The sequence below is a fragment of the Pristiophorus japonicus genome, chromosome 2, assembly GCF_044704955.1.
Source record: "Pristiophorus japonicus isolate sPriJap1 chromosome 2, sPriJap1.hap1, whole genome shotgun sequence".
Lineage (NCBI taxonomy): Eukaryota > Metazoa > Chordata > Chondrichthyes > Pristiophoridae > Pristiophorus > Pristiophorus japonicus.
Window position 1 is genome coordinate 165,590,517 of NC_091978.1, and position 144,179 is coordinate 165,734,695.

A 144,179-nucleotide genomic window follows, 5' to 3' on the forward strand; every position below is an offset into this window, starting at 1 on the left:
GCCCGTAGACTTTCTACCGTGGCCGAGGATGTGCTTGAATTGAGAATGTCACACTCGATCCATTTTGAGTAGGCGTCTACTACAACCAATAACATTTTTCCCATGAAAGGACCTGCGTAGTCCACATGGATGCGTGACCATGGATTGGCGGGCCAGAACCAGGAGCTAAGGGGGGCTTCCCTGGGTGCATTGCCCAGCTGGGCGCATGTGTTGCACCTGCGAACACAAAGTTCCAGGTCTGCATTTATCCCTGGCCACCAAACGTGTGACCTGGCAATTGCCTTCATCATGACAATGCCCTGGTGCTCATTGTGGAGCTCTCTGATGAACATCTCTTTGCCCATCTGGGGCATGAATACTCAGTTTCCCCATAGTAGGCAATCGGCCTAAATCGAGAGTTCATCCTTGCGCCTGTGAAATGGTTTGAATTCCTCAGGGCATGCCTCGTATGTGGCTGCTCAGTCCCCATTAAGGACACATTTCTTGACTAAAGACAGTAGCGGGTCTTTATTTGACCAGACTTTAATCTGACGGGCTGTCACGGGTGAGCCTTCGCTTTCGAAAGTTCCACAGCCATGACCATCTCAGCATCATGCTCGGTTGCCCCCTCCGTGGTGGCTAGTGGGAGCCTGCTGAGTGCATCGGCGCAGTTTTCAATGCCCGGTCTGTGCTGAATTGTATAGTCTTAGGCGGCTAACGTGAGTGCCCACCTCTGTATGCAGGCCGATGCATTTGCATTTATGGCCTTGTTGTCGGCCAAAAGGGACGTTAGGGGTTTGTGATCTGTCTCCAGCTCAAATTTCCTGCAAAACAGATACTGGTGCATTTTCTTTATAGCATATATACATGCAAGCGCTTCCTTTTCTACCATCCCGTAGTCCCATTCTGCCTGGGACAGCTTTCTGGAGGCATAAGCTACCGGCTGTAACTGACCCTTGGCATTAACATACTGCAACACACACCCCGCCCCATAGGACGACGCATCGTACGTTAAAACAAGTTTCTTATATGGGTCATATAGCGTTAACAGATTGTTGGAGCATAACAAATTTCATGCTCTGTCAAAAGCCCTTTCCTCGTTGTCCCCCCAGACCCATTCACGACCTTTGCATAGGAGCACGTGTCGCGGCTCTGACTGCGTGCTCAATTTGGGAAGAAAGTTACAAAAATAGTTCAGGAGCCCCACAAACGATCACAGCTCCATCGTGTTACGGGGTCTGGGTGCTCTCTGGATCGCTTCCGTTTTGTACGCAGTAGGTCTGATCCCGTCTGCTGCTACCCTCATCCCCAGGAATTCTACCTCTGGAGCTAGGAAGACGCACTTCACCTTTTTCAGTTGCAGACCTACCCGGTCCAGTCTGCGTAGCACCTCCTCCAGGTTGTGGAGGTGTTCTTCAATATCACAACCCGTGATAAGGATGCCATCTTGAAAAACCACTGTCTTTGGAATCGACTTGAGGAGGCTTTTCATATTGCATTGAAAGATCGTGGCGGCCGAGCGAACCCCAAACAGACATCTGTTGTACTCAAACAACCCCTTGTGTGTCGTGATGGTGGTCAGCTTCTTCGACTCACTCGCCAACTCCTGGGTCATGTAAGTTTGAGGTTAGGCCCAATTTTGAAAAAAGTTTGCCACCGGATAGCGTCGCAAAGAGGTCCTCTGCTCTTAGTAGCTGGTACTGGTCTTGGAGTGACACCCGATTGATGATGGCCTTGTAATCACCACATATCCTGACTGACCCATCTGCCTTGAGCACCGGCACAATCAGGCTCACCCAGTTACTGAATTCGAGTGGCAAGATGATGCCTTCCCTCAGCAGGCGGTCCAATTCGCCTTCTATCTTATCCCGCATCACGTACGGCACCGCTCTGGCCTTGTGGTGTACTGGCCTGGCATCCGGGTTTATGTGAATCACTACCTTGGTCCCCATAAAAGTGCCAATGCCAGGCTGAAATAGTAAGTCAAATTTGTCCAGGACCTGTGAGCATAATATTCGCCCCACAGAAGAAATTGCATTGACATCGCCCCATTTCCAGTTCATGACAGCCAGCCAACTCCTCCCCAGTAGTGCGGGACCGTCCCCCGGAACTATCCAGAGTGGCAACCTGTTCTTCGAATCTTTGTGGGCCTCGTGTGCATTGATACTGTATAGTAAGGTCATATCATTGGCGACAAGGATGGGATTTAAACCACGCGAGCATGGCCACTAGCAGCACAGACAAGAGGTACTGTGTTAGTGATGAAGGTGCGTGGAGCTTCCCCTTTTGTACCTGAAAGGCCAGGTTAGGAGTGTCTCCCACAAGTTCACCACCTAGTGGTCAGTGTTCTCACAGTGTACAACTAGTCAGTTTATACATGGATTACAATGACAGTTAAATACATGACATCACCTCCCCCCAAAATCTAGGTCGTCAAATCCAAAGGGGGAATTCAACAGAGACAATGGCTAGCTGAAAGGCGATTCACGCCATCGCCAGGGACAATGTGGCCAGTAATGGGGCCATCAACACCTGTTAATAGTGCGCTTAAAAACAGTTACACAGACAGTCAGAGATGATCGACTGGTAATGGGCCTTTTGATTCCAACAACGGCTCATGTTGGAGGTGTGGAGGCAAACACACAGCCAGAGCTTGCAGGTATCAGCAATACACTTGCAGAAATTGCAACATCAGCGGTCACTTGGCACGTATGTGCAGGAAGCCTGCAGCCAGGTTGATGTAGGAGGAGGACGGGGATAATGTAAGCCCTACGGGGCCAAATGGACACTGGGGGAAATCGTTGGAAGCTGAAGTTCAGCGAGTTCATGTGGAGCACATATACAGTTCATACACCAGAGCGCCATCGATAATGATGAAAGTGCTCCTCAATGGCATCCCAGTATCAATGAAGCTAGACACAGGGGCCAGCCAGTCCCTGATGAGTATCAAACAGTTAAACACGTTGTGGGCATCAAAGACCAGGAGGGTGGGTGGAGCTTCCCCTTTTGTACCTGAAAGACCAGGTTAGGAGTATCTCCCACAAGTTCACCACCTAATGGTCAGTGTTCTCACAGTGCACAACTAGCCAGTTTGTACATGGGTTACAATGACAGTTAGATACATGATAGTACTCACCGTTAATTATGCATACATGGTACAGCAAATTCAGGCAAGGAGTAGATGTGTGGTTAAATGTGAATATTCAAAAGTTGCTGTCAAGTTGCCTATCCCTGCCGTTAACTTCATGAAAATAGTTTCTCACTGTTTGCCTCACCGTTGACATGCTTTCAACAGCATGAAGTTGCTGTGGTGTAAATATACGAGCTGAGCACACCCCAGATATTTAGGGCGAGTAATTACAAGCGTAAGAACCCTTTTATCAACGTGATGAGTTTTAATTACTTTGATTAAAAACTTTAACTCATTTAAATATGCATATAAATAAAGAATTCCAGAGATGGCATGGCAGGCTATGTCGGGACTGTAGTCTGTGGGAGTATGTGCACAAGGAGACTGTCCCGGATTCCCACATCTGCAAGAAATGTCTCTGGCTTCAGTCACTCCGGCTCAGAGTCACTGAGCTGGAGTGCGAGTTACAGACACTCTGAAACATAAGGGAGGGGGAGGAATTTCTGGACAGTTTTATCCAGAATGCAGTCACAACCCAGAGGAAAGCACAGGTTCAGAAAGGGGAGGGTGTGACTGCTCGGAAGATGGATAGCGAGGATTTAGGAGAGGTTGAGAAGGAGGTCCCACAGACACTGGCCCTGTCCAACAGGTACAATGTACTCACTACCTGTGAGGACAAGGAGAAAGATTGCGGGGAGGACAGGCACAATGCATCATGGCTCAGAAGGCTGTCCAAGGCAGGGGAAGAGCAGAATAGAAATGTGGTAGTGATGGGGGACTCTATAATTAGGGGGATAGATAGCATCCTCTGCAGTCAAGAACGAGAATACCGAAGGGTCTGTTGCATAGTAAGGGATATCTCGAGGCAGCTGGAGAGGAAATTGGAAATCAAGTTGTTGTTGTCCATGTTGGAACAAACAACATAGGTAGGAACAGGGAGGAGGTCCTGCTGAAGGAGTGTCAGGAGTTAGCAGCTAAATTAAAAAGCAGGACCTCGAGCGTAATAATTTCTCGACCATGTGCAAATTGGCATAGCAGCAGGGCTGGTCTGGGAAAGAGGGATTTCTTTTCATGGGTCACTGGCACCAGTACTGGGACAGGAAGGAGCTGTACCGATGGGATGGCTCCACCTGAACTGGTATGGGACCTGTGACCTAGCAGAAAGGGTAAATCGGGAGGTAGCAAAGGTTTAAACTAGTAAGATAGTGGAAGAGATCTACAAGAACATAACCAGTCTAAATAAAGGCAACTCTCGATTATCCGGGTCCCTCGGGGATTGGGGTATTCCGGGTAAATTATTTCTCCATTAGAGCCATTGACATTGTAAAGTTAAGCCTTCCCGGGCCAAAAGGACTTCAATGTCAGTGGCCCGATGCCTTCCCGGGCTGAAATTTTAAATCACGTTACAATAGTTTCCCATTGGATCCGTGTGCGGATAATCGAGAGTTGCCTGTATAAACAAAACAGGAAAGGCGAGCAGAGGAAAGAGTAAAATAAGGGAGGATATTGATGGCCAAGGAACAAATGGAGTTATAGAAGTGAAGTGTAAAAAGATGGTTAAAATTAAAGTGAAAGGAACTGTTTTTAAAAATGAGATAAACTGTGTATACAACAATGCATACAGTGTCCATAATTAAACAGGGGAGCTGGAGGTAAACATTTGTTGCGAGGAATCAGACATAATAGGGATTACTGAGACATGGCTACAGAAAAATCAGGAATGAGAATTAAACATTGCAGGGTATAACATATTTAGAAAGGATAGAGAAGGGAAAAGGGGAAGTGTACTTGTTAGCAATATCATAATGGCAGCAGAAAAGAGTGACGCAGCTATCAGTAAGACAAAAATAGAATCCATGTGGTTCGAGATAAATTTAAGTCAGAAATAGACAGTTTCTTAAACGATAAGGGGATAAGGGGTTATGGGGATCGGGCAGGGAAGTGGAGCTGAGTCCATGATCAGATCAGCCATGATCTTATTGAATGGCGGAGCAGGCTTGAGGGACCATATGGCCTACTCCTGTTCCTATTTCTTATTTTCTTATGTTCTTATGTACTGTCACATGTAACTGCACAACCAATCATATACAGTATTCTCATTAATAGCAATGGGAACTCCATATCTATGAGTTCTTATTGCTATTAATGAGGAAAAAAAAACAAACACACTAAACACAACATAAAAAATAAAAAAACATACCTCACAAAATTAAAATTAATTGAAATTAAAGATCATTAAATGTTTTAGAAAAAAAAATATTTTGTGGATTTTTGTTTAAAGTGTTTTAATAGGGTTTAAAATAAACTTACCTTAGTGGACAGGGTTTTTAACATAAACATGTATATTTAATTTTTATTTTTATGTGTTTTAAAACTGTTACGCTGGTAAAAGTAGGCTATGCGCCTGCTTTTACCAGGCATAAGAATTTTAAGGACAGTCGCTGGGCAAGAGTTGGGCAAATAGCACAATCTTGCCCACACGAATATCCTGGCTGCAGGGATGCGTGTGATCTGTCAAGCCAAAACTTGGCAGATTGGAACATCCGTTTTTTGGTGCATGCGCATTACACGACAAAAAACGGCTCTTGCGGAACCTCGCCGGGTTTGTACGTATTCCGTATGGACTTGGCGAGGCCGGAATTTTAGCCCCAATAAAGGATCAATCACACTAATAGGGGTCATCTATAAGCCACCTAATAGCGGAAAGAAGGTGGAGGGAGAAATATAAAAACAAATTAGGGAAATGAGTAAAAAATATGGAATAAAACTACCACGATATTAATTGGACAGAAGAGGTAGGTAAAGGGGATAAAGGAATAGAGTTCCTACAATGTGTACAGGACTCCCTTCTAATCCAATATGTAAAAAGCCTAACAAGGGAGGATTCACTAATGGATCTAGTAATGGAAAACGACCTAGAGCAGATAAGAGAAGTAAAAGTAGGGGAACATCTAAGAATAGTGACCATAATATAATGCTTTAAAATAATAATTGAGAAGGAGATATGTATGACAAAGACCAGGGTAATAGCTTGTAGAAAAGCTGATTTTGAGGGGCTGAGATTAGAATTTGGAAAATAAAATGGACAACAATATTGGCAAACAATGACGTAGAACATCAATGGGAAACATTTAAAATGGCGTTCAACAGAGTTCATGAAGAATATATTCCGCTAAAATCAAGAACAAGCTAAACACTAATGAGACACCATGGATGAATAATGCCATAAGGGAAAAATTGAGGCAAAGGAAAGAGCATGGACATGGACAGCAGGGGAGAGCAAGATAAGGGAAAATATGAAGAGATAAGGAAAGAAGTCAGAAAAACAATTAGGAAGGCAAAGTGGCTGGTGATTGGTGAGTAGTTTTTCATTTTTCTCTTCTATAACAGTGAGTAAACTTTAGCATTGTTGTTGCCAATTTAAGTGTATCTAAGGGTTAAGTCATGGCAGGAGAGCTCGGTCATGTGATATGCTCCTCCTGTACCATGTGGGAACTCAGGGACACTTCCGGTGTCCCTGACGACTACATGTGCGGGAAGTGTTTCCACTTCCAGCTCCTGACGGTCCGCATTGCGGAATTGGAGCTGAGGTTGGATTCACTCTGGAGCATCCACGATGCTGAGAATGACGTGAGTAGCACGTGTAGCGAGTTGGTCTTACCGCAGGTGAAGGGTCCACAGCCAGCTAGGGAATGGAAGACCAGCAGGAAGAGTAGTGCAAGGAAGGTAGTGCAGGGGTCCCCTGCGGTCATCCCCCTGCAAAACAGATATACCGCTTTGAGTACTGTTGAGGGGGATTACTCATCAAGGGAGGGCAGCAGCAGCCAAGTTCATGGCACCGTGGCTGGCTCTGCTGCACAGGAGGGCAGGAAAAAGAGTGGGAGAGCGATAGTAATAGGGGATTCAATCGTAAGGGGAATAGATAGGCGTTTCTGCGGCCACAACCAAGATTCCAGGATGATATGTTGCCTCCCTGGTGCAAGAGTCAAAGATGTCTCGGAGCGGGTGCAGGACATTCTGAAAAGGGAGGGTGAACAGCCAGTTGTCGTGGTGCACATTGGTACCAACAACATCGATAAAAAAAGGGATGAGGCGCTACGAGACAAATTTAAGGAGCTAGGAGCTAAATTAAAAAGTAGGACCTCAAAAGTAGTAATCTCAGGATTGCTACCAGTGCCATAAGCTAGTCAGAGTAGGAATCGCAGGATAGCTCAGATGAATACGTGGTTTGAGCAGTGGTGCAGCAGGGAGGGATTCAAATTCCTGGGGCATTGGAACCGGTTCTGGGGGAGGTGGGACCAGTACAAACCACATGTCTGCACCTGGGCAGGACCGGAACCAATGTCCTTGGGGGAGTGTTGCTAGTGCTGTTGTGGAGGAGTTAAACTAATTTGTCAGGGGGATGGGAACCTATGCAGGGAGACAGAGGGAAACAAAATGGAGACAAAAGCAAAAGACAGAAAGGAGATGAGTAAAAGTGGAGGGAAGAAAAACCCAAGGCAAAAAACAAAAAGGGCCACTGTACAGCAAAATTCTAAAGGGTCAAAGTGTAATAAAAAGGCAAGCATGAAAGCTCGGTGCCTCAATGCAAGGGGTATTCGGAACCCAGGAGAGGGCTCTGAGCTAGTTAGAATGGAAGAGAACTCAGATGAACAGGGCCCCAAGAAAGAATGCAAAAGGTAGGAGGCAATAGAGCGGAGTAGCACTGGGGTAAGTGTAAACCACAAGGTGACAGGAAGGGACAATATGTATGAATATAAAGGGGCTGCAGGAGTGGTCAAAACTAAAAATCATGGTTTAAAAACTAGTATTAAAACACTCTACCTAAACGCACGCAGCATTCAAAATAAAGTAAATGAGTTGATGGCACAAATCATTACAAATGGGTATGAATTGGTGGCCATTACAGAAACGTGGTTGCAGGGGGCCAAGACTGGGAATTAAACATATAGGGGTATCTGACAATTCGGAAAGATAGACAAGAAGGGAAAGGAGGTGGGATAGCTCTGTTAATAAAGGATGATATCAGGGCAGTTGTGAGAGATGATATTGGCTCCAATGAACAAAATGTTGAATCATTGTGGGTGGAGATTAGAGACAGTAAGGGGAAAAAGTCACTGGTGGGCTTAGTTTATAGGCCCCCAAATAATAACTTCATGGTGGGGCGGGCAATAATCAAGGGAATAATGGAGGCATGTGAAAAGGAACGGCAGCAATCATGGGGGATTTTAACCTACATATCGATTGGTCAAATCAAATCGCACGGGGTAGCCTCGAGGAGGAATTCATAGAATGCATACGGGATTGTTTCTTAGAACAGTATGTTACAGAACCTACAAGGGAGCAAGCTATCTTAGATCTGGTCCTGTGTAATGAGACAGGAATAATAAACAATCTCCTAGTAAAAGATCCTCTTGGAATGAGTGATCACAGTATGGTTGAATTTGTAATACAGATTGAGGGTGAGGAAGTAGTGTCTCAAACGAGCGTACTATGCTTAAACAAAGGGGACTACAGTGGGATGAGGGCAGAGCTGGCTTCCAAATTACTTGCTATACCTGCATGCTAACTTTTTGTGTTTCATGTACAAGGACCCCCAGGTACCTCTGCACCACCACATTTTGTAATCTCTCCCCATTAAAATAATAATTTGCTTTTTTGTTTTTTTCTACCAAAGTGGATAACCTTACACTTTCGCACATTATACTCCACCTGTCAAATTTTTGCCCAGTTTCACTCGGTTGATTCCTGAGATGAAAGGGTTGCCTTCTGAAGAAAGCTTGAGCAAGTTGGGCCGAGAATCATTGGAGTTTAGAATAATGAGAGGTGATCTTATCGAAATGTATAAGATTAAGAGGGGGTTTGACAGCATGAATTCATGAAGGGGAAATCATGTTTAACTAATTTATTGGAATTCTTTGAGGATATAACGAGCATGGTGGATAGAGGTGTACCGATGGATATGGTGTATTTAGATTTCCAAAAGGCATTCGATAAGGTGCCACACAAAAGGTTACTGCAGAAGATAGAGGTACGCGGAGTCAGAGGAAATGTATTAGCATGGATAGAGAATTGGCTGGCGAACAGAAAGCAAAGAGTCGGGATAAATGGGTCCTTTTCGGGTTGGAAATCGGTGGTTAGTGATGTGCCACAGGGATCGGTGCTGGGACCACAACTGTTTACAATATACATAGATGACCTGGAAGAGGGGACAGAGTGTAGTGTAACAAAATTTGCAGATGACACAAAGATTAGTGAAAAAGCGGGTTGTGTAGAGGACACAGAGAGGCTGCAAAGAGATTTGGATACGTTAAGCGAATGGGCTAAGGTTTGGCAGATGGAATATAATGTCGGAAAGTGTGAGGTCATCCACCTTGGGAAAAAAAACAGTAAAAGGGAATATTATTTGAATGTGGAGAAATTACAACATGCTGCGGCGCAGAGGGACCTGGGAGTCCTTGTGCATGAATCCCAAAAAGTTAGTTTGCAGATGCAGCAGGTAATCAGGAAGGCGAATGTAATGTTGGCCTTCATTGCGAGAGGGATGGAGTACAAAAGCAGGGAGATCCTGCTGCAACTGTATAGGGTATTGGTGAGGCCACACCTGCTTGCAGTTTTGGTCACCTTACTTAAGGAAGGATCTACTGGCTTTGGAGAGGGAACAGAGCTGATTCTCTAGGCTGATTCCGGAGATGAGGGGGTTACCTTATGATGATAGATTGAGTAGACTGGGTCTTTACTCGTTGGAGTTCAGAAGGATGAGGGGTGATCTTATAGAAACATTTAAAATAATGAAAGGGATAGACAAGATAGAGGCAGAGAGGTTGTTTCCAAATGTCGGGGAGACTAGAACTAGGGGGCACAGCCTCAAAATACGGGGGAGACAATTTAAAACCGAGTTGAGAAGGAATTTCTTCTCCCAGAGGGTTGTAAATCTGTGGAATTCTCTGCCCAAGGAAGCAGTTGAGGCTAGCTCATTGAATGTATTCAAGTCACAGATAGATAGATTTTTAACCAATAAGGGAATTAAGGGTTACGGGGAGTGGGCGGGTAAGTGGAGCTGAGTCCACGGCCAGATCAGCCATGATCTTGTTGAATGGCGGAGCAGGCTCGAGGGGCTAGATGGCCTACTCCTGTTCCTAATTCTTATGTTCTTATGTTCTAATTTGCCTATATATATCCCTTTGCAGATTCTTTATGTCCTCCTCAAAATTTGCTTTCCGGAAGTTGTTGGGGCCAGTTAATTAGATATATTCAAAAGGGAGTTCGATGTGATCCTCCTGACTAAAGGGATCAAGGGGTATGGAGAGAAAGCAGGAATGGGGTACTGAAATGCATGATCAGCCATGATCATATTGAATGGTGGTGCAGGCTCGAAGGGCCGAATGGCTTACTCCTCCACCTATTTTCTATGTTTCTATGTTTCCCACCTATCTTTGTATCATCAGCAAATTTGGTTACATTACACTTCATCCAAGTCATCCAAGTCATCCGAGTCATTGATATAGATTGTAAATAGTTGTGGCCCCAGCATTGATCCCCGTGGCACCGCACTAGTTACAATTTGTCAACCTGAAAATGACCCATTTATCTGTTAGTTAGCCAATCCTCTATCCATGCTAATATTTTACCCCAACCTCGTGAGTTCTTATCATGTGCAATAACCTTTTATGTGGTATCTTATCGAATACCTCTTGGAAATTCAAATACACTACATCTACTGGTTCCCCTTTATCCACCCTGCTCATTACATCCTCAAAGAACTCATGCAAATATGTCATAGAAACATTGAAACATAGAAAATAGGTGCAGGAGTAGGCCATTCGGCCCTTCTAGCCTGCACCGCCATTCAATGAGTTCATGGCTGAACATGCAACTTCAGTTCCCCATTCCTGCTTTCTCGCCATACCCCTTGATCCCCCTAGTAGTAAGGACTACATCTAACTCCTTTTTGAATATATTTAGTGAATTGGCCTCAACAACTTTCTGTGGTAGAGAATTCCACAGGTTCACCACTCTCTGAGTGAAGAAGTTTCTCCTCATCTCGGTCCTAAATGGCTTACCCCATATCCTTAGACTGTGACCCCTGGTTCTGGACTTCCCCAACATTGGGAACATTCTTCCTGCATCTAACCTGTCTAAACCCGTCAGAATTTTAAAAGTTTGTATGAGGTCCCCTCTCATTCTTCTGAACTCCATGGAACATAAAACAAAATAATAAAATATTTTACTGGTACATTAATAAAAAAAGGAATGTCGGGATGGGAATAGCCCTAAGGGATGGATAGGATAATATCACAGGTGATGGAGAGATGGCAGAAATATTAAATAATTACTTTGCGCCAGCATTTACCAGGGAGATAGAACAAGTGGACATGACATTGGATCATGAGATTAGTAATGAAATAACTGCATTTATAATAAAATGAGGAGATATAATAAATAAACTAATCAAAATTAAGGAGAAAAAAAACCTGGCCCAGATGGATTACATCCATGCAAATTAAAAGAATCCAGGGAAGAGATAACAGAAGCATTATTACACATATTTAATAATTCATTAGAAAAAGGTGTAGTGCCATAGGACTGGTGGATAGCTAACATACTTTATTTAAGAAGGGAGATAGAACATGTCCAAGGAGCTATAAACCGGTCAGCTTAAAAACTGTGGTAGGAAAAATAGTGAATTCCTTACTGAAGGAGAAAATAGACGAACAGCTGGAAACCCAAAATATAATGATGAATAGTCAGCTTGGATTTCAAAAGGGAAAGTCTTGTTGACCAGCCTTATTGAACTCTTTGAAGAGTTAACAGAGAGAGTAGACAAAGGTAATGTAGTAGATGTAATTTATCTAGATTTTCAAAAGGCCTTCGATTAGGTACCACATAATAGATTAATGAATAAGGTCAGAGAATGCGGAGTCCGGGACAAGTAGCAGAATGGATAGCTAGCTGGCTTCAAGATAGAAAGCAGTGATTAGGGGTACAGGGTAGCTAATACAATGGCAGAAGGTGGGTCGTGTTGTTCCACAAGGATCAGTGCTGGGACCACTGTTATAATTGAGGTCTTTAAAATTATAAAAGTTTTTTCTGGAGTAGATACAGAGAATGTGTTTCCACTTGTGGGGAAGAGCATAACTAGAAGCCATCAATATAAGATAGTCACCAAGAAATCAAATAGAGACTTCAGAAGACACTTCTTTACCCAGAGAGTTGTGAGAATGTGGAATTCGCTACCACAGGGAGTAGTTGAGACAAATAATATCGATGCATTTAAGGGGAGGCTTGATAATGTAAGTGGTTTGCCCTTTGTGGTTTCGAATCACCCCCTTACAACAGTACTAGATATCAGAAATTAGAGTAGTGAACAGAATATTCAGTTATAGACAGATCTTTCGGTCTCAACCGTCACAATGCTTTTATTCAAGTTAAAGCACACTGCTGCTTCCAGTAAAACACACCCTGGTGGCATAAAACAAGCACAGTACAACACACAACAGGCCCTATCGCAAAGTACCCACGACTAAAACACCCCTGCTTGGCTCAATAGGGCACCACCGAATCTGTCCAACAGACTGTGTATACGCCTATGATCTGCACAAAAACCTCCCCACTAAACCCCTAAGGCTTGGTTGGGACACATGGCACCACTTCACACTATGTGGCGGCCTAAAGGATGTGTGGGCTGAGATAATGCTTACCAGTTACCCCTCTGGCTTACTGGCTGCTTCTGCCGATGAGGTGTATCTTCTGGTTTCATACCAATCTGTGGTTTCCAAGTTCAGTCTCAATGTTAGCTTCCCAGTCAAAATAGCGAGGATCTCATTACTCATAGATGGTTTCTTCTCTCCATCCCAGACACGACTTTCTGCTTCAAACCCCACACAGAAGTTCAAGTGGCCCAGAGCTATCCACGGTACGCATCACGGTGAATGACACAATCCATAATCTGCAGCAGTACATCACACAGTTCGGATATCAGATTTCTTTTCTGCCCGAACATCTCACAAAGTAAATAAAAGCCGTCGAGCTCGAATGCATTGAACGAAGCAAGCAAGCAAAGAAGAGGAGAGAGAGCGATGGCAGCAAACTGCCTCTCTTATATCTGAAAAATGCTTGCTGAATTCTCGCGCCAAAAACCAGTCCTTTGCCTGAGGCAGTCCAACTAAAGGCCAATGAATCACATCTTCGGCCTGTGCCTTTGTTAATGGGCTCTTCCTGGAGATAAAGGTCCAACGGATTTGGGAGGCCAAATAGCTTCCTTTGTCCTGGGGCTCTCAGACATTTCAATGGCTTGACCACTGACCAGTTTACCTGATCTCTCACTGATGGGTTCCCATTACATGACAATAGAGTCCTCCATCTGCTTTCAACCATCCAGACTATCCCCACCCACCTGATGTGTATTCCTGTGGCACATGCCTGGGCCTGTCCCAGGCTTGTCAGCTCTTCTGAAATATGAAAAAGCAATATCCAAATCTTAAAGTCCAAAATATTGAAGTCTGTATCGATGTTTACGCTGACGCTTACAGTCCCCCCTTTGATATTTCAAGAATCCCTCTGGAATATCAAATGTCCGCTGGTGTAAAAACATCGTGGCCTCCAACCAACCCGATATACTTTAATTTTAAACACCCCAAATACATCCCTTAAAATATAACCCGAAATACATTCATACAACATATTTACAGAGAAAAACATTCAGGTTCAACCTTTAACCGAGGCCTCCCACTGACTTCGGAGCACCTTGCTTCGCCATTTGCAAGACAGCCGCAACAAATACACTAGAATGAGAAACTGTATAATTACAAGAGTTTGCGAGCAAATCCGGATCCATGGAGGAACTTCTACAGTCAAACCAATGTCCCACCAGGGCGGGGAATTTTATCCCTTTAATTTCCTCCCCTGTGTTTCAGTTTGTCTGTTCCAATATAAAATAATCTTTCTGCGAGAGCTCGACAGCTTTTATTAACGTTGTGAGGTGTTCGGGCAGAAAAGGAATCTGATATCCAAACTGTGTGATGTACTGCTGCAGATTATGGATTGTGTCATTCACCGTGATGTGTACCGTGGATGGCTCTCGGATTGGAAGGATGCGCTCTTGGGTCCACTTGAACTTCTGTGTGGGGTTTGAAGCAGAAAGTAGTGTCGGTGATCAGACACCAAGTGTCGCGTTGCACCTGGTACTGGTCCACGCTCGTCGTGACGCAGTACGTCCCGTTGTCTGCATACGCTACCTGAGGTGGAACGTGGCTCTGGGTCATCATCTCCATGGTGCAATTAATAGGCTCTGCACTCTCTGATTCAAACCCGCACTCTGACCGATCGAACGCGTTCAAGTGCTGGGGACACAATATGACGTGTGCGCCCCCTGCTCTGGCACCCCTTGAGGTCAGTGCCGGTCATGGCGTGCTCCCACTTTATTACAAATGGTGGGGCCCCACGGTACCGCACATGCATCCCCTCCCGTAAGACGCCAATGTTTTCCACTCGGTATACTGGCGCTGGCTGTGGTGTCCCACCCATTACCAGCACACGCAACACAATCCCCATAACCAAGTGGTTGGACCGACCGCAATCCACTGAGATTGGGTAGGCTTTGGAAGCTAAATGGAACTGACACGGACTGATCAAATTATGATACGGGCTGAGCGCTGCGAGGTGCCGGTTGCTGACCCACGATGGGACGTGACCTTGCCGGAGGTCCTCCAAATTACTGCGTCCCTCACCTAGCAACCAGGCACCGTACAACACACACACTTAATTCATGGTTGCCTGTGCCGAGGCATTCCTGTCCTCCTGTATCAATTCATTAACCAGTTTAGCATATGTCTCCAGCTCCGTGATGACCTCTTTTAAGTGAATAGTCATCGCCTGGTCCTCCTTTAGCTCTGACCCTACCACTTCATTCCCTTCCCCCAGGATCTTCCGCAGCTGGTCATTTAAACCACTAACCGGCAGCTGCATGTCGTCCATACTATTGACGAGAGATGTACCGCGCTAAACGCCACAACGACATCATTGAGGAACCCTTGCCTCTGTCTCCCCGGGCTAACATAATCGTATAATCCCATGTCATACAACTTTTCCCGACTCACATCCCCTTAACTGAGTTCAAAGTACTGATGGAACATTTCTTTAATAAGGACCTCATACAGCTGCTCAGTTTATTTTGGACACACATGTGTAGATTTATCCGGTTAAGTTTAAAATGACCGACGCGACTGCGTATTGTACCCCCTGGAATAGAACCTTCCCGGTCGGGACTAAAACTAAACCATTCCCTGGGCCTGGTGTTGTGGTGGGACACCTAACTTCTGTCACCTATACCCGCGGGGCTGTGGACAGGGGCTTCCTCTTGTGTGCTACAAGCTCCGAGAAATTTATTGTGTTGGGAGGGTCTGGGATCACGCAGGAGTCCATACGCCGATCCCATCTGATCCCAGCCCCGGCGTCCTGCCATTGCCTTGAGAAGGCAATCGACACACCTGCTGGGCAGATCCGCTCCGACCCCCACATACACACATAAATTCCATGTTCCTCCTTCCACCACTTGTCCCAGCACACATCCACTCCCCACTGTGTCCCCGTAATCTGTCGGTACGTATCGTTTCCCAGTCATTCCCAGTCCGCTGTCTGCTTTTCCGTGTCCTGATTAAATTTCCTGAGCCATCACCACCATCACAGGGGAATGTGTCCCTTGCATTTCAAGCATACGCGCTTGCCCTGGGTCACCCTAACCCATGTGGCTATGACCTTCAGTCTGGGACATGGTATGGAAGCCTCCCCATATGTGACCCGGTGTGGCTGGAGTATTTCGTCGAATTCGATCCCAGCTATTTTGGCCACCTTCCCTTATGGAAGTAGGCTGCCATCCTGTCCGTGTCCCCTGTCCTACCCCCCCTGTGTCACGGTGGGTCTGTTCCCCCCGTACAGCCGCAGAGGAAGGACAACTCGGTGTCTCCTCTCCTGCTGTGCCCCATTCTGGCCGGCATCCAAATCATACTCAGCCTCAGGGCTGTCCCCATTCCGTCTTCGGCTTCATGCAAAACAAAACTAACAACACCTTGCTGTGAGAGGGTCTATCTCCACAGGTCTGGCCTCATTACAACTAACCAAAACACTTTAGTAGAAAGCTACGTACAATAACACCCGTGTTGTCGGGTGGCCCCGAAAAGGCACCTGTTGCCTGGATCTTTTACGGCTCCCGGTCAGCGTGTAAGGATGCGTCCACGGCACCCTTGCCCGTGGGATCCTGCTGCTCCTTCTTACAGCCCCCACCACGGGGTCCTCGCTGTCCCAAACTATGTGAGGAAGACCCGGGTCCACCATGCTGTTTACAGCGCCTTGGTATTTTTTTCCTTTCCTTACCCTTTCCCCCGGGTTAAACAACTTACACTGGTTCACGTGGAACCACTTTGTGCACTTTGGAAATTTAACCATATAAACCATGGGGCTTGCCTTATCCACTATACTGTAAGGTCCTATATGCAGTGGCTCAAACGTCCCTACATGAGTGTAGTTTCGGACCATCACCTGGTCCTCTACCTTCCACTCGTGCAATCTCTGGAGCTCGAGCAGCAACTGATTACTCCGGTGCTGCTTCCCCAGGTTACTGGCTGCCTGCCAATGTTTCTGCTTCAACCTCTCACACAGATTCTTGACCAACTTATCACATCACCACTGATACCTGGGAGTCTCTGACCGAAGACCGTCCTGGGTGGAGAAAGTGCATCCGGGAGGGCATTAAGCTCTTCGAATCTCAATGCCACGAGTGTGAAAAGGTCAGGCGCAGGCAGCGGAAGGAGCGTGCGGCAAATCAGTCCCACCACTCCCTTCCCCCGACGAATGTCAGTCCCACCTGTGACAGGATCTGTGGCTCTTGCATTGGACTGTTCAGCCACCAAAGGACTCACTTTAGGAGTGGAATCAAGTCTTCCTCGATTCCTATGGACTGCCTATGATGATGTTACTTCTCTCACTTGACCTTCGGTGAGAACCGGTGCCAGAACATGGGTGGGCATGTGCATGACCCTCCCGGTCATGAGCTCATGCAGGGAGTACCCTGTGCTCCTGGAGAGGCTGGCTCAGACCCCCATCAAAACTAACACCAGGACCTCTTCCCACTTTTCTGGGATGGCCCTGTTTCCTTCCGCAGCCTTTCTTTGATGGTTTGATTAAGTCACCCCACAACCCCCAATGACTGTGGGTTGTGAGCCACATGCCACTTATCCTCTGTCCCCAGAACCTTCAAGGTGGCCTGACTTTCCCCGTGAAGTGGCTCCTTTGGTCGGTCTCCACGATCTGTGACAGTCCACACCTGGAGAACAGTTCCCTCACCAAAATCCTTGCCATCGCCAACGCCGTGGCTGATTGGCAATGGAAGGCTTCCACCCACTTGGAGAACACGTCTACTAGGAACAAACAGTACGTGTAACCCCCCTTTGTGGTGGGCAAAGTCCGATATAATCAACCTGCACTGACTGCCATGGTCCCTCTACCCTTCTCATGTGCCCCAAGGGAACCTTTCTTTTCTGGGGATCGGGGTTGTTCGCCGCGGACACCAGACAGTCCATGCAAAAATCGCAGACATCCTCCCTCAGTTGCGGCCACCACCCTGCCTATTCTACCCTTTGCCAGGTAGTCTCCAGCCCTGGGTGTCCCGCTCCTGGGCCCCCATAGCCCAACTGGAGGAATTTCCTTTGGTGCGTCTCGGGAACTATCCACCGATCCCCCTTAAAGAACATCGTCTCCTTTACTGTGATGCCCGCTACCCAAACTGACCTTCTACCTTCTCGCCCTTGGCTAGCTGCTCCAGGACGACCTTGAGGTCAGGATTCTGTGCCTGGACTTGCCTCAAGTCTGGGGCCAATGCTACCCCTGCACTCCCTGGTGTCCCCCCTTTGTCCTGGATCGCTGCTACTGGGTTGGACCCGTATGGATTCCAAAAAACTCCTTCCCTGGCTCCCTCTTTTGCTAACTCGTCTTCCCTTTGTTTGCCTTCCCCTCTGGGCTCCGTCTTAGAATGAGCCCTTACTTTGTGGATGTAATGACATCCCAGGGTCCCCATGGCCTCTAAGACCTTGCTCAGCAATGGTGTTGTTGCTAAGGCCTTCCCGTCTGCGGATATGATACCACGACGAGCCCAGATGGCCAAGTATTCGGTACACGAATTGCATGTAAACATGGAATCCGAGCAGATGGTGTATGGAGCCGGAACTTGTCGGCGTGGGTAACGACGTACACCAGTGCCGACAGTTCAGCGTGCTGGGCGCTCAGGGTGCTCGGGAGTTTAATGTCCCTTGCTATACCAGCCGTAGGGTCATAAATCCCACACCTGGGATTCCCGTTCCCCGTTCACTACCGAACTAGACTCGTTGAAGTAGATCCCGCGGCCCGTTGGGTATAACCCGGCCCAGAATCCTACGTCCACGTCCCATATCCCTTCCACCGTACACTTGTGAGCCGTCCCTGGGTAGATCATGTTGGCGGCCAACTTGGGCTCATCAGGCCTTACACTCTCAGATGCATTGGTGAGAGCAATAAAGTCCAGCGGGCAATGCGAGCACTGCTCGCTGTGCCGTCCTTTAACCTCCCATCTAATAACATCTGAGTGGGGGTATGGTGGGTTAGTAGAACGATCAGGGACGATCCCGTAAAGAGCTGTGCGTGCTTTATGGCCCAATGCATGGCTGGAAGATGCCTCTAGCAATTGGACTATCCCCGTTCTACATCCGTGAGGAATCTTGATGAGTCTACCATGGGCCTCAGCTTGCCGTGCCGCTCCTATAGCAGCATCGCGCTCAACCTTTCCCTGCTGGCTTCTACTTGCAAAAAGAAGTCTTCCCCACCATTAATTGCCCCTAATGTGTGTTCCATCTGCAGGTCCCCCTTGAGGCGATTAAATGCTGCTGTGAAGTCCTCATCCCACTCCCATCCAACTCCCTTGCGGAGGAGCCAAAGCAGAGGGGCTGCCTTGGTGGCATAATCTTCAATAAAATCCCTGCAGTACCCCATGAGCCCCAGGAAGGATCTCATCCCCGTCACTATCGTGGGGGTTGGTAACTCCTGTACCGCCTTCCGTTTGGCCTCGTCTATAGCCCTTTTCCCAGCCTTCGTGGTCAGCCCGAGGAATTTTACTTCCCGCTGACCGATCTGAGCTTTCTTAGGATTGACCTTGAAACTTGTCTCTCTCAGCAGCTCCAGCAGCTTGGCCAGCAGCGTACCATGCTCCTCCCCCTCATCGGAGAACAAAAGCAAATCGTCCACATACTCCACCAACTGCTGAGGCCTGCTGAAACCTTTTGCATTGGTGGAATATGGAGGGGATGTTATGAAATCCCTGGGGAAGCCATGTCTATGTGTACTGCTGTCCCTTAAAGGTGAAGGCAAATTTGTACTGGTCTTCAGGGGAATTTACCAAAACCCATTTGAAATGTCCAGCACCGCAAATGTGCTGCAGTTGCTGGAATACTCACTATCAGATCAGCTGCGGTCGTGTGTGTGGGCATGCAGGCTGGGATGTTTTTGTTGAGCATCTGATAGTCCACACTGGCTCTCCATGACTGGTCTGGTTTCCTAAAATGATCAGCCATTATCACATTGAATGGTGGTGCTGGCTCGAAGGGCCGAATGGCCTACTCCTGCACCTATTTTCTATGTTTTTATGTATCTAACTGGCCAAAGTGGCGAGTTCACATCTGTGGCTATGGGCCTCAACACTTCGTATGCTACCAGGGATCCCAGTGCCATCTCCAAGTTGGCCTCTGCCTCTCTGGGGAAACTGTACTGCTTCTGTGGCCGTGACATGGGGTCCCATTGTACTCGGACTTCCATCCACGTCACCCTACCACCGTCGTGCCTGTGTGTGGCAAACGATGCGAGGTTGTCCCACACGTACGCCTGGTACTTGGCCGAGGTAGTATTGACCAATTGCTCTAGGTTGTAACTCCCCTTCGGCTTCATGGTACACAGGTTGCCTTTTCCTTCCCCTTTGCTTGGGATCACTACAACTTCTTTCTCCTCATCGGAACCCACTGCTCCCCAAAGGCAGTGATTCCTCACATTCACTATAATTCTGTGAGCTAACAAAGACGACCCCAAGGACTCCTGACACTGGCTGTTCCCACTTTATTAGGACGCATTCCCACCTGGTCTGGAGGGATCCTAAATCTATGGCTAACAGCCTGGACATCTCCCCCGCCTGCTCGTTCCCGGTGAACCCCACGAGACTGAATGGGTCCTTGCTGGACCAGGGTGAATCGGTCGGGTTACTCGCATGGATCACCGTGCTCGAAGCTCCGGTGTCCATCAATGTGCTTCCCCTCGACCTTCTCCACTCCCATCCTCACGCATGGTCTACTCCACTCATCGTCCATAAGCGAACACAGGTACTCAGGCTGGATGCGTGCTAGTCAGGGTGGTGGGATTACCGGAGCGGTCGGGATTTCCCTGCTCATGGCAGCGTCTACCCTTCCCTGCTCTGGCACAAAAACTGTCCGAAGGGCGGCCACCAGAACATCAAATTGTTCTGCGGTCGATCCCTTCGCTTCGACAGGTTTTATCTTACGTACTGGAGGATCCATGTTGCCTTGCCCCCTCCTCGGGGCTGGGCAGTCTTTCGTCCAGTGTCCCATCTGCCCACACCTGAAACACGTCCTAGCCTTACCTTTCCTGACGCCATTCCTTTTCACTAGCCTCACTGGCCTTTATTTCGGGTACCTTGCCCTTACATGGTTTGACCTCCTCCTCCGAGCCGGTTTTAAAGGCCAGGCTCAGGTGACGGAGCACTCCGGCCTCCGTGTTAGCAAAGTCCTTGAAGTCAAACAAGCCCTCCGCTTTTACCCTTATTTGTGGCAAACTGTTTGCCACAAGGGCCCTAAGCCAATAGTTTCTCGGCCCCCCTACCCCCGCAACTGTGCTCTGTCGAGCACCCCACCTGTGTCCTTTTCGTAGATGGGCCAGAGCCTGTCCGCGAATGCCTGAGGTGCTTCCCCTGCCAGTTGCAGTGCCTCTCTACCTTAGAGAACGGACTACCCTGGGTGTGACCCATGGCTCTCAGGATTTCCTCCTTTAAGCCGGTCGTGGTCTCCTGTCCCCATTTAGTCTCGGTGGACAGGGCCTGATACAGTTTTCCCTGCAGGGAAAAAAACAACAGATTGTGACCCTCAAACTCACTACACCCATTAATCCCCCCAATCTGGTCCACCTTGATGAAGTGAACTGAGGTGTCCCTTTTTTTCTTTAACTTGGGCAGCTCCGATATCATATTCTGCAGCTGCGGGGTGGTGAATGGAACTATGAAATCGCTTTGCAGCATGCCCGGACCCACGCCGTCTACGGGTGGGCCAAACTTCTGCTGCCGTATGGGACACATCCGTCCCTTTGGCGCTTCAGGTGGTGGTCGGACGTCCCTAGCCTGCACCCAATCTGCGCTACCTTCTCCTTCCTCTTCCCAGTCCATCCGGGCCTATCAAGTAAACCATGCTTTTGGCTTTGGATAGAGCTTGAGTCAAACTTTGGATTTTTTCTTGGCAAGGCCCGAGATTCCTATTCTCAAACGCCTGACTGCTAGCTACCCTGTAAGCTGTCTTAATATCTCTCAGTTGCCCCTCCAGCCCGTCAACTTTATAGCAAACCTGAGGACTGGGAGAATTTTACAATACAGTCGAGGAGGACAAAGGGTTTAATTAGGAGAGGGAAAATAGAGTATGCGAGGAAGCTTGCTGGCAACAGAAAAACTGACTGCAAAAGCTTCTATAGATATGTGAAGAGAAAAAGATTAGTGAAAACAAATGTAGGTCCCTTGCAGTCAGATTGAGGTGAATTGATAATGGGGAACAAACAAATGGCGAACAAACAAATAATTTGGTTCTGTATTCACAAAGGAAGACACGAATAACCTTCCGGAAATACTAAGGGACTGAGAGTCTAGTGAGAAGGAGGAACTGAAGGAAATCCTTATTAGGCACGAAATGGTGTTCGGGAAATTGATGGGATTGAAGGCCGATAAATCCCCGAGTCCTGATAGTCTGCATCCCAGAGTACTTAAGGAAGTAGCCCTAGAAATAGTGGACACATTGATGATCATTTTCCAACAGTCCATCGACTCTGGATCGGTTACTATGGACTGAAGGGTAGCTAATGTAACCACACTTTTTAAGAAAGGAGGGAGAAAGAAAATGGGCAATTATAGACTGGTTAGCCTGACATCAGTAGTGGGGAAAATGTTGAAATGAATTAGTAAAGATGAAATAGCAGCACATTTGGAAAGCAGTGACAGGATTGGTCCAAGTCAGAATGGATTTATGAAAGGGAAATCCTGCTTGACAAAACTTCTGGAATTTTTTGAGGATGTAACTGGACAAGGGAGAACCAGTGGATGTGATGTATTTAGACTTTCAAAAGGCCTTTGACAAGGTCCCACACAAGAGATTGGTGTGCAAATTTAACGCACATGGTATTGGGGATAATGTACTGACTTGGATAGAGAACTGGTTGGCAGACAGGAAGCAGAGAGTCGGGATAAACAGGTCCTTTTCAGAATGGCAGGCAGTGACTAGTGGGGTGCCGCAGGGCTCAGTGCTGGGACCCCAGCTATTTACAATATACATTAATGATTTGGATGAGGGAATTGTGTGTAATATCTCCAAGTTTGCAGATGAGACTAAACATAGAAACCTAGAAACATAGAAAATAGGTGCAGGAGTAGACCATTCGGCCCTTCGAGCCTGCACCGTCATTCAATAAGATCATGGCTGATCATTCCCTCTGTACCCCTTTCTTGCTTTCTCTCCATACCTCTTGATCCCCTTAGCCATAAGGGCCATATCTAACTCCCTCTTGAATATATCCAATGAACTGGCATCAACAACTCTCTGTGGGAAGGAATTCCATAGGTTAACAACTCTCTGAGTGAAGAAGTTTCTCCTCATCTCAGCCCTAAATGGCCTGCCCCTTATCCTAAGACCCAGTCCCCTGGGTCTGGACTTCCCCAACATCGGGAACATTCTTCCCGCATCTAACCTGTCCAGTCCCGTCAGAATCTTATACGTTTCTCTCAGATCCCCTCTCATCCTTCTAAACTCCAGTGAATAAAGGCCCAGTTGATCCAGTCTCTCCTCATATGTCAGTCCAGCTATCCCTGGAATCAGTCTGGTGAACCTTCGCTGCACTCCCTCAATAGCAAGAACATCCTTCCTCAGATTAGGAGACCAAAACTTAACACACCTCACCAAGGCCCTGTACAACTGCAGTAAGACCTCCCTGCTCCTATACTCAAATCCCTTAGCTATGAAGGCCAACATACCATTTGCTGCCTTCACCGCCTGCTGTACATAAGAACATAAGAACATAAGAACATAAGAACATAAGAATTAGGAACAGGAGTAGGCCATCTAGCCCCTCGAGCCTGCTCCGCCATTCAACAAGATCATGGCTGATCTGGCCGTGGACTCAGCTCCACTTACCGCCCGCTCCCCATAACCCTTAATTCCCTTATTGGTTAAAAATCTATCTATCTGCGATTTGAATACATTCAATGAGCTAGCCTCAACTGTTTCCTTGGCCAGAGAATTCCACAGATTCACAACCCTTTGGGAGAAGAAATTCCTTCTCAACTCGGTTTTAAATTGGCTCCCCTGTATTTTGAGGCTGTGTCCCCTAGTTTTAGTCTCCCCAACCAGTGGAAACAACTTTTCTGCCTCTATCTTGTCTATCCTTTTCATTATTTTAAATGTTTCTATTAGATCACCCCTCATCCTTCTGAACTCCAACGAGTAAAGACCCAGTCTACTCAATCTATCATCATAAGGTAACCCCCTCATCTCTGGAATCAGCCTCGTGAATCGTCTCTGTACCCCCTCCAAAGCTAGTATATCCTTCCTTAAGTGAGGTGACCAAAACTGCATGCAGTATTCCAGGTGCGGCCTCACCAATACCCTGTACAGTTGCAGCAGGACCTCCCTGCTTTTGTACTCCATCCCTCTCGCAATGAAGGCCAACATTCTATTCGCTTTCCTGATTATCTGCTGCACCTGCAAACTAACTAAGCTGGAAGGCAGTGTGAGCTGTGAGGAGGATGCTAAAAGGCTGCAGGGTGACTTGGACAGGTTAGGTGAGTGGGCAAATGCGTGGCAGATGCAGTATAATGTGGATAAATGTGAGGTTATCCACTTTGGTGGCAAAAACATGAAGGCAGAAAATTATCTGAATGGCGGCAGATTAGGAAAAGGGGAGGTGCAACGAGACCTGGGTGTCATGGTAAAGTTGGCATGCAGGTACAGCAGGCGGTGAAGAAGGCAAATGGTATGTTGGCCTTCATAGCCAGGGGTTTTGAGTATAGGAGCAGGGAGGTCTTACTACAGTTGTACAGGGCCTTGGTGAGGCCACACCTGGAATATTGTGTTCAGTTTTGGTCTCCTAATCTGAGGAAAGACGTTCTTGCTATTGAGGGAGTGCAGCGAAGGTTCACCAGATTCCCGGGATGGCAGTGCTGACATATGAGGAGAGACTGGATCGACTGGGCCTGTATTTACTGGAGTTCAGAAGGATGAGAGGGAATCTCATAGAAACATATAAAATTCTGACAGGACTGGACAGGTTAGATGCAGGAAGAATGTTCCCGATGTTAGGAAAGTCCAGAACCAGGGGACACAGTCTTTGAATAAGGGGTAGGCCATTTAGGACTGAGATGAGGTGAATCTTCTTCACTCAGAGAGTTGTTAACTTGTGGAATTCCCTACTGCAGAGAGTTGTTGATGCCAGTTCATTGGATATATTCAAGAAGGAGTTAGATATGGCCCTACGGCTAAAGGGATCAAGAGAAAGCAGGAAAGGGGTACTGAGGTGAATGATCAGCCATGTTGTTATTGAATGGTGCCGCCGGCTCGATGGGCCGAATGGCCTACTCCTGCACCTATTTTCTATGTTTCTATGTTTCTATGTTTACCCGTTAAGCGGGTGTTCTACTCCTGTACAGTCTGCTCGTTAAGATTGGCCTCGGTGACCTGGCATTGCAGGTGCTCCCCGGTGTTATGAGAGGTTTCCTCCTGAGTACGCCTTTCCTGCCTCTCCTCGTGTAACTCATCCACTAATCTGTTCCCTACTATGGCCCTTGCAGCTGACTGCTCCTATGACTCTTGGAGTTCTGCCTTAAGCTTACCAATCTGCTCCCAGAGTAGCTGTACTTGCTTCTGCAAACACAGGAGCCAAATGGCCTTTTCTTTTGCCTTTTTTGCTCCTTACTCCCTGTCCTCTGGACTCTCAGCACACAACAGGTCTAACACCCACTACTATGTTACATTAACTTTTCCAAATACGTATGAGGAAATCCTATCCCCCTTCTTGAATCTTCCATAACTGTCTGTTCACTCAAACCAGGGGTCCCTTCGTGGTCACCAGTTTCTGTAAGTGGCTTTGCCCTTGGTGATTTTGAATCACCCCCCTTACAACGGGAATTATAGTAGTGTACAGAATACTCAGTTATAGACAGATCTTTTGGTCGCAACCGTCACAATGCTTTTATTCAAGTTAAAGCACACACCTAGTTCCAGTAAAACAAATACAGTACAAAACAGAACACTGCCCTGTTTGAACAGGCCCCTATCGCAAAGTACCCATGACTAAAACACCCCTGCTTGGCTCAATAGGGCACCACCGGATCTGTACAACAGATTGTGCATACGCCTATGATCTGAGCAGAAACCTCCCCACTAAACCCTTAAGGCTTGGTTGGAACACACGATACCCTTTCACACTATGCGATGGTCTAAAGGATGTATGGGCTCACTAGTTACCCCTCTGGCTTACTGGCTGCTTCTCTCGATGAGGTGTATTTTCTGGTTCCGTATCAATCTGTGGATTCCAAGTCCCAGTCTCAAGGTCAGCTTCCCAGTCAAAATAATGAGGCTCTCTTTGCTCGTAGATGGTTTATTTTCTTTGTCCCAGATGGAGTGCTCGGTCCTTGAATGCATTGAACGAAGCAAGCAAGCGTAGAAGAAGAGAGAGAGAGATGGCAACAAACTGCCTCTCTTATACCTGAAAAATACTTGCTGAATCTTCGTGCCAAAAAACAGTCTTTGCCTGAGGCAGTCCAACTAAAGGGCAATGAATCACATCTTCGGCCTGTGCCTTTGTTACTGGGCTCTTCCTGAGGATAAAGGCTCCAACGAATCAGATAGCTTCCTTTGTCCTGAGGTTCCCGTGCTCCGGGGCTCTCAGACATTTCAATGGCTTGAGCACTTACCAGTTTACTTGATCTCTTACTGATGGGTTCCCATTACATGACAAAAGGGTTCTCCATCTGCTTTCCACCTACCAGACTATCCCTGCCCAATTGATGTGTATTCCTGTGGAACATACCTGGGCCTGTCCCAGGCATATCAGCTCTTCTGAAATATGAAAAAGTAATGTCCAAAACTTAAACTCCAAAATGTTGAAGTCTGTATCGATGTTTACGCCGATGCTGTCGATGTTTACACCGATGATTACAATAAGCCTAAGAGGAAGAAGGAAATAGAGGATTGTGCTGATAGAGTTAGATGAGGAAAAATGGGAGAAGGCTCGAGTGGAGCATAAATGGTGGCATGGATTGGTTGGGCCAAATGGCCTGTTTTTGTGCTGTATATCCTATGTAATCCTATGTAATTACTGCCAATCAAACTCTCTAACACAGAAATTAATTATTACATGTGTGGAATCTCATTCCTTCAGGTATTGAATTTTTCGGAGAGATTTATAAAATGTTAAATATTAAATTATTGTTTTTTCTTACTTTACCTTCTGTCTCTTTCTTTTCTCTCTCACAATCCAATCTTTCTTTCTTACACTTTACTTCTCTTTCTTTCTCTGATTGACATTGAATTCACTCCTTTTAATTTACCCTCGTTCTTAGTCCTTCCTGTGTTTATTTCCTAATCCTTGAACCTCATTGATTGAAGAAATACCCTGTTAGTTATCCTGCTCACGCAGCTCCCAGATGCCCTATTTCCCTCGATGTGCTGTTATCAGCTCGCTCTTTGAGCAACTTTGTGGGCAACATTTGTTAAACTGAAGGGTACAGGGGCAAGTTTAACTAAGGGCAAACACCCATTAGAGTCCCTGATACAGCAAAATCTGGCCCATGTGCTACAGTTTTGCCCACACTTAATCTATCTTTCACAAATCCACGCTGACTTTCTGATCAAATGCTCAATCACTCTGTTGCTGATGATAAATTCCAGTAACTTCCCTGCAACAAATAAACTGAGCGGTCTGTATTTACGTGGGGCTCAAGTTTTGGCTCGAGTTGCTCCTATTTTTTTGGAGCAACTAGTTTAGTAGGAAGTATCTGAGAAATTGCAATTCTCGGCATTTAGTTTGCTCCAATTCTAGTTCGTTAGAATAGTTTCAATTTAGAAAATATTTTTTTCAAAAGGGGGCGTTACCAGCCACTTATGCCTGTTTGGCAAGAAAACTTACTCCAAACAAACTTACTCCAAACACACTTAGAATGGAGTAAGTGTAGATTGTTGTACACTTTATAAATTAGGCGCAGGCAGCGAGAGATAGTGGGTGAAGGGAAGTTAGATGGAAGTTAGGGTATTTTACAAAGTATTAACCACTTCACTTTTAACCATAAAGATGCATAGAAACCATCATAATTTTTCAATAACAATAAATGAACATTAAATCAAGTAAACAAATTAGAAGTCCTACTTTGCCGACTGGAGCACGCACCGGAATTGGCGTATTTTGTACCTAGACGCTTATTAATTTAGGTGTTTATTAATTTGGTGCTTCCAGATTGCAAGATTCCACTTTTAGAGCTAGACTTTCCACTCGGTGGCTAAGGCACAAAAAAATGGGCCATGTTCCAGCGATGTGGGACATCTCGGCCTTGCTGATCGGCGGCACAAGGCCCATTGTCTTTTTGTGATTTTCCACTCGGCCTTACCTCGGCCTTTCAAAAAGGTGATGTGATTTTTCAGCCATCTCACGATCGCCCGCCGAAAACGGAAGTCAAAGAAGGAAAAAAAAGGTTCCCTGGCAACGCTATTCTGCACATGTGTGGGATTTTTTTGTGGTTGAGTTTCTTTGTCACGTTTTGAGAGGTCAGGGGTCATCACACATGCTCAGAAGCACAGGGAGGGTCAGAGAGAGAGAGAGAGGAAGGAAGGAAGGGGGTAGGAGCTGTTTGAGTGTGGTTGGATTGAAAAGCGAAATCTTGTTGAAAATTATTCATTCTTTTTGTCTTTTAAGTAATTTTTTTGACCAATATTTGAACTTAGATAATATACAATATATTATCTAATATATTGAAAAATATATTTAAATATATATTACTATGGAAGGAAAAACTGAACATAAAAGGGCTAAACCCTTTAGCGAGGAGGCCAACGAGGCGTTGGTGAACATAGTGAGCAGCAGGTGGGATGATTTAACACGGGGTGGGAATGGGAAACTTCCAACCCATGCATATAGGAGAATCTGGGCTGAGATTGCCGATGTTATAACCTCGGCCTCGAATGAAGTACATACACCTGACCAGTGCAGGAAAAGGTGGAACAGCTTGCTGGTAGCAGCCAGCGTAAGTTGAATTTTATATTTTAAATTTTACATATGTAATATTTAAATGATGCATACAAATTTTAAGTTGAATCTTGAATGTCATTTCGTTATAGTATTAATTAATTAAATTATGATTGAATTTATGCATCCTAACACTAAGTTGAATTTTATATTATGAAATATTATTCATATGCAATGCAATGCTAATTTCTAATCGAACATTTAAATCTGTCAGTCTTAAATGTTTATTACCTAATAATTAGCTTATGCCATGCAATATTATCTTATCATTTACAGAAGAAGATTTCTATCAATCGCGCCGAGCAGAGGAGGACGGGCAGCGGCTCTGCTCAGGTGCAGATTTTATCCGAATACGAGGAGCTTGCGGTCATCTTAGTGGGGCCTGATAGCTGGTCAGTCACAACCCGCGGTGTGGCCGAACCCACCCTTGAGTCTCGTGAGTAATGGGGACTGTGCAATGTGTCAAACATTATTAAATACATATTAAAAATATCTTAGTTACGCATGTAATGTTCTGCAATTATAATGCAATATGATATATACTTTTGATGTACTCTTGATTTACGAATGAAGTCATGGCAGCCCTGGTGAACTCTTGTGCATATGGGGTATTGAAAAGTATTCTTATGTTATGGGTTATTGAAAAATTGATCCGTATTGATATGTATGTTTACTAATAATGAGCACCGTTAATGTCCTAATAAGTTGGTTAGAAATGTCATTCGTCTTTTTAAGGTCAAGTGTCGTTAGAGTCAGTGGACTCATCCACTATTCCTGCACTGTCAAATACCTCGCAGGTGGAAGAGGAGTCAATGCTGCCAATTGTGGAGCAAGAGCAGAAGGAGGAGGAGGAGGAGGAAGAGGACGATATTCTTTTTGTGGGGGTGGGGGGGGGATCAACCTGCGGCCATCTCTATGAGATGGATGAGGCACCGGGACCAAGAGGTGTGCAGGTGGTGACGCCAAGGTGCAAAACATTGCAGACGCCGACCCCACGGAGGTCCGGTCTGTGGGGTGAGCAATCGCCTACCATGGAGGGCCAGACGGAGAGCTTGATATCCCTGTGCAGGGAGACGGTCGCGATCGGTCACGACCTTATCCAGGGTTTTGCGGGTATCTCCGCAAACTGGAGCCAGCTCTCCACGAACTGGAGCCAGTTTCCAGCAACCTGGAGCGAGTTCAGCATGAACTTCACCAACTGGTCTTCCGTGCAAGCACAGACAGCATGGGAGACGTTGGAGGCCATTCATCAGCAGACCGCCGCAACCAATGCCCTTTGGCATGCATTGCTAGCTGGACACGGCGCTGCACCCCAAGCACGTAAGCGAGTACGAAGGACACAGTTCCTCCTGACTCGGAAGTGGAGCCTCAGGCTTCTGCTTCCACTCCGTCACCTCCACCATGGCAGGAAGTCTTGCTGTCACACACTGCACAACGCGTTCGTGTCGGTCTGCGAAGACCAAAACGGCAAATGGGGTAAGAACACGGGGTGGGACAGGACCTGGAGGGAAATGTGGCCGCAGATAGGGAGGGGGGTGTGTTTTTCATTGTTGAATTGTTTTTTCTTTTTTTTAATTGTTAACATTTTGTTCAAGGTTCATTGGGATTTGAGGGAAGGGTGGATTGGTGGGGGGGCGGGGAGATGTGGGGGTGGAGGGAGGGTGTTGTTAACTAGTTTTTAAAAAATTCGTTTTTTGTCTTTGTTAATAAAAAAAAATCTTTAAATCGCCAAATTTGGTGCCTTCTCTCTTAGTTACATTAGTTAGCAAATTTACCGTTGTTCATCCTTATTTGTTTATTCTTTTATTATAGCAATACTTTACTTAATCTTTACTTAAAGTAAGCATTAATGCCGATGATAGGCCAGTGCAGGCAAGACAACAAGGAAACCCCATGCAAATTAAACTTTTGATTAACCCTAACTGTAAACGAACATTTGAATATCCACAATGAAAGTTCATGCAAAGAGTTCATTAATTAGCTGCTGATGCAACAGCTTAGTAGCCGTGTAACTGCCCCTGGCAACTGGTATTCGGGAGTGGGGTGGTGGTCCCAGTGCTAGATCACCAGGCTGATTGCGCTCCCCTTTGTCCTGGCCCGCGTCCTCTTCCATCTCTTCCTCCTCTTTATCCTCACCGGCTGGATCTTCTGTCTCCCCTCCTTCTGGAGGTGGACCTGCAGCCCGATCTGGCATTACTTGTCCTCTCCTTATAGCTAGGTTATGCAGCATGCAACACACCACAATAAACTCTATGACCTGGCCAGGGTGGTACTGTAGGCTGCCTCCAGAATGATCCAGGCATTTGAAGCGCTGCTTTAGGACTCCAATTGTCTTTTCAACGATGTTATGAGTCGCTATGTGACTTTTATTATACCGTTTCAGTGTTTTAGTGACGGGATTACGCAGAGGGGTCATCAGCCAACTGGCAAGGCCATATAACTTTATCCCCCAGCTTCCAACCGTGACCTTCTGGCTGATTGACAAACAGGTCAGGGATAGCACTTTCACGTAAGATGTGCGCATCGTAGATGCTGCCAGGAAATGTAGCATTTACTGTCATAATTGTTTGATTGTAGTTGACAGCAAGCTGCACATTTAGTGAGTGGAACCCCTTTCTGTTACAAAGCACCTTTGCGTTCTTTAAGGGTGCTTTCAGGGCAATGTGCATGCAGCCTATTGCTCCCTGCACCTTGGGGAAGTCTGCTATTCTCGAGAAACCCAAAGCTCTCCCGGTCTGTGCCTCCCTGGTCATTGGGAAGCTTATGAAGTCCATCCTGCGAGCGTAAAGGGCTTCAGTCACCTGTCGAATGCTGCAGTGTGTAGCGTGCTGAGAGATATGGCAGATGTTGCCAGCTGAAGCCTGAAAAGATCCCGATGCATAGAAGGCTAGGGCAGCAGTAACCTTCACCTCAAGAGACAGTGTGGTTCTGATGGTGCTGGAAGGCTGCAGATCACCCTTGATGAGTTGACATATCTCATCGATGACCTCCTTCCGGAATCGCAGCCTCCTAAGACAAGCATTTTCAGACAAGTTCAGGTAAGATTGCTTTTCCAAGTACCTTCATTGGCTGTACGGTCGCCTCCTCTGTCTTCGTCTCCGTCCGCGCATTACTCTGCCACCTCTTCGATTGATCCTTTCAGTGACCAGTGTGTGAGCAGTTGCAATTAAAGGCAGGGAAAGCATAGGCCCCATCACTATCAATAATTACTTTCACTAATTGTAATAATCTCTCAACTCTATACTCTCTAATCACTGTACTCCGCACTCTCTGTACTCTCTGTACTCTCTATGCTGTATACCAGTCAGTTTGATTGGCCCCAACAATATCAGTAAATAACTTCACTATGTAAAAGCTATTTACAAAATAATTTCAATATATAAAACCTATTTACCAAAAATAACTTGATAGTACCTCTTTATATTCCCTGTCTTAATATTCTGAGTACAATTATCTTTAAATTAACTCTCTAAATAACTCACAGCTAAGCCTCCACCCTTCCTCCGAAGTTCAAAATGGCGTCCGTTGTGCCCATTTCCTTCTCTTAAGCCCAGTAAAAACAACTATATCTCAGCACTCTTTTGGGCCTTGCACCGGCCCAGCGAAGTGCATGCTAGGTGCCGAAACTTGAGATGGACCTTGTGTGGGCGATCATCTCGGCGATCAAAGTGGAATCTTATGCACCTGTTTTTCCAGTGATGTTTTGGGCCTAGTTTCCACGTTTTGCTCAAAATGGGCGATAGAGGTCCGGTTTGGGCAATAGAGGGCCATAGATGGGTGATGTGAAGTGGAATGTCTAGCCCTTAGAATTCCAACCAGTCTGGAATAAAAGCAGGGCATTTCTCCCCCAGTCAAGGCATGCACCCAGTGCATGCGGTTTTGAAGTGTCATCTCCTTACTTTGCCGAAATCTGTAGTTGTCAGAGAATGTTCAATGACATGGATCCTGAGTCCAGCTCAAAGTCATCCGTGGCCTGAGCGCCCATCTTCTGAACGGAGCACAGGCTGACTCCGTACATGGGCTTGTGTAACTCCCGACCACAGCAAGTGAGTGGGCTCTCCCTCCAACTTACTTCCCATCGGGTGATTTGTTAGTCGATCTGTCAATAAAACCAGCGATTTCCCTCCCAGACATCTCAGGTAGACGTTGCTTTCTGGGCTCCCAGTTAATTGGATCATCCCAGCGATAATGAAACACAAGCACAAAGTTCAAATGTATGTACTTGAGGGTATATGCTCTCCATAAATTGAAAATTCTGAGCTGATGTTATTCCTAGATAGTGTGTTAAAATGCTGGGTGTGGGTGTTTCTAGGAAGCCCAAGTCCCGATAACTCAGCACATCTTCAATGCCCAGGGAGCCCATTCGGCAGGGCTATGGGCGGCTGCTTCGGGCCTCTCCCACGCAGCATCGCAGAGATTCGGGCTGCGAGGAGCTACTGCACATGCGCGCAAACTCTAACGCGCATGTGCAGCGGTCCCGGCACTGTTTTCAGCGCCGGGACCTGGCTCCGCCCTGCACCCCTTGTGCTACGCTACGCCAAGGCCGCAGAAGTCCTGAGGAGCTCGGAGAATTAGAAAGTAACTTTTCGGTGCCCTTTTTATTCTAGAAAGTCAGCGCACCTTTTTACAGGGGGCGGAAACTTGGACCCATGGTTTCCCTCTACCTCCCTGAATAAATAATGTATAGTACTTTGGTCAGACCACACCTCGAGTACTGTGTTCATTTTTGACCATCAAGACATAGGGAACACATTCACATAATGGAGATAATGCAGAAAAGAGCTATGAGGCTGATCTCTACCATGAGAGGTTCCTAGCATTCGAAGTCTGATTGAAAAGAAAAAAAACTGGAGACATTTGGTGATATTCAGACTTGAAAGGAGACATTTTCGAGGTGATCTTATCAAAGTATATAATAGGAACAGGTAAATTTGGAAAATTATTTTCACCAAATTGTAGAGCAGTGGTGGTGAAAACCCTAGAATCACTTAAGAGACAATTGGATACTGCAATGGATGTAATCTGTGGTCTTTCTTGATGGATGAACCAACTGGGACGAATGGTCTTCCTCATCCAATAACTCCTTGGGATTTTGTAAACTATTTTATGCATTTGGAATGGACTGCCCAGGGAGGTAGATATTATGGAAAAATTGTAAAGGAGAGTTGGATAGGTATTTGAGAGAGTGGGTAATTGAGAGGTATTAGTTTTGGGGACCAGTGAGATTAACTTTTCTGCTCCTGTTCTTCCTATGTTCCCTTTAAAGTCAATGAGGCCGAAATTGGTGGAGGTTGCGCACGCACCCACCAAGGTTCCGCCGGAAATGTAGTTTTTCTGGACGATTCCTCCGGAGGGTTCTGCCGACGTTATGCCGCTCACCCATGCCACATGCTGCAAATCGCCCATTTTGGTCGGGGATGCTGGCCACAGATCGACCTGCCGCCCACCAGAAGGACCGCTCGCAAAAAGCAGGTCTGAGCTGGCCGTGAGTCAGTCGGCAGGGAGAAGGGTTCCCAGTGCTGCAGCGCTGCACATCACGGCTATGGTGCAGATGCTGGACCATCATGAGTGGGACCGCTGGAAAAAAGTTAGGTGGATGTTGCTTTACTTTATTGTTGATGGTCATTTTAATTTGGATGTGATAAAAGCGACTGAAATGTGTCTAGGCTGATGGAAAAATTTTTCTCTGACCTTGCTGAAAGATCTTCATTGAGAAGCCCAATGGCGAAGGCAAAATAATTATAAATATGTGAAAAGTCACATTTTGTCCATCCAAGCTGATTAATTAATTCTGTGGACACAGTCCTTCATACGTTCTCAGGGAAGCACTACATATCACATAGAGGGTGAGAGGGTTAGAGGTAGAATGATCTATTGTAAGCCTGATAGCTGTAGACTCTGACAACATTTGCATGGGAGGAAAAGGGTATAAAGTTACAGCTATTCAACGTTAGAGGCAGTACGATTACAGACCAAACTAAGGAAGGACTACGGTCAATAGAACACAGCAAGAGACAAGCATCGCAGTGACTCAGTGGCCTACCGTTGAGGATTCAATGACTAGACTGTCACTATCACCTTCTTAATGTGTTTTTCTTTGTACTGCAAGGAAACTATTTCATAAAATCTGTTCTGATTCATCACAAAAGACCTGTACCCAGCATGCCTTGTTGTGGTGACAGACATAACTCTATTCTGAGAGATGTAATAAATTTGACAGATCGAATAGCACATAAAGAGTAATGTGATAGACCTTAGTGCGCACAGAAAGAGTTCAGATATGTTTCTCCATATGACTCCATTGAAGGGAAGGTGTGGTGGACAAAGCGGCAATGAGTTGCGAAAGATGGTAAAGGCTCAGTGGAGATGCCCTCCAAGAGTTTTGAGAGCATTTAATGCGGAACATATTTAGGCGCATATTGTGACTGCGCAGAGGGTGTGGGATTGTGTCAGGCTGAATAAGCGAGAGGTAGAAGATGTAAATAAATGGCGTATCATTGCAACTGATCGTCAGAAGAGCATTACATGAGGTATGGAACACGGGAAAAGGCATTTAATGTACTGCAATGTAACTGATGACCATGTCATCTCAGGGGTGGCACTCTGCCATGTTTGGCCTCGGAAAAAGAGGGATGAAGTGTAAGCCTTATGGTCTGCCCTGCAACTAGGTAGTGAGTGTCATTGAATGGCAGCCTTTCTGCATTGGTGACCCTTCCTGGTCGTGTTGTGATGGCCTGATGACCGTACCCATTATACAGTGCAGTCATATGTGGATGGGAAGATATTCCTGATCAAGCAGAAGAGCTGAGGGACAGATGTGTGTTTCTCACAAGGCACCACACATGACGCTAAAATCAGATACTCACCAAGAGAGGGTCAACAATGTGAGTGTATTTACAAGTGCACAATAACAAAGGTTACATAACATTATTACATTTACAAACATTTACACCACCAACACCCACCCCTTTACCTGGCACCACCACCTCTCTTTCCACCCGGTGAAGCGATGCCCAAGCTCCTCTTCCTCACCCTGCCTACACCACGGCGTCCCACTCCCCTGCCGCTTACTGCCTCTGGTTGACAAGGTTGTGCAGGAGGGCAGCGGGATCTCTGCAGACGTCTGCGTCTTGGTGAAAAGGCAGGAGAGGGGTAACCGAAGGCACCAGGATTTCCTGCTCCTCCGGATCTGTCTGCCTTGAGAGTATGGGGTCGGAGGCCTGCACTACGTGTCCAGAAGCCATCTCTTGCCTCATCGCCTCAACGCTCTCGGTTGTGCGCTCCAACACGGTAATGAGCCGGTCCATCTTGTCATCATGCTGCTGAGTGAAGGTGGCGATGCTGGCCACTATCCCAGTCATGGTCTGGAGCATATCACGACCTATCTCCATACTCGTCCATGATAGCTGGACCATCTCCTGAATTGCAGAGAGCCGTACTGCATCCTCAGCTGGTTGCTCGCAGCTGGTGGGTTCTGGAGTCTTGCTTGCCTTCGCGCTACGGCCTCGGTGCTTGGTTGAGCTTGCCAGTGTGGAGTCTGTTCCAAACCCCAGGAACTCGGAGGCTGACGCTGAGGTTCTGCTGACACCTGGCTCACGTGGCAGGAGGCTGCTGTCATCCTGTTCCTGCTCCTGGAGCTCAAGGGCCACAAAGGCCGGCCCGTCTCCCGCCTCTCTCACCTCTTCTTCGTGGCTCTGGGTGGCGGAGGTGGGAGTGGTGGAAATGGATGATCGGGGCAGAGGGGGAGGGGGTGGGTGGGGGGGGGGGGGAGGGTGGAGGAAGAATCCGCTGTCTTGGGCTCGGGGCAATGTCAGGTTGGGAGACACTGGGGTCTGACAGCTTCCCCGAAGGCAAGATGTAGATGGTTTGCAAGTAGAGGACTGTGGGGGGTAGGGGGTTGAGGGAGGGGACGTGGTGCTGGTCAAGCTGAGATGTGAGCCATGCCATCTCACATTCTGCCAGCAAGGAGTTCCATCTCGATATGAGCACACCAATAATGGGCGAAAAAGTGTGCGTTAAACCGCGATTGCCGTAACATTGCATGACCTTTCATGCCATGAGCATGGCTCACACCAGAGATTAGTATAACCTTGCCATGCTGTGGCATCGGATCTGCATCAACCTTTGTGGTTGCATGGCGGCAGTCACCCACCAATGCCAACGCACACTCCTCCAGCCTGCTTAATTCGACCACCTCTCCTGGACCCCCTCTCATCCCACGCAGGCTTGCTGCCTTGGATTTTTTTCCTTCTGCACAAAGAAACATTGCAGCCTTTAGCCCCTTTGCTGATGCCCCCCACACACACTCCCACACACACACACACACACATCTGGTGCACAACCTTTTTGGCATTAGACAGGAGGGGACGAATACATTTTTACTCACTCTTGCTGCCGCCACCAAATTGTTCCAACGTTTCTGTTGTGTATCTGTAAAGCATGCACTCCCATGTTCCGCCACCAGGGAGCGCATCCCCTGAAGTCCCAAGGGATCCCAGCATCCCTTGGGAGCACTGTATATCAGCCGGCCCTTAAGGCCTGTTCCTCATTCTGGAGTGTCTTATTAAAGACTGAGGTCACTGCTACTTTAACTTCCCTGTGTGCAGTCTCATCTGAACACAACAGTTTCCGGCATTGATCCCCATCCCGCTCAACGTTGCCCATTGCGGACACAATCTCTGCCATCTTGCTCCAAATGCATCGGCACTGGAGTGGTGGAGGCTTGCCACGACAATCCCGGGTGAGGTCTTTGTACCTGCGCTCCACCACCATCACTAGCTCCTCCAATTCTTCCTCAATAAACCAGGGAGCTCTGGGCCTGGTTTTGCCAGTCTTCATTGCTGGTTTCTGACCACTCATCCTCAATGATGAAACGAATGGCTGCTCAACAGTTTGTGTGTCTCAATTTTCCCGACTGCCCATCTCCAACTCAGACTGTCCCCTCTCCAACTCAAACTGTCCCCTCTCCAACTCAAACTGCCCCCTCTCGAACTCAGACTTCCCTCTCTCTAACTCATACTGCCACCTCTCTAACTCAGACTGCCTCCTGTCTGACTCAAACTGCCCCCTCTTTAACTCAGACTGCCCCCTCTCTAACTCAGACTACCCCCTCGCGAGCTCAAACTGCCCCCTTTCCTACTCAAACTGCCCCTCTCTAACTCTTACTGCCCTCTCTCTAACTCAGACTTCCCTCTCTCGAACTCAGGCTGTCCCCTCTCCAACTCAGACTGTCCCCTCTCCAACTCAGACTGCCCCTTCTCAAACTCAGACTGCCCCCTCTCTAATACAGACTGTCCCCTCTCTAACTCAGACTGTCCCCTCTCTAACTCCGACTGTCCCCTCTCTAACTCAGACTACTCCCTTTCCAACTAAAACTTCCCCCTCTCGAACTCAGACTTCTCTCTCTCTAACTCAGACTACCCCCTCTCTAACTCATACTGCCCCCTCTCTAACTCAGACTTCCCTCTCTCTAACTCATACTGCCCCCTCTCTAACTCAGACTTTCCCCTCTCTAACTCCGACTGTCCCCTCTCCAACTCCGACTGTCCCCACTCTAACTCAGACTGCCCTCTCTCCAACTCAAACTGCCCCCTCTCGAACTCAGACTTCCCCCTCTCCAACTCAGGCTGTCCCCTCTCCAACTAAGACTACCCCCTCTCCAAATCAGACTGCCCCCTCTCGAACTCAGATTGCCCCCTCTCTAACTCAAACTGCGCCCTCTCCAACTCAGACTTCCCCCTCTCCAACTCAGACTTCCCTCTCTGTAACTCAGACTTTCCCCTCTCTAACTCCGACTGTCCCCTCTCCTACTCCGACTGTCCCCACTCTAACTCAGACTACCCTCTCTCCAACTCAAACTGCCCCCTCTCGAACTCAGACATCGCGCTCTCCAACTCAGACTGCCACCTCTCTAACTCAGGCTACCCCCTCTCCAACACAGACTGATCCCTCTCCAACTCAGACTGCCCCCTCTCCAACTCAGACTTCCCTCTCTCTAACTCAGGCTGTCCCCTCTCCAACTCAGACTGTCCCCTCTCCAACTAAGACTACCCCCTCTCCAACTCAGACTGCCCCCTCTCTAACTCAGATTGCCCACTCTCTAACTCCAACTGCGCCCTCTCTAACTCAGACTGCCCCATCTCAACTCAAACTGCCCCCTCTCTAACTCAGACTGCCCCATCTCCAACTCAGACTGCCCCCACTCTAACTCAGACTGTCCCCTCTCTAACTCAGACTGCCCCCTCTCTAATTCAGACTGCCCCCTCCCTAACTCAGGGTGCCCCTTCCCGAACTCAGACTGCCCCCTCTCCAACACAAACTGCCCCCTTTCTAACTAATACTGCCCCCTCTCTAACTCAGAGGGCCCCCTCTCTAACTCAGACTGCCTTCTCTCAAACTCATACTGCCCCCTCTCTAACTCAGACTGCCACCTCTATAACTCAAACTACCCCATCTCTAAATCAGGCTGCCACCTCTCTAACTCAGACTGCCCCTTCTCTAACTCAGACTGCCCCCTCTCCAACTCAAACTGCCCCCTCTCTAACTCAGAGTGCCCCCTCTCTAACTCAGACTGCCCCCTCTCTAACACAGAGTGCCCCCTCTCTAACTCAGACTGCCCCCTCTCTAACTCAGATTGCCCCCTCTCTAACTCAGACTGCGCTCTCTGTAACTCAGGCTGTCCCCTCTCCAACTCAGACTGCCCCCTCGCTAACTCAGACTGCCCATCTCTAACTCAGACTGCCCCCTCTCTAACAGAGAGTGCCCCCTCTCTAACTCAGACTGCCCCCTCTCTAACTCAAACTATCCCCTCTCTAACTCAGACTTCTCTCTCTGTAACTCAGGCTCTCCCCTCTCCAACTCAGACTGTCCACTCTCCAACTCAGACTGCCCCCTCTCTAACTCAGACTGTCCACTCTCTCAATCCGACTGCCCCCTCTCTAACTCAGACTGCCCCCTCTCTAAATCAGATTGCCCCCTCTCTAACTCAGACTGCCCCCTCTCTAACTCAGACTGCCCCCTCTGTAACTCAGACTGACCCCTCTCCAACTCAGACTGACCCCTCTCTAACTCAGACTGCCCCCTCTCTAACTCAAACTGCGCCCTCTCTAAATCAGATTGCCCCCTCTCTAACTCAAAGTGTCCACTTCCAACTCATACTGCCCACTCTCTAACTCAGACTTCCCTCTCTCTAACTCATACGGACCCCTCTCAACTCAGACTGCCCCCTCTCTAACTCAGACTGCCCCCTCTCCAACTCAGACTGCCCCCTCTCTAACTCAGACTGCCCCTCTCTAACTCAGACTGCCCCCTCTCTAACACAGAGTGCCCCCTCTCTAGCTCAGACTGCCCCCTCTCTAACTCTTACTGCCCCCTCTCTAACTCAGACTTCCCTCTCTGCAACTCAGGCTGTCCCCTCTCCAACTCAGACTGTCCACTCTCTAACTCCGACTTTTCCCTCTCTAACTCAGACTGCCCCATCTCCAACTCAGACTGCCCCCTCTCTAACTCAGACTGTCCCCTCTCTAACTCAGGGTGCCCCTTCCCGAACTCAGACTGCCCCCTCTCCAACACAAACTGTCCCCTTTCTAACTAATACTGACCCCTCTCTAACTCAGAGGGCCCCCTCTCTAACTCAGACTGCCTTCTCTCAAACTCATACTGCCCCCTCTCTAACTCAGGCTGCCACCTCTATAACTCAAATTACCCCATCTCTAAATCAGGCTGCCACCTCTCTAACTCAGACTGCCCCTTCTCTAACTCAGACTGCCCCCTCTCCAACTCAAACTGCCCCCTCACTAACTCAGAGTGCCCCCTCTCTAACTCAGAGTGCCCCCTCTCTAACTCAGACTGCCCCCTCTCTAACTCAGATTGCCCCCTCTCTAACTCAGACTGCGCTCTCTGTAACTCAGGCTGTCCCCTCTCCAACTCAGACTGCCCCCTCGCTAACTCAGACTGCCCATCTCTAACTCAGACTGCCCCCTCTCTAACAGAGAGTGCCCTCTCTCTAACTCAGACTGCCCCCTCTCTAACTCAAACTATCCCCTCTCTAACTCAGACTTCTCTCTCTGTAATTCAGGCTCTCCCCTCTCCAACTCAGACTGTCCACTCTCTCAATCCGACTGCCCCCTCTCTAACTCAGACTGCCCCCTCTCTAACTCAGATTGCCCCCTCTCTAACTCAGACTGCCCCCTCTCTAAATCAGATTGCCCCCTCTCTAACTCAGACTGCCCCCTCTCTAACTCAGAGTGCCCCTTCTCTAACTCAGACTGCCCCCTCTCCAACACAAACTGCCCCCTTTCTAACTAATACTGCCCCCTCCCTAACTCAGAGTGCCCCCTCTCTAACTCAGACTGCCCTCTCTCTAACTCATACTGCCCCATCTCAATCTCAGACTGCCCCATCTCCAACTCAAACTGCCCCCTCTCTAACTCAGACTGCCCCCTCTCCAACTCAGACTACCTCCTCTCTAACTCAGACTGCGCCCTCTCTAAATCAGATTGCCCCCTCTCTAACTCAGACTGCCCCCTCTCTAACTCAGAGTGCCCCCTCTGGAACTCAGACTGCCCCCTCTCCAACTCAGACTTCCTCCTCTCCAACTCAGACTGCCCCCTCTGTAACTCAGACTGTCCCCTCTCCAACTCAAACTGCCCCCTCTCTAACTCAGAATGCCCCCTCTCTAACTCAGACTGCCCCCTCTGTAACTCAGACTGCCCCCTCTCTAACTCAGACTGCCCCCTCTCCAACTCAAACTGCCCCCTCTCTAACTCAGAATGCCCCCTCTCTAACTCAGACTGCCCCCTCTGTAACTCAGACTGCCCCCTCTCTAACTCAAACTGCCCCCTCTCTAACTCAGACTGCCCCCTCTCTAACTCAAAGTGCCCCCCTCCAACTCATACTGCCCACTCTCTAACTCAGACTTCCCTCGCTCTAACTCATACTGACCCCTCTCAACTCAGACTGCCTCCTCTCCAACTCAGACTTCCCTCTCTGTAATTCAGGCTGTCCCCTCTTGAACTCAGACTGCCCCCTCTCTAACTCTTACTGCCCCCTCTCTAAATCAGACTTCCCTCTCTTTAACACAAACTGCGCCCTCTCTAAATCAGATTGCCCCCTCTCTAACTCAAAGTGCCCCCTTCCAACTCATACTGCCCACTCTCTAACTCAGACTTCCCTCTCTCTAACTCATACAGACCCCTCTCAACTCAGACTGCCCCCTCTCTAACTCAGACTGCCCCCTCTCCAACACAAACTGCCCCCTTTCTAACTAATACTGCCCCCTCTCTAACTCAGAGGGCCCCCTCTCTAACCCAGACTGCCTTCTCTCGAACTCATACTGCCCCCTCTCTAACTCAGACTGACCCCTCTCTAACTCATACTGCCAAATCTCTAACTCAGACTGCCCCCTCTCTAACTCAGACTGCCCCCTCTCTAACTCAGACTGCCCCCTCTCTAACTCAGAGTGCCCCCTCTCTAAATCAAATTGCCCCCTCTCCAACTCAAAATGCCCCCTCTCTAACTCAGACTGCCCCCTCTCCAACTCAGACTGCCCCCTCTCCAACTCAGACTGACCCCTCTCCAACTCAAACTGCCCCCTCTCTAACTCAGAATGCCCCCTCTCTAACTCAGACTGCCCTCTCTGTAACTCAGACTGCCCCCTCTCTAACTCAAACTGCCCCCTCTCTAACTCAGACTGCCCCCTCTCTAACTCAAAGTGCCCCCCTCCAACTCATACTGCCCACTCTCTAACTCAGACTTCCCTCGCTCTAACTCATACTGACCCCTCTCAACACAGACTGCCCCCTCCCCAACTCAGACTTCCCTCTCTGTAATTCAGGCTGTCCCCTCTTGAACTCAGACTGTCCCCTCTCCAACTAAGAATGCCCACTCTCCAACTCAGACTGACCCCTCTCCAACTCAGACTGACACCTCTCTAACTCAGACTGCCTCCTCTCTAACTCAAACTGCGCCCTCTCTAAATCAGATTGCCCCCTCTCTAACTCAAAGTGTCCCCTTCCAGCTCATACTGCCCACTCTCTAACTCAGACTTCCCTCTCTCTAACTCATACGGACCCCTCTCAACTCAGACTGCCCCCTCTCTAACTCAGACTGCCCCCTCTCCAACTCAGACTGCCCCCTCTCTAACTCAGACTGCCCCTCTCTAACTCAGACTGCCCCCTCTCTAACACAGAGTGCCCCCTCTTTAGCTCAGACTGCCCCCTCTCTAACTCTTACTGCCCCCTCTCTAACTCAGACTTCCCTCTCTGTAACTCAGGCTGTCCCCTCTCCAACTCAGACTGTCCACTCTCCAACTCAGACTGCCACCTCCCCAACTCAGACTGCCCCCTCGCTAACTCAGACTGTCCACTCTCTAACTCTGACTTTTCCCTCTCTAACTCAGACTGCCCCATCTCAACTCAAACTGCCCCCTCTCTAACTCAGACTGTCCACTCTCCAACTCAGACTGCCCACTCTCTAAATCAGATTGCCCCCTCTCTAACTCAGACTGCCCCCTCTCTAACTCAGAGTGCCCCTTCTCTAACTCAGACTGCCCCCTCTCCAACACAAACTGCCCCCTTTCTAACTAATACTGCCCCCTCCCTAACTCAGAGTGCCCCCTCTCTAACTCAGACTGCCCTCTCTCTAACTCAGACTGCCCTCTCTCTAACTCATACTGCCCCATCTCAAGCTCAGACTGCCCCATCTCCAACTCAAACTGCCCCCTCTCTAACTCAGACTGCCCCCTCTCCAACTCAGACTACCCCCTCTCTAACTCAGACTGCGCCCTCTCTAAATCAGATTGCCCCCTCTCCAACTCAGACTGCCCCCTCTCTAACTCAGACTGCCCCCTCTGTAACTCAGACTGACCCCTCTCCAACTCAGACTGACCCCTCTCTAACTCAGACTGCCCCCTCTCTAACTCAAACTGCGCCCTCTCTAAGTCAGATTGCCCCCTCTCTAACTCAAAGTGTCCCCTTCCAACTCATACTGCCCACTCTCTAACTCAGACTTCCCTCTCTCTAACTCATACGGACCCCTCTCAACTCAGACTGCCCCCTCTCTAACTCAGACTGCCCCCTCTCCAACTCAGACTGCCCCCTCTCTAACTCAGACTGCCCCTCTCTAACTCAGACTGCCCCCTCTCTAACACAGAGTGCCCCCTCTCTAGCTCAGACTGCCCCCTCTCTAACTCTTACTGCCCCCTCTCTAACTCAGACTTCCCTCTCTGCAACTCAGGCTGTCCCCTCTCCAACTCAGACTGTCCACTCTCCAACTCAGACTGCCACCTCCCCAACTCAGACTGCCCCCTCGCTAACTCAGACTGTCCACTCTCTAACTCCGACTTTTCCCTCTCTAACTCAGACTGCCCCATCTCAACTCAAACTGCCCCCTTTCTAACTCAGACTGCCCCATCTCCAACTCAGACTGCCCCCTCTCTAACTCAGACTGTCCCCTCTCTAACTCAGACAGCCCCCTCTCTAATTCAGACTGCCCCCTCCCTAACTCAGGGTGCCCCTTCCCGAACTCAGACTGCCCCCTCTCTAACTCAAACTACCCCATCTCTAAATCAGGCTGCCACCTCTCTAACTCAGACTGCCCCTTCTCTAACTCAGACTGCCCCCTCTCCAACTCAAACTGCCCCCTCTCTAACTCAGAGTGCCCCCTCTCTAACTCAGATTGCCCCCTCTCTAACTCAGACTGCCCCCTCTCTAACTCAGATTGCCCCCTCTCTAACTCAGACTGCGCTCTCTCTAACTCAGGCTGTCCCCTCTCCAACTCAGACTGCCCCCTCGCTAACTCAGACTGCCCATCTCTAACTCAGACTGCCCCCTCTCTAACAGAGAGTGCCCCCTCTCTAACTCAGACTGCCCCCTCTCTAAATCAGATTGCCCCCTCTCTAACTCAGTCTGGCCCCTCTCTAAATCAGAGTGCCCCTTCTCTAACTCAGACTGCCCCCTCTCCAACACAAACTGCCCCCTTTCTAACTAATACTGCCCCCTCCCTAACTCAGAGTGCCCCCTCTCTAACTCAGACTGCCCTCTCTCTAACTCATACTGCCCCATCTCAAGCTCAGACTGCCCCATCTCCAACTCAAACTGCCCCCTCTCTAACTCAGACTGCCCCCTCTCCAACTCAGACCACCCCCTCTCTAACTCAGACTGCGCCCTCTCTAAATCAGATTGCCTCCTCTCTAACTCAGACTGCCCCCTCTCTAACTCAGAGTGCCCCCTCTGGAACTCAGACTGCCTCCTCTCCAACTCAGACTTCCTCCTCTCCAACTCAGACTGCCCCCTCTGTAACTCAGACTGCCCCCTCTCTAAGTCAAACTGCCCCCTCTCTAACTCAGACTGCCCCCTCTCTAACTCAAAGTGCCCCCCTCCAACTCATACTGCCCACTCTCTAACTCAGACTTCCCTCTCTGTAACTCAGGCTGTCCCCTCTCGAACTCAGACTGTCCCCTCTCCAACTAAGACTGCCCCTTCTCCAACTAAGACTGCCCCTTCTCCAACTCAGACTGCCCCCTCTCTAACTCAGACTGCCCCCTCTCTAACTCAAACTGCGCCCTCTCTAACTCAGATTGCCCCCTCTCTAACTCAAAGTGCCCCCTTCCAACTCATACTGCCCACTCTCGAACTCAGACTTCCCTCTCTCTAACTCATACTGACCCCTCTCAACTCAGACTGCCCCCTCTCTAACTCAGACTGCCCCCTCTGCAACTCAGACTGCCCCCTCTCTAACTCAGACTGCCCCTCTCTAACTCAGACTGCCCCCTCTCTAACACAGAGTGACCCCTCTCTAGCTCAGACTGCCCCCTCTCTAACTCTTACTGCCCCCTCTCTAACTCAGACTTCCCTCTCTGTAACTCAGGCTGTCCCCTCTCCAACTCAGACTGTCCACTCTCCAACTCAGACTGCCACCTCCCCAACTCAGACTGCCCCCTCGCTAACTCAGACTGTCCACTCTCTAGATCCGACTTTTCCCTCTCTAACTCAGACTGCCCCATCTCAACTCAAACTGCCCCTTCTCTAACTCAGACTGCCCCATCTCCAACTCAGACTGCCCCCTCTCCAACTCAGACTGCCCCCTCTCTAACACAGAGTGACCCCTCTCTAGCTCAGACTGCCCCATCTCAACTCAAACTGCCCCTTCTCTAACTCAGACTGCCCCATCTCCAACTCAGACTGCCCCCTCTCTAACTCAGACTGTCCCCTCTCTAACTCAGACTGCCCCCTCTCTAATTCAGACTGCCCCCTCCCTAACTCAGGGTGCCCCTTCCCTAACTCAGACTGTCCCCTCTCCAACACAAACTGCCCCCTTTCTAACTAATACTGCTCCCTCTCTAACTCAGAGGGCTCCCTCTCTAACTCAGACTGCCTTCTCTCAAACTCACACTGCCCCCTCTCTAACTCAGACTGCCACCTCTCTAACTCAAACTACCCCATCTCTAAATCAGGCTGCCACCTCTCTAACTCAGACTGCCCCTTCTCTAACTCAGACTGCCCCCTCTCCAACTCAAACTGCCCCCTCTCTAACTCAGAGTGCCCCCTCTCTAACTCAGACTGCCCCCTCTCTAACTCAGAGTGCCCCCTCTCTAACTCAGACTGCCCCCTCTCTAACTCAGACTGCCCCCTCTCTAACTCAGACTGCGCTCTCTGTAACTCAGGCTGTCCCCTCTCCAACTCAGACTGCCCCCTCGCTAACTCAGACTGCCCATCTCTAACTCAGACTGCCCCCTCTCTAACAGAGAGTGCCCCCTCTCTAACTCAGACTGCCCCCTCTCTAACTCAAACTATCCCCTCTCTAACTCAGACATCTCTCTCTGTAACTCAGGCTGACCCCTCTCCAACTCAGACTGTCCACTCTCCAACTCAGACTGCCCCCTCTCTAACTCAGACTGTCCACTCTCTCAATCCGACTGTCCCCTCTCTAACTCAGACTGCCCCTTCTCTAACTCAAACTATCCCCTCTCTAACTCAGACTTCTCTCTCTGTAACTCAGGCTCTCCCCTCTCCATCTCAGACTGTCCACTCTCCAACTCAGACTGCCCCCTCTCTAACTCAGACTGTCCACTCTCTCAATCCGACTGTCCCATCTCCAACTCAGACTGCCCCATCTCCAACTCAGACTGCCCCCTCTCGAACTCAGACTGCCCCCTCTCTAAATCAGATTGCCCCCTCTCTAACTCAGACTGCCCCCTCTCTAACTCAGAGTGCCCCTTCTCTAACTCAGACTGCCCCATCTTAACTCAAACTGCCCCCTCTCTAACTCAGACTGCCGCATCTCAAACTCAGACTGCCCCCTCTCTAACTCAGACTGCCCCCTCTCTAACTCAGACTGCCCCCTCTCTAACTCAGACTGCCCCCTCTCTAACTCAGGGTGCCCCTTCCCAAACTCAGACTGCACCCTCTCCAACACAAACTGCCCCCTTTCTAACTAATACTGCCCCCTCTCTAACTCAGACTGCCCCCTCTCTAACTCAGACTGCACCCTCTCCAACACAAACTGCCCCCTTTCTAACTAATACTGCCCCCTCTCTAACTCAGACTGCCTTCTCTCAAACTCATACTGCCCCCTCTCTAACTCAGACTGCCCCCTCTCTAACTCATACTGCCACAACTCTAACTCAAACTACCCCATCTCTAACTCAGGCTGCCACCTCTCTAACTCAGACTGCCCCCTCTCTAACTCAGACTGCCCCCTCTCTAACTCAGAGTGCCCCCTCTGGAACTCAGACTGCCCCCTCTCCAACTCAGACTTCCTCCTCTCCAACTCAGACTGCCCCCTCTGTAACTCAGACTGCCCCCTCTCTAACTCAAACTGCCCCCTCTCTAACTCAGACTGCCCCCTCTCTAACTCAAAGTGCCCCCCTCCAACTCATACTGCCCACTCTCTAACTCAGACTTCCCTCTCTGTAACTCAGGCTGTCCCCTCTCGAACTCAGACTGTCCCCTCTCCAACTAAGACTGCCCCTTCTCCAACTCAGACTGCCCCCTCTCTAACTCAGACTGTCCCCTCTCTAACTCAAACTGCGCCCTCTCTATCTCAGATTGCCCCCTCTCTAACTCAAAGTGCCCCCTTCCAACTCATACTGCCCACTCTCTAACTCAGACTTCCCCCTCTCTAACTCAGACTGCCCCTCTCTAACTCAGACTGCGCCCTCTCTAACACAGAGTGCCCCCTCTCTAGCTCAGACTGCCCCCTCTCTAACTCTTACTGCCCCCTCTCTAACTCAGACTTCCCTCTCTGTAACTCAGGCTGTCCCCTCTCCAACTCAGACTGTCCACTCTCCAACTCAGACTGCCACCTCCCCAACTCAGACTGCCCCCTCGCTAACTCAGACTGTCCACTCTCTAACTCCGACTTTTCCCTCTCTAACTCAGACTGCCCCATCTCAACTCAAACTGCCCCTTCTCTAACTCAGACTGCCCCATCTCCAACTCAGACTGCCCCCTCTCTAACTCAGACTGTCCCCTCTCTAACTCAGACTGCCTTCTCTCAAACTCATACTGCCCCCTCTCTAAATCAGGCTGCCACCTCTCTAACTCAGACTGCCCCTTCTCTAAATCAGACTGCCCCCTCTCCAACTCAAACTGCCCCCTCTCTAACTCAGAGTGCCCCCTCTCTAACTCAGACTGCCCCCTCTCTAACTCAGAGTGCCCCCTCTCTAACTCAGACTGCCCCCTCTCTAACTCAGACTGCGCTCTCTGTAACTCAGGCTCTCCCCTCTCCAACTCAGACTGTCCACTCTCCAACTCAGACTGCCCCCTCTCTAACTCAGACTGTCCACTCTCTCAATCCGACTGTCCCCTCTCTAACTCAGACTGCCCCCTCTCTAACTCAAACTATCCCCTCTCTAACTCAGACTTCTCTCTCTGTAACTCAGGCTCTCCCCTCTCCATCTCAGACTGTCCACTCTCCAACTCAGACTGCCCCCTCTCGAACTCAGACTGTCCACTCTCTCAATCCGACTGTCCCATCTCCAACTCAGACTGCCCCCTATCTAACTCAGACTGTCCACTCTCTAACTCAGACTGCCCCCTCTCTAACTCAGACTGCCCCCTCTCTAACTCAGACTGCGCTCTCTGTAACTCAGGCTGTCCCCTCTCCAACTCAGACTACCCCCTCGCTAACTCAGACTGCCCATCTCTAACTCAGACTGCCCCCTCTCTAACAGAGAGTGCCCCCTCTCTAACTCAGACTGACCCCTCTCTAACTCAAATTATCCCCTCTCTAACTCAGACTTCTCTCTCTGTAACTCAGACTGCCCCATCTCAACTCAAACTGCCCCTTCTCTAACTCAGACTGCCCCATCTCCAACTCAGACTGCCCCCTCTCTAACTCAGACTGTCCCCTCTCTAACTCAGACTGCCCCCTCTCTAATTCAGACTGCCCCCTCCCTAACTCAGGGTGCCCCTTCCCTAACTCAGACTGCCCCCTCTCCAACACAAACTGCCCCCTTTCTAACTAATACTGCTCCCTCTCTAACTCAGAGGGCCCCCTCTCTAACTCAGACTGCCTTCTCTCAAACTCATACTGCCCCCTCTCTAACTCAGACTGCCCCCTCTCCAACTCAAACTGCCCCCTCTCTAACTCAGAGTGCCCCCTCTCTAACTCAGACTGCCCCCTCTCTAACTCAGAGTGCCCCCTCTCTAACTCAGACTGCCCCCTCTCTAACTCAGACTGCCCCCTCTCTAACTCAGACTGCGCTCTCTGTAACTCAGGCTGTCCCCTCTCCAACTCAGACTATCCCCTCGCTAACTCAGACTGCCCATCTCTAACTCAGACTGCCCCCTCTCTAACAGAGAGTGCCCCCTCTCTAACTCAGACTGACCCCTCTCTAACTCAAACTATCCCCTCTCTAACTCAGACTTCTCTCTCTGTAACTCAGGCTCTCCCCTCTCCATCTCAGACTGTCCACTCTCCAACTCAGACTGCCCCCTCTCTAACTCAGACTGTCCACTCTCTCAATCCGACTGTCCCATCTCCAACTCAGACTGCCCCCTATCTAACTCAGACTGTCCACTCTCTAACTCAGACTGCCCCCTCTCTAAATCAGATTGCCCCCTCTCTAACTCAGACTGCCCCCTCTCTAACTCAGAGTGCCCCTTCTCTAACTCAGACTGCCCCCTCTCCAACACAAACTGCCCCCTTTCTAACTAATACTGCCCCCTCCCTAACTCAGAGTGCCCCCTCTCAAACTCAGACTGCCCTCTCTCTAACTCATACTGCCCCATCTCAAGCTCAGACTGCCCCATCTCCAACTCAAACTGCCCCCTCTCTAACTCAAAGTGCCCCCCTACAACTCATACTGCCCACTCTCTAACTCAGACTTCCCTCTCTGTAACTCAGGCTGTCCCCTCTCGAACTCAGACTGCCCCCACTCCAACTCAGACTGCCCCCTCTCTAACTCAGACTGCCCCTCTCTAACTCAGACTGCCCCCTCTCTAACAGAGAGTGCCCCCTCTCAAAACTCAGACTTTCCCCTTTCTAACTCTTACTGCCCCCTCTCTAACTCAGACTTCTCTCTCTGTAACTCAGGCTGTCCCCTCTCCAACTCAGACTGTCCACTCTCCAACTCAGACTGCCCCCTCTCTAACTCAGACTGTCCACTCTCTCACTCCGACTGTCCCCTCTCTAACTCAGACTGCCCCATCTCCAACTCAAACTGCCCCCTCTCTAACTCAGACTGCCCCATCTCCAACTCAGACTGCCCCCTCTCTAACTCAGACTGCCCCCTCTCTAAATCAGATTGCCCCCATCTCTAACTCAGACTGCCGCTTCTCTAAATCAGACTGCCCCCACTCCAACACAAACTGCCCCCTTTCTAACTAATACTGCCCCCTCTCTAACTCAGAGGGCCCCCTCTCTAACTCAGACTGCCTTCTCTCAAACTCATACTGCCCCCTCTCTAACTCAGACTGCCACCTCTATAACTCAAACTACCCCATCTCTAAATCAGGCTGCCACCTCTCTAACTCAGACTGCCCCTTCTCTAACTCAGACTGCCCCCTCTCCAACTCAAACTGCCCCCTCTCTAACTCAGAGTGCCCCCTCTCTAACTCAGACTGCCCCCTCTCTAACTCAGACTGCCCCCTCTCTAACTCAGATTGCCCCCTCTCTAACTCAGACTGCGCTCTCTGTAACTCAGGCTGTCCCCTCTCCAACTCAGACTGCCCCCTCGCTAACTCAGACTGCCCATCTCTAACTCAGACTGCCCCCTCTCTAACAGAGAGTGCCCCCTCTCCAACTCAGACTGTCCACTCTCCAACTCAGACTGCCCCCTATCTAACTCAGACTGTCCACTCTCTCAATCCGACTGCCCCCTCTCTAACTCAGACTGCCCCCTCTCTAAATCAGATTGCCCCCTCTCTAACTCAGTCTGCCCCCTCTCTAACTCAGAGTGCCCCTTCTCTAACTCAGACTGCCCCCTCTCCAACACAAACTGCCCCCTTTCTAACTAATACTGCCCCCTCCCTAACTCAAAGTGCCCCCTCTCTAACTCAGACCGCCCTCTCTCTAACTCATACTGCCCCATCTCAAGCTCAGACTGCCCCATCTCCAACTCAAACTGCCCCCTCTCTAACTCAGACTGCCCCCTCTCCAACTCAGACTACCCCCTCTCTAACTCAGACTGCGCCCTCTCTAAATCAGATTGCCCCCTCTCTAACTCAGACTGCCCCCTCTCTAACTCAGAGTGCCCCCTCTGGAACTCAGACTGCCCCCTCTCCAACTCAGACTTCCTCCTCTCCAACTCAGACTGCCCCCTCTGTAACTCAGACTGCCCCCTCTCTAACTCAAACTGCCCCCTCTCTAACTCAGACTGCCCCCTCTCTAACTCAAAGTGCCCCCCTCCAACTCATACTGCCCACTCTCTAACTCAGACTTCCCTCTCTGTAACTCAGGCTGTCCCCTCTCGAACTCAGACTGTCCCCTCTCCAACTAAGACTGCCCCTTCTCCAACTCAGACTGCCCCCTCTCTAACTCAGACTGTCCCCTCTCTAACTCAAACTGCGCCCTCTCTATCTCAGATTGCCCCCTCTCTAACTCAAAGTGCCCCCTTCCAACTCATACTGCTCACTCTCTAACTCAGACTTCCCCCTCTCTAACTCAGACTGCCCCTCTCTAACTCAGACTGCCCCCTCTCTAACACAGAGTGCCCCCTCTCTAGCTCAGACTGCCCCCTCTCTAACTCTTACTGCCCCCTCTCTAACTCAGACTTCCCTCTCTGTAACTCAGGCTGTCCCCTCTCCAACTCAGACTGTCCACTCTCCAACTCAGACTGCCACCTCCCCAACTCAGACTGCCCCCTCGCTAACTCAGACTGTCCACTCTCTAACTCCGACTTTTCCCTCTCTAACTCAGACTGCCCCATCTCAACTCAAACTGCCCCTTCTCTAACTCAGACTGCCCCATCTCCAACTCAGACTGCCCCCTCTCTAACTCAGACTGTCCCCTCTCTAACTCAGACTGCCTTCTCTCAAACTCATACTGCCCCCTCTCTAAATCAGGCTGCCACCTCTCTAACTCAGACTGCCCCTTCTCTAAATCAGACTGCCCCCTCTCCAACTCAAACTGCCCCCTCTCTAACTCAGAGTGCCCCCTCTCTAACTCAGACTGCCCCCTCTCTAACTCAGAGTGCCCCCTCTCTAACTCAGACTGCCCCCTCTCTAACTCAGAGTGCCCCCTCTGGAACTCAGACTGCCCCCTCTCCAACTCAGACTGTCCACTCTCCAACTCAGACTGCCCCCTCTCTAACTCAGACTGTCCAGTCTCTCAATCCGACTGTCCCCTCTCTAACTCAGACTGCCCCCTCTCTAACTCAAACTATCCCCTCTCTAACTCAGACTTCTCTCTCTGTAACTCAGGCTCTCCCCTCTCCATCTCAGACTGTCCACTCTCCAACTCAGACTGCCCCCTCTCGAACTCAGACTGTCCACTCTCTCAATCCGACTGTCCCATCTCCAACTCAGACTGCCCCCTATCTAACTCAGACTGTCCACTCTCTAACTCAGACTGCCCCCTCTCTAACTCAGACTGCCCCCTCTCTAACTCAGACTGCGCTCTCTGTAACTCAGGCTGTCCCCTCTCCAACTCAGACTACCCCCTCGCTAACTCAGACTGCCCATCTCTAACTCAGACTGCCCCCTCTCTAACAGAGAGTGCCCCCTCTCTAACTCAGACTGACCCCTCTCTAACTCAAATTATCCCCTCTCTAACTCAGACTTCTCTCTCTGTAACTCAGACTGCCCCATCTCAACTCAAACTGCCCCTTCTCTAACTCAGACTGCCCCATCTCCAACTCAGACTGCCCCCTCTCTAACTCAGACTGTCCCCTCTCTAACTCAGACTGCCCCCTCTCTAATTCAGACTGCCCCCTCCCTAACTCAGGGTGCCCCTTCCCTAACTCAGACTGCCCCCTCTCCAACACAAACTGCCCCCTTTCTAACTAATACTGCTCCCTCTCTAACTCAGAGGGCCCCCTCTCTAACTCAGACTGCCTTCTCTCAAACTCATACTGCCCCCTCTCTAACTCAGACTGCCCCCTCTCCAACTCAAACTGCCCCCTCTCTAACTCAGAGTGCCCCCTCTCTAACTCAGACTGCCCCCTCTCTAACTCAGAGTGCCCCCTCTCTAACTCAGACTGCCCCCTCTCTAACTCAGACTGCCCCCTCTCTAACTCAGACTGCGCTCTCTGTAACTCAGGCTGTCCCCTCTCCAACTCAGACTACCCCCTCGCTAACTCAGACTGCCCATCTCTAACTCAGACTGCCCCCTCTCTAACAGAGAGTGCCCCCTCTCTAACTCAGACTGACCCCTCTCTAACTCAAACTATCCCCTCTCTAACTCAGACTTCTCTCTCTGTAACTCAGGCTCTCCCCTCTCCATCTCAGACTGTCCACTCTCCAACTCAGACTGCCCCCTCTCTAACTCAGACTGTCCACTCTCTCAATCCGACTGTCCCATCTCCAACTCAGACTGCCCCCTATCTAACTCAGACTGTCCACTCTCTAACTCAGACTGCCCCCTCTCTAAATCAGATTGCCCCCTCTCTAACTCAGACTGCCCCCTCTCTAACTCAGAGTGCCCCTTCTCTAACTCAGACTGCCCCCTCTCCAACACAAACTGCCCCCTTTCTAACTAATACTGCCCCCTCCCTAACTCAGAGTGCCCCCTCTCAAACTCAGACTGCCCTCTCTCTAACTCATACTGCCCCATCTCAAGCTCAGACTGCCCCATCTCCAACTCAAACTGCCCCCTCTCGAACTCAGACTGCCCCCTCTCCAACTCAGACTACCCCCTCTCTAACTCAGATTGCGCCCTCTCTAAATCAGATTGCCCCCTCTCTAACTCAGACTGGCCCCTCTCTAACTCAGAGTGCCCCCTCTGGAACTCATACTGCCCCCTCTCCAACTCAGACTTCCTCCTCTCCAACTCAGACTGCCCCCTCTGTAACTCAGACTGCCCCCTCTCTAACTCAAACTGCCCCCTCTCTACCTCAGACTGCCCCCCCTCTAACTCAAAGTGCCCCCCTCCAACTCATACTGCCCACTCTCTAACTCAGACTTCCCTCTCTGTAACTCAGGCTGTCCCCTCTCGAACTCAGACTGTCCCCTCTCCAACTAAGACTGCCCCCTCTCCAACTCAGACTGCCCCCTCTCTAACTCAGACTGCCCCCTCTCTAACTCAAACTGAGCCCTCTCTAACTCAAAGTGCCCCCTTCCAACTCATACTGCCCACTCTCTAACTCAGACTTCCCTCTCTCGAACTCATACTGACCCCTCTCAACCAAGACTGCCCCCTCTCTAACTCAGACTTCCCCCTCTCCAACTCAGACTGCCACCTCTCTAACTCAGACTGCCCTTCTCTAACTCAGACTGCCCCCTCTCTAACACAGAGTGCCCACTCTCTAACACAGAGTGCCCCCTCTCTAACTCTTACTGCCCCCTCTCTAACTCAGACTTCCCTCTCTGTAACTCAGACTGTCCCCTCTCCAACTCAGACTGTCCACTCTCCAACTCAGACTGCCACCTCCCCAACTCAGACTGCCCCCTCGCTAACTCAGACTGTCCACTCTCGAACTCCGACTTTTCCCTCTCTAACTCAGACTGCCCCATCTTAACTCAAACTGCCCCCTCTCTAACTCAGACTGCCGCATCTCCAACTCAGACTGCCCCCTCTCTAACTCAGACTGCCCCCTCTCTAACTCAGACTGCCCCCTCTCTAACTCAGACTGCCCCCTCTCTAACTCAGGGTGCCCCTTCCCAAACTCAGACTGCACCCTCTCCAACACAAACTGCCCCCTTTCTAACTAATACTGCCCCCTCTCTAACTCAGACTGCCTTCTCTCAAACTCATACTGCCCCCTCTCTAACTCAGACTGCCCCCTCTCTAACTCATACTGCCACATCTCTAACTCAAACTACCCCATCTCTAACTCAGGCTGCCACCTCTCTAACTCAGACTGTCCCCTCTCTAACTCAGACTGCCCCCTCTCCAACTCAAACTGCCCCCTCTCTAACTCAGAGTGCCCCCTCTCTAACTCAGACTGCCCCCTCTCTAATTCAGAGTGCCCCTCTCTAACGCAGACTGCCCCCTCTCCAACTCATCCTGACCCCTCTCTAACTCAGACTTCCCTCTCTGTAACTCAGGCTGTCCCCTCTCGAACTCAGACTGCTCCCATTCCAACTCAGACTGCCCCCTCTCTAACTCAGACTGCCCCTCTCTAACTCAGACTGCCCCCTCTCTAACAGAGAGTGCCCCCTCTCAAACTCAGACTTCCCCCTTTCTAACTCTTACTGCCCCCTCTCTAACTCAGACTTCTCTCTCTGTAACTCAGGCTGTCCCCTCTCCAACTCAGACTGTCCACTCTCCAACTCAGACTGCCCCCTCTCTAACTCAGACTGTCCACTCTCTCACTCCGACTGTCCCCTCTCTAACTCAGACTGCCCCCTCTCTAAATCAGATTGCCCCACTCTAACTCAGACTGCCCCCTCTCTAACTCAGACTGCCCCCTCTCTAACTTAGACTGCCCCCTCTCTAAATCAGATTGCCCCCACTCTAACTCAGACTGCCCCCTCTCTAACTCAGAGTGCCCCTTCTCTAAATCAGACTGCCCCACTCCAACACAAACTGCCCCCTTTCTAACTAATACTGCCCCCTCCCTAACTCAGAGTGCCCCCTCTCTAACTCAGACTGCCCCCTCTCCAACTCAGACTACCCCCTCTCTAACTCAGACTGCCCCCTCTCTAAATCAGATTGCCCCCTCTCTAACTCAGACTGCCCCCTCTCTAACTCAGAGTGCCCCCTCTCTAACGCAGACTGATCCCTCTCCAACTCAGACTGACCCCTCTCCAACTCAGACTTCCCTCTCTGTAACTCAGGCTGTCCCCTCTCCAACTCAGACTGTCCACTCTCCAACTCAGACTGCCACCTCTCTAACTCAGACTGCCCCTTCTCTAAATCAGATTGCCCCCTCTCTAACTCAGACTGCCCCCTCTCTAACTCAGAGTGCCCCCTCTCTAACGCAGACTGATCCCTCTCCAACTCAGACTGACCCCTCTCCAACTCAGACTTCCCTCTCTGTAACTCAGGCTGTCCCCTCTCCAACTCAGACTGCCCCCTCTCTAACTCTTACTGACCCCTCTCTAACTCAGACTTCCCTCTCTGTAACTCAGGCTGTCCCCTCTCGAACTCAGGCTGCTCCCATTCCAACTCAGACTGCCCCTCTCCAACTCAGACTGCCCCCTCTCTAACAGAGAGTGCCCCCTCTCAAACTCAGACTTCCCCCTTTCTAACTCTTACTGCCCCCTCTCTAACTCAGACTTCTCTCTCTGTAACTCAGGCTGTCCCCTCTCCAACTCAGACTGTCCACTCTCCAACTCAGACGGCCCCCTCTCTAACTCAGACTGTCCACTCTCTAACTCCGACTTTTCCCTCTCTAACTCAGACTGCCCCATCTCAACTCAAACTGCCCCCTCTCTAACTCAGACTGCCGCATCTCCAACTCAGACTGCCCCCTCTCTAACTCAGACTGCCCCCTCTCTAACTCAGACTGCCCCCACTCTAACTCAGACTGCCCCCTCTCTAACTCAGGGTGCCCCTTCCCAAACTCAGACTGCACCCTCTCCAACACAAACTGCCCCCTTTCTAACTAATACTGCCCCCTCTCTAACTCATACTGCCACATCTCTAACTCAAACTACCCCATCTCTAACTCAGGCTGCCACCTCTCTAACTCAGACTGCCCCCTCTCTAACTCAGACTGCCCCCTCTCCAACTCAAACTGCCCCCTCTCTAACTCAAACTACCCCATCTCTAACTCAGGCTGCCACCTCTCTAACTCAGACTGCCCCCTCTCTAACTCAGACTGCCCCCTCTCCAACTCAAACTGCCCCCTCTCTAACTCAGAGTGCCCCCTCTCTAACTCAGACTGCCCCCTCTCTAACTCAGAGTGCCCCTCTCTAACGCAGACTGCCCCCTCTCTAACTCTTACTGACCCCTCTCTAACTCAGACTTCCCTCTCTGTAACTCAGGCTGTCCCCTCTCGAACTCAGACAGCCCCCACTCCAACTCAGACTGCCCCCTCTCTAACTCAGACTGCCCCTCTCTAACTCAGACTGCCCCCTCTCTAACAGAGAGTGCCCCCTCTCAAACTCAGACTTTCCCCTTTCTAACTCTTACTGCCCCCTCTCTAACTCAGACTTCTCTCTCTGTAACTCAGGCTGTCCCCTCTCCAACTCAGACTGTCCACTCTCCAACTCAGACTGCCCCCTCTCTAACTCAGACTGTCCACTCTCTCACTCCGACTGTCCCCTCTCTAACTCAGACTGCCCCCTCTCTAAATCAGATTGCCCCACTCTAACTCAGACTGCCCCCTCTCTAACTCAGAGTGCCCCTTCTCTAAATCAGACTGCCCCCACTCCAACACAAACTGCCCCCTTTCTAACTAATACTGCCCCCTCCCTAACTCAGAGTGCCCCCGCTGTAACTCAGACTGCCCTCTCTCTAACTCATACTGCCCCATCTCAAACTCAGACTGCCCCATCTCCAACTCAAACTGCCCCCTCTCTAACTCAGACTGCCCCCTCTCCAACTCAGACTAACCCCTCTCTAACTCAGACTGCCCCCTCTCTAAATCAGATTGCCCCCTCTCTAACTCAGACTGCCCCCTCTCTAACTCAGAGTGCCCCCTCTCTGACGCAGACTGATCCCTCTCCAACTCAGACTGACCCCTCTCCAACTCAGACTTCCCTCTCTGTAACTCAGGCTGTCCCCTCTCGAACTCAGACTGTCCCCTCTCCAACTCAGACTTCCTCCTCTCTAACTCAGACTTCCCTCTCTCTAACTCATACTGACCCCTCTCAACTCAGAATGCCCCCTCTCGAACTCAGACTGCCCCCTCTCTAACTCTTACTGCCCGCTCTCTAACTCAATCTTCCCTCTCTGTAACTCAGACTGCCCCCTCTCCAACTCAGACTGCCCCCTCTCTAACTCAGACTGTCCACTCTCTAACTCCGACTGTCCCCTCTCTAACTCAGACTGCCCTATCTCCAACTCAGGCTGTCCCCTCTCCAACTAAGACTGCCCCCTCTCCAACTCAGACTGCCTCCTCTCTAACTCAGACTGCCCCCTCTCTAACTCAAACTGCGCCCTCTCTAACTCAGACTGCCCCCTCTCTAACTCAAAGTGCCCCCTTCCAACTCATACTGACCACTCTCTAACTCAGACTTGCCTCTCTGTAACTCAGGCTGTCACCTCTCCAACTCAGACTGTCCCCTCTCCAACTCAGGGTGCCCCTTCCCTAACTCAGACTGCCCCCTCTCCAACACAAACTGCCCCCTTTCTAACTAATATTGAACCCCTCTCTAACTCAGAGGGCCCCCTCTCTAACTCAGACTGCCTTCTCTCTAACTCATACTGCCCGCTCTCTAACTCAGACTGCCCCTCTCTAACTCAGACTGCCCCATCTCTAACTCAAAGTGCCCCCTTCCAACTCATACTGCCCACTCTCTAACTCAGACTTGCCTCTCTGTAACTCAGGCTGTCACCTCTCCAACTCAGACTGTCCACTCTCCAACTCAGACTGCCACCTCCCCAACTCCGACTGCCCCCTCGCTAACTCAGACTGTCCACTCTCTAACTCCGACTTTTCCCTCTCTAACTCAGACTGCCCCATCTCAACTCAAACTGCCCCCTCTCTAACTCAGACTGCCGCATCTCCAACTCAGACTGCCCCCTCTCTAACTCAGACTGCCCCCTCTCTAACTCAGACTGCCCCCTCTCTAACTCAGACTGCCCCCTCTCTAACTCAGGGTGCCCCTTCCCAAACTCAGACTGCACCCTCTCCAACACAAACTGCCCCCTTTCTAACTAATACTGCCCCCTCTCTAACTCATACTGCCACATCTCTAACTCAAACTACCCCATCTCTAACTCAGGCTGCCACCTCTCTAACTCAGACTGCCCCCTCTCTAACTCAGACTGCCCCCTCTCCAACTCAAACTGCCCCCTCTCTAACTCAAACTACCCCATCTCTAACTCAGGCTGCCACCTCTCTAACTCAGACTGCCCCCTCTCTAACTCAGACTGCCCCCTCTCCAACTCAAACTGCCCCCTCTCTAACTCAGAGTGCCCCCTCTCTAACTCAGACTGCCCCCTCTCTAACGCAGAATGCCCCCTCTCTAACTCTTACTGACCCCTCTCTAACTCAGACTTCCCTCTCTGTAACTCAGGCTGTCCCCTCTCGAACTCAGACTGCCCCCACTCCAACTCAGACTGCCCCCTCTCTAACTCAGACTGCCCCTCTCTAACTCAGACTGCCCCCTCTCTAACAGAGAGTGCCCCCTCTCAAACTCAGACTTCCCCCTTTCTAACTCTTACTGCCCCCTCTCTAACTCAGACTTCTCTCTCTGTAACTCAGGCTGTCCCCTCTCCAACTCAGACTGTCCACTCTCCAACTCAGACTGCCCCCTCTCTAACTCAGACTGTCCACTCTCTCACTCCGACTGTCCCCTCTCTAACTCAGACTGCCCCATCTCCAACTCAAACTGCCCCCTCTCTAACTCAGACTGCCCCATCTCCAACTCAGACTGCCCTCTCTCTAACTCAGACTGCCCCCTCTCTAAATCAGATTGCCCCCACTCTAACTCAGACTGCCCCCTCTCTAACTCAGAGTGCCCCTTCTCTAAATCAGACTGCCCCCACTCCAACACAAACTGCCCCCTTTCTAACTAATACTGCCCCCTCCCTAACTCAGAGTGCCCCCGCTCTAACTCAGACTTCCCTCTCTCTAACTCATACTGCCACATCTCAAACTTAGACTGCCCCATCTCCAACTCAAACTGCCCCCTCTCTAACTCAGACTGCCCCCTCTCCAACTCAGACTACCCCCTCTCTAACTCAGACTGCCCCCTCTCTAAATCAGATTGCCCCCTCTCTAACTCAGACTGCCCCCTCTCTAACTCAGAGTGCCCCCTCTCTAACGCAGACTGATCCCTCTCCAACTCAGACTGACCCCTCTCCAACTCAGACTTCCCTCTCTGTAACTCAGGCTGTCCCCTCTCCAACTCAGACTTCCTCCTCTCTAACTCAGACTTCCCTCTCTCTAACTCATACTGACCCCTCTCAACTCAGAATGCCCCCTCTCGAACTCAGACTGCCACCTCTCTAACTCTTACTGCCCGCTCTCTAACTCAGACTTCCCTCTCTGTAACTCAGACTGCCCCCTCTCCAACTCAGACTGCCCCCTCTCTAACTCAGACTGTCCACTCTCTAACTCCGACTGTCCCCTCTCTAACTCAGACTGCCCTATCTCCAACTCAGGCTGTCCCCTCTCCAACTAAGACTGCCCCCTCTCCAACTCAGACTGCCTCCTCTCTAACTCAGACTGCCCCCTCTCTAACTCAAAGTGCCCCCTTCCAACTCATACTGACCACTCTCTAACTCAGACTTGCCTCTCTGTAACTCAGGCTGTCCCCTCTCCAACTCAGACTGTCCCCTCTCCAACTCAGGGTGCCCCTTCCCTAACTCAAACTGCCCCCTCTCCAACACAAACTGCCCCCTTGCTAACTAATATTGTCCCCTCTCTAACTCAGACTGCCCCTCTCTAACTCAGACTGCCCCATCTCTAACTCAAAGTGCCCCCTTCCAACTCATACTGCCCACTCTCTAACTCAGACTTGCCTCTCTGTAACTCAGGCTGTCACCTCTCCAACTCAGACTGTCCACTCTCCAACTCAGACTGCCTCCTCCCCAACTCAGACTGCCCCCTCGTTAACTCAGACTGTCCACTCTCTAACTCCGACTTTCGCCTCTCTAACTCAGACTGCCCCATCTCAACTCAAACTGCCCCCTCTCCATCTCAGACTGCCCCATCTCCAACTCAGACTGCCCCCTCTCTAACTCAGACTGCCCCCTCTCTATCTCAGACTGCCCCCTCTCTAACTCAGACTGCCCCCTCTCTAACTCAGGGTGCCCCTTCCCTAACTCAGACTGCCCCCTCTCCAAAACAAACTGCCCCCTTTCTAACTAATACTGCCCCCTCTCTAACTCAGAGGGCCCCCTCTCTAACTCAGACTGCCTTCTCTCTAACTCATACTGCCCTCTCTCTAACTCAGCCTGACCCCTCTCTAACTCATACTGCCACCTCTCTAACTCAAACTACCCCATCTCTAACTCAGGCTGCCACCTCTCTAACTCAGACTGCCCCCTCTCTAACTCAGGGTGCCCCTTCCCTAACTCAGACTGCCCCCTCTCCAACACAAACTGCCCCCTTTCTAACTAATACTGCCCCTCTCTAACTCAGAGGGCCCCCTCTCTAACTCAGACTGCCCCCTCTCCAACTCAAACTGCCCCCTCTCCAACTCAGAGTGCCCCCTCTCTTACTCAGACTGCCCCCTCTCTAAATCAGACTGCCCCCCTCTCCAACTCAAAATGTCCCCTCTCTAACTCAGACTGCCCCCTCTCCAACTCAGACTGCCCCCTCTCTAACTCAGACTGTCCCCTCTCCAACTCAAACTGCCCCCTCTCTAACTCAGACTGCCGCCCCTCTAACTCAGACTGCCCCCTCTGTAACTCAGACTGCCCCCTCTCAATCTCAAACTGCCCCCTCTCTAACTCAGACTGCCCCCTCTCTAACTCAAAGTGCCCCCCTCCAACTCATACTGCCCACTCTCTAACTCAGACTTCCCTCGCTCTAACTCATACTGACCCCTCTCAACTCAGACTGCCCCCACTCTAACTCAGACTTCCCTCTCTGTAATTCAGGCTGTCCCCTCTCGAACTCAGACTGTCCCCTCTGCAACTCAGACTTCCCCCTCTCCAACTCAGACTGCCCCCTCTGTAACTCAGACTGGCCCCTCTCTAACTCAAACTGCCCCCTCTCTAACTCACTGCCCCCTCTCTAACTCAAAGTGCCCCCCTCCAACTCATACTGCCCACTCTCTAACTCAGACATCCCTCTCTCCAACTCAGAGTGCCCTCTCTCTAACTCAAACTACCCCCCTCTCTAACTATTACTACCCCCTCTCTAAATCAGACTGCCCCTCTCTAACTCAGACTGCCCCCCTCTCTAACACAGAGTGCCCCCTCTCGAACTCAGACTGCCCCCTCTCTAACTCTTATTGCCCGCTCTCTAACTCAGACTTCCCTCTCTGCAACTCAGACTGCCCCCTCTCCAACTCCGACTGTCCCCTCTCTAACTCAGACTGCCCCCTCTCTAACTCAAACTGCGCCCTCTCTAACTCAGACTTGCCTCTCTGTAACTCAGGCTGTCCCCTCTCCAACTCAGACTGTCCCCTCTCCAACTCAGGGTGCCCCTTCCCTAACTCAGACTGCCCCCTCTCCAACACAAACTGCCCCCTTTCTAACTAATATTGTCCCATCTCTAACTCAGAGGGCCCCCTCTCTAACTCAGACTGCCTTCTCTCTAACTCATACTGCCCCTTCTCTAACTCAGACTGACCCCTCTCTAACTCATACTGCCACCTCTCTAACTCAAACTACCCCATCTCTAACTCAGGCTGCCACCTCCCTAACTCAGACTGCCCCTCTCTAACTCAGACTGCCCCCTCTCTAACTCAAAGTGCCCCCTTCCAACTCATACTGCCCACTCTCTAACTCAGACTTGCCTCTCTGTAACTCAGGCTGTCACCTCTTCAACTCAGACTGTCCACTCTCCAACTCAGACTGCCTCCTCCCCAACTCAGACTGTCCCCTCGTTAACTCAGACTGTCCACTCTCTAACTCCGACTTTCCCCTCTCTATCTCAGACTGCCCCATCTCAACTCAAACTGCCCCCTCTCTAACTCAGACTGCCCCATCTCCAACTCAGACTGCCCCCTCTCTAACTCAGACTGCCCCCTCTCTATCTCAGACTGCCCCCTCTCTAACTCAGACTGCCCCCTCTCTAACTCAGGGTGCCCCTTCCCTAACTCAGACTGCCCCCTCTCCAAAACAAACTGCCCCCTTTCTAACTAATACTGCCCCCTCTCTAACTCAGAGGGCCCCCTCTCTAATTCAGACTGCCTTCTCTCTAACTCATACTGCCCTCTCTCTCACTCAGACTGACCCCTCTCTAACTCATACTGCCACCTCTCTAACTCAAACGACCCCATCTCTAACTCAGGCTGCCACCTCTCTAACTCAGACTGCCCCCTCTCTAACTCAAAGTGCCCCCTTTCTAACTAATACTGCCCCTCTCTAACTCAGAGGACCCCTCTCTAACTCAGACTGCCCCCTCTCCAACTCAGACTGCCCCCTCTCTAACTCAAAGTGCCCCCTTTCTAACTAATACTGCCCCTCTCTAACTCAGAGGACCCCTCTCTAACTCAGACTGCCCCCTCTCCAACTCAAACTGCCCCCTCTCTAACTCAGAGTGCCCACTCTCTAACTCAGACTGCCCCCTCTCTAAATCAGACTGCCCCCTCTCCAACTCAAAATGCCCCCTCTCTAACTCAGACTGCCCCCTCTCTAACTCAGACTGTCCACTCTCTCACTCCGACTGTCCCCTCTCTAACTCAGACTGCCCCATCTCCAACTCAAACTGCCCCCTCTCTAACTCAGACTGCCCCATCTCCAACTCAGACTGCCCCCTCTCTAACTCAGACTGCCCCCTCTCTAAATCAGATTGCCCCCACTCTAACTCAGACTGCCCCCTCTCTAACTCAGAGTGCCCCTTCTCTAAATCAGACCGCCCCCACTCCAACACAAACTGCCCCCTTTCTAACTAATACTGCCCCCTCCCTAACTCAGAGTGCCCCGCTCTAACTCAGACTGCCCTCTCTCCATCTCATACTGCCCCATCTCAAACTCAGACTGCCCCATCTCCAACTCAAACTGTCCCCTCTCTAACTCAGACTGCCCCCTCTCCAACTCAGACTACCCCCTCTCTAACTCAGACTGCCCCCTCTCTAAATCAGATTGCCCCCTCTCTAACTCAGACTGCCCCCTCTCTAACTCAGAGTGCCCCCTCTCTAACGCAGACTGATCCCTCTCCAACTCAGACTGACCCCTCTCCAACTCAGACTTCCCTCTCTGTAACTCAGGCTGTCCCCTCTCCAACTCAGACTGTCCACTCTCCAACTCAGACTGCCACCTCCCCAACTCCGACTGCCCCCTCGCTAACTCAGACTGTCCACTCTCTAACTCCGACTTTTCCCTCTCTAACTCAGACTGCCCCATCTCAACTCAAACTGCCCCCTCTCTAACTCAGACTGCCGCATCTCCAACTCAGACTGCCCCCTCTCTAACTCAGACTGCCCCCTCTCTAACTCAGACTGCCCCCTCTCTAACTCAGACTGCCCCCTCTCTAACTCAGGGTGCCCCTTCCCAAACTCAGACTGCACCCTCTCCAAAACAAACTGCCCCCTTTCTAACTAATACTGCCCCCTCTCTAACTCATACTGCCACATCTCTAACTCAAACTACCCCATCTCTAACTCAGGCTGCCACCTCTCTAACTCAGACTGCCGCATCTCCAACTCAGACTGCCCCCTCTCTAACTCAGACTGCCCCCTCTCCAACTCAAACTGCCCCCTCTCTAACTCAGAGTGCCCCCTCTCTAACTCAGACTGCCCCCTCTCTAACTCAGAGTGCCCCTCTCTAACGCAGACTGCACCCTCTCTAACTCTTACTGACCCCTCTCTAACTCAGACTTCCCTCTCTGTAACTCAGGCTGTCCCCTCTCGAACTCAGACTGCCCCCACTCCAACGCAGACTGCCCCCTCTCTAACTCAGACTGCCCCTCTCTAACTCAGACTGCCCCCTCTCTAACAGAGAGTGCCCCCTCTCAAACTCAGACTTCCCCCTTTCTAACTCTTACTGCCCCCTCTCTAACTCAGACTTCTCTCTCTGTAACTCAGGCTGTCCCCTCTCCAACTCAGACTGTCCACTCTCCAACTCAGACTGCCCCCTCTCTAACTCAGACTGTCCACTCTCTCACTCCGACTGTCCCCTCTCTAACTCAGACTGCCCCATCTCCAACTCAAACCGCCCCCACTCCAACACAAACTGCCCCCTTTCTAACTAATACTGCCCCCTCTCTAACTCAGAGGGCCCCCTCTCTAACTCAGACTGCCTTCTCTCTAACTCATACTGCCCACTCTCTAACTCAGACTGACCCCTCTCTAACTCATACTGCCACCTCTCTAACTCAAACTACCCCATCTCTAACTCAGGTTGCCACCTCTCTAACTCAGACTGCCCCCTCTCTAACTCAGGGTGCCCCTTCCCTAACTCAGACTGCCCCCTCTCCAACACAAACTGCCCCCTTTCTAACTAATACTGCCCCTCTCTAACTCAGAGGGCCCCCTCTCTAACTCAGACTGCCCCCTCTCCAACTCAAACTGCCCCCTCTCTAACTCAGAGTGCCCCCTCTCTAACTCAGACTGCCCCCTCTCTAAATCAGACTGCCCCCTCTCTAACTCAGACTGCCCCCTCTCCAACTCAGACTGCCCCCTCTCTAACTCAGACTGTCCCCTCTCCAACTCAAACTGCCCCCTCTCTAACTCAGACTGCCGCCTCTCTAACTCAGACTGCCCCCTCTGTAACTCAGACTGCCCCCTCTCTAACTCAAACTGCCTCCTCTCTAACTCAGACTGCCCCCTCTCTAACTCAAAGTGCCCCCCTCCAACTCATACTGCCCACTCTCTAACTCAGACTTCCCTCGCTCTAACTCATACTGACCCCTCTCAACTCAGACTGCCCCCTCTCTAACTCAGACTTCCCTCTCTGTAATTCAGGCTGTCCCCTCTCGAACTCAGACTGTCCCCTCTGCAACTCAGACTTCCCCCTCTCCAACTCAGACTGCCCCCTCTGTAACTCAGACTGGCCCCTCTCTAACTCAAACTGCCCCATCTCTAACTCACTGCCCCCTCTCTAACTCAAAGTGCCCCCCTCCAACTCATACAGCCCACTCTCTAACTCAGACATCCCTCTCTCCAACTCAGAATGCCCTCTCTCTAACTCAGACTACCCCCCTCTCTAACTATTACTGCCCCCTCTCTAACTCAGACTTCCCTCTCTGTAACTCAGGCTGTCCTCTCTCCAACAAAGACTGCTCCCTCTCCAACTCAGACTGCCCCCTCTCAAACTCAGACTGCCCCCTCTCTAACTCAAACTGCGCCCTCTCTAACTCAGACTGCCCCCTCTCTAACTCATACTGACCCCTCTCAACTCAGACTGCCCCCTCTCCAACTCAGACTGCCCCCTCTCTAACACAGATTTCCCTCTCTCTAACTCATACTGACCCCTCTCAACTCAGACTGCCCCCTCTCCAACTCAGACTGCCCCCTCTCTAACACAGACTGTCCCCTCTCGAACTCAGACCGCCCCCTCTCCAACTCAGACTGCCCCCTCTCTAACTCAGACTGCCCCTCTCTAACTCAGACTGCCCCCTCTCCAACTCAAACTGCCCCCCCTCTAACTCAGACTGCCACAACTCCAACTCAGACTGCCACCTGTCTAACTCAGACTGCCCCCTCTCTAACTCAAACTGCCCCCTCTCTAACTCAGACTTCTCTCTCTGTAACTCAGGCTGTCCCCTCTCCAACTCAGACTGTCCACTCTCCAACTCAGACTGCCCCCTCTCTAACTCAGACTGTCCACTTTCTCACTCCGACTGTCCCCTCTCTAACTCAGACTGCCCCATCTCCAACTCAAACTGCCCCCTCTCTAACTCAGACTGCCCCATCTCCAACTCCGACTGCCCCCTCTCTAACTCAGACTGCCCCCTCTCTAAATCAGATTGCCCCCTCTCTAACTCAGTGTGCCCCTTCTCTAACTCAGACTGCATCCTCTCCAACACAAACTGCCCCCTTTCTAACTAATACTGCCCCCTCCCTAACTCAGAGTTCCCCCTCTCTAATTCAGACTGCCCTCTCTCTAACTCATACTGCCCCATCTCAAACTCAGACTGCCCCATCACCAACTCAAACTGCCCCCTCTCTAACTCAGACTGCCCCCTCTCCAACTCAGACTACACTCTCTCTAACTCAGACTGTCCCCTCTCTACCTCCGACTGTCCCCTCTCTAACTCCGACCGCCCCTCTCCAACTCAGACTGCCCCCTCTCTAATTCAGACTGCCCCCCCCCTAACTCAAACTGCCCCCTCTCTAACTCAGACTGCCCCCTCTCCAACTCAGACGATCCCCCTCTCTAACTCAGACTGCCCCTCTCCACCTCAATCTGCCCCCTCTCTAACTCGGACTGCCCCCTCTCCAATTCAGACTGCCCCCTCTCTAACTCAGACTGCCCCCTCTCTAATTCAGACTGCCCCGTCTCTAACTCAGACTTTCCCCTCTCCTCCATATTCACATGCTGCACAATCTGGCCCTCATAAGCGGCCAGCTGCTGGAGATTGAGCCAGCAGTACCACCTGATGATGAGGAGGCGCAGGAGGAGGAAATGCAGGAGGAGGAGAAGGTGGATCCCTGTCACCACCCAGCCAGGAGGCGTCGTCACCATCACAACCCTGCAAGGGAGGCGCAGACACGTCTTATTGCTACTCGATTCACGTATTCTCATCCCCACATAACCATTCAGCACCTATTTTCCATGTCCATCCAATTGAGTAACTTCACACAGAATTGCCCACTCTCAAATGATACACCTGCCCAGATATATGTGCAAAAAAATAAAGATTTATGACATGATCCAAGTTCGTGCAAAAGACAACTTAACAAAAAATAGTACAAGAAACTACACAAGAACTTCATTTCTCACCCTTGTGCATCTTTTTATAATACCTGTTATGTATGTCTAGCCTGCTACTATGCCTGAGTGTCTCCCTGTGGCTGCATCATGGGTTTGGGAAGGCTGCTGTGGTTGTTGTGTCAGAGCTGCAGATGTCCTTCTCGAATGCCCTCGACCAGCTTTGGCCCTGGAAGGGCTGGGTGCAGACTGGGCTGCACGCTCCTGGGAGGGTTCAGTCTGGCTTTGCATGGCGGAGTGGCAGGTCTGAGTCTAGGAATGGTATGATCCTGAGAGAGCACATCATCAGGATCCTGGTCCGGGGATCCTGCGTCACTCGCTGGGAGTGGCACACTACCACCAGCACCAAGCTGAGGGAGGTCAGCTCGGTGCTGTGGCGCCACACCGGAAGTTCTCCTGTGGCCCGTGGTGGACCCAGCCACGAAGGCAACACTGAGGTGTCAGGTGGCATCCAGCCGAGACTGCAAGAGAGCAGCCAGTGTCTCAACGCCACCAGAGATGACAGCACTTAGATGCTCCGTGGCTTGTTGCCCAGAGTGCATAAGAGCATTCTGAGCTTCTAGGGCAGCGGCCATCCTCTCCAATCCAGCACCAATGCACTTGTTCCCTCAGGCCTGTGCTGAAATGACAGCTGCCACATCACCTGCAGGTTGCGGCATCACAGCTGGATCCACACGGTCAATTTGGGAATCCACCATCGCCTGCACACTGGTAATGACAGGCTCTATGGAGTGCACAGAGTTGTCGACTATGCGGGAGGTGGACTCCTTCACAGTCCTGACCACTTCCAGCAGCCTCTCTGGCACCCTTGTCAGTGCCCCCAACATCTGGGAATGCCTGGCCTCCAATCTTCTCTTGTAAGCTGCAACATCAATCGCATCATTTGAGTCCTCCTCGGCAGAACTCCGGTGCGGTCTCGTGCCCTGGAGAGACGGCACCTAAGGTTGCCTAGCCCTGTCATCATGCTGCAGCCCGCTAGGCCCCAGTGCAATACCCAATGCAGACGTACTACCTCAACTTGGAACTCCTTCACGGAAAACGAGTCAAAGGTGGGCAGAGGAAACGTTACAAGGGCACCCTCAAAGCCTCCCTGATAAAGTGCAACATCCCCACCGACATCTGGGAGAATCTGGCCAAAGACCGCCCTAAGTGGAGGAAGTGCATCCGGGAGGACGCTGAGCACATTGAGTCTCATCGCCGAGAGCATGCAGAAATCAAGTGCGGGCAGCGGAAAGAGCATGCGGCAAATCTGTTCCACCCTCCCTTATCTCACCGACTAACTGCCCCACCTGTGACAGGGACTGTGGCTCTCGTATTGTATGTTCAGTCACCTAAGGGCTCACTTTAAGAGTGGAAGCAAGTCTTCCTTAATTCTGAGGGACTGCCTATGATAATGACTACCTCAACTAGATCAGACTGTGCATTCCCAGTATCTGAGTTGGCACGTGTGGGTGGAAGCAGTGACGTGTTGGTGCCACCAGTGTCCTCGTCTTCCTCTTCCTCACCAATCAGATCCCCAAAAGATGGAGTGCACTCCACAATATCACCAGGGATTGACCCCTCAATGTTGTCACTGCTCTCATTTGATATCTCTGTTGTGATGTCATCAAAGGTCTCATCGAGGCTTGGCATTGGTGTGCCAGGTGATGCATCACTCCCCACTGTGCTGGTGTGCTGCCACTCGGTGTCTCATCTGCAAGCATAAATGGGAGAAGGGCTGCCGTGAGTGGGAGGTAGGCAATTGATGCATGGAGGCTGCAACTCGCAGACTTCCAGAAGGAAAGGCACAGTAGGCACTGGCGCATTCAGGAAGAGAGAGCATTAAAGGAGGGCTTCTCTTACCCATGCTGCCCACATCGGCGTCACCGGTACCAGAGGCCACTCGGGCCATCTCATCTGCAAACATAAATGGGATAAGGGCTGCTGTGAGGGGGAGGTGGGGAATTGACGCACGGAGGTTGCAACTAGCAGAATTCCAGAAGGAAAGGAACAGTAGGCGCTGGCGAATTCACGGAGCGAGAGCATTAAAGGAGGGCTTTCACTTACCCACATCGGCATTAACAGTACTGTGGCCCACATGGAAGGCACCATGTCCGCCCACGAGCGCTTCAACCCTCTGCTCCAGGGGTGTGAGGACCTGGATCTCTGCCTCGCCACCACCAGTCATCCTCTGCTCCATGCAATTGCGAGCCAGTTTGGTTTGCAAAACAAAGAATAGTTGGCGAGTGCCATTGTGATGATGCATCAGAAATGAATGCACAAGTGTTTGTCCCTGACCTGCAGCTGTAAGTGTGAGATGAAAGGGAGCCTCCATTGCAAGAACACACACATAAATATATCATCATCATCATCATCATAGGCAGTCCCTTGGAATAGAGGAAGACTTGCTTCCGCTCCTGAAGTGAGTTATTTGGTGGCTGAACAGTCCAATATGAGAGCCACAGACTCTGTCACAGATGGGACAGACAGTCGCCGAGAGAAGGGATGGGTGGGACTGGTTTGCTGCATGCTCCTTCTGCTGCCTACGCTTGACCTCTTCACACTGTCGGCATTGAGACTCGAAGTGCTCAACGCTCTCCCGGATGCATTTTCTCCACCTAGGGCGGTCTCCAGCCAGGGACTCCCTGGTGTCAGTGGTGATGTCGCACTTTATCAGGGAGGCTTTGAGGGTGTCCTTCTAACGTTTCTACTGCCCACCTTTGGCTCATTTGTCGTGAAGGAGCTCCGCATAGGGCACTTGCTTTTGGAGTCTCGTGTCTGGCATGCAAACTATGTGGCCTGCCCAGCGAAGCTTCAATGCTGGGGATGTTAGCCTGGATGAGGACACTGATGTTGGTGCTCCTTTCCTCCCAGCGGATTTGCAGGATCTTGCAGAGACATCGTTGGTGATATATCTCCAGCGACTTGAGGTGTCTTCTGTACATTGTCCATGCCTCTGAGCCATACAGGAGGGCAGGTATTACTACAGCCCAATAGCCTATAAGCTTGGTGGTAGATTTGAGGGCCTGGTCTTCGAACACTCTTTTCCTCAAGCGGCCAAAGGCTGCACTGGCGCACTGGAGGCGGTGTTGAATCTCCGCATCAATGTCTGCCTTTGTTGATAAGAGGCTCCCAAGGTATGGGAAATTGTCCACGCTGTCGAGGGCCGCGTTGTGGATCTTGATGACTGGGGGCCAGTGCTGTACGGCGAGGACAGGCTGGTGGAGGACCTTTGTCGTATGGATGTTTAGCGTAAGGCCCATGCTTTCATATGCCTCAGTAAGTACATCGATTATATCCTGAAGTTCAGCCTCAGAATGTGCACAGGCGCAGGTGTCGTCTACATATTGTAGCTCAACAACAGAGGTTGGGGTGATCTTGGACCTGGCCTGGAAGTGACGTAGGTTAAACAGCTTCCCACTGGTTCTGTAGTTTAGTTCCACTCCAGCGGGGAACTTGTTGACTGTGAGGTGGAGCATGGCAGCGAGGAAGATTGAGAAGAGAGTTGGAACGATGACGTAGCCCTGTTTGACCCAGGTCTGGACATGGATTGGGTCTGTAATGGATCCGTTGGTAAGGATCATGGCCTGCATGTCGTAGTGGAGCAGGCAAAGGATGTTGGCAAACTTTTGGGGGCATCCGAAACGGAGAAGGACGCTCCATAGACCCTCACGGTTGACAGTGTCAAATGCTTTGAAAGGTCGAAAAAGGCATGTGTAAAGGCTGGCGTTGCTCCCTGCATTTTTCCTTCAGCTGTCGCGCTGCAAAGATCATGTCCATTGTGCCCCGTAGGGGACGAAATCCACATTGTGCTCCGGGAGGAGCTCCTTGGCCACAGGAAGAAGACGGTTGAGGAGGACTCTAGCAACAACTTTCCCAGTGGCTGATAGCAGGGAGATTGACCTGTAGTTGCTGCAGTCGGACTTGTCCCCTTTTTTAAAGATGGTCACGATCACTGCATCGCTGAGATCTCCTGACATGCTCTCCTCCCTCCAGATGAGAGAGATGAGGTCACGTATCCATGCCAACAGCGCCTCTCCACCATACTTTAGTGCCTCAGCAGGGATTGCATTCGCTCCTGTACCGTTGCTATTCTTGAGCTGTTTTATGGCTTTTCCTACCTTGTGCAACGTTGGGGTTTCACTGAGGTGGTGGCGGGTCGCATGCTGCAGGATGGAGTTGAGAACACTCGAGTCAAAGGCAGAGTCTCGATTGAGGAGATCTTGGAAGTGCTCCTTCCAGCGGGGTTTGACAGTCTCAGTGTCCTTGATGAGTGTTTCCCGTTCCTGGCCAGGAGTGGGGTGGGGCCTTGGGAGTTTGGACCATAGGTGGCCTTGACAGCAATGAAGAATCCTCGCATATCGTGGCTGTTGGCCAGTTGTTGTATCTCCTGTGCTTTCTCCATCCACCACCTATTCTTTAGGTCCCAGGTTTTTTGTTGGACCTCAGCCTTGAGACGTCTGTAATGTTTCTTTGCTGCTCCCGAGTTGAGTTGTTGCCTGAGGCTCAGAAATGCTCTGCGCTTGCGATCTATTAGTTCTTGGATCTCCTGATCATTTTCACCAAACCAGTCCTGGTGTTTTCTGGTTGAGTGACCAAGTGTCTCTTCACAGGCACTGGTTATGGAGGCCTGGAGGGCAGACCAAGTGCTGTGGGCATTCACATAAATATATATAAGCCCACTTTATTCACTCCTGAACAACTGCATTTCAGAGATGTCAGTCCTATCATGCCAATGGGACACAATCCCATAAGGAGACAAGTTCTCTGTTCACTATTTGTAGCAAAATTCTAAATGTTATTTATACATGCACTTATGACCCTGCTGCATATAGACAATAGAGAGATTCTTTCACCAATGTGTTCTGCAGAATATTTCATTTCATCTTTCTGTTTATCGTTAGATTCTTCAATCCTGATCTAAACTATACATTCATCCATCTCCTCTTTAAGGGGATTAAACAATGCAGCATCAATGCATTTTCCTACAGCCTGTCTTTTGGTTCTCTGATTATAGCAAAGTAAACTAAACAATTTAGGTGCACGTTTTCTGTACCCTACTGACATTTTAGACACCTCGGTCACCTCTCCTCCCATTAGTATTTTCTGTTCAATATTAAATTTGTCCAGCTCTCTAAAGTGCTATTAATCTCACACTAGTCATCTGGCTCCTTAGTTTTAGAAAGTTTAAAATTACTGAAAGTGTTTCATACTGTTCATGAATAGATTATTATCAGGGAACCAAGAATAGATCCATGTGTAAGCCCAAAATGCAGTGCCTCACAAAATCTTCTCCGCTTGTTTGAAATTCTGCTTTCTACTCCCAAACCAGATTTCAATCCAGCAAGCTTGATTTGCATTGATACTATTAGCCTTAATCTTCTTTAAATGCCTTCTGAAAATTTAAGTCATTTATATCCACTGGATAGCCCACATCCACTAATTTAGTGACGTCCTTAAAGAGTTCTAGCAGGTTAGTGGGATATGACTGATTGCTTCTAAACTCATGCCAACTACGCCTTATGGTCTGTGTGTGCTTTGAATGCTGTAGAATCCTGTAAAATGCTCTCGAGCACTTTAACACCTACAAACAGTAAGCGAGATGAGTTAGAATTCCTGTATTTATACCTCCCATTTCAATATCACTATCCTGCAGGGTTCCTGAACATACGAATCCTCCAATCGCTGAATGGTCAGACTGTCACACCTTCTCAACTAAATTTATTTTATTGGCAGTGACTTAGTCCCTAAAATTAATGAAAGGAATAATATTTTCTAACGAATAGATGTCTTGGTAAAATGAGACAAAACAACTGGATGGAGATAACAAATGCAATTTAAAGCTGTCTAAAATTTGATGACATCTATTCCTTTTATATAATTATGATAATTGCTTCTGTCAAGGTCAAGTAAGCTTGTGTGATAGATCTCAGTATTATTACTTAATTTTCCTATGATTAAATTCGATGGGCTGAATTTTGGCCACTATTCTGCGCCGTTTGTTTGGTGTACAATGCTTTTTTTTAGAGCAGACAAAAATCAGCAAGTTTCGCAAAAGTTTCTGCGACGTTCTAAAGTAGGTACGTCCGATTTTTTTGGTTCACAATTTTTTAACGTCACTGAGGCCGGAACCTGCCAGGTGCACCACTGCTGACCATTTAAGCATGTTTGGCCAAGTACGATTTTCTTCGAAAACAGCATATTGCACCATTCTGAAAAACCTTCTTTACACTTAAGGAAATCGGCGCAGAGAAGAGAAAATTGTCGGAAAGAAGACACCATTGTTTTAGCCAAGCTGCAGACACGGCACCGGCGGCAGGGGGAGGGGGGAGGTGGTGGGGGGGGGGGGTGGGGGCGCTGGCCTATCAGCCTGGGATGGGGCGAGGGGGCCTTTCGGTCCAGGATAGCAGCGGCACCGGGGGCGGGGGGTGGCCATTCGGCCTGGGATAGCAACGGCACCGGCTGGAGCAGAGGACCTTTCGGCCCGGGATAGGAGTGTCACCGGGGGTAGGGGATAGCGGGGTGGGCATTTGGCCCGGGATAGCCGTGACACTGGGGGCGGGGGGCCATTTGGTCCAGGGATAACAGCGTGGGACCATGATGCAGCATTTGATGGCTGATGTCTCAGCTTCCTTTGCAGAACAAGCAGCCACCCAACCTCTGAGTGCTGCTCTGGAAGCTCAGCCTGCTTCCATCATGGCTCTGGATACCAGTGTTCAAAGGGACTCCTGGGATGTCACAGCAGCCAAGCAATCTGTTCTCTAACAGATTACTAGGATTGCTGAGGCGTCACTCCGGGGAGTGGCAGTGGCTCTGTGGAGCACAAACCTGCTGTCCTCTCTCAGAATGACAGCGTTCGTGCTCTCACCTCTGCCACTCTGCCAGTACCCTTGCTGTTGCCTGCCAAACAGCCAACCTGGGCTGCTGCCGCCCATATCGAGACGGTGCAGTCTAAAGTCGGTCCTTCTCGGTCCAGAGCTGCTTGAGATCATCCTCCAAGGCTATCTGCAGTCTGCTCCACTGAAAGTCAGCAGCCTTCCACCAGCCATGCCACAGCCATTGGGGTAGCTCCGAGAATGGACAAGGCGGATTACCTTATTTTTGTATGCAATATGGCATGATTTAATTTATAACTTTGGATTGGAATGTGTATTTTGTGTAGCCTTTTATTTTTGCACTGTGGGCAAGAGGACGATGTGGTGGTCAGTAACAGAGGGACCGTAAAGGGTGTGGGTCTGTATGTACAACCTGGGCTCACGAGCTATGGGAAATGGTCCAAGGTGTCCAGGGCCTCGCCGTGGATCTTGATGACTGGGGGGCAGTGCTGTGCGGTGAGGACAGGCTGGTGGAGGACCTTTATCTTACGGATGTTTAGCGTAAGGCCCATGCTTTCGTATCCCTCAGTAAATACGTCAATTATGTCCTGGAGTTCAGCCTCTGTTTGTGCGCAGATGCAGGCGTCATCCGCATATTGTAGCTCAACGGCAGAGGTTGGAGTGGTCTTGGACCTGGCCTGGAGATGACGAAGGCTGAACACGTACCCACTGGTTCTGTAGTTTAGTTCCACTCCAGCAGGGAGCTTGTTGACTGTGAGGTGGAGCATGGTAGACCTCGGGAGCCTCTTAGCAATAAGAGTAGACATTGATGACGAGATTCAACACCACCTCCAGTGCGCCAGTGCAGCCTTCGACCGTCTGAGAGAAAGAATGTTTGAAGACCAGGCCCCTCAAATCTGCCACCAAGCTCATGGTCTACAGGTCTGTAGTAATACCCGCCCTCCTGTATGGCTCAGAGACATAAACCATGTACAGTAGACACCTCAAGTCGTTGGAGAAATACCACCAACAAAGTCTCCGCAAGATCCTACAAATCCCTGGGAGGACAGATGCACCAACATTAGCATCCTCGACCAGGCCAACATCCCCAGCATTGAAGCACTTGATCAGCTCCACTGGGCAGGCCACATTGTTCGCATGCCAGACACAAGACTCCTAAAGCAAGCGTTCTACTCGGAACTCCTTCACGGCAAACGTGCCAAAGGTGGGCAGAGGAAATGTTACAAGGGCACTCTCAAAGCCTCCCTGATAAAGTGCAGCATCCCCACTGACACCTGGGAGTCCCTGGCGAAAGACCACCCTAAGTGGAGGAAGTGCATCCAGGAGGGCGCTGACCACCTCGAGTCTCATCGCCGAGAGCATGCAGAAATCAAGTGCAGGCAGCGGAAAAAGCATGCGGCAAACCAAACTCCCCACCCACCCTTTCCCTCAACAACTACCTGTCCCGACTGTGGTTCTTGTATTGGACTGTTCATCCACCTCATTTTAAGAGTGGAAGCAAGTCTTCCTCGATTCTGAGGGACTGCCTATGATGATGATGATGACAACCTGAGCAGAAAAGGGTTGACTAGATTGCAACCTCCCGTTCTCTTCTCTTCCTCCTCCTCTGCCTCCTCCTCCTCATGCTCTTGCTCCTAAGCTTTTCATCTGATAAGTGGTGGCAAGGGCTGTTCCTTCACAAAGGCAAGATTTTACAGCTTGCAGCATACCACCACAAATCTTGAGACCTGCTCAGCTGAATACTGCAGGGCTTCTCCAGGGCAGTCCAAGCAGCAGACTTGTTGCTTCAGGGTGCCAATGGTCTGTTCTATCATATTTCTTGTCGCAGAATGGCTCTCATTGTACCCCTGCTGCACACAAGTGCATGCGTTGCAGACCGGAGTCATGAGTAATGTCGTCAGCGGATAGCCCTTGTCATTCAGTAGCCACCCGTTGCTTTGCCATGGTGGTTGAAAAACAGCTGGCAAAGAGGACTCACAGTGCATAAATGCATTGTGACTGCTGCCAGGATTAATGCACAGTGTATGGTCACATACCAGCTGCACTTTGAGGTAGTGGAATCCCTTTAGGTTCAGTTACATAGTTACATGGCAGAGTTGACATGTGGTGCATGCAAAGCAATGCAAAGCAATCCTTGCAAACCCTTGTGCTCACTCTGCCTGCTCCTCTCTGGCAAGAGGAAGCTGTCTCTCTTTGCACAGAGTTCCTCAGTGACCTCCCTTATGCAGCAGCACACTGCAAACTTAAAGATGTTGCTAATATCTCCAATTCCAGACTAGAAGGAGCCAATTGTATAAATGTTCATCATCACGGTCACCTTCACAGCCCTGGTAATGCGGTCCTTGCCCTGCTCTGAGGTAGCAGTTGTGGCTGCAGCAGGGGGCAGATTTCAGTGACCACCTCCTTAGTCAAGTGCAGATGTCTCACACATTGTTCCTCGCTGAGGTTCAGGTAGGAGAATTTCTCCCTCATCTCCCTGGGTGGATATGGCGTCCTTCTGGGCATCCTTCTTCCCCTCCTCCTCCCCTCTCGTCTAGCAGCTTACCCTGCTGTGTGTGCCTCTCTGTTCATTCTCCCAGTCATGCTCGATTCCATGGAGAATGCCTACGACTGCACCCATGTCTGGCAGCAAGTGGTTTGTGCAGAAGCCTTGAAGTCAGGAAACTATCTTCAGCACCTGCCACACCACTCCCTTCCTATAGACTTTTGCAAATTTAAACAACTAAAGAAAGCACCAAACACTTGTAGAATTGTAGCAACAGCTTCTACAAACTCAGCAACAGCTACTGAAATGCAATCAACAACTAACCAATAAGTTGATGATTATCCCTTTAAATAGCACTGGTTGGGAGATTCCTGCTGCTGAAAGCTTGTTCAAAGCGAGGCTAAGAAAGGGCATTAGCTGAAGCGTTGAACTCCAAAATGGCACCACTAGCTTCAAATCAGAGTTGTACGCTGATTGACGTCATGATCTGCCTACTCTGCATACTTCCGGCGGACGTTCATTCTGCACGCGGTAATGCCCTCACCAATATGGCGTCCAGTGTGTGTGCCTCAGACCATTTTGGAGCTAACTGGCACTTGCTGTGCCAAAAAAACGGGTGCTAAGTGTTATGTCTTGAATAAAGAGTCAAACTAGATACTACAAGCTCAAAGTAAGGTGTGACCATAGTCCTTTATTACTGATCTCAGAGTGCCTCTCCTGCCTGTGAGGCCTCCTTATATACAGGTGCTCCCAAAGGATTGTGGGATCCCTTGGGACTCCAGGAGATAAGCCGTCTGGTGGTTAGACATGGCATTTACAGGTTTACATACATAACAACACACTCGCCCAAATTCAATAGTGTAACTATTTACAATGTGAGGCGATCTGGGGCCTTCAATTCCCTGGTTGATCGTCTCGGTGCAAATGCTGGTTTTGGTGTTTTGTTCGTTGGGCTGCTGCACAGCTGGTCTTGCTGGGTTGCTGGGGGTGATGGGTTTTGCTTCGTGGTCAACCGCTGGGTCGGTTGCCACTTGTGTGTGTGTTGGAGGGTCGAAAAAGGTGGAGTCTATTGTGGGTTGTTCTGGATAGTCCGTAAATCTGAGTTTGGTTTGGTCCAAGTGTTTCCTGCAGGTGAGTCCATTTGAGAGTTTGACCACAAGCACCCTACTCCCCTCTTTGGCCAAAACAGTGCCAGGAAGCCACTTGGGACGTTGTCCATAGTTCAATACAAATACAGGATCATTTATCTCAATTTCGCGTGACACATTTGCACGATCATGATATGTATGCTGTTGAAGCCGCCTGCTCTCTACCTGTTCGTGTAGATCTGGGTGGGCTAACGAGAGCCTTGTCTTAAGTGCCCTTTCCATGAGCAGTTCAGCGGGAGGGACCCCAGTGAGCGAGTGGGGTCTTGTGTGGTAACTAAGCAGGACTCGGGATAAGCGCGTCTGCAGTGAGCCTTCAGTTACCCTTTTCAAGCTCTGCTTGATTGTTTGAAGTGCTCGTTCTGCCTGACCATTGGACACTAGTTTAAATGGGGCAGATATGACATGTTTGATCCCATTGCGGGTCATGAACACCTTGAACTCGGCACTGGTAAAGCACAGCCCATTTTCACTTACAAGGACATCAGGCAGGCCGTGCGTGGCAAACATGGCCTGTAGGCTTTCAATGGTGGCAGCGGACATGCTTGCCGACATTATCACACATTGAATCCATTTGGAGTATGCATCTATAACCACTAAGAACATTTTTCCCAAGAATGGGCCTGCATAGTCGACATGGATCCTGGACCACGGTTTGGAGGGCCAGGACCATAAACTTAGTGGTGCCTCCCTGGGTGCATTGCTTAACTGTGAACATGTATTACGTTTGTGCACGCAGGACTCTAAGTCTGCATCGATACCGGGCCACCACATGTGGGATCTGGCTATCACCTTCATTATTACGATGCCTGGGTTGGTGCTGTGGAGATCACTGATGAAAGTGTCCCTGCCCTTTTTTGGCACCACTACCCGATTGCCCCATAGGAGGCAGTCTGCCAGTATAGACATTTCATCTTTGCACCACTGGTACGGCTTTATTTTCTCCTGCATCTCGAACGGGACACTAGACCAACTCCTGTGGAGCAAACAGTTTTTTAGTAAGGACAGTAAGGGGTTCTGGCTCGTCCAGGTTTTAATCTGTCAGGCGGTAACAGGTGATTGTTCACTCTCAAATGCTTCCGTTACCATGACTAAATCTGCGGGCTGTGCCATCTCCACCCCTGTGGTGGGCAATGGCAGCCTACTGAGAGCATCAGCACAGTTTTCTAGGCCTGGCCTGTGGCGGATGGCATAGTTGTATACGGACAACGTGAGCGCCCATCTCTGGATGCGGGCCGATGCATTCGTATTTATCCCCTTGCTTTCAGAAAAGAGGGAGATAAGCAGCTTGTGGTCAGTTTCCAATTCAAATTTGAGCCCGAACAGATATTGATGCATTTTCTTTACCCCGTAAACACACGCTTCTTTTTCGATCATGCTGTAGGCCCTCTCGGCCTTAGACAGACTTCTGGATGCATAAGCAACCAGTTGCAATTTCCCAAATTCATTAACTTGTTGCAATACACACCCGACCCCGTACGACGACGCATCACATGCTAGTACCAAACGTTTACATGGATCGTACAACACAATCAATTTGTTTGAACATAACAGCTTCCTAGCTTTCTCAAAGGCATTTTCTTAGCTTTTGCCCCATACCCATTCATCATGCAGGAGTTCTAACAATGTGATAAGACCTGGTAAGAAGTTACCAAAATAGTTCAGGAGTCCTAGAAACGACCGCAGCTCCGTCACGTTCTGTGGTCGCGGTGCGTTCTTGATTGCCTCTGTCTTCGAATCGGTGGGCCTGATGCCGTCCACCGTGATTCTTCTCCCCAGGAACTCCACTTCAGGTGCCAGGAAAACGCACTTCGAGCGTTTTAGCCTGATCCCCACACGCTTAAGCCGACTAAGAACCTCCTCCAGGTTCTGCAGGTGTTCGATGGTGTCCCGACCTGTAACCAAGACGTCGTCCTGGAAGACCACAGTGCGCGGGACCGACTTCAGCAAGCTTTCCATGTTTCTCTGGAATATCGCCACAGCCGATTGGATCCCAAACGGGCATCTGTTGTAAATGAAGAGACCTTTGTGCATGTTGAGGCAGGTGAGGCCTTTCGATGATTCCTCCAGCTCCTGTGTCTTGTAGGCTGAGGTCAAGTCCAGCAAATGCGTCATCTGCCTTCGGTAGCGGGTATTGATCCTGCAGTGTGAAACGATTGATAGTTACTTTATAATCACCACAGATTCTGATGGTGCCATCTCCCTTGAGGACTGGAACAATCAGACTGGCCCACTCATTGAATTCGATGCCTTCTCGTTGCAGCCTGTCCAGTTCGATCTCAACCCTCTCTCTCATCATGTATGGTACTGCTCTTGCCTTGTGATGGATGGGTTGCCCCCCTGGAATTAGATGGATCTGCACTTTTGCTCCTTGGAACTTCCTGATGCCTGGTTCGAACAGCAAGGAGAACTTGTTTAGGACCTGGGCACATGAGGTGTCGTCGATGGATGACAGCGTCGGACATCGTCCCAGTTCCAGGGTATCTTTCCCAGCTAGCTCCTGCCGAGAAGCATGGGACCATCGCCCAGTACCACCCAGAATGGTAACTCGTCCACCGCTCCATCGTCAGAGACTTTTACGGTAGCACTACAGATTACGGGAATCAGTTCCTTTTTGTACGTTCTCAATTTGGTACAAATGGGAGTCAGGACTGGCCTTGAGGCCTTGCTGCACCACAACTTATCGAAAGTCTTCTTGCTCATTATGGACTGGCTTGCGCCCGTGTCGAGCTCCATGGACACTGGGAGTCCATTTAATTCAATCTTCAGCATTATCTAGGGACACTTTGTGGTAAATGTGTGCACCCCATATACCTCTGCCTCCTCGGTCTGAGGCTCTGTTTCGTCGTGATCTACCATGGATCTGTCCTCCTCTGCAACATGGTGGTTTGCAGGATTAGCAGGGTTTGCAGCTCACCTACACATACGTTGAAGGTGTCACATTTTTCGACAGCCCTTGCAAATGTATCCTTTGAAACGGCATGAATGGAAACGATGATCACCCCCGCAGCGCCAAAAGGTGATAATGGCCTTGTATTCACCACCCTTGCTGGTGAACGCTGAGTCATCTGCAGACGTGCAGCTGCAGGCGTGTAAGTCCTGCCCTGTACATTTCAATTCGAAAACAACGTTACTTTGTTCACAGTACTTGTTGCAGCACTCGTGTGCTGAGAGATTTGTTTGGTATTGTCACTGGTGGCGATGAACGCCTGGGCTATCGCTATGGCTTTACTCAAGGTTGGGGTCTCTACAGTCAAAAGTTTGCGAAGTATCACTTCATGGCCAATGCCAAGTACAAAGAAGTCCCTGAGCATGTGCTCCAACTGTCCTTCAAATTCGCAATGTCCTGCAAGGCGCCTTAGCTCGGCGACGTAGCTTGCCACTTCCTGGCTTTCAGACCTCTTGTATGTGTAGAACCAATACCTCGCCATCAGAACACTTTCCTTCGGGTTTAGATGCTCCTGGACCAGTGTGCACAACTCATCGTACAACTTGGCTGTGGGTTTCGCTGGAGCGAGCAGATTTTTCATGCAGCCATACGTTGGTGCCCCGCAAACGGTGAGGAGGATCGCCCTTCGTTTGGCAGCATTCCCTTCTCGGTCCAGCTCGTTGGCCACAAAATATTGGTCGAGTCGCTCCACGAAGGTTTCCCAATCATCTCCCTCCGAAAATTTCTCCAGGATGCCCATGGTTCTCTGCATTGTTGCGGTGGGGATCGTCATTTGTATCTCATCGCCTGTTGTTATGTCTTGAATAAAGAGTCAGACTAGATACTGCAAGCTTAAAGTAAGGTGCGACCGTAGTCCTTTATTACAGATCTCAGAGTGCCTCTCTTGCCTGTGAGGCCTCCTTATATACAGATGCTCCCAAGGGATCCCTTGGGACTCCAGGGGATAAGCCCTCCGGTGGTTAGACATGGTATTTACAGATTTACATACATAACACTGAGGATCTTAATTTTGTGTCCCTTACCCTTAAGAAAGTGAAGTAGTATTTTAATGCCCACGTGGTTCTGTAATAACAGAAAGATAAATTAGGGATGATTTTCTCTGTGCACTTTTTAACAAAGTCATAAACAACTGGTATACATGTGGTATATTTTCCAACAACCATTGTTCTTGTATGAACTATTAACTCATTCATGTTAAGTCGCTTCTAAACGTGCACTTCTAAACGCTGGCATTAGCTAATTCATTTTATTTTATTTCTGTTATGTTCAGAATAACTCCACGAGACTGTGTTGTAAACTCAAACCATTGTGACCTTGGTCTCTTTAATTTAACTCCAAAGTGAGGCAGCAACGTGGTGGCCTCCCTTTTATACCTGCTTGACCCATAGGTCTCCCACAGGTGTGCCCTCTAGTGGCAAGTCTGACGCACAGTTGAGGTTTACATGCATAACATCGCTTCCCCCCAAAGTCTAGAATACAAGTTATTTATAGGTTGAGGCAATCTGGTGGTCTGCATTCCCTGGTCGATCGCCTGAGTTGACATCCTGGCATGGGTAAGTTGGTCGGGTCATCGCTGCACGGCAGCTCGGCTGATCTAGTTGGACTGTCGGGCAAGGTGGGTTCATTTTTGTGGTTGACAGTAAGGTCAATTGCTGGTTGGGTGTGTGTTGGTGGATCATAGATGGTGGGGTCTTCCTCAAACTGTTCTTGGTTGTCCGTGAATCGCAGTTTGGTCTGATCCAGGTGCTTTCTGCACGTTTGCCCATTCAACAATTTCACAACAAACACTCTATTCCCCTCCTTGGCTAAGACAGTGCCAGTAATCCAATTGGGACCTTGACCGTATTTTAGAACAAACACCGAGTCATTGACTTCAATGTCAAGCGAGGCCGCCGCGCGATCATGGTACAGGTTATGCCTCTGCCGCTGGGCTTCTACGTGATCATTGAGGTCTGGGTGGACTAAGGAGAGTCTGGTTTTGAGTGCTCTCTTCATTAACAATTCTGCATGGGGAACCTCGGTGAGCGAGTGGGGACACGTCCGGTAACTGAGCAGAACCCGAGATAACTGGGTCTGCAAGGAGCTGTCTGTTACGCATCTCAAGCTTTGCTTGATGGTTTGGACTGCCTGTTCCCCTTGGCCATTGGATGCGGGCTTGAATGGGGCAGACCAGACATGCTTGATGCTATTGCGGGTCATGATCTCATTGAATTCCGAGCTGGTGAAACATGGTCCATTGTCACTGACAAGGACGTCGGGCAACCCATGGGTAGTGAACATGGCTCTGAGGCTTTCAATGGTGGCAATGGACGTACATGATGATATTATTATACATTCAATCCATTTTGAGTAAGCGTCCACTGCTACTAGAAACATCTTCCCCAGAAAGGGGCCAGCGAAATCTATGTGGAGCCTGGACCATGGTTTGGAGGGCCATGACCACAGACTCAGTGGGCATCCCTGGGTGCGTTGCTCAGCTGTGAGCAAGTGTTGCATTGGTGTATGCATGACTCTAATTCAGAGTCAATGCCGGGCCACCAGATGTGCGACCTAGCGATAGCCTTCATCATGACTATGCCTGGGTGGGTACTGCGTAGGTCGCGTATAAACGTTTCCCTGCCATTTTTGGGCAAAAACACCTGATTCCTCCATAGGAGACAATCCGAATGGACTGACAGTTCATCCTTATGTTGGTGAAACGGCTTAATTTCCTTTTGCATTTCCCCGGCAACCCCCGACCAGCTCCCATTGAGGATGCTTCTTTTTACTAGTGATAACAGAGGGTCTTGGCTGGTCCATGACCTGATCTGGTGAGCCGTGATGGGTGACCCCTCATTCTCAAAAGCATCCATTAACAGAAACAAGTCTGAAGGTTGCGCCATTTCCACCCCAATGTTAGTACCCATCTTTGGATGCAGGACAAAGCATTGGTGTTGATACCTTTGCTTTCTGAAAGCAGTGCTGTAAGCGGTTTGTGGTCGGTACCGAGCTCAAACCGGAGACCAAATAGATATTGGTGCATTTTCTTAACCCTGTATACACATGCCAATGCTTCTTTCTCAACCATACTGTAGGCTCTTTCAGCCTTGGATAAACTTCTGGATGCATATGCAATCGGTTGCAGTTTGCCTGATACATTTGCTTGCTGTAACACACACCCGACCCCATACGACGACGCATCACATTCTAGTACTAAACTTTTATATGTGTCATATAATACAAGTATTTCATTAGCGCATAGCAGGTTTCTGGCCTTGTTAAAGGCTGTTCTTTGAGATTTACCCCAAACCCAGTCGTCACCCTCACAAATGCAAGGGTTCCAGCAACGTGTTCAACCCCTGCAGAAAGTTACAAAAGTAGTTGAGGAGTCGCAGGAATGAACGCAGCTCCGTCACATTCTGTGGTCTGGGTGCATTCCTGATAGCCTCCGTCTTGGAGTCCGTGGGTCTGATGCCGTCCGCTGCAATCTTTCTCCCAGAAATTCGACCTCTGGTGGCAGGAAAATACACTTGGAGCATTTCAGCCTGAGTCCCACTCTGTTCAGTCACTTTAGAACCTCTTCCAGGTTGTGCAAATGTTCAGTGGTGTTTCGATCAGCGATCAAGATGTCGTCCTGGAACACCACAGTAAATGGAACTGATTTCAGCAGACTCTCCGTATTCCTCTGGAAGATGGCCGCCGCTGAGCGAATCCTAAAGGAGCATCTGTGCTACACGAACAGTCCTTTGTGCGTGTTGATGCATGTCAACCTCTTTGACGGTTCAGCCAGCTCCTGTGTCATGTACGCGGAGATTAGGTCTAGCTTGGTGAACAACTTTCCCCCTGCTAGCGTTGCGAATTAGTCCTCCACTTTGGGTAGCGAATACTGGTCCTGTAACAAGACTCGGTTGATCGTTACCTTGTGGTCCCCACAGATTCTAACCGTCCCATCGCTCTTTAGTCCTGGCACGATTGGACTGGTCCACTCATTGAACTCGACTGATGATATGATTCCCTCTCTTTGAAGTCTGTCCAGCTCGATCTCGACTTTCTCTTGCATCATATATGGGACTGCTCGGGCCTTGTGATGAACGGGCCATGCCCCAGGAATAAGGTGGATCTGCACTTTGGCGCCTGTGAAGTTGCCGATGCCTGGCTCAAATAACGCCAGGAATTTGCTTAGCACCTGGGCGCATGGTGCGTCATCCACCGAGGTGCTTTGATGTTGTCCCAGTTCCACCGGATCTTGCCTAGCCAGCTCCTGCCGAACAGCGTTGGGCCATTGCCTGGTACAATCCATACTGGTAAATCAGGCACTATTCCATCATACGATACGTTCACCGCCGCACTGCCGATAACAGGTATGAGTTCTTTGGTGTAAGTGTGCAGTGTAATGTGGATCGAGCTCAGTTTTGGCCTCTGTGCCTTGTTACTCCACAGTTTCTCAAAGGCCTTCTGGCTCATAATCGATTGACTCGCTGACCTGTCCAATTGAATGGAGACTGGAATGCCGTTAAGTTTGACTTTTAACATTATAGGAGGGCTTTTGTTGGTGAAGGTGTGTACCCCATACACTTCCTTCTCATCCTCCGGTTGAGTTGCCTCTCCTGCTCGTTCAGCGTGATCTGCGCTGGATCGGTCGCTCTCTGCTGACTTTGTCACGTGGTGAGTCCAAGGTCGCTTGCACAATCGCTGGAGGTGCCCCATTGTTCCACAGCCCTTGCACACGTAATATTTGAAACGACTTTGATGGGCTCTGTGACTGCCCCCACTGTGCCAGCATGGTGTTAATGGATTCACATTAGCACTCTCCAGTGACCTCTGAGTCACCCTCGGCCTAGCCTCTGCGACTGTGTGCGCCCTACCATGTACAATCCTACCACTGAAGGCATTATTTTAAACACAATACTTGCCTGTGAGCTTTGATTCTGTGAAGATATCTGTTTCGTGTTGTCGCTCGTGGATATGAAGGCTTGGGTTATCATGGTGGTCCTACTCAGATCCAGGGATTCGGCAGACAGCTGTTTGTGAAGGATGCCCTCGTGGCCAATTCCAAGTACGAAAAAGTCCCGCAACATTTCCCCCAAGGATCCTGCAAACTGCAAAGTCGCACTGCCCCACAAGGTGTATTATGTCAGCGACAAAACTCGCCACGTTCTGGCCTTCGGAGCGACGGTGCGTATAAAAGTGGTACCTGGCCATCAGGATGCTCTCCTTTGGCTTGAGGTGTTCCTTAACCAGCGTGCACAGCTCTGTGTACGATTTGTCCGTTAGTTTAGCCAGTGTCATCAAATTCTTAAGGAGGCCATATACCGATGACCCACATACGGTGAGGAGAATCGCCCTGCGCTTGATCTCTGTTTCAGCCATGTCCAATTCGTTGGCCACAAATTACTGCTCGAGGCATTCAATGAAAGCTTCCCAATCATTACCCTCAACAAATCTCTCAAGAATACCAACGGTAGCCATTTACGTGTGAAAGTTTGTGATCTGCAACTTGTCGCCAGTTGTTATGTTCAGAATAACTCCACGAGATTGTGTTGTAAACTCAAACCATTATGACCTTGGTCTCTTTAATATAACTCCAAAGTGAGGCAGCAATGTGGTGGACTGCCTTTTATACCTGCTTGCACCAGGGTACACAGGTGACCCATAGGTCTCCCACAGGTGTGCCCTCTAGTGGCAAGTTTTACGCACAGGTGAGGTTCACATACATAACAACTTCCGTTTGGAAAATACGTCACAAAGTGTAACAAACTCATAAATCACTTCTTTGGGAATGGTTTATGATTTTGTTACACAGAAGTGTTTCCCCTGCTTATCGATTCTGTTGCTTTCAGAACCATACAGATGATTTTTAAAAAACGACTTCAACGGGTGATAATTCATTTTGGCGCATTTTCATGCCTGAAACAGGTGGTGCATTGGGACTGTATGGCAGAAGCCCAGGCATCAGCATATTGCCGACGAGCTGTGATTGACAACCGAGCATCCAGAAGCAGGTCGCGGTTCCACGAGGACAAGTTGGGCCAGCTGCTTCCTCGGCAGTGGCTCTCGGGTAGGTTCTGGGAGCAGGAGGGAAAAGGCAATCTGGAAGGAGGGAGGCAATTAGGGAGGGGGAGGGGGTGATCAGGAAAAAAGGCAATGATCAAGAGGGTGGGAGACAATTGTGAGTGGCTGACATTGGCAAGTATATTTTTTAAAAGCTTGCCCTTTTGATGGTGGCCTCCAGTGGTCTCTTTAAGGAATGCTGGTTAGGTCACAAGTAAACTTGGTTATCCTGAATGCAGCTAGCATGGTGCTTTGGGAATGGGCTTTCTTTTATCATATGAAAATGCCCTAATGCCTGTTTCATACACGTTTCTTACTTTAACCTTTACCAATATGGTGGGCGGCGTGCCTCCAATATGGAATGTGTGATTATGCCACCTACTATAGTAGAATCTTCAGTGCCTGTTTTATAAGGCACAGCATCAACTAATTTCTTGGCCACATTTTTAAAGGTACAATTTTTGATATTTAAATGGGTACAGTTTGCCAAAGTTTATAATTTTAAAAATTGAATTAAGTACTGTTCGCCAATCTTATAACTTTCCAACTGCAGTTGTTCATGACACAATTAATATACTGTGCCCTTGACTTTTCATGAGGCAACTTCTGATCACCTCCTATTTTTACCCATTTTTCCAAGCGTTTCATCGATATCTGGAGAACCTCTGTGGATATTTCAGGGGCCAATCTCACCCCTTACTTTCTTGTGAAAAAAACTTTGAGGTGAGTAAGTAATGTTATCCATTAATTAACTTTGATTTCCTTTAATTAGAATTGATTCCAGCAGCAGAGGGATTTAGTGTGAATACATAAGGAACAATTTCAGCTAGATAACATATCCCATAGTGCACAGAGAAAATCTTAAAAGATGCTTTTTTGCTTATAGAATCATAGAAAAATACAGCACAGAAGGAAGCAATTCAACCCATTGTGCTTGTTCCGGCTCTTTGAAAGAGCTATCAAATTAGTCTCACTCCTCTCATCTTTCACCATAGCCCTGCAATGTTTTCCTATTTCTAGTATATATTAAATTCCCTTTTGAAAATTACTATTGAATTTGCTTCCTCCACCCTTTCAGTCAGTGCATTCCAGATTATAATCACTATGTAAAAAAATATATATATCTTCATCTCCCCACCAACCCAGTTCTTGTGTTAATTATCTTAAATCTTTGTCCTTTATCAAAACCATTCATAATTTTGAATACCGCTATTAAATCTCCCATTAACCTTTTCTGTTATAAGGAGAACAATCCCAGCTTTTCCAGTCTCTCCGCTTAACCGAAGTCCATCATCCCTTGTACAATTCTGGTAAATCTCCACTGTACCCTCTCCATGACCTTGTCATCCTTCCTAAAGTGTGTTTCCCAGAATTGGACACAATACTCCAGCTGAGGCCTAATCAGTGTTTTGTAAAGGTTTAGCATAACATCATAACTCATGAAGCAACACTTAATTAAAAATGAATTCAGCAATGTACGAGAAATAATTGACTTTACGTATTTTGCACATAGGGAGTAAAGCCAAAGAGCATTATTTACATCACGCAGGATAGGAGGATGGGGGACTAATTGGACCAAAGCGAGGAAGAAGGAGAGCGTGGGAGGAGGGAGGAGAGGAAGGAGTGGGGGGGAAGTAAAGAAGGAGGGGGAAGGAAATAGGATGGGGATGGAGGAAGGTTTCAGTGGACGGTCTCTGTATGTGGAAAATCTTCTCAGTGAGGCGGGGCTAGTGATGCACCAAAATTACAGACAGCAGGGAGTGGGGCATTGAGGCTGTGGGGTGGGAAATTCAGGGAGCAAGTCAGGGTCAATGCCTGAAATTTCTGACAACATAGGGGTGGGAGACCCATGGTGTTAATTTACAATTGGATGCTGAAGAGTCTTGTAAGGCCTTGGAATTTAGAGCTAAAAATGATGCTACTTTGCGACGCTCACAGTCACCGGCAAGCTAGGAAGTTCGTGTCGGGCTTAGGAACATACAAAAACATTGAACAGGAAAAGACCAGATGGACCATCTTGCCTGTCCCATGCAATTGTGATGCCTTCTGCATCACGTAAAGGGACTCGTTACTCCCTAGGTATCATGTACTCTCCTGAGAACCATATCAAAAACCTAAGGCTAATTATGGGAGAACATATTGGGAGAATATGTCTCAGATTCCTCTAAACAATCAATACTAATCTAGGAAACCACACTGACCATTACTTATGTTATTTATACCTACCTCTTGCAAGATGTGATCTCTGTCCCAGCCAGTTAAATGGTGTTGCCAAACATAGGCTCGTTCCCCAACTCATCAAGATCTGCTCGCAGTTATTTAGTCTCCTCCATAGTCCTAACACCTGCATCATTTTTTGCATCATCTGAAAACGTGCGGATCACTCCTCCAACACCTTCATCTATACCATTAATTTAGATAGTTAAAAAGTAATGGCCCCAATATTGATCCCTAGGGGACATCATTAGTAAACAGTCTTTAAGCAGATCTACAGCTATTGATAACAATTTTCTGGCTGTGGGTGTGCAGCCAATTCTTAATCCATTTTATTAACTTCCCACTAATTCCATTATGGAGTATCCTATTGTGAGATACCTTATCAAAGGCTTTCTGAAAATCCAGGTCGAAAGTTTCATCCAAATTCAGGTAGGCTATCATCATCCACTAACCTGGTGACTTCTTCAAAGAATTCAATCAAATTAATAATACACGACTTTCTTTTCCAGGAGATGAATTGGGTGTCCCAGATGACTCCTACTCTGTCACAGCTAGTACAGCAGTGCTGTTTCCAACAGTGGATAATGGGGAGATGATGTTGAAAAGTTTGTGGCCAACACAGGAAAAGGGTGCTAAAACCTTTCGGAAAACATTCCAAGCAGGAGGGGAAGGTAAGAATGACTCTCATTGGCATCAATGACACTCCACAGGTGATTATAATGATTGGAGCAAGGAGCAAGATTATTAAAGCAGGAATTGGAATGGCACAGGTAAGGTCACTGTAGGGTGAACGTTCTTGGCTTAAAAATAAAATAATAATTCAGCTCATCAAGAAAGCTACCTTTTGTCCCCATATTGGGATCTGAAGATAAGAGTTACCACGTCTCAGTGACTCTGTGCTGGAAAAGCATGCTGATTCTGGGATGAAACACAGTATGAGTAATGGACAGATATTTAATACTGTTAATACCAATAATAGTACCTCCTGACTGTAACAGGTATTGAAAGTTAATATTGATACTTTTTAAATGGGTATTTTTTTATTGAATGGATGTGGGAATTGTTGGCATGACTAGCATTTATTGCCCATCCCTAATTGCCCTTGAGAAGGTGGTGGTGAGCCACATTCTTGAATTGCTGCATTCCATGAGGTGATGGTTTTCCTGGCGGGTTGATACTGAGTGGTTTGCTCGGCAATTTCAGAGGACAGTTAAGAGTCAACCACGTTGCTGTGGATCTAGAATCACATATAGACCAGGTAAGGATGGCAGATTTCCTTCCCTGAAGGACATTAGTGAATCAGATGGGTTTTTATGATAATCCGGTAGTTTTGTGGGGCCCAAATTTGGCCCACCCATTTTTTTCGGCGCACTCACGTGAGATGCGCCGACTTCCTAGGCTCACAACGGTGCCAAAAAGATGTCTTCATATTCTGGCCACTCTGTCGACTCCCCTGGGGCTTGGCGCGGTGTGGCGATTCCATTGGGGGGGTGGAGCTAGGGCCCTACACGTGAAGGAGTGCCGGCAGCTGTCCGCATGTGCATTAGAGCGTTCGCGCATGTGCAGTAGCTTCTCCCATGATGATGATGATGATGATGCACGCTGCAGCGCAGAACCCGATGTGTCCCACCCCTATCCCGGGCTGAGTGGCCTCTCACACCGATCGCCTGGCCCGCTGTCCGTTGATTCCTGCAGCCTGTGTGTTGTGTGAGCCCAGCCCAATCTGCCTGTGTGTGTGTTCTGCGAGCCTGTGGCCAGTTCCCTGTGCTCTCCTGCCCAGTCGTACCACCCGCATCTATCCCCAGCTGAGTGGCCTCTCGCACTGGCTGGCCCGCTGACTTCCCAGGCCCGAGTTAGGAAGGTAGGACTTAAGTTTTATTTTTTATTTATTAATGATGGTTTTTTGCTTCTTGAATGTTGTTGTGAAGGTGTTTAGTGCTTTGCAAGATCCTCTCCACTTCCCTTCCCCCCAGCCCCCCCCATCTCTGGCGCTGATTTCCCTTCCCCCCAGCATCCCCCATCTTAAACCTGCGCTGATTTCTTAACTCTCCGCAAGGGTTTTCTGTGCGGCCACAAGTGGCCACATACGGTGGCCTAAGTTAGTTTAGAGCAACTATTAGCTGTCGAAAGTGGCTTAAATGGCCAAAGTGGACATAGGTGGCTGGTAACGCCTCATTTTGAAGAAAACAAAACTAAACTAGAAAATTCTAACTATCTTACTTACACTGGCGCAAATTGAATGTGAAAAATGGGGATTTTTAAGATACTCCAGAAAAATCAAGTTGCTCCAAAAGAAATGGAGCAGCTCCTGGGCAATTTTGGACCCATGGTCACAATTACTGGTACTAGATTTTTATTCGAGATTTATTTAATTAACCGAATTTAAATTCCACAGCTACTATGGTAGGATTTGAACTCATGTTTCCAGATCATTAGACCAGACCTCTGGACTATGAGTGTAGTAACATTCCCATTCCTATTGATAACGCCGAACATAGGAGTTTTCAATATATTTTGAGGTGGAATGTTGTGACAGAATTTTCAATATGCACTCTTAGAGGGTAAGGCTCCCCTACAGGAAAATGATTTCTTACATAATCAATGTAGTTAATCAATATATACAGTTTTGAGGAAATTTACAAACGTTTGTGAAAGGTACAGGGGTCGACATTCGGTATCACCATTTTTGAGGCGGTATCACTGCCTGAGTGCTGATTTTACTGCCAGGCGTTAGGTGCATGCTCAAACTGCCAAATTCAGATGCGAGAGCAGCGCTAAAAAGTAGCATTGCACACTCATCTTCGGGCGGGAGCTCACGAGGCCTACTGAATTTCGCAACGGGAGGCTGCCACCATGCTAGCTGAAGAACGGGAAGAAAAGGGAAAAAGAAAAAAAACTCAAACTTCTCCGATCCACACATAAACTTCCCCATTGTTACAACTAATGAAAAGAAGATGAAATAAATAAAGAAATAAACTTACCTTAATCTCTGGGCAAATACGCCCGAGCACCACGATGTTCCCTCCACTTTTCCCAGGCAGTACGGACACCTTGCCATTAGGAACCAAATATCATGGGAGCGGCGCCAAGGGGGCGTTGCACACTGGATGACATCACCACATGTGTGGCGTGAGATGGCGCAGTGTTACCTCTTGGCGCCTCTACCAAAGGGCCGACTGAATTTCTCCTGAGCCGTGGATGCCACTTAACACCGCCGCCTATTAGCCGCCTAGCACCGGTGCTAACGGGCGGCGTTATAAAGGGAATTTTGACCCCACAGTGAATGCTGGGAATGAGTCAAGGGTGGGTGGGTTAATTTTTAATTTACCACCAGAGCATAACACTGACATTGGTCCGTTATAGAAACTATTTGATTTTCCTTTCCATCGAGTTAAGTTTTATGCTTCAGTGTAAGTTGAAAATTAACCTCAGAATGTTTTCAATATGATTTTTCAAACAATGTGAAGAAATTTGCCTTTCATTACATCAAATAACATCCAAATCCTTAAGTGAATGAGTGGGGATGTGCTGTGTCTTTTGAGAGTGTGGACTCAGCTCCAAAAGGACCACAGCTGCCAGGTTATTTTTACTTATCAGCCTTGGTTAACAGTTGGTCTTCACCATCTGGACTAAGATGACATTCTAAAGCTAGATCACAGTGACAAAAAATATCACGGTACATCTTTACCCTCTGAAGAATAGGATCAAAGTTTTGTGTAAATGTGAATTTTCAATACTCCAAGGTATCTGTCAAAAAATGAAATTATACCAGCAGGTTGTTGTATTTCTACATAACTTAGATCTTAAAACATGCTAGAACAATTCTCTTGCTGTATTTAACGACTTCATCACTTTATCATTTTGTTAAAAATCATTGAAAAAATCAAGTAGTATACTCAACTTGGAAATCTGTGGTAAGAATTCTTGGATTAAAAAGTATAATTGTATCATCTCTCTATGTGGAAAACAGATTACTATTAATAAAGGAAGAAAAAGATTTAAAAAATGGGTAAATTTGTTGTTGAAAAATTACATGAATGATAATGAGATGAAATTTCCTCTTCTTGGTTTTACATTATTGATCTCTTAAACTTATATGTTAACAGGATCCTGTTTTCATCATGGGGAGGAGAAAACTCTAAATTTCATTTTTGTTGTGATGATGTCGCAAGCTACCAATTCTTTGATGTTTTAATGATTTAGTGAAGGGGCTTGAGAATTTGGGAAAAATAAAAATTGTTCACCAAACATTGTCTAATAAAGACCAGCAGCATTACGTAGTACAGGACTGGTTGAGCTTATTATTGCTTTGGCTACAATTGCACTATATTGATAATCTGTAGAATGCAAAGTGCAACTGGCAACATCCATGTTATGCTGCAGATGACAAATCTGGGCAGAAGAGTGCTCTGTGCATGTGAGCATGCATAAAAAGAGCTCTACTTCCCAGCCTGGAATTTTTAAACATTTTTGAAAGCATAAACTTTTGCAATAAAAATGCTCTACGGTAATTTAATCACATGCCTAGAAAGTCCAATAGATCTCTTCTTAAAACTGATTTCATACCAGATGATCCCGCGCACAAGTGGTGTGAGGTGGCATTGTTCTGATCTCAGCAGGAGTCTCAGAGGATTAATGGCAATCCATTCAGTATGAACTTTTGTGTGGTAAGGATGATTATTAATAATTCCCAAGATGAAATCAAAGGGTTATTATCCGAGTACGGCACCCACCACTAGAGTGTACTCAGAAACATTAGCACCTAAGGCAATGGCAAATATCATAGATTCTATTCAAAGTCACCCCGAGAGGATAAAATCCTGTTTGAGATGAACTTTTTCAACACATCTTGGAACATAGGCGAATTCATTTTTATCTTTCTTTTCCATGGGGCACTTTTGGTTACAAGTCAAACTTTTATCACAAGTCACTATGGGATACCATGCCCTGCTATCATTGCCAAATTCTTTCTTAGTCTTGGCATGCTACAATAATTTAAACAGACTAATAAACACCCAACATGTTTGGAATGTTTTGTTTTTCTTTTGAATTTTCTTACATGGTCCTTATTTAATATATGAAAATGTGGATTTGCAATAAAAAACTTAAATATCAATTTTGGATGGGGTTTCTCCTGCTCATCCTCTGTAATTGTGGTGGAAGAGCTGCAGAAACTGCAGCCAAACAGTATAACTGTAAAAACATGTGCACGTATGGAAATCACAGTATGCTATCCTATGCAGGATATCATGCAAAACCACACCCAAACAGACAGGGCACTAGATTGCATAATCACTGCTTTAATGACATTTGGATTCATTTGAGCAACATGTACAGTCGGTAAATAACTTTATTTTCATTTTACTTTTACCACAGTATTTTAAATAAAGTAAACTTAAAGAACTGGTGCACCTGCCTCATATTAAAGCAGGCCATCAAGAAGAAATATGTAATTCTCACATTTTCACTTGAATAATTTTAATTTTTGACAGGGAAAACATGTCCCAGCTACAGCAAGATTAAGTACTGATATAATCTTTTGCCAATAAATGAGAATAGTATGATAAATCTTTCTGCTAATAATCATGGATGAAGTTCTGTAACATTAAACATTGGGCGCAGATTGGATTTTACACTTCATACAGCTGCTCCCTTTAATTGCTTTGGCTCTCCAAGGGCTAGATTTATTTAATGCAATTATGTTCAGTCACATCTGTGCATTAACTGTCATTAGACACTCTCAACAGCAATCTGGTCATAATATACTCTAGTGTTTATACACTTCTGGTAGCTATCTTTCCCATCTCCATTTGAATGCCTATTCAATTCTATTCTGAAGGCATTTAAATACAAATATAGTATGTTAATGTTCACTGTATCGATGTGAAGTATGTCATTTGGGACAGGATGAAAAGCAAGGTAGGATGGCCAGAATGACTTCAGTTGGTGATTTGACTTACTTTGAGTTAAAAAAAAAGCCACGATTCTCAAAACCAATACTATTAGATAATTTTTAAACGCTCTTCCACTGCTGCCATTATTTAAAATATCTTACAACCATGTCATTTTAGTGTTTTCTCCATTGTAACACAGGCCTCTGAGCTAGTCTGAATTATACGCCCTAAACTTCTGTCTTACCAGGCATTCACCCCAAAATCTTCCAATTTTGTGCTATGTTCATTTTGATGGAATTAGCTCCGAAGACATCAAAGCAGTCAGTCGAGGAGGCGGGAGCTCGGAGCAGCGCGAGTCCGGGGTCGGCGAGAGGCCTATAAAGGCCAGCGGGAGTCGAGCAGTTCGAGGAGGCGGGAGCTCGGAGCAGCGCGAGTCCGGGGTCGGCGAGAGGCCTATAAAGGCCAGCGGGAGTCGAGTAGTTCGAGCAGTCAGTCGAGGAGGCGGGAGCTCGGAGCAGCGCGAGTCCGGGGTCGGCGAGAGGCCTATAAAGGCCAGCGGGAGTCGAGCAGTTCGAGGAGGCGGGAGCTCGGAGCAGCGTGAGTCCGGGGTCGGCGAGAGGCCTATAAAGGCCAGCGGGAGTCGAGTAGTTCGAGCAGTCAGTCGAGGAGGCGGGAGCTCGGAGCAGCGCGAGTCCGGGGTCGGCGAGAGGCCTATAAAGGCCAGCGGGAGTCGAGCAGTTCGAGCAGTCAGTCGAGGAGGCGGGAGCTCGGAGCAGCGCGAGTCCGGGGTCGGCGAGAGGCCTATAAAGGCCAGCGGGAATCGAGCAGTTCGAGCAGTCAGTCGAGGAGGCGGGAGCTCGGAGCAGCGAGAGTCCGGGGTCGGCGAGAGGCGTGCCGGTGCAGCTACAGGGAGAAGGCAAAGATACAAAGGTGACGTCACAGCCTAGGGTATAAGTGATTGGCTGGTGATTGGTGAGTAGTTTTTCTTTTTCTTATATTGATCAGTAACTTTTAACATTGTTATTACCAGTTTAAGTGTATCTAAGGGTTAAGACATGGCAGGAGAGCTCGGTCGGGTGTCATGCTCCTCCTGTACCATGTGGGAACTCAGGGACACTTCCGGTGTCCCTGACGACTACATGTGCGGGAAGTGTGTCCACCTCCGGCTCCTGACGGACCGCGTTACGGAATTGGAGCTGAGGGTGGATTTACTCTGGAGCATCCACGATGCTGAGAATGACGTGAGTAGCACGTGTAGTGAGTTGGTCTTACCGCAGGGAAAGGGTCCACAGCCAGATAGGGAATGGAAGACCAGCAGGAAGAGCAGTGCAAGGAAGGTAGTGCAGGGGTCCCCTGTGGTCATCCCCCTGCAAAACAGATACACTGCTTTGGGTACTGTTGAGGGGGATGACTCATCAGGGGAGGGCAGCAGCAGCCAAGTTCATGGCACCGTGGCTGGCTCTGCTGCACAGGAGGGCAAGAAAAAGAGTGGGAGAGCGATAGTGATAGGGGATTCAATTGTAAGGGGAATAGATAGGCGTTTCTGCGGCCGCAACTGAGACTCCAGGATGGTATGTTGCCTCCCTGGTGCAAGGGTCAAGGATGTCTCGGAGCGGGTGCAGGACATTCTGAAATGGGAGGGAGAACAGCCAGTTGTCGTGGTGCACATTGGTACCAACGACATAGGTAAAAAAAGGGATGAGGTCCTACGAAACGAATTTAAGGAGCTAGGAGCTAAATTGAAAAGTAGGACCTCAAAAGTAGTAATCTCAGGATTGCTACCAGTGCCACGTGATAGTCAGAGTAGGAATCGCAGGATAGCGCAGATGAATACATGGCTTGAGCAGTGGTGCAGCAGGGAGGGATTCAAATTCCTGGGGCATTGGGACCGGTTCTGGGGGAGGTGGGACCAGTACAAACCGGACGGTCTGCACCTGGGCAGGACCGGAACCAATGTCCTAGGGGGAGTGTTTGCTAGTGCTGTTGGGGAGGATTTAAACTAATATGGCAGGGGGATGGGAACCAATGCAGGGAGACAGAGGGAAACAAAAAGGAGACAAAAGCAAAAGACAGAAAGGAGATGAGGAAAAGTGGAGGGCAGAGAAACCCAGGGCAAAGAACAAGGGGGGCCACTGTACAGCAAAATTCTAAAAGGACAAAGGGTGTTAATAAAAGAAGCCTGAAGGCTTTGTGTCTTAATGCAAGGAGTATCCGCAATAAGGTGGATGAATTAATTGTGCAAATAGATGTTAACAAATATGATGTGATTGGGATTACGGAGACGTGGCTCCAGGATGATCAGGGCTGGGAACTCAACATTCAGGGGTATTCAACATTCAGGAAGGATAGAATAAAAGGAAAAGGAGGTGGGGTAGCATTGCTGGTTAAAGAGGAGATTAATGCAATAGTTAGGAAAGACATTAGCTTGGATGATGTGGAATCTATATGGGTAGAGCTGCAGAACACCAAAGGGCAAAAAACGTTAGTAGGAGTTGTGTACAGACCTCCAAACAGTAATAGGGATGTTGGGGAGGGCATCAAACAGGAAATTAGGGGTGCATGCAATAAAGGTGTAGCAGTTATAATGGGTGACTTTAATATGCACATAGATTGGGCTAGCCAAACTGGAAGCAATACGGTGGAGGAGGATTTCCTGGAGGATTTCCTGGAGTGCATAAGGGATGGTTTTCTAGACCAATATGTTGAGGAACCAACTAGGGGGGAGGCCATCTTAGACTGGGTGTTGTGTAATGAGAGAGGATTAATTAGCAATCTCATTGTGCGAGGCCCCTTGGGGAAGAGTGACCATAATATGGTGGAATTCTGCATTAGGATGGAGAATGAAACAGTAATTTCAGAGACCATGGTCCAGAACTTAAAGAAGGGTAACTTTGAAGGTATGAGGCGTGAATTGGCTAGGATAGATTGGCGAATGATACTTAGGGGGTTGACTGTGGATGGGCAATGGCAGACATTTAGAGACCGCATGGATGAATTACAACAATTGTACATTCCTGTCTGGCGTAAAAATAAAAAAGGGAAGGTGGCTCAACCGTGGCTATCTAGGGAAATCAGGGATAGTATTAAAGCCAAGGAAGTGGCATACAAATTGGCCAGAAATAGCAGCGAACCTGGGGACTGGGAGAAATTTAGAACTCAGCAGAGGAGGACAAAGGGTTTGATTAGGGCAGGGAAAATGGAGTACGAGAAGAAGCTTGCAGGGAACATTAAGGCGGATTGCAAAAGTTTCTATAAGTATGTAAAGAGAAAAAGGTTGGTGAAGACAAACGTAGGTCCCCTGCAGTCAGAATCAGGGGAAGTCATAACGGGGAACAAAGAAATGGCAGACCAATTGAACAAGTACTTTGGTTCGGTATTCACTAAGGAGGATACAAACAACTTTCCGGATATAAAAGGGGTCAGAGGGTCTAGTAAGGAGGGGGAACTGAGGGAAATCTTTATTAGTCGGGAAATTGTGTTGGGGAAATTGATGGGATTGAAGGCCGATAAATCCCCAGGGCCTGATGGACTGCATCCTAGAGTACTTAAGGAGGTGGCCTTGGAAATAGCGGATGCATTGACAGTCATTTTCCAACATTCCATTGACTCTGGATCAGTTCCTATGGAGTGGAGGGTAGCCAATGTAACCCCACTTTTTAAAAAAGGAGGGAGAGAGAAAACAGGGAATTATAGACCGGTCAGCCTGACCTCAGTAGTGGGTAAAATGATGGAATCAATTATTAAGGATGTCATAGCAGTGCATCTGGAAAATGGTGACATGATAGGTCCAAGTCAGCATGGATTTGTGAAAGGGAAATCATGCTTGACAAATCTTCTGGAATTTTTTGAGGATGTTTCCAGTAAAGTGGACAAAGGAGAACCAGTTGATGTGGTATATTTGGACTTTCAGAAGGCTTTCGACAAGGTCCCACACAAGAGATTAATGTGCAAAGTTAAAGCACATGGGATTGGGGGTAGTGTGCTGACGTGGATTGAGAACTGGTTGTCAGACAGGAAGCAAAGAGTAGGAGTAAACGGGTACTTTTCAGAATGGCAGGCAGTGACTAGTGGAGTGCCGCAAGGTTCTGTGCTGGGGCCCCAGCTGTTTACATTGTACATTAATGATTTAGACGAGGGGATTAAATGCAGTATCTCCAAATTTGCGGATGATACTAAGTTGGGTGGCAGTGTGAGCTGCGAGGAAGATGCTATTAGGCTGCAGAGTGACTTGGATAGGTTAGGTGAGTGGGCAAATGCATGGCAGATGAAGTATAATGTGGATAAATGTGAGGTTATCCACTTTGGTGGTAAAAACAGAGAGACAGAGTATTATCTGAATGGTGACAGATTAGGAAAAGGGAAGGTGCAACGAGACCTGGGTGTCATGGTACATCAGTCATTGAAGGTTAGCATGCAGGTACAGCAGGCGGTTAAGAAAGCAAATGGCATGTTGGCCTTCATAGCGAGGGGATTTGAATACAGGGGCAGGGAGGTGTTGCTACAGTTGTACAGGGCCTTGGTGAGGCCACACCTGGAGTATTGTGTACAGTTTTGGTCTCCTAACTTGAGGAAGGACATTCTTGCTATTGAGGGAGTGCAGCGAAGGTTCACCAGACTGATTCCCGGGATGGCGGGACTGACCTATCAAGAAAGATTGGATCAACTGGGCTTGTATTCACTGGAGTTCAGAAGAATGAGAGGGGACCTCATAGAAACGTTTAAAATTCTGACGGGTTTAGACAGGTTAGATGCAGAAAGAATGTTCCCAATGTTGGGGAAGTCCAGAACCAGGGGTCACAGTCTGAGGATAAGGGGTAAGCCATTTAGGACCGAGATAAGGAGAAACTTCTTCACCCAGAGAGTGGTGAACCTGTGGAATTCTCTACCACAGAAAGTAGTTGAGGCCAATTCACTAAATATATTCAAAAGGGAGTTAGATGAAGTGTTTACTACTCGGGGGATCAAGGGTTATGGCGAGAAAGCAGGAAGGGGGTACTGAAGTTTCATGTTCAGCCATGAACTCATTGAATGGCGGTGCAGGCTAGAATGGCTGAATGGCCTGTTCCTGCACCTATTTTCTATGTTTCTATGTTTCTAAATGGCTTACCCCATATCCTAAGACTATGTCCCCTGGTTCTGGACTTCCCCAACATCGGGAACATTCTTCCTGCATCTAACCTGTCCAGTCCTGTCAGAATTTTATTTGTTTCTATAAGATCCCCTCTCATCCTTCTAAACTCCAGTGAATACAGGCCCAATTGATCCAGTCTCTCCTCATATGTCAGTCCTGCCATCCCTGGAATCAGTCTGGTGAACCTTCGTTGCACTCCGTCAATAGCAAGAACTTCCTTCCTCAGATTAGGAGACCAAAACTGAACACAATATTCCAGGTGGGGCCTCACCAAGGCCCTGTACAACTGCAGTAAGACCTCCCTGCTCCTATACTCAAATCTCCTTGCTATGAAGACCACCATACCATTTGCCTTCTTCACCGCCTGCTGTACCTGCATGCCAACCTTCAATGACTGATGAATAATGACACCCAGGTCTCGCTGCACCTCCCCTTTTCCTAATCTGCTGCCATTCAAATAATATTCTGCCTTCGTGTTTTTACCCCCAAAGTGGATAACCTCACATTTATCCACATTATACTGCATCTCCCATGTATTTGCCCACTTGCCTAACCTGTCCAAATCAACCTGCAGACTCCTAGCGTCCTCCTCACAGCTCAAACCGCCACCCAGTTTAGTGTCATCTGCAAACTTGGAGATATTACACTCAATTCCTTCATCCAAGTCATTAATATATATTGTAAAGAGCTGGGGTCCCAGCACTGAGCCCTGCGGCACTCCACTAGTTCACTGCCTGCCATTCTGAAAAGGACCCGTTAATCCCGACTCTCTGCTTCCTGTCTGCCAACGAGTTCTCTATCCACGTCAGTACATTACCCCCAATACCATGTGCTTTGATTTTGCACACCAATCTCTTGTGTGGGACCTTGTCAAAAGCCTTTTGAAAGTCCAAATGCACCACATCCACTGGTTCTCCCCTGTCCACTCTACTAGTTACATCCTCAAAAATTTCCAGAAGATTTGTCAAGCATGATTTCCCCTTCATAAATCCATGCTGACTTGGACCAATCCTATCACTGCTTTCCAAATGTGCTGCTATTTCATCCTTAATGATTGATTCCAACATTTTCCCCACTACTGATGTCAGGCTAACCGATCTATAATTACCTGTTTTCTCTCTCCCGCCTTTTTTAAAAAGTGATGTTACATTAGGAACTGATCTAGAGTTGATAGGCTGTTGGAAAATTATCACCAATGCATCCACTATTTCTAGGGCCACTTCCTTAAGTACTCTGGGATGTAGACTATCAGGCCCTGGGGATTTATCGGCCTGCAATCCCGTCAACAATTTCCCACCGAATAAGGATATCCTCCAGTTGCTCCTTCTCACTAGACATTCGGACCCCTAGTACATCGGGAAAGTTATTTGTGTCTTCCTTTGTGAAGACAGAATCAAAGTATTTGTTCAATTGGTCTGCCATTTCTTTGTTCCCCATTATAAATTCACCCGAATCTGACTGCAAGGGACCAACGTTTGTCTTCACTAATCTTTTTCTCTTCGCATATCTATGGAAGCTTTTGCAGTCATTTTTTATGTTTCCGGCAAGCTTCCTCTCGTACTCTATTTTCCCCCTCTTAATTAAACCCTTTGTCCTCCTCTACTGTATTCTAAATTTCTCCCAGTCCTCCGACTTGCTACTTTTTCTGGCTAATTTGTATGCCTCTTCCTTGGATTTAACACTATCCTTAATTTCCCTTGTTAGCCACAGTTGAGCCACCTTCCCCATTTATTTTTACTCCAGACAGGGATGTACAATTGTTGAAGTTCGTCCATATGATCTTTAAAGGTTTGCCATTGCCTATCCACCGTCAACCCTTTAAGTATCATTTGCCAGTCTAATCTAGCCAATTCGCACCTCATACCATCAAAGTTACCTTTCCTTAAGTTCAGGACCCTAGTTTCTGAATTAACTTTGTCACTCTCCATCTTAATAAAGAATTCTACCATATTATGGTCACTCTTCCCCAAGGGGCCTCGCACAACAAGATTGCTAATTAGTCCCTTCTCATTCCACACCACCCATTCTAGGATGGCCAGCTCTCTGGTTGGTTCCTCGACATATTGATCTAGAAAACCATCCCTAATATACTCCAGGAAATCCTCCTCCACCGCATTGCTACCAGTTAGGTTAGCCAATCAATATGTAGATTAAAGTCGCCCATGATTACTGCTGTACCTTTATTGCACACATCCCTTATTTCTTGTTTGATGCTGTCTCCAACCTCACTACTACTATTTGGTGGCCTGTACACAACTCCCACTAGCGTTTTCTGCCCTTTGGTATTTATATGTAATTATAATTATATTCAAACCAGATTTCTAAAATATAAATCATTCTAACTAGTGATAGCAATTAATATTTAGGGGGAGAACTTCACCTCCCATTAGTGTCTGCAGTGGGTGCTAACAGTCTTAGGAGTTGCCAACCAGGCGCAGCGAATTCAAAGACGCCTGTGAACTTCTCTGATGGTTTTGCACTGGCGCTAACACTTACAGCCTCGTTCTGTAGCGCCCCGTAGATCATGATGTAATCCAATGCGCAGTGCCCTGTTAGTGCCCTGGATGTGATATTTGCTCCCGCCCCCTGCAGCATCGTCGAGCGTCAACAACGGCAGCTGCAGGAGACCTTGTAACCTCGGCTGGCCACTTGGGGAGCGCTATTTAAGGGTAGTGGTGGTCAATAGGGAAAACTTTATTACTCTCCCCAGTCTGGTGCCTTCTAATTGTTTTTGACCCTGTGTTTCCTCAATCTTCCATTCTCTTATAGTGCTTGGGGCTGTTCTACACATGGCACAAGTCCCATGGCCCAACAGACAGAACATTAAGATTGATTGAACCCATCATTGGCCCTTCCCTTTAATCGAGGGAAGGAGTCCCTAAAGACGTCAGCGCTGGACTGAACATTATTCAGTGCTCTGCCACTACTGCCCCTCTCACACACTTTAGCACTCTCAGGATAGTGAAAGCGCTTGATTTAGCAATCCACTTCCCTCTTGGAGTGCTAAAGCTGAAGTTTAGAAGTAAATTGTTTTTGTCTGGTGATACTTTTGCGATCTTTCAAAAGTTATCATCCCAAACAGAGCGCTACCCAATTTTTAGCCCTGAATTTTGTTTTTGGATTTGGATCATGGTTGAAGAAGGAATGTTTGTCTGGACACCATGAGAACTCCATGCTCATTTTCAGATAGTACCATGGGATCTTTCATATCACCCAAACCACAGGAATAGGCAGATAGAACCTTGTTTTAATATCTCAGCTCAAGGACAGCACCTGGAACAATGCAACTAGGATTGCACAGGATTCGTCTGGATCCAGGTTTGCCTGGATTATGTACCCAAGTAAAATCAGAAAATGCTGGAAACACTCAGCAGTTCAGGCAGCAAGCAACTGTGGTGTGACGAAGGTAGAGTTAACATTTCAGGTAGCTGACTTTTGATCAGAACCGAGAGATATTACAGATGAACGGGTAATAAGGAGAAAAGCTGTTGATCTGTAATATCTACCAGTTCTGACGATAGTTCATTGACCTGAAACATTAGTCCTATCCTCCTCTCTCCACAGATGTTGCCTGACCTGCTAAGTGTTTTCAGAATTTTCTTTTTTTATTTCTGGTGTCCAGCTTATTCAGTAATTTTCTTTAGTTTTATGCGCTCAAGGCTTCTCCTGCTCTGTCTCCATAGTTCGGTAGAAATCCCAGTTCCACTGGTGCTCGACCAAAGTGACAGCGGCACAATGGGAGAAACCCGCGGAAGTTCCTGGCGCTGGAATGGGTCTTGAACTCACATTTCTCTATCTCAGAGCACCACTGCAGGACCTCAGCACATAATCTAGGCTGACACTTCAGATAAGGCATTAAACTGAGGCCCCATCTGCTTCGGTGGATGTAAAAGATCTCATGCCACTTTTCCAGCAACAACAACGGGGTTTTCTCAATGTCCTAGCCAACATTTCTCTCTCAACCAACATCAGTAAAACAGATTATTTGGTCATTTATCTCCACTCCGCATTCTCCACTCCCCTTTTGGGACTGGACAGGTTAGATGCCGGAAGAATGTTCCCGATGTTGGGGAAGTCCAGAACCAGGGGACACAGTCTAAGGATAAGGGGTAGGCCATTTAGGACCGAGATGAGGAGAAACTTCTTCACTCAGAGAGTTGTTAACCTGTGGAATTCCCTGCCACAGAGAGTTGTTGATGCCAGTTCGTTGGATATATTCAAGAGGGAGTTAGATATGGCCTTTACGGCTAAAGGAATCAAGGGGTATGGAGAGAAAGCAGGAAAGGGGTACTGAGGGAATGATCAGCCATGATCTTATTGAATGGTGGTGCAGGCGCGAAGGGGCGAATGGCCTACTCCTGCACCTATTTTCTATGTTTCTATGTTTCTATATTTGCCGTGCTCAAATTGGTTACACTCTAAAAATAATTCAGTGACTATGAAGTGTTTTGGAACATCCCAGGGTCATGAAAGGCTTTTTCTAAGGGCAAGTGAGTCAACTGAACACTAAATTGAGCCAATCTGACAAAATAATGCATGCTCTGCTAAAACCATATGAAATGTATTTGGTCAGAATTGCAATTAATTGTGGTTCACGGTTTAGCTTGATTCCCTTCAGGCTGGGTTCCAGAAGAAATATCTTAGAGTTTTTTCTTTTTATCTGTGGTTGGGTTGTGCCCCTTAGGAATTGGCCAGGTTTACGCCCATGTTACCGCCATTTCTTCGCAGTAAAAGTATGTTTTTGACGGTAAATTTTCTTTTCTATCATTTTGCAATGTTAGCCAGCAGTTTACCGCTTGCGGTAAAAAATATCGTCCACCTTTTTTTTTGACCGTTTTTGTGATGTCACTCAGTGTCAAATGCTTCGATACCGCTGTTTTTAAAAAATTGGCCAATACCGTAATTTTTAAATTCCGCAAAAAAAATCGGCAAAAAAATGCAAGTCTTACCAGATCGGATTCACGATGCAACCGCCGCTAATGGCGCCATCTTGAAAAATGGAGCTAAAGTTCAGTGAATGAAAGCATTTGGAGGGAAAACTGCGTTTTACACTTTGAGCTTTTTTGAGTTTATACTTCGTTTTTAAGGATATTTAAGGACGTTAAAAAGAATTGGGCCTATATTATCTCTGCCATTATTGCAGGCTGCTTTTTCTATGGAGCAGAGACCTGGAAGAAGGCTTGTTGAACAGCATTATCAGCGTAATCAAAGAGCTCACAGACTTATGGGGATGAGGGCTTACCCCCCACAAGTTTTCAGGGAACAGCACTCATACCTGCAGCTGTCTGAGGCACAGTGCGTTAGAAGGCTGTGCTTTCGAAAAGAGCTGGCCACAGAGATATGCCAGCTCATAAAGGCAGACATACAGCCTACAAGTATGAGGAGGACTGCATTGCCCATCGAGGTAAAAGGTTTGCGGCACTTGCCTTCTATGCCTTCAGCTCCTTTCAGGCATCAGCGGGGACATATGCTCCATCTCGCAGTTTGCTACACATTGCTGCATTCACCAGGTGACAACTGCATTGTATGCACGCAGGAAGTACTTCACAAACTTAACAATGACCAGGGAAGCACAGAATGAGATGGCTACAGGCTTTGCATGAATTGCTGGCTTCCTGAAGGTACAGGCTGCCATTGACTGTACGCACATCACCCTGCGAGCACCTTTTGAGGATCCAGAGATTTACCGAAACCGAAAGGGATTCCACTCACTGAATGTACAGTCTGCGACCACACTCAGTGCATCATAGCCGTAATTTCCCAGTTTCCAGGGAGCATCCATGATGCTTTCATCTTGCATGAGAGCACTGTCTCACAGCTGTTTGCACGTCACCCAGAAAGCCAGAGCTGGATGCTGGGGGACAAAGGTTACGGGCTCATGGCTCATGACCCGCCTCCGCAACCCTGAGACAGAAGCCGAACATCGCTACAATAGCCACATGCAACATCGTCGAAAAGACAATTGGCTTCCGATGCCTGGACCACACTGGAGGCTCCCTGCAATACCACCCTGAACAGGTCACTGAGTTCACTGTGGTGTGCTGCATGCTACACAACTTAGCCATCATGAGGGGACAGGATTTGTCACTGGGGATTGCAGAACCACCTCAGGAGAGAGGGGGGAGGAGGAGGAGGATGAGGATGAGGAACTCATGCCACCACCACCCCCACGATGACAGGGGAAGAGGTCTCGTGGGGCTTTCTCCACTGCAAAAGCCTTATGTCAGCAGCTGCATGAAGGCTGGACGGCACGTTTCATTATGGACTGCCCACTCTATCCCACCATGTTGACTATTTGCCCCTTATTCTGCAAATGAGACACTGCACAAGTTTGGTTTAGGTGAAAAAAAATGTTAAATTAATGAAAGATTTGTACAGTTGTACGTTAATGAAAATTTGTAAATGTTAAAGTCGTAACTTCAATAACATTTTTGAATGTTAAAACTTTTGAAATGTAAACTTTTGAAATGTAAAGTTTACTTAAATAACAGCAAAACAACAACAACAACAAAAGAACAACAAAAGAACAACCCCTGCACCAAACATTCTTCAGCTGCAGCCACCTTTTCGCCCCACTAATATGAACACCCGCCCCTGTCAATTGTTGCCTTTGCCCCAGCCCCTGCCTCTACCCCTGCCCACTTTGGGTCCAAGATGTTTTACAGCAGCGCGGACAGGGGGCTGGTGTTGTTGGGGGAGAGACGTAGGCGACGCCATTGGACCCCCTGGAGAAACTGGGGCTGTGGAAGGCCCGGCTTCTGAGTGTTGAGCCTGTTGCTTAGCCTCACCACTCACTGGGGTTGTCAGTCTGGGTGGCATGACTCTGGGGACTGGAGTGCCATGAGTCGAGATCGTCAATTACCTCTGGGCATTAACAGCCTCGGTGTTCGCCCACATTGCAGCTACGAGCTGCGAAAAACCCTCCCTTATGTCCGCAGATAGTGATGCAATGTTTCGCAAGATCCCACCCTTGACCTCGAGGAGCTGTCGGCTGAGCTGGATGCTCTCCCCAGACAGTCTCAATCCATTTGCTTGTCTGCCTGCCTTTCGGTAGAGCGGCTTTGGCGACTGAGCCTCAGCACAGGCGGCAGACGGGCTTCTGCCCTGGGTGTGCTTTGCTGCAACCCACTGGGACCCAGGGCCTTGGATGCTGGATAACCACGGAATGTGGTGTCCTCATCCGACAAACTAGTAGCTGCAGCTGAAGTGGTTAGTGCCTGCATGGGCTCCCCCAAACCCACCCCGACCACTCGCCCCCACCACCTCATGGCACTTTGTTCCTCCTCCTACAAGAACACAAGATTACAAGAAATAGGAGCAGGAGAAGATCATTTGAAACCTCGAGCCTGCTCCGCCATTTAATAAGACCATGCCTGATCTGATCACGGACTCAACTCCACTTCTGTGTCCGCTTCCCATAACCATTTATTCCCTTATTGCTCAAAAATCATTCTACCTCCGCCTTAAATATATTCAATGACCCAGTCTCTACAGCCCTCTGGGGCAGAGTATTCCACAGATTTACAACCCTCCGAGAGAAGAAATTCCTCCTCATTTCAGTTTTAAATAGGCGGCCCCTTATTCTGAGACTATGTCCCCTAGTTTTAGTTTCCCCTATGAGTGGAAATATCCTCTCTGCATCCAACTTGTCGAGCCCCCTCATTATTTTATATGTTGCGATAAGAACACCTCATTTTTCTGAACTCCAATGACTATTGTCCCAACCTACTCAACCTATCTTCATAAGTCAATCCCCTCATCTCCGGAATCAACCGAGTGAACCTTCTCTGAACAGCCTCCAATGAGGAGTCCAAAACTGTATGCAGTACTCCAGGTGTGGCCTCACCAATACCCTGTATTGTTGTAGCAGGACTTCTCTGCTTTTATAATCTATCCCCTTGTAATAAAGGCCAACATTCCATTTGCCTTCCTGATTATTTGCTGTACCTGTATACTATTTTTTGTGTTCCATGCACAAGGATCCCCAAGTCCCTCTGTACTAAAGCACTTTGCAATTTTTCTCCATTTAAATTATAATTTGCTTTTCTATTTTTTCTGCCAAAGTTGATAACCTCAAATTTTTCTACATTATACTCCATTTGCCAAATCTTTGCCCACTCACTTAGCCTGTCTATATCCCATCTTTAAAAAATGGGACAAGTCCGACTGCGGCAACTACATGGGAATCTCCCTGCTATCAGCCACTGGGAAAGTTGTCACTAGAGTTCTCCTCAACTGTCTTCTCCCTGTGGCCGAGGAGCTCCTTCCGGAATCACAATGCAGATTTCGTCCCCTTCGGGGCACAACGGACATGATCTTTGCAGCGCAACAGCTGCAGGAAAAATGCAGGGAGCAGCACCAGCCCTTATACATGGCATTTTTCGATCTTACAAAGGCCTTTGACACTGCCATGGAGCGTCCTCCTCCGTTTCGGATGCCCCCAAAAGTTTGTCAACGCCCTTCGCCTGCTCCCCGATGACATGCAGGCCATGATCCTTACTGTTATGTCTTAAATAAAGAGTGAGACTAGATACTGCAAGCTCAAAGTAAGGTGTGACCGTAGTCCTTTATTACAATTCTCAGAGTGCCTCTCCAGCCTGTGAGGCCTCCTTATATGCAGGTGCTCCCAAGGGATTGTGGAATCCCTTGGGACTCCAGGGGATAAGCCCTGGTAATTACAGGTTTGCATACATAACAACACTCCCCCCCCCAACCCCACCCCAAAGTTAATAGTGCAACTATTTACAATTGTGAGTCGATCTGGGGGGGACCTTCCTTTCCGTGAGTGATCGTCTCGGTGAAAATGAGGTGTTGGTGAGTCGTTTGCCGGGCCTTCGCTGGTCTGCTGCACAGCTGGTCTTGCTGGACTGCTGGGGGTGATGGGCTTTGCTTCGTGTTCAACCGCTGGGTCGGTTGCCACTTGAGTGTGTGTTGGAGGGTCGATAAAGGTAGAGTCTATTGTGGGTTGTTCTGGATAGTCCGTGAATCTGAGTTTGGTTTGGTCCAAGTGTTTTCTGCAGGTGAGTCCATTTGCGACTTTGACCATAAACACCCTACTCCACTCTTTGGCCAAAACAGTGCCAACAATCCACTTGGAACCTTGTCCATAGTTCAACACAACAGGATCATTTACTTCAATTTCTCGTGACACATTTGCGCGATCATGATATGTATTCTGTTGAAGCCGCCTGCTCTCTACCTGTTCGTGTAGATCAGGGTGGACTAACGAGAGCCTTGTCTTAAGTGCCCTTTTCATGAGCAGTTCAGCAGGAGGGACTCCGGTGAGCGAGTGGGGTCTTGAGCGGTAACTAAGCAGGACTCGGGATAAGCGAGTCTGCAGTGAGCCTTCTGTTATCCTTTTCAAGCTCTGCTTCTCCTTCCAGCTCGTTGGCCACAAAGTATTGGTCGAGTCGCTCCATGAAGCTTTCCCAATCATCCACCTCCGAAAATTTCTCCAGGATGCCCACCGTTCTCTGCATTGTTGTGTTGGGGTTCGTCATCTGTATCTCGTCGCCAGTTGTTATAGGCCTCTCGCCAGGGGTTGGCAAGAGGCCTATAAAGGCCCAACGCGGTGGCAGTCGGGAGCAGCATCGAGGAGGTGCGTGGAGAGGCGTGAGTTCCGGGGTCGGCGAGAGGCCTATAAAGGCCCAATGCAGCGGCAGTCGGGAGCAGCGTCGAGGAGGTGCGTGGAGAGGTGTGAGTTCCGGGGTCGGCGAGAGGACTATAAAGGCCCAACGCGGCGGCAGTCGGGAGCAGCATCGAGGAGGTGCGTGGAAAGGTGTGAGTTCCGGGGTCGGCGAGAGGCGTACTTGTGCAGCTACAGGGAGAAGGCAAAAAAGAAGTAGAAAGAAACAGAAAGGTGACGTCACAGCCAAGGGGGTAAGTGATTGGCTGGTGATTGGTGAGTAGCTTTTCTTTTTTCTCTTCTATAATAGTGAGTAAATTTTAGCATTGTTGTTGCTTATCTAAGGGTTAAGTTATGGCAGGACAGCTCGGTCACGTGTTATGCTCCTCCTGTACCATGTGGGAACTCAGGGACGACACCAGTCTTCCTGACGACTACGTGTGCGGGAAGTGTATCCGCCTCCAGCTCCTGACGGACCGCGTTGCAGAGTTGGAGCTGAGGGTGGATTCACTCTGGAGCATCCACGATGCTGAGAATGACGTGAGTAGCACGTGTAGTGAGTTGGTCGTACCGCAGGTAAAGGGTCCACAGCCAGATAGGGAATAGAAGACCAGCAGGAAGAGCATTGCAAGGAAAGTAGTGCAGGGGTCCCCGGTGGTCATCCCCCTGCAAAACAGATACACTGCTTTGGGTACTGTTGGGGGGGATAACTCATCAGGGGAGGGCAGCAGCAGCCAAGTTCATGGCACCGTGGCTGGCTCTGTTGCACAGGAGGGCAGGAAAAAGAGTGGGAGAGCGATAGTGATAGGGGATTCAATTGTAAGGGGAATAGATAGGCGTTTCTGCGGCCGCAACCGAGGTTCCAGGATGGTATGTTGCCTCCCTGGTGCAAGGGTGAAGGATGTCTCGGAGCGGGTGCAGGACATTCTAAAAAGGGAGGGAGAACAGCCAGTTGTCGTGGTGCACATTGGTACCAACGACATAGGTAAAAAAAGGGATGAGGTCCTACGAAACGAATTTAAGGAGCTAGGAGCTAAATTAAAAAGTAGGACCTCAAAAGTAGTAATCTTGGGATTGCTACCAGTGCCACGTGCTAGTCAGAGTAGGAATCACAGGAAAGCGCAGCTGAATACGTGGCTTGAGCAGTGGTGCAGCAGGGAGGGATTCAAATTCCTGGAGCATTGGAACCGGTTCTGGGGGAGGTGGGACCAGTACAAACCGGAAAGTCTGCACCTGGGCAGGACCGGAACCAATGTTCTTGGGGGAGTGTTTGCTAGTGCTGTTGGGGAGGAGTTACACTAATATGGCAGGGGGATGGGAATCAATGCAGGGAGACAGAGGGAAACAAAAAAGAGACAAAAGCAAAGGACAGAAAGGAGATGAGTAAAAGTGCAGGGCAGAGAAACCCAAGGCAAAGAACAAAAAGGGTCACTGTACAGCAAAATTCTAAAAGGACAAAGGGTGTTAAAAAAACAAGCCTGAAGGCTTTGTGTCTTAATGCAAGGAGTATCCGTAATAAGGTGATAAGGTGGATGAATTAACTGTGCAACTAGATGTTAACAAATATGATGTGATTGGGATTACAGAGACGTGGCTCCAGGATGATCAGGGCTGGGAACTCAACATCCAGGGGTATTCAACATTCAGGAAGGATAGAATAAAAGGAAAAGGAGGTGGAGTATCATTGCTGGTTAAGGAGGAGATTAATGCAATAGTTAGGAAGGACATTAGCTTGGATGATGTGGAATCTATATGGGTAGAGCTGCAGAACACCAAAGGGCAAAAAACGTTAGTGGGAGTTGTGTACAGACCTCCAAACAGTAGTATTGATGTTGGGGAGCGCATCAAAAAGGAAATTAGGGGTGCATGCAATAAAAGTGCAGCAGTTATAATGGGTGACTTTAATATGCACATAGATTGGACTAACCAAACTGGAAGCAATACGGTGGAGGAGGATTTCCTGGCGTGCATAAGGGATGGTTTTCTAGACCAATATGTCGAGGAACCAACTAGCGGGGAGGCCATCTTAGACTGGGTGTTGTGTAATGAGAGAGGATTAATTAGAATCTCGTTGTGCGAGGCCCCTTGGGGAAGAGTGACTATAATATGGTGGAATTCTGCATTAGGATGGAGAATGAAACAGTTAATTCAGAGACCATGGTCCAGAACTTAAAGAAGGGTAACTTTGAAGGTATGAGGCGTGAATTGGCAAGGATAGATTGGCGAATGATACTTAAGGGGTTGACTGTGGATGGGCAATGGCAGACATTTAGAGACCGAATGGATGAACTACAACAATTGTACATTCCTGTCTGGCGTAAAAATAAAAAAGGGAAGGTGGCTCAACCGTGGCTATCAAGGGAAATCAGGGATAGCATTAAAGCCAAGGAAGTGGCATACAAATTGGCCAGAAATAGCAGCGAACCCGGGGACTGGGAGAAATTTAGAACTCAGCAGAGGAGGACAAAGGGTTTGATTAGGGCAGGGAAAATGGAGTACGAGAAGAAGCTTGCAGGGAACATTAAGACGGATTGCAAAAGTTTCTATAGATATGTAAAGAGAAAAAGGTTAGTAAAGACAAACGTAGGTCCCCTGCAGTCAGAATCAGGGGAAATCATAACGGGGAACAAAGAAATGGCGGACAAATTGAACAAGTACTTTGGTTTGGTATTCACTAAGGAGGACACAAACAACCTTCCGGATATAAAAGGGGTCAGAGGGTCTAGTAAGGAGGAGGAACTGAGGGAAATCCTTATTAGTCGGGAAATTGTGTTGGGGAAATTGATGGGATTGAAGGCCGATAAATCCGCAAGGCCTGATGGACTGCATCCTAGAGTACTTAAGGAGGTGGCCTTGGAAATAGCGGATGCATTGACAGTCATTTTCCAACATTCCATTGACTCTGGATCAGTTCCTATGGAGTGGAGGGTAGCCAATGTAACCCCACTTTTTAAAAAAGGAGGGAGAGAGAAAACAGGGAATTATAGACTGGTCAGCCTGACATCGGTAGTGGGTAAAATGATGGAATCAATTATTAAGGATGTCATAGCAGCGCATTTGGAAAGAGGTGACATGATAGGTCCAAGTCAGCATGGATTTGTGAAAGGGAAATCATGCTTGACAAATCTTCTGGAATTTTTTGAGGATGTTTCCAGTAGAGTGGACAAGGGAGAACCAGTTGATGTGGTATATTTGGACTTTCAGAAGGCTTTCGACAAGGTCCCACACAAGAGATTAATGTGCAAAGTTAAAGCACATGGGATTGGGGGTAGTGTGCTGACATGGATTGAGAACTGGTTGTTAGACAGGAAGCAAAGAGTAGGAGTAAATGGAGACTTTTCAGAATGGCAGGCAGTGACTAGTGGGGTACCGCAAGGTTCTGTGCTGGGGCCCCAGCTGTTTACACTGTACATTAATGATTTAGACGAGGGGATTAAATGTAGTATCTCCAAAATTGCAGATGACACTAATTTGGGTCGCAGTGTGAGCTGCGAGGAGGATGCTATGAGGCTGCAGAATGACTTGGATAGGTTAGGTGAGTGGGCAAATGCATGGCAGATGAAGTATAATGTGGATAAATGTGAGGTTATCCACTTTGGTGGTAAAAACAGAGAGACAGACTGTTATCTGAATGGTGACAGATTAGGAAAAGGGAAGGTGCAACGAGACCTGGGTGTCATGGTACATCAGTCATTGAAGGCTGGCATGCAGGTACAGCAGGCGGTTAAGAAAGCAAATGGCATGTTGGCCTTCATAGCGAGGGGATTTGAGTACAGGGGCAGGGAGGTGTTGCTACAGTTGTACAGGGCATTGGTGAGGCCAAACCTGGAGTATTGTGTACAGTTTTGATCTCCTAACCTGAGGAAGGACATTCTTGCTATTGAGGGAGTGCAGCGAAGGTTCACCAGACTGATTGCTGGGATAGCGGGACTGACCAATCAAGAAAGACTGGATCAACTGCGCTTGTATTCACTGGAGTTCAGAAGAATGAGAGGGGACCTCATAGAAACGTTTAAAATTCTGATGAGTTTAAACAGATTAGATGCAGGAAGAATGTTCCCAATGTTGGGGAAGTCCAGAACCAGGGGTCACAGTCTAAGGATAAGGGGTAAGCCATTTAGGACTGAGATGAGGAGAAATTTCTTCACCCAGAGAGTGGTGAACCTTTGGAATTCTCGACTACAGAAAGTTGTTGAGGCCAATTCACTAAATATATTCAAAAAGGAGTTAGATGAATTCCTTACTACTAGGGGGATCAAGGGGTATGGCGAGAAAGCAAGAATGGGGTACTGAAGTTGCATGTTCAGCCATGAACTCATTGAATGGAGGTGCAGGCTAGAAGGGCCGAATGGCCTACTCCTGCACCTATTTTCTATGTTTCTATGTTTCTATTTTATGTCTTGGAAAAGGAGTCAGACTAGATACTGCAAGCTCAAAGTAAGTGTGACCGTAGTCCTTTATTACAGATCTCAGAGTGCCCCTCCAGCCTGTGAGGCCTCCTTATATACAGGTGCTCCAAGGGATTGTGGGATCTCTTGGGACTCCACGGGATTAGCCCTCTGGTGGTTAGACATGGTATTTACAGGTTTACATACATAGCACTTACCAACAGATCCATTACAGACCCAATCCATGTCCGGACCGGGGTCAAACAGGGTTTCTCAATCTTCCTCACTGCCGTTCTCCACCTCACAGTCAACAAGCTCCCGCTGGAATGGAACTAAACTACAGAACCAGTGGGAAGCTGTTTAACCTACGCCGCCTCCAGGCCAGGTCCAAGATCACCTCAACCTCTGTCTTTGAGGTACAGTACGCGGATGGCGCCTGCATCTGCGCACATTCTGAGGCTGAACTCCAGGATACAGTTGATGTATTCACCGAGGCATATGAAAGCATGGGCCTTACGCTTAACATCCGTAAGACAAAGGTCCCCCACCAGCCGCACAGCATTGCCCCCAAGTCATCAAGATTCATGGCGCGGTCCTCGACAACGTGGACTATTTCCCATACCTTGGGAGCCTCTTGGCAACAAAAGCAGACATTGATGCAGAGACTTAACACCGCCTCCAGTGCGCCAGTGTAACCTTTGGCTGGCCGCCTGAGGAAAAGAGTGTTCGAAGACCAGGCCCTCAAATCTACCACCAAGCTCATAGGCTACAGGGCTGTATTAATACCCGCCCTCCTGTATGGATCAGAGGCATGAACAATGTCCAGAAGACACCTCAAGTCGCTGGCGATGTATCACCAATGATGTCTCCACAAGATCCTGCAAATCCCCTGGGAGGACAACTGCACCAACATTAGTGTCCTCTTCCAGGCTAACATCCCCAGCATTGAGGCACTGACCACACTCGATCAGCTATGTTTCACTGGGCAGGTCACATAGTTCGCATGCTAGACACGAGACTCCCTGTGTAGCTCCTTCACGACAAACAAGCCAAAGGTGGGCAGCGGAAACGTTACAAGGACACCATCAAAGCCTCCCTGATATAGTGCAACATCACCACTGACACCTGGGAGTTCTTGGCCGAAGACCACCCTAGGTGGAGAAAGTGCATCCGGGAGGGCGTTGAGTTCTTTGAATATCATCGCCGAGAGCGTGAAGAGGTCAAGCGCAGGCAGCGGAAGGAGCGTGCGGCAAACCAGTCCCACCCACCCCATCCCTCGGTAAATATCTGTCCCATCTGTGACAGAGTCTGTGGCTGTCATATTGGATTGTTCAGCCACCAAAGACCTCACTTCAGGTGTGGAAGCAAGTGTTCCTTGATTCCGAGAGACTGTCTATGATGATGATGACTATATCCCTTTGCAGATTTTTTGTGTCCTCCTCACAATTTGTTTTCCCACCCATCTTTGTATCATCAGCAAACTTGGCAACGTTACACTCGGTCCCTTCATCTAAGTCATTAATATATATATTGTAAATAGTTGAGGCCCCAGCACCCATCCCTGCAGCACTCCATTAGTTGCTGTTTGCCAACTGGAAAATGACTCGTTTATCCCGACTCTGTTTTCTGTGAGTTAGCCACTCCTCAATCCATGCTAATATATTACCCCTAACCCCGTGAACTTTCATCTTGTGCAGTAACCCTTTATGTGGCACCTTATCGAATGGCTTCTGGAAATCCAAATACATTACATCCACTGGTTCACCCTTATCCACCCTACTCATTACATCCTCAAAGAACTCCAGCAAATTTGTCAAATATGATTTCCCTTTCATAAAATCATGCTGACTCTGCTTGATTGAATGATACTTTTCCAAATGTCCTGCTACAGCTTCCTTAATAATGGACTCCAGCATTTTCCCAACGACAGATGTTAGACTAACCAGCCTATAGTTTCCTGCTTTCTGTCTGCCTCCTTTTTTAAATAGGGGCGTTAGATTTGTGGTTTTCCAATCTTCTCGGATCTCCCCAGATTCCAGGAAATTTTGGTAGATTACAACCAATGCATCCACTACCTCTGCAGCCACTTTTTTTAGGACCCTAAGATGCAAGCTATCAGGTCCAGGGGACTTGTCTGCCTTTAGTCCCATTATTTTACTGAGTACTACTTCTTTAGTGATAGTGATTGCATTAAGTTCCTCCCTCCCTATAGCCCCTTGATTATCCACTATTGGGATGTTTTTAGTGTCTTCTGCCGTGATGACCGATACAAAATATTTCTTGAAAGTCCCTAGTCTCATCCTCTAAGTAACCAACATTTACTATAGCCACTCTTTTCCTTTTTATGTACCTGTAGAAACTCTTACTGTTTTTATATTTCATGCTAGTTTACTTTCATTGTCTATTTTCCCTCTCTTTATTATTTTTTTAGTCGTTCTTCGCTGGCTTTTATAATTTTCCCAATCCTCTGGCCTCCCACTAGTCTTGGCCACATTATATGCCCTTGATTTCAATTTGGCACCATCCCTTATTTCCTTAGTTAGCCACAGATGTTTATCACTTCTTGTATAGCCTTTCCTTCTTATTGGAGTATCTTTTTATTGAGAGTTATGAAATATCTCTTTAAATGTCTCCCACTGCTCATCAACCGTCCCACACTTTAATTTATTTTCCCAGTCAACTTTAGCCAACTCTGCCCTCATACCTTTGTAGTGTCCTTTATTTAAGCTTAGGACACTCGTTAGAGAGCCAACTTTCTCACCCTCCAACTGAATTTGAAATTCAACCATGTTATGGTCACTCATTCCTAGAGGATCCTTTACTAGGAGATTGTTTATTGCTCCTGTCTCATTACACTACCAGATCTAAGGTAGCCAGCTCCCTGGTTGTTTCCGCAACGTACTGTTCAAGGAAACTATCCCGGATACACACTATGAACTATTCCTCAAGGCTACCCTGGCCAATTTGCTTGTCCAATCAATATGAAGGTTAAAATTGTCCATGATTATTGCCGTTCCCTTTTTACAAGCCTGCATTATTTCTTTATTTAAACTCCGTCCAACAGTGTAGCTACTATTAGGAGGCCTGTAGACTACGCCCACGAGTGACGTTTTCCACTTACTATTCCTTATCTCCACCAAACTGATTCTACATCTTGATCTTCTGAGCCAATATCGTTTCTCACTAACACACTGATCTCATCCTTTATTAACAGAGCTACCCCACCTCCTTTTCCTTTCTGTTTATCTTTCCGAATTGTCAAATATCCCTGAATATTTAGTTCCCAGTCTTGGTCGCCTGCAACCACGTCTCTGAAATGGCTATCAGATCATACCCATTTGTATCTTCTTATGCCGTCAACTCATCTATTTTGTTACGAATGTTGCGTGCATTCAGATAAAGAGTTTTTTAATTTGTTTTTTTACCATTTTTTTCTTGCTTTGACCCCACTTTCTGATTCACCTTTTTATACATTCTGTCCCTTCCTGTCACGCTCTGGTTTTCATTCCCCCACTGCTGCCCTGCTCTATTGCCTTCTCCTTGCTCTTTGACTTTTTAAATTTTCGCTCACCCGAACCCTCCCTCCCAATAATTAGTTTAAAGCCCTCTCTATAGCCCTAGTTATTTGATTCGCCTGGACCCTAGTCCCAGCACGGACTAAGTGGAGCCCGTCCCCATGGAATAGCTCCCTCTTACCCCAATCCTGGTGCCAGTGTCCCACGAACCAAAACCCATTTCTCCCACACCAGTCTTTGAAGCATGTGTTTAACTCGCCAATCATATTTACTCTATGCAAATTTAATCGCGGCTCAGGTAGTAATCCAGAGATTATTACCTTTGTGGTTCTGCCTCCTCCTGTGGAGGTTCCTCAGCAGGGCTGAGGTCGGTGTCTTCGACCATGGCATCCGTCGAGCTGGAGGCTTCCTTTGCTGCATTTGATGACTCGGAATCCACATCTTCAAAATAAAAAACAACAGATGACTGGTTAGCAGCAGGGGAGGGGTTAGGGTGACTTCAGTAGATTCACATAGCGCAGACTCATTTGAAGAACGATCATTACTGCAATACATGTCGACGACTGACAGTACATTGCATCTAGCCCACAGATCAGGACATCACATAAACCGAAGCCTAGCCCACAAACAGTACATCGCATAAACTGGAGCCTAGTTCACAGACAGCACATAACCATGAGCTAACCCAGACCGTAGATTTAACAGGATTTACCCTCACTCTCCAACAGCACCCCCACAGTAGTCGATCTCTGCAAGGCACCTATCAGACCTGCCACGTGATGGATGAGTGGGACCAATTTTGCCGGACCACCGCCTGTTTTCCGCTGCTCTTGGTGGTTGTGGGACAATTTTCCCTGCAAAGATGACAATACAAACTTTTAACAGCAGGCCCTTCTGCTCTTGTGGCACACACAGATAGTCATCAAAGCACTTATACCATACTGTGTGCAGTTAATACAGTGCTCTGTTTAATGGACCTGGTAGTTGCACGTGGTTCATCAGGAAAATATTGAAGTGCAGAAACATCTTCTAAGATGTCAAAAAGCAGTCTTCATAATATGTGACAATAATTCATGGCAAATAAGGTGCAACACTAAGCCTAGTGTTACCAACATGAGTCACATTTACAATTTAAGTAATTGGAGTGCATACATAAAAATATTACTTATTCTGATGACCCTGCAATGATTATTCCACCTCTTCCTGCACTGGACATGGTCCACTGAGGAAACCTGCTCAGCCACACTTTTTCACACTCATTTTATAGCAGATTGTTGTAGTTTTCCAGAATCCTTCCCCATCTGATTTCTACAGCAGTGATTAATGCCTCATTTGCATTTTGAGTGAATTTCCTGGCCCTCTTCCTTGCTGAACAACCCTGCATTTTAAATGTTTGATGAACTGTAATGAACTGTGTGATGAACTCTGCTGATGTTTAAATCCCCTGTCAAAAATGGCCGATTCAGAGTACTGTGCATGTGCGGGCACACCCTGCATGCGATCTGGAAGGCGCCAGAAGGATCAGGAGAAAGAAACAGGTGAAAAAAAATTGCGCACGCGTAGAATGGGTGTTTTTTTAACCACCAAAAAATTGAGTTTTGCCACACAAAAGTTTTTTAAAACACCGCACTTTTATTGCTATAGCGATTAACAAAAAGTGTTTGGCCAATGTTGCGCATTTATTTTTTGACACCATTTCGGCACTAAATAGAAGACTTTTAGCGCCAAAAATACGTCGATAGTGGTGTTTGGCCAATTTCTAGCCCGAAGTATACCACATAAAGCCTAAATATATATGGCCAGTGGAACAAATAGACTTGAATAACCTTTTCTCAGAAGAACATAACATTAATTCCTAGTGCTTTGTCTGCTTTTAAAGGGGAAGGTGCTTGCAATTAGAGAAGCTGGGCTACCTCTACCTGTGCCAATCTGCACTGTCCCACTTGTCACGTATGGGTACCACTGGAAATCGTGGATGTGGAGGCCATAGAAATGGTGGATGATGGAGATGTTGGTAGTGTTCTGAGCATGCCAACAAGACAAATGTTCTCTTCTTGATAGTTCTTCAAATTCATGCACATGTGTGACTGCACGCCTGGAATAATTAGATTAGGCCCAGTTGGAAGCCAGCATCAGGCCTCTCTATTTGCATGATTGGTGCCATCAATGTTGGGAGAACTACAGTTTCTAATTTACATCAACAACTATGGGCATTTCCTAGGGGCTCCTGCCAAAGCAGTTACAGCAGAAGAAGCCCTGAAGAAATTCATCCCCTTGGATTCAGAAATATAGCGCAAATTGGTCAAGCTTGCAAATGATACCACATTAGTAGCATCAGCTGAAGTGACAGATCAGGAAAAATATTGTGCGTTAGTGGGCAAAACAATAGTAGATAAAATTGAATATGAACAAATGTAGGAAGAAAAAAATGTAAAAAATATGTTGGTAATGCATCGTGTTAAAATAGCCAACGGTGTAGTTGAAAGAGCACTAGATGTCCTAGTAGACTCAGCGTTCAACATTCCTACCCACTACAGAGCACCAATCAACAAAGCAGATAGAATGATGAACCACATAGCCAAAACAGTAGAGAACAAATCATAAAGTCATGCTGAAACTGTATAGTACACAGAACACACCTCAAGTACTGAGTCCAGTCATAGTCACTGGGACACAAAGGAGAGATTCAAGTGATGGAGGCAGTTCAGAAAAGAACCATGAGATTGATCCCTAATGCCAAATTTCTAAAGTAAGAAAAACGACTGGAGAATCTTGGATTTATCAGCATCAAATGGAAGTGACTGCAAAGTATATTGGATGCCATGGAAAAAGAGGATCCAGAAAATTACTTCAAACTGAACCATGACAGTAGGACAAGCAACTTTAAGAGTGATGTTAAGATGTTATTCTTCACACAATGTGTGGTAAGTATATGGAATGGACTTCCAGGTAGATTAGTTGAGGTAAATACATCGAATTATTTAAATTTTAAAAATTGGATGCCACAATGGAAGATTGTAGCGAATTTCTGGTTGGATGAACTAAGATGGACTGAATGGCCTTACTTGTTTATCTTGTGATCAATCAATGTCAGTGGCAGTCAAGATCACCACCGCCCTCAATGTCTTCACCAGCGGATCCTTCTAATCTGCAACAAGAGACATAGCTAACATCTCGCAGTTTGCCGCCCATTGTTGCATCTGGGAGGTCACAGATGATCTCTACAGTAGGAGAAGGGACCATATTTCCTTCCCCATCAACAGAGAGAAGCAGGTGTGCATGTGGCTTTGCCAGGATAGTGGGATTCTCCTTGGTGCAGGGCACCATTGACTGCACCCACGTGGCTTTGCGGGCACTGCAGAACAATCCTGAGATCTTCCGCAAAGGCTACCACTCACTTAATGTGCAATTGGTGTGCGACCACACAGAGTGCATCCTCACTGTCAATGCCCGCTATCCTGGCAGCAGCCATGATGTCTTCATCCTGTGCCAGACCGGTGTGCCAGCAAACTTCCAGCCACCACGTCAAGCTGGCTGCACAGAGACAAGGGCTATCCACTCTCCACCTGGTTCATGACTCCCCTCCGCAACCCCACACTCCTGACCAGCATTCATATAATGAGAGCTGTGCTGCCACCAGGAACAGCATTGAGCAGAACATTGGCGTACTAAAACAACAGTTCCGCTGCCATGAACGATTGTGAGGAGGTGAGCGGGTGTCCCATTTCGTGGTGATCTGCTGTATGCTCCACAACTTGGCCATCATGAAGGCCCAGCCCTTGCCACCAGGGATTGCGGGACCAACTCAGGAGGAGGAAGAAGGAGAGGAGGAGGAGGAGGAGGAAGACGAGAATGAAGAGGAAGACTAGGAGGATGACAGGGAGGACGAGGAGGAGGAGTAACAGGAGCAAGGAAGCGACCCTGTTGAGCTCCTGGTAAAAGATAGGAAGCCCACGCATGGTGGTCCTGACGGCCCCCCAGGCTCACAAACAGGAGCTGCATGTTGTAATTGAGGCTGTACTGCTGGCGGAAGAAATACATCGCCAGTGCACAGCCTGAGCTCCTCCGGCAGGGAGTCCACCCGCCACTGACCCACCAGGAATCCGGACTGCTCCTGGGCATGGCCAATTCATCAGCCATTCCAGGCAGCAAGCGGTTGAGGGAGTCGTTCAGCCTGACTGCTTGCCTCTCTGCTGCGGTTACACCCAAGCCAGGGTATCCCTGGAGATGGAGCACGCGGTGTCCACCGGTACGCTCGTGGCATTCCGCGAGAGATGGGCACCGGAGGGACTGGAGTGCATCATCACCCCCGGCAACCAAATTTTAATTTGATTTTACGTCTAAATGTTAATTTGTTTAATTTGCTTAATTAGCCGGTTTTAGTGCACCCCCACCCCCCTTTTAGCCAGGGGGCACTTGTATAATTTGTGTTTCAATGCCCTCAAAAAAAAGGGGGCACTTGAAAAGTTTTTGGAGCGTCCCCCCCACTCCCCCCCCCCCCGCCATTTAATCAGGGGGCACTTGATTATTAGTTTACAACAAAATAGTTGTAGAGCTGTTGCCCAGGATCAACTGGGAGAAATGTTCCAGACTCCTGGTGGGTCAGTGGCAGGTGGACTCCCTGCCGAAGGAGCTCAGGTCTTTTGCCTGGAGATCGACCCATCTCCTCTATCTGGGAGCCGACCTTAGCCCTGATGAGGAAGTCTGGCCAACAAACAGGCAGGAGCTGGAGGCCAAAGTCACCGCTCGTCTACGGCGCTGGACAGGACTGCTCCGAGTGCTGTCCTACAGGGGTTGAGCACTAGTCATAAACCAGCTGGTGGCCACTATGCTGTGGTACCAGCTGCTCACTCTCCCCCTGCGTTTGTCGAAAAGATACAGAAGAAGCTGGTGAACTTCTTCTGGAACAACAGGAAGCACTGGGTCTCTGCTGCGGTTTTGAGTCTCCCGCATAGGGAGGGCGGTCAGGCATTGGTGTGCGTCAGCACCCAGCTAGTGACTTTCCGTCTTCAGACCCTGCAGAGATACCTCCATGTCGAGCTCCCTCCTAGATGGCGTGTGCTGGCAATGTATTTCTTCCGCAAGCAGTACAGCCTCAATTAAGACAAGCAGCTCCTGTTTGTGAGCCTGGGGGGCATCAGGACCACCATGTGGGGGCTGCCTGTCTTTTACCAGGAACTCATCATGGTCTGGAACAGAGTCGCCACCAAGTGCAGCTCTCCCCCGTCTGGAGTGGCGGCTGTCTTGCAGGAGCCACTGCTCAGGAATCCGTACCTCCACGGCCGCGGTTTGAGATGGCAGGCAGATGAGAGGGCTGTGGCTGGTGAGGTGACCAGGGTCAGGGACCTGCTCGATGGCGGAGGAGCAGGCTGGATGGTGCCAGACATGCTGGCACGGCGCCTAAGTTGGGCCGACATCCGGCACGCAGCCGATGCCATCGAGTCACTAAAAATAGCGCTGGGCCCTGACTCCGTTAGGTGTGTCGAGGAGGCTCAAGCACGTAGGGAGATCCCGTCCGAACTGACCCCCGTCCGGAGAGAATTCCTTATCGGCGCCAAGCCTCAAAACCTCCCTCGGGAGCCAGCGCCTCACAACGTGAGCCTCCTTGGGGAAATCCACTCCATGCCTTTCAGTTCTGCGCGGAGAGGTTTCCTGTACGGGCTGCTCTTGCACACTCTCCACCTTGCCATCCTCGCCTGCCGTCCGGACACGCCATGGCGCACCATCTTACCATCTGGAGGAGGCGGGGGTCTCTAATGGAGAACATGCTACGTGGGAGTCCTTCCTCTATTTATTGGGGACTTGGCCTGGAGGGTGGTGCATGGAACAGTCCCGTGCAATAAGTTTTAAAGTCGGTTCACAGGCTCCCAGGCCTCCTGCAATTTCTGCGGTCTGGAGGAGTCCGTGTTCCATGTTTTTATGGAATGTGCGAGGTTGCACCCCCGGTTCCATTATTTGAAGGGGCTGCTCCTCAAATTTGGTTGCACTTCAGTCCCACACTCCTGATCTGTGGGCACCCTGTACGGAGGGGAGCGGGTAGATTGAGAAGGCCTCCTCGTAGGATTGCGAAGGGGGCCATCAGCCGGTCCAGGCAGCGGGCGGTCGAGGGGGTCGTTCAGCCTGACTGCCTGCCTCTCTTCCGCGCCTACATCCGAGCCAGGGTGTCCCTGGAGATGGCACACGCGGTGTCCACCAGTACGCTCGCAGTCTTCCGCGAGAAGTGGGCACCGGAGGGACTGGAATGCATCATCACCCCTGGCAACAACATTTCAATTTGATTACTGTTGTTTTAAGTTTAATTTATCTATGTTTGTCGGTTTTAGTGCACCCACCCTTTTAGCCAGGGGGCACTTGTATAATTTGTGTTTTGGTGCCCTAAAAAAAAATAAAGAGGCACTTGAAAAGTTTTTGGAGAGTGCCCTCCCCTTTAATCCGGCGGCACTTGATTATTAGTTTACAACTAAAATAGTTGTGTAATTTGTGTTTTTAGTGCCCTCAAAAGAAAACATAAAAAAACAAAAAGCAAGGGGGCAATTGTTTGAAAGTGTTTGGTATGAGCCCCCCCCTTTAATCAGGGGGCACGTGATTTAATTGTTTTCTACAAAAACAGTTGTAGAGCTGTTGACCAGGATCAACTGGAAGAAATGTTCCGGACTCCTGGTGGGTCAGTGGCGGGTGGACTCCCCGCCGGAGGAGCTCAGGCCTTTTGCCTGGAGCACAACCCATCTCCTCTATCTGGGTGTCTACCTTAGCCCCGATGAGGAAGCCTGGCCAGTAAACTGGCAGGAGCTGGAGGCCAAGGTCGCCGCTCGCCTAGGGCACTGGACAGGACTACTCTGAGTGCTGTCCTACAGGGGTCGAGCACTAGTCATAAACCAGCTGGTGGCCGCTATGCTGTGGTACCAGCTGGTCACTTTGATCCCTCCCCCTGCATTTGTCACCAAGATACAGAGGAAGCTGGTGCACTTCTTCGGGAACAACAGGAAGCACTGGGTCTCTGCCACGGTGTTGAGTTTCCCGCTTAGGGAGGGCGGTCAGTCGTTGGTGTGCATCAGCACCCAGCGTGCGACTTTCCATCTTCAGACTCTGCAGAGATACCTCTACGTCGAGCCCCCTCCTAGGTGGTGTGCTCTGGCGACGTATTTCTTCCACCAGCAGTACAGCCTCAATTACGACACGCAGCTCCTGTTTGTGAGCCTGGGGCACGTCAGGACTGCCATGCAGGGGCTGCTTGTCTTTTACCAGGAACTCATCAGGGTCTGGAACAAAGTCACCACCAAGTGCAGCTCTCCCCCGCCTGGAGTGGCGGCTGTCCTGCAGGAGCTGCTGCTCGGGAATCCGTACCTCCACAACCACGGTTTTAGGTGGCAGACGAACGCGAGGGATGTGGCTGGTGAGGTGACCAGAGTCAGGGACCTGTTCGATGGTGGAGGAGTGGGCTGGATAGTGCCAGACCTGCTGGCACGGCGCCTAAATTGGGCCAAGGTCCGGCACGCGGCCAATGCCATCGAGTCACTAAAAACAGCACTGGGCCCTGACTCCGTTAGGTGTGTCGAGAAGGTTCAAGCATGTGGGGAGATCCCATCCGAACTGACCACCGCCCGGACGGAATTCCTCATCGGTGCCAAGCCTTTCAGTTCTGCGCAGACGGGTTTCTTGTAAGGGCTGCTCTTGCACACTCTCCACCTTGCCATCCTTGTCTGCCCTATGGACACGACATGGCGCACCATCCTGCCATCCAAAGGAGGCGGGGGTCGCCAATGGAGTGCACGCTACACGGGAGTCCTCCTTCTATTTATTGGGGATTTATCCTGGAGGGTGTTGCATGGAGCAGTCCCATGCAATAAGTTTTTAAGTCGGTTCACGGGCTCCCAGGTCGCCTGTATTTCTGCGGTCTGGAAGACTCCGTGTTCCATGTTTTTATTGAATGTGCGAGGTTGCAGCCCCTATTCCATTATTTAAAGGGGCTGCTCCTCAAATTCTGGTTGCACTTCAGTCCCACATTCCTGATCTTTGGACACCCTGTGCAGAGGGCAGTGGGCAGGTCGGAAGGCCTCCTCATAGGACTGCTCCTGGGCATGGTCAAATGGGCCATCAGCCGGTCCAGGCAGCGGGCAGTCGAGGGGGTCATTCAGCCCGACTGCCTGCCTCTCCTCTGCGGTTACATCCAAACCAGGGTGTCCCTGGAGATGGAGCACGTGGTGTCCACCGGTACGCTCGCGGCCTTCCGCGAGAGGTGGGCGCCGGAGGGACTGCAGTGCATCATCACCCCCGGCAACCAAATTTTAATTTGACCATTTAACGTTTGAAGTCTAATTTGTTTAATTGTCAGTTTTAGTACCCCCCCCCCCCCTTTAATTAGGGGCACTTGATTTAATGATTTATTGATTTACAGATTTACAGATGCAATAAAATAGTTGTAGAGCTGTTGAGTTGGAAATGGCTGAGCCAGTCATGTGATGTTCACAAGACTCAATAAAACTCCAGCCAATTGAGTTCAGGGGATCCATGATGAGGCATGTGGTTGTGAGTCTGGTGGATGAACTGGTAATGTGTAGTGTGATTGTTAAACCTTTGATAAAAAACAATTAGTTCTTAATAGCCATGTGTTGCCATGAATTCTTAAGCAAAGAACTCATAAAGCAAATATATTACAAATTGCTAAGTAACATTCATAAGGGATGTAAATAAATGTTTATCTTCACTGTGTCCTAATATGCTGATAGTGGTGCCATTTTGAGTTTATGAGAGCGAGTGAACTAAAAGTAAATGATCATGTAAAAGATTATGTAGACAATACGAAAAAGCCCTATTGTGTAATCTGACTATCCTCATGTGAATAGAGTACAAGCTATCAGAAAGCCAAGTAAACAGTAAACAATGGTTTCAGTATATCCATTGAGCTGATAAAACCCAGAGAATCGCTAGCTGGCAATGTATGCCATGGCATAATCAGCAAAACCTGTACATCTCCTATAGGAAATAGTTTCAAGGTCACCAGCAATTTACTTTATTGGAACTACATGGCTTAAAGAGTACAACAATACCATGGCTAGTTTATAATTAGATCTATGATTGCACTGTTTGCACATAATCAGAATCTATTGTTTTATCTCTGTGACATAGTCCAAAAGATTTTGTTTAATTGAAACCTCACTGCAATATGATTCCTTCCTCACATTATATATTATAGTCCTTCTTGTACAGGACTGTCATTATTGTAGAAACCAGGGGCTAGAAATTCCATAATTAGCGCTATGATTGTTTTTTGGGCGGTAATCGCAGCTTTTCATTTTTTTTTTTGCACCAGAATACCACTATGGCTGGCAACGCAAAATTCGGCAAACGGTGACCAGTGATAGCGGTAGCAGTAAAATCCGGCCTTGCACGACTGCATTTATGTGCCGGAGCCGAATTCAGCGATTTGAAAAAAAAACGGACCTTCAGCGCATATGCAATTTTTTTCCTCGACAAAATTTTCTTCAGATTTATTTTTTCCCCACGATTCTGGTCAGGTGTCAGTGTGTGCCTGTGCACGCGCAGTACACCCAGGTCTCAATCTGCCATTTTTCACAGACAAGAGAAAATGCAGGGTTATTATAGTAGGCAGAGGGCCACGAAATTTGGTTCCAATGCCAATGAAGCACTGATCACAGCAATTGAAAGTTGATGAGGGGCGTTTAATAGGAAGTAACCGCCCCCTTCCCCTCCCAGCCCCGCCCAGCCAGTATAAGCAGATTTTGGTCCTGTGTTGCTGAGGAGGTTTCCTCAGTTGATGACATTTGCAGGGACCACCAGCAATGCAGGAAGAGGTGGAATGACCATTGCAGGGTTGTGAGAGTAAATAATATTTTTATCGATGCACTCCTTGATTACTCAAATTGTAAATCTGACACATTATTAAGACTGCTTTTTTACATCTTAAAAGATGTTTCTGCATGTCGCTGTCTTCCTCATGAACCATGTGCAATTACCAGCGGCATTAAGCAGGCGACTGTATTAACTGCACACAGTATGGTATGAGTGCTTTGATGGCTATCTGTGTGTGCCACAAGAGCAGAAGGGCACTCTGGTAAACATTCCTATTGTCATTTTTCCAGGAAAAGTTGTCCCACAATCGCTGCGAGCAGCGGCGCACAGGCGGTGGTCCGCCCCAAACACATTCATTAACACATCCAGACATGGAGGAGAGAGTGGCTGGTCTAATTGGTGCCTCCGGGAAGTCAACACGGTGGTGAGGGTGATGCAGTCGGCCAGTTTTTTAGCTGTGGCCACAAGTTTCTCAGAGGAAGCCACATTCACAGGCTTCGTCCAATCCAAGGCAGAGGGTCCAAGTTGTGTGCAGCAATGCACCCCCAGGGTTGAACCCCATATGCCGTCTCTTCAGAGGTTGAGTTGGCAAAGCCAGTCTGCTGAAAGACAGGAAGACGCACACGTGGATATGGTGGGCCTGTCAAGGGAGAGCGTCGAACTCGGTCGAGAGCTCCTCCAGGCCCTGGGTGGCATTTCCGGCAACATTGCTGCACAATCTGCGATACAATCTGCGGACATGAGCGAGGGCACATTGAAGGTTGCAGCTGCGATGCGGGAGAACACCGAAGCTGTCAATGCCCTGCAGCAATTGATGGTCTCAACTTTTGGCACTGCAGCTCCCGTGACATACCACCCAGACTGACAGCAACAGTGAGTGGTGAGGACGAGCAAGAGCCTTCTGACTCAGGTGCTGGGCCTTCCATACTCTGAGCTTCTCCAGGGGGTCCAATGGCGTCTGCATTGTTTCTCCCCCAACAACAGCAGTGCTCTGCACGCCTTGCTGCACACCGTATTGGTCCCATCGTGGGTCGGGGTAAGGGCAAGAAGTGGGTGATATTTAAGATCAGGGGGGGAAAGGTGGCCACAGTTAAAAGACGTTTGGTGCAGCAGTTGTTTTGATGTTGCTTTGCTGTTGTTTTCCTGTTTTTGTTAATTTATAAACGTTTTTAAAGTTTTACAAATTGTGTTCAAGTTAAATATTTCAAAATTAAAGTTTACAAAGTTTCAAGAATGTACAAATGTTTCACAAATTTACAAATGTTTTATCAATTCTTTTTTTCACCTTAACCATTCTTGTGCAGTGTCTCAGTTGTAGAATAAAAGGGTGAATAGTTAACATGGTAGGATAGATTGGGCAGGCAACGTGAACCGTGCCTTTCACTGTTCAAGCAAAGCGTTGATTTATGAACTGCTGACGTAAGGCTTTTGCAGTGGCGACAGCTCCACGAGGCTTCCTCTATGGTGGTGCTGATGGGGGTAGTGGCATGGGTTAGGGTTAGCTCCTCGTCCTCCTCTTCATCCTCTTCCTCATCCTCCTCCTTCTCCTCCCCTCTCTCCTGAGGTGGTCCTGCAGGCCCCAGTGGCAAATCCTGTCCCCTCATGATGGCTAAGTTGTGTAACATGCAGCACACCATTGTGAACTCAGAGACCTGCTGAAGGGTGTATTGCAGGCGACCTCCAGAGTGGTCCAGGCATCAGAAGTGCTGCTTGTGCACACCAATTGTCTTTTCGACAATGTTGCGTGTGGCTATATGGTTGTCATTATAGCGATGCTTGGCTTGTGTCTGAGGGTTCTGGAGGAGGGTCTTGAGTCAGGTGGTGAGGCCATAACCTTTGTCCCCCAGCATCCAGCTCTGCCCTTGTGGCTGATGCTCAATCAGGTATGATACACTGCTCTCACGCAAGATGAAAGCATCATGGATGTTCCCTGGAAACTGGGTACTTACTGCCATGATGCGCTGAGTATGATCGCAAATGATCTGTACGTTCAGGGAGTGGAATCCCTTTCAGTTTCTGTTGCATATGCAATAACTCAATAGGCTTAGTACCGTGAACTCAATCAGGTGCGACCTGACTCTACTTTATTAGCTCTCAAAGTGAGGATTAAACATGGAGGCTTTCTTTATTTAGAAGGGCTGCACGTGTGTGTCTGTGGCCCAATGACCTCTGACAGTCGCTCCCCCTGGTGGCAGGTAAACCCAGGCATACATACATTACATCATTACCCCTGAAGATCTTGGTATCAGTCCTATTTACAAGTCGAAACGGTCCGGGGCTTTCCGCTCCCCAGTTGATCGTCTCAGTTCGATTTCAGATCTGGGTGAGCTCTCCAAGTCATTCATGACTTGAGGCTGGGTAGCCGATCTAATGGGTGTGGCAGTGTCCATGTCGGGGATTGAAGGTCTAAATTAATTGACAACACCAAGGTCTTCTGATGGCTGAATATGAATCGGTTGGTCATTGATGGTGTCTTCTTCAAGCTGTTCTGGTTCGTCTGTGTGTCGCAATTCCGTCTAATCAATGTGCCTCCTGCATGTTTGCCCATTAGTGAGCCTGACAATAAGCACCCTGTTAACCTCCTTGGCCGTAACAGTGCTATTGACCCACTTGGGGCCTTGACCATAATTTAGCACATACACAGGATCATTAATAGAGATGTCGCATGACACGGCAATGCGATCATGATACCACTGCTGATGTTGACGACTGTTTTTGACATGATCGTTAAGATCAGGGTGGACCAGAGAGAGCCTGGTCTTGAGACCTCTCTTCATCAACAGTTCAGCAGGGGGGACCCTGGTAAGCATGTGGGGTCTCGTCCTGTATCTAAGCAGTATGTGTGACAAGCGATTCTGTAAAGAACCGTGAGTTACGCGTTTCATGCTCTGCTTGATGGTTTGGACGGCCCGCTCCACTTGACCATTGGATGCGGGTTTGAATGGTGCTGACCTTACATGCTTGATACCATTGAGTCTCATAAACTCTTGAAACTCCAAACTCGTGAAGCACAATCCATTGTCACTCACAATGATGTTGGGCAGACCATGAGTGGCGAACATGGCACAAAGACTCTCAATGGTGGCTGTGGATGTGCTGGATGACATGATTACACATTCTATCCATTTGGAATATGCATCCACCATCACCAAAAGCATTTTGCCCAGGAAAAGACCCGCATAGTCGATGTGGCTCCTCGACCATGGTTTGGATGGCCACGACCACAGACTTAACGGAGATTCCACTGGTGCATTGCTTAACTGCATACAAGTGTTGCACTGATGCACACATGACTCCAAATCAAAGTCAATGCCAGGCCACTAAACGGGAGACCTGGCAATGACCTTCATCATCACAATATCGGGATGGGTACTGTGTAAATCCCTCACAAATCTCTCCCTGCCTTCCTTGGGCACAACAACACGATTACCCCATAGCAAACAATCAGATTGAATGGATAGTTCGTCTTTGCGACGGTTATAAGGTTTGATCTCATCACACACTTCCCTGGGAATGGTCGACCAATCACCACTAAGGACATAACGTTTTACAACCGATAAGATCGGATCCTGGTTGGTCCAGGTCCTAATTTGTTGAGCAGTGACAGGCGACCCTTCACTCTCAAGGGGATCCATGATCAACAATAGGTCTGCGGGCTGTGGTGTTTCCACCTCCAGCGTGGGCAACGATAAACGGCTCAATGGATCGGCACAATTTTCGGTGCCAGGTCTATGGCGAATGACATAATCACAGGCAGATATGTCAGCGCCCACCTCTGGATGCGGGACGACGTGTTGGTATTGATGTTCTGAAAACAAAGATATGAGCGACTTGTGATCGGTTTCAAGCTTGAAACGAAGCCCAAACAGATACTGGTGCATCTTTTTAATCCCATATATGCAGACTAAAGCTTCTTTCTCTACCATGCCATAGGCTTTTTTTGCTTTAGACATGCTTCTCAGCGCATACGCAACGGGTTGTAGTTTACCCGACTCATTGGATTGTTGGAGCACGCAACCAATCCCATGTGATGAAGCATCACAGGACAATACTAAACGCTTGCATGGGTCATAACGTACCAGCAATTTGTTGGAACAAAGCAGATTTTGAGCCTTCTCGAAGGCCTTGTCTTGAGAAAAAGATTAGTGAAGACAAACATAGGTCCCTAACAGACAGAATCAGGTGAATTTATAATGGCGAACAAAGAACTGGCAGGCCAATTGAATAAATACTTTGGTTCTGCCTTCACGAAGGAAGACACAATAACCTTCCGGAAATACTACGGGACCGAGGGTCTAGCGAGGAGGAACTAAAGGAAATCCTTAATTGTCAGCAAATTGTATTAGGAAAATTGATGGGATTGAAGGCCAATAAATCCCCTGGGCCTGATAGTCTGCATCCCAAAGTACTTAAGGAAGTGGCCCTAGAAATAGTGGATGCATTGGCAGTCATTTTCCAACATTCTATAGACTCTGGATCAGTTCCTATGGACTGGAGGGTGGTTAATGTAACCCCACTTTTTTAAAAAGGAGGGAGAGAGAAACCAGTGAATTATAGACCGGTCAGCCGGACATCGGTGATGGGGAAAATGTTGGAATCAATTATTAAAGATGAAATAGCAGCGCATTTGGAAAGCAGTGACAGGATCGGTCCAAGTCAGCATGGAGTTATGAAAGGGAAATCATGCTTGACAAATCTTCTAGAATTTTTTGAGGCTGTAACTAGTAAAATGTACCAAGGGGGAGCCAGTGGATATGGTGTATTTAGACTTTCAAAAGGCTTTTGACAAGGTCCCACACAAGAGATTAATGTGCAAAATTAAAGCACATGGTATTGGGAGTAATATATTGATGTGGATAGAGAATTGGTTGGCAGACAGGAAGCAAAGAGTAGGAAAAACGGGTCCTTTTCAGAATGGCAGGCAGTGACTAGTGGAGTACCGCAAGCTTCTGTGCTGGGACCCCAGCTATTTACAATATACATTAATAATTTGACAATTTGACAAGCTCCTGTGTCATATAGACCGACATCAGCTCCAATTTGGTGAACGACTTTCCCCTGGCTAGCGCTGCAAACAGGTCATCAGCCTTTGGTAACGCGTACTGATCCTGTATCGAAATTTGGTTGATCGTAACCTTGTCGTCTCCACAAATCCTACCAGTGCCATCACTCTTTAGCTCAGGAACAATGGTACTAACCCATTCGTTAAATTCGACCGGTGAACTGACCCCTTCATGTTGGAGTCTGTCCAGTTCAATTTCGACCTTCTCCCTCATCATGTACGGGACCACCCAGGTTTTGTGATGGACGGGTCTTGAATCCGAGTCCAGGTGGATCTGCACCTTGGCTCCCATGAAGATGCCGATGCCCGGTTCAAACAGCAAGGGAAATTTGCTTAGCAATTGAGCACACAAAGCTGTCAAAGCTTTAATATCGTTCCAGTTCCATTTTATTTTTTGGAGCCAATTCCTGCCAAACAGCGTTGGACCATTGCCTGGAACGATCCACAGCGATAGATCATGAACCGCCCCATCGTACAACACCTTGACTGCTGCAATGCCAATCACTGGTATGAGCTCTTTGTTGTAGGTACGCAATTTTGCATTTACTGGACTCAGCTTGGGTTTCAGAGCATTGGTGTCCCACAGCTTTTCAAAAGTCCTCTGGCCCATAATTGACTGACTCGCACCTGTGTCTAATTCCGTAGATACTGGCATGCCGTTGAATTTTACTTCAATCATTATCGGTTGGCTTTTTGTCAGGAACCAATGTACACTATACACTTCCTCCTCGGCTATCTCGGATTGCATTGCTGGATCTGCTCTGGATCGGTCATCATCATCCACGTGGTGTGTCACAGCACACTTGCTGAGCTGCGGACACATCTGCTGAAGGTGTCCCATTTTCGCACAGCCTCTACAAATATACTTTCTGAAACGGTACTGATGAGGCCGATGATTGCCCCCACAACGCCAACAGTGTGAAATCAGATTCGTGCTCAATGGCGGTCGAAGAGCAGCTACAGGTTTCGCAAACGCAGTCGGGTAGGCCCTGCCAGGTGTAGCTCTGCCAACCGACGACACAATTTGGTGCACGGTACTTGCCGTGGAGTTCCGACTCTGCGGAGATATCTGCTTTGTACTATCGACCGTGGTCAGGCAAGCCTGGGCGATCATGATGGCCTTGTTCAGATCCAGCGTCTCCGCAGCCAACAGCTTCCGCAGGATCACCTCATGGTTTATGCCTATTACAAAGACATCGCGCAGCATGTCTTCCAGCGCGGTTCCAAACTTACACGGCCCAGCGAGACGTCTCAGGTCAGCAACAAATTCCGCCACGTCCTGGCCCTCAGAACGAACATGCTTGTAAAAGTGATATCTCGAGATAATGATGCCTTCTTTAGGTTTGTGATGGTCCCGAATCAGAGCACACAATTCCTCATAGGTCTTTTCTATTGGACGTGCAGGTGAGAGCAGATTCTTTATGAGGCCATAGATTTTTGGACCACAAACCGTGAGGAAAACCGCCCTGTGCCTAACTGGGTCAGTGTCTTCATCATCTTGTTGGCCACGAAGTACTGGTCGAGGTGATCTGTAAAATCCTCCCAGTCTTCTCCCTCCATGAATCGCTCCAGGATTCCAACGGTGCTCATTTTTTGGTTTTGTCTGTGAAAGGTCGTATCGTGCTTCATCGCCAAATGTTGCGTACGCAATAACTCAATAGGCTTAATACCGTGAACTCAATCAGGTGCAACCAGACTCTACTTTATTAGCTCTCAAAGTGAGGATTAAACATGGAGGCTTTCTATATATACTAGGGCTACACGTGTGCGTCAGTGGCCCAATGACCTTCGACGGTGGCTCCACCTGATGGCAGGGAAACCCAGGCATACATACATTACAGTTTTGGTAAACCTCTGGCTTCTCTAAAGGTGCTCACAGGGTGATGTGCGTACAATCAATGGCAGCCTGAACCTTGGCAATTCAAGCAAAATCCACAGCCCTCTCATTCTGTGCCTCTTTGGTCATTGTGAACGTCATAAAGTCCATCCTGCGTGCGTACAGTGCTGTAGTCAACTGGCGAATGCAGCTATGTGTAGCGAACTGCGAGATGCAGCAGATGTCCCCCGCTGATGCCTGAAAGGAGCCGGAGACATAGAAAACAAGTGCCGCAGTCACCTTCACTTCGACGGGTAGTGCAGTCCTGATGCTGCTGGTAGGCTGTAGGTCTGCCTTTATGAGCTGGCATATCTCTGTGACCACCTCTTTTTGAATGCACTGTGCCTCAGAGAGCTGCAGGTATGAGCGCTGTTCCTTGTAAACTCATCGGAGTAAGGCGTCTTCTCCATACGTCTGTAAGCTCTTTGATTATGCTTAACATGCTCTTGAATAATCCTTCTTCCAGCTTGATGCTGCATAGAAAAAGCAGCCAGCAATAATGGCAGAGATATTATAGTCCACATTCTTTTAAATGTCCTCAAATGTCCTCAAATAGCCTTAAAAACGACAATAAACTCACAAAAACCTCAATGTGTAAAATGCAGCCTTCCCTCCAAAAATGTTATGCACTGAACTTCTGCTCCGTTTTTCAAGATGGTGTCATTAGTACTGGGTGCGTCGTGGGTCTGAGCAGGTAAGACGATACTTTCTGGCCTGTTTTTGGGTGGGTGGTAAAAATGGCGGTACTGACAAATTTTCCACCCGTGGCGATAGCGGAACATTGTATGCCGATTGATGTCACAAAAACGATTTTAAAAATGGGCGGGCGATAATTTTTATTGCCGATGTAAAACCGCTGCTGAGTTTTCCGTCTGGGCGCTACATTTTGTGCGGCGCGTTTACTGCCCCCCCAAAAAAAACACTTTTTCCATTCCGCAACGGCGGTAAAACAGGTGCAAACGTGCTGAATTTCTAGCCCCAGATCGAATAAGTTGTGCAGTGTATAGTCCACTGGCATGATTGCCATAGAAATACTTTATTTTCCTTCACCCTTAAATCCCTGGACAGTAATTGTGATTGTTCACATTCACTGACATGTGCTTCCATTGTATTTGATGGAACAGTTCATGGGTCATTCACAAACACTGTAAACAGCTTCAATCTATCTGAAAAATGAACCACTAATTAACAAGTGACAGCTCAAAAAGAATTATAATTTATAATTCCTACAGCGATAATATATAAGCTGTAAAAAAAAATTAACTTTGCTGTTTGTGAATTATCCAATTTGCATGTAAAAATTCCAACGTATTGGCCCTGAAATACCGGTCTTGCCGCGTCCGTACGGACCCAGTGAGGCCTCATAAAAGTCGGTTTTCGGCGCACAATGTGCATGCACCAAAAAACGGCTTTTCCAATCTGTCATGATATCTCTTGACAGATCCTCCACATCCCCACAGGAAGGACATTCACGCGGGAGAGATTGTGCTATTTGCCCATCTCTTGCCCAGCGAATGTCCGTCAAACTCTTGTGCCTGGTAAAACCAGGCGCATAGCCTACTTTTATCGGCATAAGAGTTGTAAAACATATACAAATAAAATTTAAAACATATTTTTATGTTAAAAACCCTGTCCACTAAGGTAAGTTTATTTTAAGCCCTATTAAAATATTTTTTTTAAATCGAAAAAATATTTTTTTTTTCAAAAACATTTAATTAACTTTAATTTCAATTATTTTTATTTTTTATGTTGTGTTGGGGTGATTTAGGGGGTATTCTCTTCGATAGAGGGAGCTGGGGGTCCTTATGCATGAAACACAACAAGTTAGTATGCAGGGACAGCAATTGATCAGGAAGGCAAATGGAATGTTGGCCTTTATTGCAAGGGGGATAGAGTATAAAAGCAGAGAAGACCTGCTACAACTGTACAGGGCATTGGTAAGGCCACACCTAGAGTGCTGCATACAGTTTTGGTTTCCATATTTAAGGAAGGATATACTTGCATTGGAGGCTGTTCAGAGAAGGTTCACTAGGTTGATTCCGGAGATGATGGGGTTGACTTATGAAGATAGGTTGAGCAGGTTGGGCCTATACACATTGGAGTTCAAAAGAATGAGAGGTGATCTTATTGAAACATATAAGATAATGAGGGGGATCGACAAGGTGGATGCAGAGAGGATATTTCCACTCATAGGGGAAACTAAAACTAGGGGGCATAGACTCTGAATAAGGGGCCACCCATTTAAAACTGAGATGAGGAGGAATTTCTTCTCTCAGAGGGTTGGAAATCAATGGAATTCTCTGTCCCAGAGAGCTGTGGAGGCTGGGTCATTGAATATATTTAAGGCGGAGATAGACAGATTTTTAAGCGATAAGGGAATAAAGGGTTAGGGAGAGCAGGCAGGGAAGTGGAGCTGAGTCCATGATCAGATCAGCCATGATCTTATTAAATGGTTGGAGCAGGCTCGAGGGGCCAAATGACCTACTCCTGCTCCTATTTCTTATGTTCTTATGTTCTTATAGTAATAGGAACTCAGAGATACAGTGTTCCCATTATCATCAATGAGAATGGTTGCTCAGTCCCACGTGACTCTAGCTTCTGCATCGTATCTTCAAGACATGGACACGCTGCAAAGCATGGGAAGAGAGGCTTCTGACTGGAATCCAAGGCGCTTCTGGGACCACCGGGTACTTACATAGAGAAGTTTCGGGTCAGAGGAAATTCGTCCGAATGAAGCCTCTGACCTGAATTTTAGGCCCACTATGTAAAACTACTTTATCGCTTTAAGCAAAAATTTTAGTAATCTCTTTCTCAAAGTAATTTGCAGAAGGCCAAGGGAACAACATTAAAATTGTACAGTTTATATGCTTGTTTGTATTGAACACTGTGTTTGTGACTTCTGTACAAACATTGCATAAATGTAACATGATTCACAGAGAGCTCAATGAATCTTAGCTATGTCTCTGTACAGGTTGTAATGAGCTATTGACTTGAGGGTGTGATGCCTACACTGTATTTTATGGGAATAATCAATCATTGCATAACGCACAAACATTAGTGACTATCACCTCGAGCAAAAGGAAATACATGGGCCTATTTTATATGGCTTAATAGCATCTCAGCGAAACCCTTTCGTTAGCCTTTTGAATACAAATATCACATTATATCTAACCATACCGAACATCAAACCATTGTTTCCCAGGCTGTCTCTGACCTCACCTTCTCTGAATATTTTCACTCCTCCCCACCCCCCACCACCTCCAACCAAACTCGCACAGCCCACTTTTACTTCTTTCCCAAGATCTACAAACAGGACTGAACCGGTAGAACTATCATTTCAGCTTGTTCGTTCCCCATGAAACCTATTTAATCTTACCTCAACATTATCGTTTCACCCCTAGTCCAGTCTCTTTTGACCAGCATCTGTCACTCTTTCAACGCGCTCTGCCATTTTAATCATTTCCAGTTCCCTGGCCCTAATTGTATTCTTTTCACCGAGGAGTCCCATCCACTGTGGCTGACACTGCTCAACCATGTCCATCCCATTTCTCATACTTCCGTCCTCACCCCTGCTCCTCCATCTGAGAAGCATGATAGGATCCATCTTGTCCACACCTTCCACCCCATCAGCCTCCTCAACGGATCATCCTCTTCCGTTTCCACCATCTCCAGCATGATGTCACCATGAAACACATCTTCCCTTCCCTCCCCTTTCTGCATTCCGAGGGAAGTACTTCACAGTCAATGATGTACTTTTGAAGTGTAGTCACTTGTAATGTAGGGAACAAACAGCAGTAAGATAAATGACCAGTTAACGTGATGTTGGTCGAGGGATACACGCATGACAGGAAAAAATGAGAAACCCCTGCTCTTCTTCAAATAGCATCATAGGATTATGTCCAAGTGAGATGGCAGGTGGGGCCTCAGGTTAACATATCATCCAAAAAGACGTCACCTCTGACTTTCAGCACTCCCTCGGTACTGCACTTAAGTGTCATCCTAGATTATTAGCTCAATCCTACAGAGTGGGGCCTGAACTGACAATCTTCTGACTCAAAGGCTAGCACTAAGCCAAGGCTGATATTTTCTGTCATTGTCTTGGGAGTGAACTGATGACATACAATACAGATAAATTTGGGAGCTGTTCCACCCAGTAAGCAATAGTTTTAATCATTATCCAGGGTAGATTCCATGGCCCTGATATTCCATGGGAGTTCCTCCAATTTCCCACTGTCCTAACACTTGGCAGGAGACCAGCAGAACCTTGAGAGAACTGAAATACATGACTATTTGTAGTAACTTGCGCTATTTCCCTGGAGTTTCACTGGACCCCGCTGGAGTTAGGGTGGGAGACCAGGAGAACCTCTGCGGAATTTCAGGGCCCATGTATTATGAATGAGAAAAGACTACTGTAACTGTTGAGTAGTTTGCTAGCACTCACTGTCCAGGCTCACACATGAAGAACGGTCACTTGCGTGTGGTACTGGGAGGAATCTGTTTCTTGATGAAACAAAGTTCAGGAGATGAGAGAAGAAAAGGGGAGAAACCAATAAAAAAATGTAAAAATAAAATTGCTGGCTATAAATTAACGTATTACAAAAAAGGTAAACGTGTCAGCTTGGCTTAGTTGCTAGCACTCACATTAATGAGTTAGAAGTTGAGGATCAGATCCCCACTGCAGGGCTTAAAGCATATAATCTATGTTAACAATTCAACCATGTTCTGAGGGAGTGTTGCAGATATGCTGTCTTTTAGTTGAGACATTAAACCAAAGCCCAGCTTGTCTGTTTGAGAAAGAAAAGAAAGACTTGCATTTAAATCGTGCCTTTTACAACCACCGGGTATCCCAAAATGCTTTACAGCCAATTAAGTACTTTGTGACATGTAGTTCTTGTTGTAATGTAGGAACCATGGCAGCCAATTTGTGCACAGCAAGCTCCCACAAACAGCAATGTGATAACAACCAGATAATCTGTTTTAATGATGTTGATTGAGGGATAACTATCGGCCAGGACACGGGGGTAACTCCCCTGCTCTTCTTCGAAATAGTGCTGTGGGATCACTTACATCCATCTGAGCGAGCAGATGGGACCTCGGTTTAACATCTCATCCAAACAACAGCACTTCTAACAGTGCAGCACTCCCTCAGTACATTTTTGTGCTCAAGTCTCTGGAGTGGGACTTGAACCCGCAACCTTCTGACTCAGTGGCAAGGATACTACCAACTGAGCCAGCTGACACTGTGCTCAGGTAAATGTGAATGTTCCCATGGAATTATTCTGAGAAGAATAGGTTCTCCTAAGTCCTGACCAACATTCCTCCTTTGCACAACACCACCAAACCCAAATTTGTTGGTCATTCATCTCGATGTTTGTGGGATCTTGCTGTTTGCAAAGTTCCTCTTTTGCTTGCCTTCACTACAGCAGTGATTAAAGTAATTCATTGGCTTTGATACATCCTGAGCATGTCAAATGTACCATATAAATGCAAGTTCTTTTGTAAGATTACATTGTAGGTGCTTATCATGTGATATTGTCAGCAATTCTAAATCCTAGCACTGATCAAAAACATTTATATCTTATTTTTTGCATTGTTTAGAGGTAAGTTCCAGAGTACCTGATTGGGCCAATGTTGCCTCTGACCTGGTAGATGCTCATTGTTTTTTGTGTTTCTTCAGTGTGTAACTTTGCTTTTATTTAAAGATTTTGAACGTAAACCTCTGACTAATGTTTGTGACTCATAATGGATTAATCCAATAAATGAAATTTCCATTTGAAGCTCATGACCAGTTCTTTGTGATGTAATATTAAAAATGGAGAACTTTCCTGGATCTTAAATCATGCTTTGGTTACTTTGGGCAGGTTAGTAATGCAGAAAATCTGCATTTCAGAGTTTTAGATTTTAGAGTTTTATAAGAGGCTGAAATTGCCCCTTTCAAAGAGGCCCGTTAGCACCACCGGGGGCGGATAGCAGAAGCGCCTCCCCCTAGAATTGCCCCCATCATTGTGGGGGCGATAATGACTTTGCACAGCACCTCCCGATTAGCGCCTCAGGTTGTGGCGTACACGGCAATTACGTTATCGCGTGCGCGCCGACCTCTTATCGCCCAGCGCGGGAAATTGCCTGTGGGACGCGAGGCTGGTGAGGGGTGATGTCAACAACAGCTTCCTGCCAGGGTCCTCTTTAAAGGGGAGGGCCTTTGCGTTGCATCCGCCATGTTTTTCTATCGGCCGACTTTTCAGTCAGCCTGACAGTAGCAGCTGTTGCTTCAGCCGGGCTGCCATCATGCAGGCCGACACCCTCTGTTGGGTTCCATGCCACTGGTCCTGCCGAAAAAGTCCCTGGTGGCCCAGCGGTGGCCACCAAAGCCAATGCAGAGTTTGCAGCCACCCTCCCCTTTAAAAGAATGGGAGGGGCATTAAGTGTCAGCACTAAATGGAGCGGCCATGCAGCGCTGAATTAATTACCGCCATGCTGATGTATTCAGCGCAGCGCTGAGAAGTGTGCCCCGCTATCACCCCGCGAGCACCTCGGAAATGAGGCGGAATGCCACAGACAACGCTCCGCCTCGTTTCCGGGACGCTCGAGTCCAATTCAGCGAGAAAGGCGGTACTTCTGTTCTGCCCAATTATACACCACTGTGGTACATTAGATGTTGCCTGGGCTGCAGTTTTTCATGGCCTCAAAATTTGTGGCCGCCACAAAAGCTGCCGGTGCCACCGTGGCTGAGGGTTAGCGGCCGTCGAACATGGTGGCGCTGGCAGGTCCAAAATATTGGTGCTGTGGATTAATTATGCTTAGCACAATTCTTAACTCATGGTGGAACACCGTCCTGGTGGCATTGGTCCCAGCAGGGGTCTCCAATTTGGCATGGCCCAAGCTTGGCTACCGTAAGAACAATCTCTCTGAGGAGCAATGCCTTCTGAAATGTAAAAAATAAAAATGATGCAAAATATGCAATTTTTAGCTCTTGCAGCTCAACTGCCTTTTGAAAAAAAAAACATTTAAAAGAATTTCCAAATGGGAGTCTTCAGCTCTTAAAGTTAAATTCCTGGCCACGCCTAAAACAATAGGAAAAGTGCTTTCCTGCCCTCCGCACAGCACAACATCACCCTTGTGCCTTCCTCATTTCACACATTCAAGAAATGCAGCCTGCCCAGCCAGTGGTTGACCAAGAAGTGTAGAAGGAGGAAGAGGAAAAGAGGAAAAGAGGGAGGCAGAGGAGGAGGAGATTCTTACTGCTTACAGTAACAGATTTCTTCAAGTCTAACTTCTTCCTGATATCTATGATTTGTCCCCTGCCTGCTGAACCAGGTGCTTCTGGAAGCATGAGTATCTATCTATCCCATAGAGTCCCTCCCTTAAGCAGGTCTTCTATAATCTTACTTGTGGATCTCGCTCTCCCCTGCCTTGATTTCTGCATTCTCAGCAAAGTTGCTGCAGTAGCAGCTGGCCTGGGCTCCTCTGCATCATTTCAAGACTTATATACCTGATCATTGCACTTAATAAATGCCACTTTCCATTACTTAAGGTTATTTCACGTTAAATAGTCTGCTGTGTAGCATTAAAGCTCATGCTTCAGCACACTAGTGAAATCAGTAAAATCAAGCATCAAACAGCTTACCTTGTAATTCTTAAAAATTTCAAAGACTAGACTTTCGGCACATCATTGGCTATTTAGCACCCATATAAGGGCTGAGAATCAGGCTATCGCCCATATTTGATGAAAAATGGAAACTAGCCCCCGATTATCGTCCATTTATCGCCGGCGCAACTTTCCACATACAGGAATGAGCTGCATCGCCCGGCCTATTTTTAAAAAAATATGACGTCATCCTCATGCAAGGCCCAGGATACTGTTTATAATGGAAACTAGCGCCCAGATTATCGCCGAGCGCTACTTTTGGCATTTCGCCCATAATTCGCCCAAATGATCGCTTGCTCAAAAAGACGCTCAAGAAAAGTTGCAATCAATTGACCTTAACTCAGCAGTATGGATGCCATTTTGTAACTCGGAGGATCTTTAATATAAGGCAGTTTGAAGTGGTTGAGAGGAGAAATAATTTGTGAGCGATTTTAAAGGCGTTTTTGAATCTTGCCATTGTGGTTAATTTCCAGTTTATATTGTATTTGTTGAGGACAATTTAAGAAGACAGATTAGGGCATTTATAGTGATTTATAGTGATGGGACCTCTAATTTCTCAACCAGTATTGATGACTACTCACATGCTGCAGAATAGAGATGGGAGAAGGTTCATTGAAGAGGATTATGTGCCCAATCAAAGAGGTGGAAGACTGCTGAGGAGATGGAGACATTACAGCCAACGTATTTATAGGGATAAGCGATCATACCTGGACTTGTCCGATAACACGTGTGTTAAAGGCTGCGATTCCGAGAGGAGATCGTCAGTGAGATATGACAGCTCATTAGGGGAGAGCTGCAGCCTACCAGCACCATCAGGACCGCACTACCCATTGAAGTTAAGATTACTGTGGCACTTTCCTTCTATGCATCGGGCTCCTTTCAGGCCTCGGCTGACGACATTTGCTGCATCTCTCAGCATATCACACATTTCTGCATTCAAAAGGTGACTGAAGCCCTTTATGCGCACAGGATGGACTTTATAAACTTCCCTATGACCAGGGAGGCACAGAATGAGAGGGCTTTGGGGTTTTCGAGAATAGTAAACTTCCCCAACATGCAGGGTGCAATAGGCTGCACGCACATCACCATGCGAGCACCTTTACAGGATGCAGAGTTGTTTCGGAACCGAAAGGGATTCCACTCCCTGAATGTACAGCTTGTTGTCGACCATAAGCAAATAATCATAGCAGTAAATGCAAATTTTCTAGGGAGCATCCATGATGCACACATCTTGCGTGAGAGCACTGTCTCTGATCTGTTTAAGAGTCAGCCACAAGGTCACGGTTAGATGCTGGGGGATAAAGGATATGGCCTTGCCAGCTGGCACATGACCCACCTGTATAAGCCCAAGACAGAAGCCGAGAAGGGCTACAATGAAAGCCATATAGCCACACACAATATCGTCAAAAAGATAATTGGAGTCCTGAAGCAGCGCTTCAGATGCCTGGACCACTCAGGTGGCAACCCACAATACCACCCTGAGCAGGTGACTGAGTTCATTATGGTGTGCTGCATATTGCATTACCTAGCTATAAGGAGAGGATAACAATTGCTGGGTGGGACTGCCGGTCCACCTCAGGAGAGAGGGGAGGCAGAAGAAGAGGACGATGAGGAGGACAATCAGCCTGGCGATGAACCCAGGCCCCATGCCCCCGCCCCCACACCACTGGAAAAACCCCGCGGTAGTTACGCAGCTGAAAAATTGT